This window comes from Hemitrygon akajei, chromosome 27, assembly GCF_048418815.1.
Source record: "Hemitrygon akajei chromosome 27, sHemAka1.3, whole genome shotgun sequence".
Classification (NCBI taxonomy): Eukaryota; Metazoa; Chordata; class Chondrichthyes; order Myliobatiformes; family Dasyatidae; genus Hemitrygon; species Hemitrygon akajei.
In genome coordinates, this window is record NC_133150.1 from 30,948,028 (window position 1) to 31,092,206 (window position 144,179).

The 144,179-nt window shown below is 43.5% G+C and overlaps 1 protein-coding gene and 1 pseudogene across 4 annotated transcripts; both read left to right on the forward strand.

Annotated features, from left to right (window-relative positions):
• Window positions 1-32,266: 32,266 nt before the first annotated feature.
• LOC140717227 (monocarboxylate transporter 1-like) lies at window positions 32,267-91,077 on the forward strand. 4 transcript variants are annotated; one of them, XM_073030559.1, is made up of 5 exons: window positions 32,267-32,403; window positions 47,925-48,175; window positions 79,597-79,740; window positions 84,052-84,882; window positions 86,363-91,077. In XM_073030559.1, the coding sequence occupies exons 2-5, from the start codon at window positions 47,959-47,961 to the stop codon at window positions 86,611-86,613; spliced, it is 1,443 nt and encodes a 480-aa protein (XP_072886660.1). In that variant the 5' UTR covers window positions 32,267-32,403; window positions 47,925-47,958; the 3' UTR covers window positions 86,614-91,077. The 4 variants fall into 4 exon arrangements, with proteins under 4 accessions (XP_072886660.1, XP_072886662.1, XP_072886661.1 ...); XM_073030561.1 differs by lacking the exon at window positions 32,267-32,403 and adding an exon at window positions 32,857-32,993; XM_073030560.1 differs by lacking the exon at window positions 32,267-32,403 and adding an exon at window positions 33,176-33,331.
• Window positions 72,321-73,131, forward strand: LOC140717228 (small ribosomal subunit protein eS1 pseudogene; annotated as a pseudogene).
• Window positions 91,078-144,179: the final 53,102 nt, after the last annotated feature.

A 144,179-nucleotide genomic window follows, 5' to 3' on the forward strand; every position in this document is an offset into this window, starting at 1 on the left:
CTGTCTGTCCATGTAGGCCTACTGTCTCTGCCTGCTCCCGCCCCACTGAACTCGTGTCCCCATCCCTCGACTCCATTTCATTTCTCTTGGTTCAGTCCCTTCCCACCTCCACCCGTGACACTTCCCATGCTCCCGATCTCAGTAACTTTCAAACCCCAGGCCCTGACCACCTCATTTTTACCTTGAATACGGGCCCAGAGCCATCAAAGATGCAAGTTTATTATGCTGATATGTGTATGTTTTTCATTGTGAAGCATGTGATTGCTGCAAATAAAAGTCAGGCTAGTAAGGAGAAATTTCGACATCCGATAAATGTAATTTGTAGCTCTTGAGTTAATTGTGGCTTTAAGTCGGAAAACATTACTGATGACATAAGTTAGTATAAGACTACATGTGAGGATAGCTCTTTCACGGCATACCACAGGATTATAAAATTGGCACAGATCGATCATTGTGTAACAATGGAGTACACTACTAGTTGGTTCAGGTTTGTCACCTCACAACACTGGGTTCAGTTTTGCTTCTTGCTTTTCTACTTTAAGACAAACTTCCCTTCATTTCACACGGCCTGTGAGGAACTTTAAATGATTTTATCATATTAAGATTCAAGATTGTTAATGTCAATTCCAGTACACAAGTGTAAAGGAGAACAAAATGCCCAATCCCCAATGCCATTAGGCTTTACAATTCTACCGCCAGGACTTAAGAACTTTTTAAAAGCTATTATTAATGCTTTTTGAGATAGTGATTTAGATGTATATCATATTTTTTTTACTGAGTTAAGTATTGTATGTAATTAGTTTTGCTACAACAAGTGTATGGGACATTGGAAAAAAAGTTGAATTTCCCCATGGGGATGAATAAAGTATCTATCTATCTATCTATCTAAAATAATTGTTACTCCTGATCAAATGCAGCACAGGAAAAAAACACAATAAAGTAAAGGACATGATAATTTAATAAAACAATAAACACATAGGTGGCTTATTTACATAGACTGATTGTACGTACATAACGTGATGCCAGGTTTAAGGGTGCCTGTACATAAGGTGACTGACAGGGAATGATAATGTAGTGGTGGGTGGAGATGTTGACCAGCCTTACTGCTTGGGGGAAGTAACCGTTCTTGATTCTGTGGATGCTACGTAGCCTCCTTCCTGCTGGGAGTGGGATGAACAGCCCACCAGCAGGGTGTGTGTGTGTGTGTGAGAGAGATCCTTTATGATGTTACTGGCCCTCTCTTGGCACCTTTCTTGACGGCAGATAGAGTGGTGCCAGTGATGCACTGGGAAGCTGTGACTGCCCGTTGTGGAGCCTCTCTGGTTGCCTCAGTGCAGTTTCTGTACCATGCAGTGACGCAGCATGTTGGGATGCTCTCCACTGCACATCTGATAAGGTCATGGGTATTGATGTGCACAGCTCAACTCTCCTCAGCCTCCTGAGAAAGTAGAGGTTTGGTGAGCTTTCTTGATTGTGTAGGATGTGTTCTGGATTAAATTTACAATGTAAATGTTCATGGTTGTATGATAAAAAGAGTTTGCCTTTCACAGTCTTTTTATAGCCAATAATGTAAGATCATCATTGTCATTTCAGAAATATAGCAGCTAGTTTGTGCATAAGAACTCCAAGATTCAGGTTTGTTTTATTCACCGAACAAAAGTCCCTGAACTCTGGACCCCTCAGTGATGCAACAAGGCCTCAAACTCTGGTCTCACCGGTTCACAAACCCACAGGGTTCTTGGATCTTGTTCCTCCTGCCAGCATAGAACTCCATCTCTGGAACCTGCCATCGTCTCGCTGACCTGGGGGTGGGGGGTGAACACCAGCCCTTGTTCACACTGGTCTACCAGCCTGACATCCCAGTCCGGTTCGCAAATGCCTCATGTCCACATCGCTGGCCTTTGAACATGGAGTGGAAACTTACTTTTGTCTGTCCTCTAATTCCCCTATATCAGTATTCTTAAACCCTAACCTGACCCCTAGTTTCCTTCTCTGTCCCCAAAACTTTTCCGATAAACCTAAAAAAACCACCAGAAGTCAATTTAACCTGAGTCTCAATCTCATCAGAAGTTTCAGCTTGACATCATCTTGGTACATCCCAGTAGCAATGAGACAATAATATTGGCTGGGGGGTGGGGGAGGTTAAGTATTGTTACTATTCTATTCAGGTAATGCTGGTGATATTTTATTTTATACTTCAAATAACACAGAAGGACACCATTTAGTGCAGTGGGTTCATACGAAGGAGCATTTCATTTGTTTTATTGCTCTCCACGTATTTCCCTGTAATTATTGTCTCTCTCACACATCTATCAACCCTTCTTTGATTCTTTTTTGCTGTTTATTGCCCTACCTACTGCCCGCCACACCGCTGGCGTTTAGCACAGCAATGAAGATCCTCCATCTCTGCAGTCTTCAGGGCTTCCATCATCATGTCAGCAGCTTTCTCCCACTCTTCACTACTGTCAGTCATGCAGGAGTAGACAACCGTGGCTGACAAGGAAAGTTAAGGACTGTATAAAAGCCAAGGAAAAGGCATATAATGTAGCAAAAGTGACTGGAAAGTTGGATGATTGGGAAGTTTTTTTAATCCAATAAAAGTCAACTTAAAAAGCAATAAGAAGGGAAAAGATGAAAGATGAGGGCAAATCAACCAATAACACAAAGCAGGATACTTAAAGTTTGTTTCAGTGATAGAAAGAATGAAAGGGAGGTGAGAGTTGATATTGGACCACTGGAAAATGATGCTGGTGAGGTGATAATGGGGGACAAAGAAGTGGCAGATGAACTTAGTAAGTACTTTGCATCAGTCTTCACTGAGGAAGACATTAGCAGTGTGCCAGATGTCTGTGACTGTCAGGGAGCAGGAGTGAGTGCCATTGCTATTACAAAGGAAAAAGCGCTAGGCAAACTCAAAAGTCTTAAGGTGGATAAGTCACCTGGACCAGATGGACTACATCCCAGAGTTCTGAGAGAGGTTGCTGAAGAGAGAGAAGATGCATTGGTTATGATCTTTCAAGAATCAACTAATTCTGGCATGGTTCCAGAGGGTTGGGAAGAAGCGGGATCTCCCAGTGGCCACCCATTTTAATTCCACCTCCCATTCCAATTCTGATATGTCTATCTATGGCCTCCTCCACTGTTGCAATGAGGCCAGACTCAGGTTAGAGGAACAACACCTTATATTCCATCTGGGTAGCCTCCAACCTGATGGCATGAACATCAATTTTTTGAACTTCTGATAATGACCCCCCGCCCCCCCATCCCATTTTCCCTTTCTCATTTTATCTCCTTGCCTGCACATTGCCTCCCTCTGGTGCTCCTACCCCCATTTCTTTCTTCCATGGCCTTCTGTCCTCTCATATTAGATTTCCCCATCTCCAGCCCTATATCTCTTTCACCACTCAACCTCCTAGCTCCTTACTTCATTCCTCCCCCTCCTGGTTCCACCTATCACCCTATGGTTCTCCATCCCATCCCTCCCCCCCCCCCCCCCCCACCTTTTAACTCTACTCTCATCTTTTTTTCTCCAGTCCTGCTGAAGGCTTGAAATGTCGGATGTACTCTTTTCCATAGATGCTGCCCAGCCTGCTGAGTTCCTCCAGCATTTTGTGTGTGTTACTTGGATTTCCAGCCTCTGCAGATTTGCTATTTGCAGTTAGCTGATTAACTTACCAGTACTTAACCCTAATGGTATCCGAAATGCACTCAAGGCAAACCCAGACATTCCTAGAGTAAAAGAGTACCACTTCCTCACAAACGGTACCTGAGGTCAAGATCGAACTTGGCTCTCTTGGGTCTGAGAGATGGTGGTGTTAAATGTTGCATCAGCCTTCATTCACTTGAGATGTTCGTCACTTTATCATTTTCCTCATCTGACAGATTCTGCTTCTAACAGGGCAGAAGCTCCTTTGTGCTGCTGACATCTCTCCTGTGTTGATGTTATGACGTTCCCAACAGGTTATTGTATCTATTTGTCCTTTCTATAATGGGAATTAGGAGTAACACTCATGTTCTACACTCTTGGAACAAACTGACCACATAACTTCATGAGAGTTGCTGTGTTCTCAAGCAACCGGGACCCGTGTCCAAACTTTGACAAGAATAAAACAGGTTTGCACAGGCTTAATGCATGTCTGATTTTTTATGGACTGAACTTTATGACAGTGATTGATGGGCACCTTGATAACAATTGAGCCATCCATCTCTCTCTCCTGGGTGACAATGGAGTTCTTGGAACTTGCATTAAATTTGAATTGGTGAACAGAATAAGAAATGTCTGTGCAAAATCATCTGTTGAGAAGTACTCGATGTCTCCCAGTGTGATTAATGCAGCCTGCAATGTCTTTTTTTTTGTTTGCTGAACTGAAACACATTTTAATTTTCCTTTCCATGAACAATGACCACAGCAACACTTGAGGATTGTGGCTGAGGGCAGAGGCAGATGGCGTGTATGGTCTATGAGCTGCCTGATTGGTAGAGGGTGGGTTGGCCCAACTCTTCCTTTTCTTAGGCAAACAACTGACCATTCTGTGGAAAGTTGCATCAGCCTGTGAGCAGGAGATTTTTTTTTTAACTAGTTCTTTGCCTTGTACCATGAAGGAGTCTGACTTTGCTGATCCTTGGTTCATTGAGTTATATTTCCTGCTTACATGTGCATTAAGGAAAACATGTTTGCTTGTTTGTTTGTTTGTCTATTAATTTATTGAGATACAGCATGGAATAGGTCTTTCTAACCCCTTTGAGCCACACTGCACAGCAATCCCACTGATTTAACCTTAATCTGATCATGGGGCAATTTACAACGACCAATTAATCTACCAAAGGATACATCTTTGGACTGTCGGAGGAAGCAAGAGCACCTAGAGGAAACCCACGTGGTGATGGGGAGAACGTACAGGCTCCTTACGGGCAATTGAACCCGGATAGCCTGTACTGTAAAACATTGTGCTAACCTCTATACTACCATGCTGCCTCTTTCTTAATAGAGCTGCTGCCTCGCTGTGAGAGGCATGGGATTCTTTGTACAATATCACACAGTGAAGCTAGCCTTGTCCATCCTGGTGATGATCAATGCTCATGGTGCGGTAGTAATGGACTATAGCTTGTACAGGAGCTATTGGTCTGCATTTTTGAGCTGGTTGAGTTTACTTGGAAATGATTGAAAATTGTTTATACCACTATCAGTGTCGGGGTGGAGTTTACACATTCTCCCTATAACTATGTGAGTTTCCTCTAGGTGTTCTAATTTCCTCTCCATCCCAAGGATGTATGGTTTGGTAGGTGAATTGGTCATTATAAATTACCTCTAGTGTTTACATGAGTGTTAGAATATGGGGAAAGTTCGTGACAACGAAGATGATAACAATAATGACAATGTTATGGAGTGAATGAAAATTAGGATTAAAATAGGATTAGAGTATGCGGGTAGTTAATCTTCTAAACTGACTTGATAAACTGAAGGACTTTTTATAGTGTTACTCAATGATTGAACAAAAATTTAACATGTAATTGATGTTTTTGTCTCCTGAATCCCCAAGAGCTTCATTCACCAGTTTCTGTGCAGTTTTAGGTTCTCCAGGCAAAAGTGAGTGCCAGATCACATTATTGAGGTTACATGTTGAGCTTTGCTCTTTAATATGGAGGTGGCTTTTACAGTTGTTTCATGGAGACTGGAAGGAGCTCATTTTCCGGAACCTAGAGGTTGAATCCTGACTTCCACGTCTGCATGTTGTGTAGAAGCCAAATTGTCCCATGCAGTCTCAGAGTATCTGAGAAATTGTCAATTGTCAGAATTGCGGAATCTCAATTGGACACCTTACCTTAGTGCCTGTGTGCATAATGGAGCTTCTGTTGCTCTTTTGGTCACAAAACTAATGAGAGAGTTGGGTATTGCTTTCAGATCAGAATCTTGGTGAGTTTCCGAATGGTAAAGTGTAATCTATTGGGGGTGAGGGCAGGGGAAGGTTCACAGATGTGAAGATAAACAGCAGGAATTTGCACTTACAACATTTTTTCACAGGCTCAGAACATCTCAAAATACTTTATCAGCAGTTCGTTCTTTTTGAAGCTACGTGCATCATTGTTACATTTAGGGAACGTAGAAATCAATGTGGAAAATGCAAAATAACAGAAATAACAATGATCACTTAGCGATATTGGGCTGAAGGATAAAAGTTGGGTGAGGTCATTAAGGCACATAGACAATTCCAAGACATACTTCAGGTTACCGTTTATTGAATACAGACAGACAGACAGCCATACTTTATTGATCCCGAGGGAAATTGTACTTCGTTACAGTCGCACCAACCAAGAATAGTGTAGAAATATAGCAATATAAAACCATAAATAATTAAATAATAAGTAAATTATGCCAAGTGGAAATAAGTCCAGGACCAGCCTATTGGCTCAGGGTGTCTGACACTCCGAGGGAGGAGTTGTAAAGTTTGATGGCCACAAGCAGGAATGACTTCCTATGACGCTCAGTGTTGCATCTCGGTGGAATGAGTCTCTGGCTGAATGTACTCCTGTGCCTAACCAGTACATTATGGAATGGATGGGAGACATTGTCCAAGATGGCATGCAACTTGGACAGCATCCTCTTTTCAGACACCACCATCAGAGAGTCCAGTTCCACCCCCACAACATCACTGGCCTTATGAATCAGTTTGCTGGATCTGTTGGTGTCTGCTACCCTCAGCCTGCTGCCCCAGTACACAACAACAAACATGATAGCACTGGCCACCACAGACTCGTAGAACATCCTCAGCATCATCCGGCAGATGTTAAAGGACCTCAGTCTCCTCAGGAAGTAGAGACGGCTCTGACCCTTCTTGTAGACAGCCTCAGTGTTCTTTGACCAGTCCAGTTTATTGTCAATTCGTATCCCCTGGTATTTGTAATCCTCCACCATGTCCACACTGACCCCTTGGATCAGTTGGGTCACCAGTGCCTTAGCCCTCCTCAGGTCCACCACCAGCTCCTTAGTCTTTTTCACATTAAGCTGCAGATGATTCTGCTCACACCATGTGACAAAGTTTCCCACCGTAGCCCTGTACTCAGCCTCATCTCCCTTGCTGATGCATCCAACTATGGCAGAGTCATCAGAAAACTTCTGAAGATGGCAAGACTCTGTGCAGTAGTTGAAGTCCGAGGTGTAGATGGTGAAGAGAAAGGGAGACAGGACAGTCCCCTGTGGAGCCCCAGTGCTGCTTGACGATCAACACTGTCATCCCATCAGTATTAATGACCAATCCTTAAAACCAGGGCTGCTGTACAATTTCCTTATTGGTGACCACAGTCAGCGTGGTTTGATAATAACCTTTCCTTATCGCTGATTAATCAACACAGGCATACTCAAGGATGTGTGCTCTGCCCACTGACTTACTCACTGACCTACATTCATGACTATGTGGCTAGCCTCAGCTTGTGCCATCTATACATCCACTGATTACACCACTGTTGCCAGTGAAATCTAGGGTGATGACGAGGAGGCGATAGGTCATCTGGTTGGGCAGAATTGCAACAAAACCTTTGCACTCAGCAAGACTAAGGAACTGACTGTAGGGGAAGTTGATAGAGCACAGACTAGTCCACATTTAGGGCTCAGAGGCGGAAAGGGTGAGCAGCTTCAAGTTCCGAGGCATTAACACCTCAGAAAATTTACCTTGCACCCAGCAATCACGAAGAAGGCACACTAATGCCTCTACTTCATTTGATGTTTGAGGGGACTTGGTATATCAAAGAAGACTCTGAAATTTTTTTATAGATATACGATGGGGAGCATTCCGACCAGTTACATCACATCTTGGTATGGAGGCACCAACGCACAGGATTGCAAGAGGCTGCAGAGGGTTGTAGGCTCCATCACAGACACAACCCTCCCCACCACTGAGGACATCTTCCTAAGATGGTCGTTCAGGGTGGTTGCATCCATCATCCTCACGCACTGGGGCATATCCTCTTTTCGTTCCTACCATCAGGGAGGAGGTACAAGAGCCTGAAGACCCACACTCAATGATTTAGGAACACTTTCTTTCTCACCAGCATCAGTTTTTTGAACAGTCCACAACCCTATGACAACTACCTCATTAATGGAGACACAAACCTGACTGCAGATAGTGGAACGGAGTAAGACACAAAAGGTCCTGATGAAGGGTCTCATCCCAAAATGTTGGTCTTCATTTCCCTCCATAGATGCTGCCTGAGTTGCTGAAGTCCTGCATTTCATTTGTTTTATTTCCTTATTATTCCTTTCCTTTGCACTACTTATTTATGTAATTTATAGATGTTAGTCTTTACATTGTACTGCTGCTGCAACACGTTTTGTGTCAAATGTTGGTGACTATAAACCTGATTCTGATTCTGTGAGATCTCCTCTGCTCATCTTTGGTGATGATCCGAGAGTGCAACTGGGAGCTGGGTTAAGCAACTCGTCTGCTTTCTGAAATGGCCCCTGACCGACCGTGCAGTCCTACAAGCTGAGGCTGGCACTCGGGGTGTTAAGTGCAAAGGCAGCCCTAAAAACAGCAGACAGGAAGCAATAAGCAAGCAGTCAGTAAGCACCTTGGCATCCTGGACTCTGGAGGTTGTTTTAAGCAAGCAGCTCAGAAGACCTTCGATAAAGGACGCTTTGTTTTAGCGACTTGGTCTGGATGTGATTTACATCCTTATCTGATGCGTGTCCTGTTGTTGTTTGCAGGCTCTTTACAAAGGAGCCTTCATCCAGCTGTATCCCATTACATTGCTTGCTCTCCCATCCCAAAGTGAAAACATAAGCTTGGGACAAAATGGTAAGAAAAACTCCAGTCCTTCAAGCACAATGCTGATTCACCGACCTATTTTGCTCTTGCTGACCTTCCTGTGGAAGCCATTGTCATGGACAGCCCTCAGGGGACACTGAACTCTGTCCAACAGTTTTTATATAAGAACATCAGAAATAGGAGCCAGACTTATACCATATGACCTATGGAGCTTGTTATGACCATGGGTGAACTTCTATCTCAACTCCACTCCTTCTCTACTTCATTTTCCTTGTTGAGGTTGCAGATGCGATTCAAGGTTTGTCACGTGCACATCAAAAAAGAACAGTCCATGACCAACATGGTGCTGGAGGCAGCCTACAAAAGTCGGCACGATTCGGACGCCATCACATGATGCTCACAACTTTCCGGTCCTGAACGCATGTCTTTGGAATGTGGGAAGAAACCAGAGCACTCAGAGGAAACCCATGTGGTCACGGGGAGAACGTACAGACTACAGACAGCAGCAGGAACCGAACTACTATCAGTGACCACCAGCACTGTAAAGTGATTGCACTAGCCACTATGCTAGCATGCCACCCTGTCGGTATAAAGATTCAGGATTCAAGATTGTTTCACGTCATTTCCAGTATACAAGTGCAAAAGAGAACAAAATAATTTTTACTTCAGATCTGATGCAGCTCAAGAAAAATAGAATAAGATAAGGAATTAAAAAAGTGCAATATATATAAATAAATATGTTGTGTACTTAGATTGATTGTATGTCCATAAAGTGACGTTGGGCACAGGAGTATTGGTACGTAAGTTGACTCTTCCAGGAAGTGATGAAATAGTGGTGGTTGGGGACGTGAAGGGGTGGGTTAGTTGGTTGAAGTGTTGATCAGCCTTACTTCTTGGGGAAAGTAACTGTTTATGAGTCTGGTGGTCCTGGAGTGGATGCTACCTAGCCTCTTCCCAGATAGGAGTGGGACAAACAGTCCATGTTCAGGGTGGTGGGGCCCCTTATGATATTACTGGCCTCCTTTTGTTTGCTATGTCTCCCCTCTCGCTGTGAAATGGAGTCACCTCTTTCTCCCTTATTAGGGAGAGAGAGAGCCTGTGGCCTGTCGAATGCCGGGTGAACAAGTAGTCTTTGGGGTAACTGCAAGTCTGTGTCTTTGCTGTTGCTTTGCTCACGCTTGAGTGCTCGATGGTGGGTGCCGATGCTTTTTTTTGCTGGTGGGGGGAGGAGGGATCATTGCTTTGCTACTGTTTACGCACAGGAAGGGGAGACCTGGGGGGGGGACTTTGGGGTTCTAATATTTAATTGTCATTCTTTCTTTGGGGGCACTCCTGCTTTCATGGATGGTTGCGAAGAAAAAGCATTTCAGGATGTATATTGTATATGTTTCCCTGACCTTAAATGTACCTTTGAAACCTTTGAAACTATTTCTGTACATATGCCCATGATGGTGGGTAATTTTGTTGTAGGATGTGTACAGGATGGACTTCAAGTCAGTTTCTGCCCTTTAATTAGATCACAACTGATGTGCATCTTAGCTTCATTTTGTTGCCTTAGTTTCACCACATGTACTAAATAACATTGCCTAACAAAGCCTATCCATTGCAGTCATATATCTTCATTTGACTACCTTACCCTGAATTACCCAACAGCTTTAAAAACTTTTGTGGGGAATGTAATTCTGATTTCCCTGACAGCTGTTGTAAGTTGCTTCCTGATGTCACTGCCAGCCTTAATTTGCTTTCTCCCCTTTCATTCTCCCACTGAAGGATATATTCTCTCTCTAAGCTGGGGATATTAAAGAACCTGCACTCAGTTGTTTAGGGAGTTGCAGGAAGTAGTAAGAAATTATTTTTGAGATGATTTAAAGAGACTGTCAGAACTTTTAATCACTTTAAGCAATTAAATGAATTCCTCCGGCAATTTCTATTTTTTATTTCTGTTCATAGCAGCAATTTTATTTTCAAAATGTTAACTTATTTCCCTTTAAAACAGTTTCTGTCTGTGAGACCTTCATTTTCCATAAACAATATATTGGCTCATTTGATTGAGCTTATTTTGAAAACATCTATGTTATCACCCTGTGGATGTTTACAGCATAGAGCAATGTTAGCCTGGCCCATTGAGTTCTGCAGCAAGGGGTGTTTAACAGGGACTATGTACATTCCATGGGCCTTTGTCAGCAAGACCAAGAGCCTGACTGTGGACATTAGGAAGCTGAAGTCATGAAATTATGCATTGAAGAGTCTGAGATGGAAAGGATGAGTGGCTTCAAGTTCCTGGGTGTGTCAGGATCTTGGAGGACTTATCCTGGCTGTGCCATGTAGATACAGTCATGAAAGAGGCGCAGCAGTATCTCTACTTTCTTAGAGTAATGTTATCAAAGGTTCCTAGAAACTGCCACGGCTGTACGGTGGGAAGTACAGCATTCTCATGGGTCGTATCACAGCCTAGTATGGAATCTCCAATGCACAGGAAGGCTAGAGAGAGGAGGATTTAGCCATTTCCGTCACGGATGCAACTCCCCTGCCACTGAGGACATCTACAAGAGGTGATGTCTTGGGAAGATGGTATCCATCTTCAGCGTCACCCCACCATCTGTGCTGTGTCCTCATCTCAATGCTGCCATCGGGCAGGAGCTACAGATCAAAGTTCAACAACAACTCTTGAACCCACCTGACAACCTTATACCTCAACCTCTAATATTTGTCCATCTCTCTCAAACTTGCCTTAGCGTCATTATATTTATTTCGTCATGTTAGTTATGAATAATTCACATATGTTAATATAAATTAATATTAACTTACATTTGTCATGCCTGTAATGTACAATGCTGCTTCTGCAAAAAGCTGATTTTCTTGGCATTTATACCCTGGTTATGACTGCCTATGACAACGACAGATTTGACTTGTTATTACGAAACATATTTGGATGACAGTATTGAAGTGCAAGAGTTTGGGTCTTCCTGCTTTACCAAGCTGGTCTGCATGCCTTTTGTTGTAATGTAACAGTTTGGCATAGTTGGCAAAGGACCCAGCGAGTGTGAAGGTAAACAGAAATGTTTAGAAATAAGAGTAAGAAGGAAGAATGTGTGAAGAGTAAGATAGTTAGTACCGGGGTGGACCGATAACTCTGCAGGGATTGGCAGCCTGGCCATTTTGCTGGTGGACCATGGTGTGCCAGTGGAATGGACCGCTCGAGGGGTGACATGTCATCTTGTGTGCGTACTAAAGAGGTTAGGGCTCCCCAGAAAAAATAGGGGGAGCCAGAGAGGTGCCTTTTTGCTGCCAGCGGCCATCATAAAACAACACGAGATAATCTCTCAGAAAGAGGAGGGAATTGGGAATCTTAAACATGAGGTGGAGGTACTGAATCAGTGCTGCATGATCATGGTGGAGACCACCAGGTTGGCGCAGACCTGGGCTGAGGTACTGGAGGAAAAGAGTGTCGACATCGCCTGCTTCCTGGCCAAGTTTCGGCAACGGGAAATGAGCCGAAGAGCTAATTGGCAGCGGGACCCTGCGATGGTTCGGGCTGTTATTCTATCGGGCTGTGACCCAAACACCCGAGATGGGGATATTTCCTGGGAAGGGGGTGGAAGGTGGGGTAATCTTATCTGACCAGGAAGTTCAAGTTTAATTGTCATTCCACCGTACATGAACACCCATGAATACAGCCAAACAGCGTTACTCTAGAGGCAAGGTGCAAACCACAGTACCAACAGTCATATACGACACAAGGCAGTCACACAAAAAAAACGTAGTCTAAGACCCTGAGTTCATGATGGTTGCAGCAGTCTGCGGTCAAACACTACAGAGCTTGTCTTCTGTGAGCGAACACTGGGGGGCAGCACTGACCCCGGCTTGGACATCGCCTCTGGTGGAGTGATGGGCCGTTGGGAGGATAGTTATCAAACCATGGGGTGAACAATGCCCTACGGTGAATGGTTGAGGAATATAAGTCTGTGGGGAAGAGTAAAGGTCAAGCATCCTTCCCTGTTAGATATGGATGTAAAATCTGAGAAAGAGTGCAATACAGCAGAGGAGGTGACTAACGTTCTCCATCTGTGGCCCTAAGCACCGGTATTTATGAGGGTGGGGAGCACCTACTAAAGGGTCGGACGTTCTCCTCAGCCATGGTAGGATACCTGGTTAAAACCGGCATCCGCCTACTAGAAGTAAATAATTATACCGATGAGGAGGGATCCCACCTGACCTGTAAGGAGATGTTTTTGTCCCTACCCGAGCCAGGCATCCCGAAGCAATGGGTGAATGAGACACCCACCTCTGCCTTTTATGCTTCATGGAGTGACCATTGTCAAAATAAAAAGGGGGGAGTTGTCACAGGGGGGAGGGATAAGGGAGCGTTGCTGATCCCTTACCCAGTAGAGGAAATGCATCCTCCCTGTACCTCTCCCTGCAGGCGCTGCAGAAAGCTCTCCGAGAACCCCAGTGGCGGTGGTGGCCTCCTGCTCTGCTCCCGCAGGGGTGTGGTCAGGACTCTCCGTATATATTCTCGGTGCCCCTTTTCCCAGCCGGGAGACCTGAGGCCTGGCGTACCTATTGTGGTACATCGGGAAACGGAAATGCCCGATGATGGCTGGCAATTGTTGATACCGAGGCTGAGCATACTCACATTTCCAGGGTCACCAGGTGGTGACTGAAGACTGGGAGGGTCTCTCATCCCAGCCTGGGCAGCTACAGTAAGGGTGGCTATCTGCTCGGAGCAACCAGGTCCTATGTCACTGCTGGCTGCAGCATCCCACGAGTGTGTTTTGGACATGAACATGCTGAAAGGTTCTGGGAAGGCTTGAGCGATGGTACTGGTGAGGCTGGCCAAGTGGGAGCCTCTTGTCATCCCACCCCCTGCCAAGGAGGTGAACCTCGAGCAGTACCGAATCCCGAATGGCACCAAGGAGATCGAGGAAACGGTGGAAGCATTGTTGAAGGTGTGGGTTATTGGGCTGGCAATGTCACCTTACTACAGCCCAGTGTGGCAAGAAAGGAAGGGCGGTGGAACGTGGCGAATGACAATGGACTTTAGGTAATTGAATAAGCATGTCCCATCCCTCATATCAGCTGTCCTGGATATAGTGACCATTGTAGAAGACATAGGAGGTAGGGAGAGGGAGCATTGGTTTGCTGTAGTAGATTTTGCCAACACTTTCTTTTCCATTTCCCTGACCCCTGAGTCCCAAGATGCATTGCACTTGTTGCTCGTGTGCTCAAGGACCACAGCGTGGACATTGCGGCTCTCCAGGAGTCCCAACTCACTAGATGCTCTAATGCTTGGGTTGGCAAGGAGTCCACTGTGTGGCCTGGTGTGATTGGACTCCATGGGGTTGGCAACAGTAACAGTCTACTGCTCCTCTCAATGTGCACAGAATTCGAACACACTGTTCAGATTGCCAGACAAGCTCAAATGCACACGGATGCATTCATGATCTAAGAGCTGGCATCTCATTGACTATGTCATCACCCGATAACGAGACATCTCTGACGTTCGCATCACCAGAGCTAAGCGTGGAGCTGAGTGCTCAACTGATCATCGAATGGTGTGGTCGGATCTATGTCTATTGATCAAACCTCCACGCAGACTGAATGCTGCCAAACCACCCAAAAAGCTGAACAGAACAGAGAATCCACCAGACGATATTACCGAGCACTGGAATGCCCTCAAAGAAACGGCCTACAGCACTGCCCAGGACATCTTGGGGAAAGTCAAGCGCAGGCATCAGGACTGTTTTGATGAGAGCAACCAATCTGTGCAAGACCTTCTAAGAGCTAAGGCAGCTGCACACCAGGCTCTTCTTCGACACCCAAACTCAAGTTGCAATAAACGTGCCCTTTTGAGTGCAAAATCAACTTTGCAGAGGCAGCTCAGAGCTACGAAAGACCAGTGGTGGGCGAACAAGGCCAAGGAGTTACGAGCCTTCGCTGACTGTAATGACTCAAGAAGCTTCTATGAAGCAATCAAGGTTGTGTATGATCCATCAAAACAAGGCACCTCACAACTCCTGAGCAAGGACAGTACATCCATCTTCACTGAGAAGTCAGAGCACATGGAAGGATGGCAAGAACACTTCCACGAGCTGCTGAACAGACCCGGAACCATCACCGATGAAGCACTGGGCAGAGTACACCCTCGAGCCAGATGCTTCCCCTGCTCTTCATGAGGTCATCAAAACCATCAAACAGCTAAAACCCAACAAAGCACCAGGGCCTGATGGTATCGCAGCCGAGATCTACCAGTATGGTGGTAACACACTGATATCATCTCTGCACCAGCTGTTTACAGAGCTGTGGGGAGCTGCAGAACTACCACAAGGCTTCAAAGATGCATCTATCGTGACCACCTACAAGAACAAGGGAGACAAGAGAGACTGCAACAATTACCGTGGCATCTCTCTTTTGTCAGTTGCGGGAAAATGCCTCGCGAAGATCATCCTTAGACGCTTGGTGTCCAACATCAGTGACAACATCCTTCCAGAAAGCCAGTGTGGTTTTCAAACAGGCCGTAGTACAGTGGACATGATCTTCTCACTGAGGCAGCTCCAACAGAAATGTGTTGAGCAGCAGAGAAGTCTTTATGTCACATTTGTTGATCGAACCAAAGCATTTGACGCTGTTGGTAGAGATGGCCCGTGGAAGCTCCTACCAAAATTCGGTTGCCCCCCACGCCTAACCAACATCATCCGTCAGTTCCACGTACGCATGGAAGGCTGCATCAACGTGTGTGGTGAGTTGTCAGACCCATTTCCCATCAGCAACGGCGTAAAACAGGGTTGTGTTTTGGCTCCTACTCTGTTTGGACTATTCTTCGCTGCTGTTCTTCAGGATGCCACATCAGACCTGAAGTCAGGGGTCTTCCTACAAGCAAAGGTTGATGGCGGGCTCCTCAGGCTAGGAAGACTGAGAGCAAAAGCAAAAGTCAGGGACATTGTGGTGCATGAGCTACAGTTTGCCGATGACTGTGCACTGGTTGCCCACTCTCTTGAAGACTTACAGGAGATCACCAGTCGCTTTGCCAGTGCAGCCAAAAGCTTCGGACTGACAATCAGCCTGAAACAGACGCAAGTTTTGTACTGAACGGCTCCTGGCTCAAGCTACGGAGAACCAACTGTCCTCATTGATGACACTCGTCTCAATGCTGTCTGCAAGTTTTGCTACCTGGGCAGCATAATAACATCCTCAGCTTCTCTGGATGTAGAGATTGAGTCAAGAAACAGACAAGTCTGCTTTGCCTTTGGTCAGCTGAAAGATCGAGTTCGGTCACAGAACATCAGGTTGACCATCAAGTGCAAGGTATACAGGGCCATTGTCATATCAGCCTTGCTATATGGATGTGAGACATGGTGCCCATATCAGAGTCACTTACACCAGTTTGACCAACTGCTGCAGCGTCACCTACGTTCTCTGATAAAGATCACCTGGTGAGACAAGGTCTCCAATACTGAGGTCCTCTCACGAGCCAGAATGCCAGCAGTTTCAACCTTGGTGATGTCAGCCCAACTGTGCTGGGCAGGACATGTTGTCAGAATGCCTGACGGAAGACTGTCCCAGGACATCTTGTACGGTTAATTGTCCGGTGGTACCCGAAAACGAGGAGGCCAGCAACCACGGTACAAGGATGTTCTGCACAGGAGCCTCAGGAAAGCTGACATTGCCCCATCAACATGGGAGGATCTGGCTCACGATCGCTCACAGTGGAGCGACGCCACCAGAAAAGGTGTGGACTCTGCTGAGAACAAGCTCAACGAGGCGACAGAGGAAAGGCACAGGAAGCGCCACAACAGAGCTTCTGCCCCTGCTGCCCCTCCAGGCCTCACCTGCCAAGTATGTGGCAGGCAGTGCCTGTCAAGGATCGGCCTGTACAGCCACTGCAGGACGGAGCATATCAAACCCCACTAACTGACTGAAAGGAACCATCATCATCCTATGGGATGGATAGCCAGAGAGAGAGACTACAGCCCAGTATGACAAGAAAGGAAGAGGGTGGAACGTGGCGAATGACAATGGACTTTAGGTAATTGAATAAGCATGTCCCATCCCTCATATCAGCTGTCTTGGATATAGTGACCATTGTAGAAGACATAGGAGGTAGGGAGGGGAAGCATTGGTTTGCTATAGTAGATTTTGCCAACACTTTCTTTTCCATTTTCCTGAGCCCTGAATCCCAAGACCAGTTTGCCTTTTACAAGTGAAGGCAGACAGTATACCTTTCAGTGGTCTTTCACAGGGATACGTGCACAGCCCGATCTTGTGCCATGGCTTTATAGCAAGAACCACAAGAGATCTCGCTTGACCCAAACATCCCACTACATAGATGATATCCTACTGCAAGGGCCCTCGGAGGAGCCGGTGGGGAGGCACCAGAGAAGGTAGTTACCTTCCTGAGGGAGAGGTGATGGTCTATTAACCCCGACAAGATCTGGATTCCCAGTGTGCTCCTGGGGATGAAGCCGGAGAGGTACGGGGAAAGCCAGGTTTGGAAAGTGGACTCCGTTGGGCCTTTACCTAAGCATAATCAGAAGCAATATGTGTTGACTATGGTGGATATTTACTCCAGGGTCCTGCAGCCATGCTGATCAGGAACACACAGCTAAGGGTCTACTACATTTATCCTCCGTGTATGGAACCCTCCTGAGAAATACAGGCAGGTGATGGCGGGAAACGAGGTCAAAGAGTGGGCTGCAGAGTCTGGGATACGGTGGGTATTCCACATCCCCTAGTATCTGACGGTTGCAGGATTGATCAAGCAGATGAATGGGTTGCTGAAACAGCAGATTAAATTGGTAACACCGATGCACACCCCTGCAAGGGTGGTTGGGTGTCCTACAGCAGGCAATTTGAACGCCAGACCTGCAGCTCAGGGAGGGTCCCTGATGGCCCGACATTTGGCAGTGTCTGACCCCCAAAAGTTGAGGAGGTGGGATTGGAAGAGGAGTAGGGGTAGATATGCGTACAACAATCAACCAGGATGCCTGAGGAAGGTAGATTGAGGCATTGTGGGGGGGGGGGGGGGGCAGGCTGCACGCGGAGGGTGGTGCTTCCAGGAGAACAGGGAATGATGTGTCCAAACACCCAACAATGAACTAAAAAGGAGTGATGGTGTGCTTGCCTTCATTGTAGTAGTGGCCATGATATTACAGCTGCTTCTCACCACGACAGCGATGGTAATCTTGATTAATACCTTTCTCAGAATATCATATGAAATGCTTATTGTCTAAGCATATCAAAGTGTTGGATGTGCTTCTGGATTCCAATGCTCTCAGGCAGGGAGAACTGATCCTGTCCCTCCGAATGACACTGAGTGTCAGGCATGGAATGAATCCACCATGTCAATATCTTTCTCTCATCCAACAGTGACAAAAGACTAATTGGCCAGATTTAGATCTTTATTTATGGGATTGGGTGCTGGGGTGGAGATAGGTCTCTACCAAAAGAGGTGTAAGGCGCTCCTTTCCTCCTCCAGCCTGCAGGTCACCCTTGGCCAATCAGGGTCACGACAAGCCATGGGAGCAGGTGGTGGATGGTCGTATGAACAGCCGGTGCACAGCACAAGTCCTGGTTATGCGACCACTGACGCCAAGCAGACAGTATCTGCAGAGTACTGGTAATTGGCTGGGGTCACCCATCTTGGAAAGACACTGCCCAGAAGAAGGTAATGGCAAACTAGTTCTGTAGAAAAATTTGCCAAGAACAATCATGGTCACGGATTATGATTTATGGGAACATGCTCTGATAAATTGGCTGCAACACTTCTTACTTTATGATGGAATTAACAATTCAAAAATTACTGTTGGTTGTACAGTTATTTGAGATATCCTGAGAACAAAAAGACTTATGGGAAGGTGGATAGGTTCAACTTTTATCAGTTTACCCTTTTAGGGAAAGTTGGTGTCAATTTAATGCCTCCCTAGCCTTAAAAAAAAGGTGTGACCAAGCACTGCAGTCCTTCTGATGAAAGTACTTCCACATGTTAATGGTGAGGAGGTAATTCCATACATCTTGGACACAGGATGTTGTGTGACTTCGAGGGGGATCTGCACTTGGTGGTGTTTCCATGTCCCTCTTGGCCATAGAAATGACAAGTTTGCGAGATGTTGTTGCAGTAGCCTAGGGGAGTGACCGGGGTTGTTCTCCTTGCAACAAAGGGGATTTGTTAGAACTAAGATTTGTTAGAAGGAGTTTGATAAAGTACATATGGAAAAACATATGTCCCATTCTGACGTATCGATCCTCTTCTGTGAAATGGAGCTTCCTCTTCTGCCTTGATGAGGTCATACTCAGGCTGGAGGAGCAACACATCATATTCCATTTGGATAACCTCCAACCTGATGGTAAAAATCACTGATTTCTCTGACTTCTGGTAATTTCTTTCCCCCTTCCCCTTCTCTCTTTTTCCATTCCCCACTCTAGTCCTCATCTCACCCTTTCTCTTCTCCTCATTTGCCCATCGCCTCCCGCTAGTTCCCCTCCTCCTTCCCTTTCTTTCATAGTCCACTGTCCCCTCCTATCAACTTCTTCCTTCTTTAGCCCTTTACCTCCTCCACCTATCACCTCTCAGCTTCTTACTTTGTCACCCACCTTGCCCCTCACCAGATTGTACTCCTTCCTCTCCCCGCACCATCTTATTCTGGTTTCTGCTCGCTTCCTTTCCAGTTCCAATGAAGGGTCTCAGTCCAGAACATCGACTGTTTATTCCCTTCCATAGATGCTGCCTAACTTGCTGAGTTCCTCCAGTGTTTTTGTGTCTGTTGCATAAGATTTCCAGCATCTGCAGAATCTCTTACTTGTATGGAGAAACTGTTTCCTTGGCAGAAGTGTTCATCTCTTTAGATCCATTTATGGACAGATTGGGATTTGTTTGTCTGGTGAATGGCAAGAGCAGGATCATAGACAGAAAAACCCCAAAGACTTCAAATTTAAGGACATTTGCAAATGATTCTAAAACTACATCTAGAAACATTTTTTTAACAGCCTGAGTTGGTATGGCCTTCAAAATGATGTTGTAACTTTGGAGAAAACAGAAATAATAGAATTTTCAAAAGAGTATTAACAAACTTCTGAACCAAATAAGCTTTGTTGGGGTCTAGGGAAAGAGTGTGGCTAGTGAGATTATCTAGATGAATTATCAATATAGCAGGCACAAAGGGCTCTGCGCCCACAAGGTTTAATCATCCTATGGTAAATGCAAGTCATTCTCTTCAGCAAATTCATACTTCTGGAATTTAATTAATTATCAAAAGTAGGCCAACTGTCTTTGTGAAGAAGTTCCTCTTTTTATTAGAGAGTTCCAACTGTTTGAGCCACACCTCTGGAACTATTATGCATGGCAGACAGATGACAGATTGATCAACAGTCTGTATTAATCCTAGGTCCACTCTAAAGCTACCGTGCCACTGTGCCCCCTTACTCACTCACTGTTGTTGCAGTCCTATCAGCTCTCCACGCCATGGAAATCCCCCACGGTATGTTGAACAACAGTTCACCCACAACAATTTAAAAAAAGATCCATTGGAATAATTTATGAAACTGGACTAATTGTGATGAAAACACAAAAAAATTTTGCTGTAATTATTTAGTTTATCTAATATATATATTCCCGCCGCTGTCCATAAGGAGTTTGCACGTTCTCCCGTGACCGCATGGGCTTCCTCCAGGTGTTCCGGTTTCCTCCCACAGTCAAAAGACGTACCAATCAGTAGGCTAATCGGTTATTGTAAATTGTCCCATGATCAGGCTGGGGCTAAATTGGGGGGGCTTCTGGGTAACATGGCTCGAATGTTCGGAAGGGCCTACTACATGCTGAATCTCATTAAATAAAAAGATATAATTTCTTGATTGTAATTTATAGTTTTTTATAATTATGTATTGCAATGTACTGCTGCTGTATAACAAAACATTTCATAATATCTGCCGCTGATATAAAACCTGATTCTGATGTATTTTGTGAATGATGAAACATATTTGGCTATCATGAAGTTACATAAGTTTGTTCACCTTTTTCTTTCTATTAATCTTTCTCTTCCTCTCAGTATTTTTCTCTTTCCTTTCCCTCTTGCTCTCCTCACTCTTTTTCTCTCTCTCTGTGTCTTTTCCTCCTTTCCACAGACCAAAGAAACTCTCTTTCAGGCGCAAGTATAGTGCACATTGTCACACACTATGTAAACAGAAACAAGTGGGCAGATACATACACAAACACACACACACGCGCGCACGCACGCACGCACACACACACACACACACACACAGGCAAGTTCAGACTGTGGGGGGAAACATTGGGAGGAAGAGCGTGCAAATGCATTCGCATGAACCATCAGAATGTGCTAATTCAATTTTGTTGCTGTTTAATGAATTTGTGTGAGAATGAATTGAATGGAATTTATACAAAGCTGAACCCCTGAATCTGGAGGACCAGAGGTCCACTCTTAGCCTGGCCTCTACCATTTGACCTGTTTGGCATAGGTAATCCTACCCACAGGCAAAGTATAAAGCCCTGACTTCAGCCAATGTGGCTCTCCGGGTCATTGACGTATGTAAGCCTCCAAAACAACAGAAGATTATGGTCCTCTTGGTGGTATTGACACTAATGGATGAAACAAATCCTGCGACAGAAGACAGATTGACCAACTGTCCATATTAATCCTAAATCCACTGAAAATCTGACGTACCACTGTGTCCCATTGCTTATTCCAGGCCTATCACTCTTCCACACTGTGGAATTCCCCCATAGTATGAGATGTTGAACAATAGTTCAACCCCAACAAATAAATAAGTGACCTTAGCAAGAGCCGAACACAAACCACAACTCCAGCCAACGTAGCTCTCCAGGTCATTGAGGCACCCAAGCCTCCAAACCATGACAAGCTGGAGTACTTTTGGAGGACTGCATACATACTTCGATAAGAAATGTACTTTGAATCTTTGAAACTACAAAAGAATGAACGCATAGACCAGATGACACTATGGCTGTCAAGAAAAGCCATGCACTGGTTTTGTATTTCTTGCACATATATTTGTTATGAACAGAGTTTATTCTTGAAATTAAAAAAACATGTTCCTCTGTCACTTTGCACTTTTATGTTGCACCCAATAGAATTGATCAAAAATTATACTGCTAGGTCAAAGTCTTAACAATCCTTCACGTCAGTAGTGCCAAGTATCAGTTATGAGATTCTTTTAACATAATTTCAGGTCCTTGTTAATACATTACAAAGAATGTAAGGGTTTATAAGGTGATTATATTGAGCCATTCAGGATGACTTAATGATTTAACAAGGCTGACAGACCTGCTACACAAGACTGATTGGTGTAGGAATTCAGAACAACAGAGTATAAAATTGGAGCTGGCATATTCAGTCGGGTTTCAGGGAGCATTCACATTAAAGGCAGTGGAAGTTTGAAATGCTCTTCAATGAAACCGGGGGACAATGGTAGTAAACTAAAGAAAAAGTCAAACCTGGGATCGATGCATCTTTGTTGTACAGGGATATTAGGTAGTTTGGGCTATACAAAGATGCTTGAGGGGGCAGAAGTCAGTACAGTTGCTATTACGAAGAAGAAGATGCTTAAGAAGCTGGAAGGTCTGAAGGTAGTTAAGTCACCTGGGCCAGATGGACTGCACCCTTGTGTTCTGAAAGAGGTAGCTGAAGAGACTGTGGAGGCATTAGCAGTGATCTTTCAAGAAAAGAGTTGAAAAGGAATTTCTTTAACCAGAGGGTGAAGAATCTGTGGAATTCATTGACACATATGGCTGTGGAGGTCAAGTCACCAAGTACATTTAAAGTGGAGGTTGATAAATCAATAGACAATAGGTGCAGGAGTAGGCCGTCCGGCCCTTCGAGCCAGCAAAATTTTAATTAATCACATCTCATGTTCCAGTGAATTTCTGAATTCTACCATCATTATACTTTTGATATACTCACAGGAAATAGAATTCGGAATAATTAGTATCTTAAGAAGGCTTGCCATTAAATTGGTCAGTTAGTAACTTGGTTTATTGTTGCCACAGGTATCGAGGTAGAGTGCATGTCATCAATGCAGATCATTTCATCACATCAGTACATTGAGGTAGTACAAGGGAAAAGCAATAACAGTGTAGTATAAAGTTTTACAGTTACAAAGAAAGTGCAATTTAGCCAGATATTATAATAGACGATAGACAATAGGAGCAGGAGTAGGCTATTCGGCCCTTTGAGCCAGCACTGCCATTCAATGCGATCATGGCTGATCATCCACAATCAGTACTCCGTTCCTGCCTTCTTCCCATATCCCTTGACTCCGCTATCTTTAAGAGCTCTATCTAACTCTTTCTTGAAAGCATCCAGAGAATTGGCCTCCACTGTCTTCTGAGGCAGAGCATTCCACAGATCCACAACTCTCTGGGTGAAAAAGTTTTTCCTCAACCCCGTTCTAAATGGCCTACCCCTTATTCTTAAACTGTGGCCTCTGGTTCTGGACTCCCCCAACATCGGGAACATGTTTCCTGCCTCGAGCATGTCCAATCCCTTAATAATCTTATATGTTCTTCAGTGATTAGTAAAGGTGTCCAAGGTTCCAGGGAGGAGGCAGGAGAAAGGAGCTGAAAGGGAAAATGATCAAATGGCAGGGAGAACTCAATGGGCCAAATGAATCAATTCTGCTCTTATGTTTTATGTTTTTATGGTCAAGTGATGTACCTGTGACCTGGGCAAAAGAACAAAATATCACTCCTGGTGGCAAGCCAAATAAAATTCATGTTACTTGGGGCAGAGTGACTCATTCTTCTGGTAGCAGTGGCATGGGCTGTGCTAAATTCCGAAGCAACCGGCCTGCAAAAAGCTACCGGCCACAGGATTCGGGTGCTGCTGTACCATCAAGAATTTAAAGCAAAGGTGAACATAAATCGAAAATGAATAGTCACGTAAACCATGGGTCTCAGACTCCTTTCTTTTCCCCTTTGCACATTGGGTGTTTGAAGGTCTTTTTATTGGTCACTTTGGGTTTCTTTGTTTCATGGCTGCCTGTTAGGAGACAAATCTCAAGATTGTAAAATGTACATATACTTTAAGAATAAATGTACTTTAAATTTGGGTCTTAAAAAGTCTTAAAAAAATTTTTTTTAATTGAATTTTCAAATAGGTTACAGAAAGAAAAAAAAATTTAAAAAAACTATCAACCCTTCCCCCTCCCCTTAACCTCTCCCCCCTAACATATCCAGGTCTTAAATAGTCTGATACAAAGGGAGTGGTTATTGCAAAATACAGAGACGACTCAACAGCTTCAAACTCCAAGAAGTACGATTGTGGTAATTCTAGATGCGTGGATAAGTGATGAATCAACAGAAGGATTGTGGAAAGTTAAGACAAGTAGAGCAGAAAGCTTCTGTGAGGCACAAGCCAGCTGGGTTTAGAGAGAAACTTAGTGGCTTCCTTCTGTGCTGTGTTCTATGAGTCATACTCTGATGTTATACTCGAACTTGAATGTAGGCATTTATATTCCTGAGGTGCCAGCTAGCTCCATGAACTGGCATTATTTGGACTAGTTCCTTAGTGCAAGCTAAATGCAGAACAGTCTCTTCTTTAAAAGTTAACGTTTTTATGGCAGTTACTTAAATTTTTATAAGCAATGGGTAGTTCCCATGGCAGGCGAAAATGTGGATTGGATATTACAAATGCGATCCTAATGGATTGAGGAGTCAAGTGATTCCTGGTCCTAATTTGTATTTTCAGTTTTAATGATCCCTGTGCTTGCCAATGTGAGGGAGATTGGCAGCAGAAACACTCATGTAGTCAGAGAGTTAGCTGACTGAATACAGGGCTCCTATATAATGCTGCAAGGGTGGTTTGCGCAACGCTTCACGACACCAGTGACATGGGTTCGATTCCAGCTGCTGCCTGTAAGGAGCTTGTCTGTGTGAGTTTCCTCCGGGTGTTCCTACAGTCCAAAGACGTACCGGTTAGTAGTCTAATTGGTCATTGTAAATTGTTCCATGATTAGGTGAGGGTTAAAACAGGGGTTGCTAGGTGGCACGGCTTGAAGGGCTGGGTGTGCCCACTCCACACTTTATCTCGATAAGTAAATTTTAAAAAAAATGTCTCTGCCAGTGAAAATAGGGTTAAGTTTTCCGCTCGCTCCCTCTCTCACAATAAATGACCTGCTGTTTTCACAGGGGTGGGGTAGAGCTACTCCAATCTTCAAAGCACTTTCAGCTACTTAGCAACCACTTTGTACAGATCTGCGAACAAATGATTGGTTAATTGTTGAGTAAGTTTGTGGGTGTGGGAGCATTTCTTTTCCTTCAAATAGATATATGTTAGACATAAAATTTGTTGCAAGAGAACACCATATTTACATTGCCAAGCCCATTCTCAATATGATCCATATTATTCTATTTAGATTACATTAGCGTGACACCAATTTTCCTTTTGCACACATACCCTGAGCAAACTGCCTGAGAGGATTTTACATTCAGTTATATTGTATTTATACTGAGGCCTTAAACTAGCACAGCAGGCTGAATATCTCACTCCTGCTTGTATTTCTTACGTCCTTCATCATGTATATGTGCAATATTCCACCAAAAGGCCTTCTACTAGTAAGCTGCTGTTTACCCACCTGACCTGCAGCCGCCCAGGAGGAAGGTGTCAAAATTGTTATGCTCTACTGGAGTGCTGAAGGCAATATGCTATGGTGTCAATGTTGGCATCGGTGCTGCTCCCGAGTGCTTACTCAGCAAAAGACAAGATGTATCGTGTTTGACTGCAGACTGCTGCAATATTCATGGACTCGGGAACCTGGACTATATATTTTTTTGTGTGATGGTATTTTACTGTTGTCATATACAGTATGTACTGTAGCTGGCTAGTGGTGGACTAGCCTCAGCACTGGATTTCAAGGTGAATGGTCCCAGGATTGAACCGGGCGGCTCCTTGACTCCTTGCACACTTTTCATCCATGCTGGGTTGAGCATCGAGCTAGCAACTCAGCCTCGTAAAAAAACGTCAGAAGCTAGAGAAATGGTAAGATATTCATGGGTATTCATGAATAGTTGAATGACAATTAAACTTGAACTTGAATGTAGGCAGTTATATTCCTGAGGTGCGCAAACAAGGCTGTCAGAGTTCTTCTTGCAGTGAGGAATTGATCAGAAGAAAAGACAGGACCCAGGGTTGATATGACTATGGCTACATCAGAGACTACAGATGCTGGAATATGTATGAAAGAAAAAACAATTCTCAGCAGGTCAATAAAAACACAAAATGCTGGCAGAACTCAGCAGGCCAGACAGCATCTATGGGAGGAGGTAGTGAAGAAGTTTCGGCCAGAAACGTCGTCACTACCTCCTCCCATAGATGCTGTCTGGCCTGCTGAGTTCTGCCAGCATTTTGTGTTTTTATTTATTTCCAGCATCTGCAGATTCACTCGTGTTACTCAGCAGATCAAGCAGCATTTGTGGAGGCAAAGAAATGGGTGACATTTTTGGTCTGGTCCTGATGCCATGTCTGAACCTGAAGTGTCCACCATTTCATTGCCTCCACAGATGCTGCTAAACACACTAAGCTCTTCCAGTAGTTTGTTGTTGCAGATGACATGACAAATTGGCATTGACCTTGGATGGAACCTTGTAAGCCATATTAAGACGGTGAAATAGGTCACTAATTTCTGATCGCTTCTTTCTCTTCTGGATGAGGGGTTTGACGCTTTTCCTCATGGATTCTGACAAGGCAACTGGAAGTATGTTGATCTAAACCACTCTAGTCATGAGGAGCCAACAACAGCTCAGCCAGGAAGCCATCATTTTCCAGAACTTTATCTGACACAGAGTCATGGAATGATATAGCATGGGAATATGCCATGTGACCCAACTCCTCCAAGCCCACCATGTTGCCCACCTGAGTTAGACCCATTTGCCTGTAATGAACCCACATCCTTCAAAACCTTTCCTATCCATGTACCTTTCCACATGTCCCTTAAATGTTGTAATTGTATGCACCTCTACCACCCCCTCTGACAACTCATGCCATATATCCACCACCTTTTGTGTGAAGAAGTTGCCCCTCAGATACCCTTTCTCCATCTCATCTTAAATCTGTGCCCTCTAGTCTGAAACTCCTCTGCTCTGGGAGAAAGACTCACCAATCACCTCATGATTTTATATACTTCTATTAGGACACCCCTTAGCCTCTTACACTCTAGGAAAAACACTCTGGAGAATCCAGTTTTGCCTTCTAACTCATGTCCTCCAGATTTATTAACATCCTTAAGAATCCTTTCTGCACCCTTTTCAGCTTAATGACATCCTTTCTGTGACTAGGTGGTCAGAACTGCACATAATACTCAAAGTGTATTACACGGGGGCGACAGAGGAGAACTGGCACGACACTGGCACGTCGACTCAGTTGGGGAGGTTGGCGTAGACCTGAACGAAGAGCAGGAAACCAGAGGGATCTTGACAAAGAGACGGGATTCAAAGGGACTCTAGAAACTAGAGCGGAACTTAGAACTACCGGTTCCAATCGGAACAGGGAACGAAGTATCACACGAGAATTGACCAACGAACTGGCAACCTGTGATAGAGTCACCATCGTATTTATTTCCCAGTCTCTGATGAAAGCCAGATGTACGGTAATTGGGTAACTAGCAGCAATTGACTGAAATTGGGGCATAGTCAGGGAGAAAGAAGTGTTAGAGGGGAACGGCCAACCGGAACCATGACAAAGTGTGGGTTTACCAACATCTTGTACAATTGTAACATGTATCAAAGCTGTCACTGATGAAGGCAAACGAGCCAATGCTTCTTGCACTATTCTGTTTGACTGTGTCTTCACTTTCATGAAAGCATGTATTTGAATCCTAACTCCTGTGTGCTGTCATTTATAGCTTCTGAGATCAAGACGGCAGGTTCTGGAAGACAGTGGCCTTTGTAATCTTCAAATCAGCAAGTAGAATTTACTGAGCTGAAATAGATCTGGCAGCAAGACTGTTACAGAACCATCCTCATCCTTAACGCCACTTTGCATATTGTTCATATAGATTATTTCATTATAATCTATATTGATATGATGATATGCAAGCCAAGTTTTTTTTGTTTGCATTTAAATACTTACAAAGGTGCACTGAGATACTAGAAGGTAAAGTGGTAACAGAATGCAGAATTAAGTATTGCAGTAACAGTGGAAGTGCAATGCAGGTGGGCAATAAGGTGCAAGGTGCTAACAGAGAATACCTGCAAGTTTTTATCTGCAATTTGAGAAGGATAAGGGCAGCTCGGAGGTGTCAGTGTTGCAGTTGAACAGGGGAAACCATGGAGCCAAGAGGCAGGAGCTGGCCAAAGTTGACTGGACGGATAGCCTAGCAGAAAAGACAGTGGAACAGCAATGGCAGGTATTCTTGGGAATAATGCACAAGGTGCAAAATCAGTTCATCCCCCAGAGAAGGAAGGATTCAAAGGGGGGAAAGGGGCCACAGTGGTTGACAAAGGAAGTCAGAGACTGCATAGCATTAAAAAAAAAGGAAGTATGACAGAGCTAAGGTGAGTGGGAGGACAGATGATTGGGAAGTTTTTAAGGAACAACAGAACTTAACTAAAAAGACAATACGGGGAGAAAAAAATGAGGTACGAACACAAGCTAGCCAGGAATATAAAGGAAGATAGCAAAAGCTTTTTTAGGTATGTGAAGAGAAAGAAGATAGTTAAGAACAATGTTGGGCCCTTGAAGAATGAATTGGGTGAAATTGGTATGGGAAACAGAGAAATGGCAGAAGAATTTAATGAGTACTTTAGATCTGTTTTCACTAAGGAAGACACAAGCAATCTCCCAGATGTATGGATGGGCCAAGGACATAGGGTAACAGAGGAAATGAAACAGATTGACATTAGGAAGGAAACGGTGATGAGAAGACTGATGGGACTGAAGGTTGACAAATCCCCAGGTCCAGATGGTCTGCATCCTAGGGTACTAAAGGAGGTGGCCTGGAAATTACGGATGCATTGGTAATCATTTTCCAATGTTCCTTAGATTCAGGACCAGTTCCTGAGGATTGGAGAATGGCTAATGTTATCCCACATTTTAAGAAAGGAGGGAGGGAGAAAACAGAGAACTATCGACCTGTCAGCCTGACATTGGTGGTGGGGAAGATGCTAGAGTCCATTATTAAGGATGAAATAGTGGCATATCTAGATAGCAGTGATAGGATTGGGCCGAGCCAGCATGGATTTACCAAGGGTAAATCATGCTTGACTAATCTGTTGGAGTTTTTCGAGGTTGTAACCAGGAAGTTAGACGGGGGAGATCCAGTGGATGTAGTGTACCTCGATTTTCAGAAGGCATTTGATAAGGTCCCACATAGGAGACTGGTGGGTAAAATCAAAGCTCAGGGCATCGGGGGGAAGACATTGACATGGATAGAAAACTGGTTGGCAGATAGAAAGCAAAGGGTAGCGGTGAATGGGTGTTTCTTGGAATGGCAGGTGGTAACTAGTGGGGTGCCACAGGGTTCGGTATTGGGACCACAGCTTACAATTTACGTCAACGATTTGGATGAAGGCATTGAAAATAACATCAGCAAATTTGCTGATGATACTAAGCTGGGTAGCAGTGTGAGATGTGATGAGGATGTTAGGAGAATTCAGGGTGACTTGGATAGGCTGGGTGAGTGGGCAGATACTTGGCAGATGACGTTTAATGTGAATAAGTGTGAGGTTATCCACTTTGGGAGTAAGAACAGGAAGGCATATTATTATCTGAATGGTGTAGAGTTAGGTATGGGAGAAATACAAAGAGATCTAGGAGTCCTTGTTCATCAGTCACTGAAGGTGAATGAGCAAGTGCAGCAGGCAGTGAAGAAGGCTAATGGAATGTTGGCCTTTATTACAAAGGGAATTGAGTACAAGAGCAAGGAAATCCTCTTGCATTTGTACAGAGCCCTGGTGAGACCACACCCGGAGTATTGTGTACAGTTTTGGTCTCCAGGGTTAAGGAAGGACATCCTGGCTGTAGAGGAAGTGCAGCGTAGATTCACGAGGTTAATTCCTGGGATGTCTGGACTGTCTTACGCAGAGAGGTTAGAGAGACTAGGCTTGTACACGCTGGAATTAAGGAGATTGAGAGGGGATCTGATTGAAACATATAAGATTATTAAGGGATTGGACAAGATAGAGGCAGGAAATATGTTCCAGATGCTGGGAGAGTCCAGTACCAGAGGGCATGTTTTGAGAATAAGGGGTAGGTCATTTAGGACAGAGTTAAGGAAAAACTTCTTCTCCCAGAGAGTTGTGGGGGTCTGGAATGCACTGCCTCGGAAGGTAGTGGAGGCCAATTCTCTGGATGCTTTCAAGAAGGAGCTAGATAAGTATCTTATGGATAGGGGAATCAAGGGATATGGGGACAAGGCAGGAACCGGGTATTGATAGTAGTTGATCAGCCATGATCTCAGAATGGCGGTGCAGGCTCGAGGGGCCGAATGGTCTACTTCTGCACCTATTGTCTATTATGAGGCCAGGTGCTAATTTCCTTGTACTAGGGGACTGATTGGTGTGGAGGTTAGAGAAATTGATGCTCATGCCCAGGTTGGAGGCTACCAAGATGGGATACGAGTTGCTCCTTGAACCATCTGCAGAATCTGGTGTTAATGAATTTACTTAGAAATTTAATTACATGACCCACTGAATACTTCCCTGGTATAATAAGATGGATTCTGGACCTCACAATCTACCTTGTAGTGATCTTAATGTCTACGTTTTCTCTGTACTGCACCACTAACCCTGCTTCTGGTATTGTTTTCTCTTGTACTGCCTTAACATACCATTGTAATGAATTGATCATCGTGGGAGGTAAGCAAGACATGTTTTTCACTGTACCTCGGTACATGTGACAATAGTAAATCACTTTTTCCAATTTACTATGTCCTATACAAAAGAATAAATTAAAGGATATCGGGAGAGGGCTGAGGAGGGGGAAAAAGGATCAGCCATGATTGAATCGTGGAGCAGACTCGATGGGCCAAATGGCCTATTTCTGCTCCTATGTCATGTTGAATAGTAGAAATCAAAGTAAATTCATTATGAAAGTATATAAATATGTCACCGTATACTCTGAGATACATTATCTTGCAGGCATTCACATTAGATACAAAGAAACACAATGGAATCACTGAAAAAAAATAAACACAGAGATGGACAATCAATTTGCAAAGGAAACCTGACACCTGTTTCCATAACAGGCTGTGAAAAATCCAAGCCGCGAGATCAGAGGAGATGGGGCAGAGAACAGTTGAATGAAATTGTGATACAAATCAACAAATGTGAGCTAGTGAATGGCAGACAGAGTGAAGGGCTAAATATCCGTCGGTGGCCCTGCCCTGGGGAGTTTGTAACGATTCTTGCTCTCTGCACGTGTAGCTCGATGTTTGCCGCTGAACGAGGTGGTTGTGAATCAGCAGTGAAGTGTGCTCGGGTGGAGTGGGGAGGAATGCACCACGCGGGTTTCTATCACATGAACACGAGAAAGTCTGCCCAGGCGGGAAATCGGAAGCATCACACACAAAATGCTGGAGGAACTCGGCATGCCAGGCTATGGAAATCAAAATAAACAGTCGATGTTTCGGGCCGAGACTCTCCTTCAGGACTGGGAAGGAAGTGGAGGTGGGGGGTGGGGAAGATGCCAGAATAAAAAGGTGGGCGAGGGAAAATGGCTAGCTGGAAGGTGATAGGTGAAGCCAGGAGGGTGGGAAAGGTAAAGGGATAGAGAAGAAAGAATGTGATAGGAAATGAGAGTGGATCATAGGAAAAAAATAGGCAGGTGAGAAGAGTGGGGAATCGAGGTAGGGGCGGTGATGGAGAGGATTTGATCATCAGGAGAAATCAATATTCATGCTATCAGATTGGAAGCTACGTGCCAGACCTTCTGGGGAAACCATAGTTAAACTAAAGTTCTTGAACAGCCCGGAGGCGATTTCGATTCATCCACTGAATTCGTTGTATGATGTTTTACCACCCTCCACCCCCCCCCCCCCACCCAGCTAGGCAATTCCACCCTCAGACAGGGGCCAAGGAAGTAAAAATAAAGCCAAGCTACTGGAGGGACACGGCGGGTCCAGCAGCATCAGATGAGGCAGGGTCTCCACACAAAACACTCCACTAACTCAGCCCGCAAACTAGAAAATCTGCAGGTGCTGGAAATCCAAGCAACACACACATAATGCTGAAGGAACTCAGCAGGTCAGGCAGCATCTATGGAGAAGAGAGTACAGTCTACGTTTCGGGTCGAGACTCCTCGCCAGTCTCGCAGTCTCGGCCCGAAACGAGGACTGTTTATGTTCCGCGAGGTCCTCCAGCAACTTCCCTTCTTGGGTATATACATATATGTCTTTTGCTCCAGATTCCAATATCTGTCGCTTCTCACGTCCAGCGAGGAAAGGGCTGGGCTTTGGATGGTGTGTAGAGTGTGAAAGCGGTACTCTATCAAACAGAGTACTCATGAAATCTTGGAGAAGGCGCCACTTCCTGCTTGTGCCCCGCCAGAGGCAGCAATGCTCGTTACAATGAGCCTGCTTGTGAGCAAAGGGGGGAGGAGTGAAGGGCTGTGCGATTCATACTTCGCGTCTGGAATGGAAAGCTGAGGCCGCGCTCTGTCTGACAGCAGCACAGCGAAAGGTCTGTAGTTCCAGCCTGCGCTTTGGTTTTTTTTATGTAATGGGCTTAAACTAAGTAATGTGTTTTCACCGTCTTTATGAAGGGTCTTGGCACAGAACGTTGTCTCTTTTTTTTCCTTTCGAGAGAATAGATGCTTTCTGAGCTGGTGAATTCCTTCAGCATTTTGTATGTGTTACTCTTACACTTCTTGTGGGTCCATTAATTTAAAAAAAAACCTTGGTAAATCTCAATTCTTCATCTATAGTTGAAAAAACAACTTGCTGTTTTCGCTGTGGACCATCCCGTAGAGCGGTTTCTGTCTACTTAGTGGTTGATAGTCCCGTGCGCTTTGTTTGAGAGAACGAGAGGCTCTCGGCGTCCCGTTTGCGGTTTTGCCGGGGTAGCCATCCTCCGTTGCGGGTTACCCACCTGTACGCGTTTCCTTCAGTCCCCAGTGTTACAGCAGAACGCCTCCCTTGCCATCGAGTTGTTTAGTTTTTCTGACTTCAAACTAACAGTCATATTGAAGGCTTCCTGTTTCAATGCCTCATCCGGCCACGTGTAAAATTTGGATACTTGAATTCGCAGCACATTTTCAGCTTGACACTACAGTAAGTTTCATAGGAAATAAGAGCGGAGAGTTGGCGCCACTTCGTGAGCAGAAACTGAAGCTCCTAAGGGCTGTTTGTCAGGGAAAGGGGAAGACTTGAACGGGGTTTGGGTGTTTGGTGGGTGATCTGGGGAGATTGGTGGTAGCTTGACTGTGCTGAGGAGAGGCTGTAATTGAGATCAGGGATATTGGGCAGAGTTAGGGGAGGGAGGTTCAGGATTACTGACGAGAGCAAGCGACGGTCTCAAAGCACTGGGGGAAGTTCCTGGGGAGAATTGAAGATTGGTCAGAGGCCACTGAGAGCGTCTGTGATCGTCAGGGATACTGGGGAGCGTTCACGTGAGTTGATAGCTGCTCGGAGATCGTCGCGGTGTGTATTGCTGGTTAGTCGGAGATCTGAGGGAGTGATGGTGGTTCTTCCAGGGTCTTGAGATGATTTGCTGAGCAGTCAGAACCTATGGAAAAATTCGGTGGTGGGGAGAATTGGAATTTGATCAGACGCCCTGAGAGGGGTTCTTGTTTATTACACGTACCGGCGAGCATTGGAGATCTTGAACGCTGGGTGGATGTCCTGGGGGGAAAATAAGTGATTGAAGAGAGGTGCTGGGGTGAGTTAGTGCACTGTTAGGGTAGCAGAGAGAATTGAAGTCATGGATACAGTTGAGAGTTGATCTGAACACTGGTACTGTAAAGAAATAACACTTAGGTGTACCAGGCAGAGTTCGCGTTGATTGGATGTATTATGAAAAGTTTGTTCTTGAGTGGAGAGAACTGCTGGTTGATTAGATGACTGGAGAACATTGCTGCTTGATTGGAAGATGTGGGAGCGTAGGTGGTCAGTTGGAGGATCCAGAGAGAGTTAGTTGGTGATTAGTTGAAGGACCTGAGAGAGTCGATTGAAAGACCTAGGGAGAGTTGGTGTTGTTTAGAGGTCATGTAGAGAGTTAGTTGCGTAATTAAGGGCCCTGGAGACAGTTGGAGATTGGTTGGATCCCCTGGGCAGAGTTGATGGTTGGTAGAAAGTCCAGGATAGAGTTGGTGTTGGTGACAGGTCCAGGGGAGATTTGGTGACTGACTGGGGAATGGGGATAGGCTGATGGACCATCAGAGGCCCTGGGTAGAGTTCCCGGTTGGTGAAAGGACCTGGGGAGAGTTGGGTGAGTCCAGTGAGAAGAGTTCAGTTCATGAGATGTCCTGGGCTAAATTCATGGTTAGAAAGAGACCCGGGGAGGTTGATATTTGGTAAACAGCACAAGGGGAATTATGGATATTGGAGACAGTTGGTATTGGATTAGGTTGAGGAGAATTGTTTATGAGGAGATGTGGTGGTTCATTGATGGGTAGAGTTTTTTTTTTAAATTTTTTGACCCCCCCCCCCCCCCCCCCCCGGACTCTGATGGGTAGAGTTGATGGTTATTCTGGGGAGGACATAATTAGTTGGAGGTTTTGAGGATAATTGCTGGTTGTTTAGAGGTATATTGGTTGTTGAATTTCTAAATGTCTGGTGGAGGACATTTGGAGATTGGTTATAGATGACTGGCTGAGAGCGGATGCTGATTGGCTGGTAGGCTGGCATTGGAAGAGAATAGGTGATCATTTAGGGGCATTTAGGGTAATGTTGTGTGGACAGGGAGTAGGGACAGCTGTTAACTTGGGGAGGATTTGGTACTTGGCAGTGAGTATTGGGGAAATTTTGATTATGCAAGGGAATTCAATGGAGACTTATTGATTGGTCCAAGGCTGGATATGCAAACAGTTTTAATTTATTTTGATACAACTGGGAGCTATTAATATTACTAAAATGCTCTTGTTATTCGGAAAATGAAGGATTTACTTTGGACATGGTTGGAAGTTTAGGAATGTCATTTTCAAGTGTTCTGATGCAGTGTGTGGGATTTGGGATCTACTTTGGAACTCGTGAGAGGGTGATGTGTGTCTCAGCAATTCTGTCTACTAAACAAGGGCTGAATATATATTGTGGGCTTTCCTGTCCTCTCCATACAGTGAATTGTTGACATGGAAAGTCCAGTAATGCTATTGAGGCACTTTGTTTCTCAAAATGGAGACACATGACACTGCATCTGCTAGAACCAGATGTGAAGCACACATGAATCTCTGAAGGAACTCTGCAGGTTAGGCAACTCCAAAGGATGAAATGTCAACTGTCTGTTTCCACTCACAGATGCTGTCTGACCTGCTGGATTTCTCCAGTGTTTTGTATGTTACACAATTTCTCAAGCTTGCTTATTCCCTGCTTCCCTTCGCTCACACTTGAGTCTGCTTTGGTTGACAGGGTGCTGGATTTTCATGGTCATTTGTGTGAAATCTTCCAATTCCGCCCAAGTTTACTGTACTGAGATGGGTGCTCCCAACCAAAGCACACCCAGGACAGAACAGTTAATCAGCTGCTCCTCCATCGGGATCCTTGGCATTGCCTTGGGTACTTGGTCAGCCAGCCTGCGCTGCTGATGGCCACGCTCCTTCATAAAGTGCCCTCTTTGCCGAGGGAATGAAGGGAGTACGGGAAAGGGAAAAGAAAAGGAGGCATGCCTGAGGAAATTTGCCTCCTGTGAATAATAGTGGCTGATGGACAATGAGGAGGATTGACATGTGGGGAAGGGGCAATTGGGGTCAGAATGAGGGTCATGGCGAGGAGTACGGTAGGATTTACATCGTTGGCTAGGACTGGTAGGATGGGGCAGCATGGTAGCATTAGCTGTTACTGTTATGGTGCCGGTCACCCAGATTTGATTCCCACCACGGTCTGTAAGGAAGTTAGACATTCTCCCCATGACTGTGTGAGTTTCCTCCGGGTGCCGCGCGGTTGCCTTCTCTGTTCCAAAAACGTACAGGTTTTAGCTTCATTGGGCTGGAAGGGCCCGATACCCTGCCGTATCTTTAAATAAATACAAGAGCATTGTTTCGTATTGATGAGGGATATTGGACAAGTTTAGGAAATCAACCACAATCGTGTTACGAGACTATGCCGGTGGACTGGGTTAAAGTTTTATTTCTTAAGATTATGGGTGTGAACCTCTGGCCCATTGAGGTATATTTCTAGCAAGATTCAGACTGAAGTTGGCTCACTTGGATCTCATTCGCTCCCAGTGTAGGAGTGGAGTAGGAGTGGCAGTGGTCAGCATAAGGTTTTGCAACGTATGTGGGCTCAGTTCCGTTGCTGTCTCTAAGGAGTTTATACTTTCTCCCCTGTGACTGTGTGGGTTTCCCCCAGGTGCTCTGATTTCCTTCCACATTCTAAAGGGTTAATTAGCTGTTATAAATTGTGTTGTGATTAGGCTAGGGTTAAAAAGGTGGGTTGCTGAGAGATGCAGCTCATTGGGCCAGTAGGACCTGTTCCACACTGTACCTCTAAATAAATAAATAGTATTTGCAAACCCTTCTTTAAGGCAAAAAGACCACCCAGTTATCCTGCACACGCCGTGTAATCAACTAGAACTACTTTATGTATGAGGGTTAGAAGTACTTTCTGTAGGACAGCACACACAAAATGCTGGAGGAGCTCAGCAAGTCAGGCAGCATCTACAAGACCTTTCATCAGGACTTAGCTGTTCGTGATGAAGGGTCTCGGCCCAAAAATGTTGATTGTTTATTCCTCTCCTTAGATGTTGCCTGTTTTGCTGAGTTCTTCCAGCATTTTGTATGTGTTGTTCAAGATTTCCAGCATCTGCAGAACACCTTGTTTTCTATAGTGCCGTGTTAATGAAGCCTTTCCAAAGTCAACAAAATGTCCTTCGATTTACATTTTTTCTCTCCAGGTGTGTGTTACTGATTCTTCTCACATACTTTAAATGTCACGTGTTTAAAAGGTCACATGCTTAATGGGTTAAATTCTCAATTGCAAAGAATAAAATTCTGATTTAATGAAGGGTTCTCAAGTTCAAAGTGTTCAAAGACATTTCTTGGTTTTCTTTTACAAATATGAAGTACTTTACACAGGGAATGTGATGAAACTTTCATCTTTTAAAGGAAAAATGTAAAAATATTTGTAGTAGAGGGAGGTTGTGAAAATTGGAGGCTCTGAGATTAGTATTGGCTCTCTGTTTCAAAAAGCCTATATATAGGGAGAAGTGGCGGGAAGAAGGTGAAAAGAACATAAGACTTAAGTGTGGAATCAGGCCATTCAGCCCATTGAGTTTGCTGTGGCGGATGGCTGATTCAGTACCTCTCTCAACCCCATTCTCCCTCTAACCTTTAACACCTTTGCTAATCAAGAACCTATCAACCTCTGCTTTCAACATACCCAACGACTTTGCCTCCATAGCAGTGAATTTCACCCGCTGGCTAAAGAAATTCCTCCTCATCTCTGTTCAAAGGGACGGCCTTCAATCCCGAAGCTGTGCCCTCTGGTCCTAGAAACCTCACCCCACTATACAAATAACATCTCCATGTCCACTTTATCTAGGCCTTTCACTGTTTGATAGGCTTCAGTGAGATCCCCCTCATTTTGCTAAATTCTGACAAGTACAGGCCAGAGCCATTGAACCCTCACAGAGGGAGAGGTGAAGGGAGGAGGGGGTGGGGCATTGGGAAATGCTGGTGGAGTTTTGGTGACAGAGGGGACAAGACGGAGTGGCACAGATTAAAAGACACTAAAACAGTGGGAAAATATCTAGGTCGTGAGGAACGAATAGAGAGAATCAAACCCAGCATGGGAGTGATTGACAGGAGCCAACACCTGTACAGGTGAGAATTGTCAAACAGTGTTTCTGACCTGTAGCTGATTGCTCAGGTTTCAACAATGTTCTGAATGTGCTGAGGGCGTGTTAGTGTTCAGTGCACTTTTGTGAGATTGAAACAGGGAAGGAATTTGCAAATAATCGTTGGGTTTGTGGTATGGGAGGAAATTAAGGTTGGACTGATGTTCCCAGTGGAGAGGCAGAGAGTTAATATCCAATGTCTAGGCTACTACTGGTAATTTTGGAGGTATGGCACAGATGGGTGGAGGTGGCGCAGATATAAAAGTAGTTTAAGAGAATACAAGTGGTTTCAAAAAGTGCAATTATAAAGGTAGACAACAAGTTTTTTTTCAGTTGTAGAATGGAAGATGGAAACGGTGGAAAAAATCCCTGAAGTAGGACCAAGCAAAACACATTTGGGAACTTTGGTACCAACCAAGTTGTGAAGGGTGTATTCGAGGTGCTTGGGACTGGAATTGCTGTGTCTTTGTGCTCTGTGTCTGTCTGTAACATTGAGGCAGTAAATGCCACCTTTGATCAGCTGATTCATTGAGACGGGTTCCCACAATCAGCTCAGTTACCTCTTTCATCAAACGAATAACTTTACTGCAGAATATTGACATTATTTCTTCCTCATTGCTGTGTGACAGGGTGCTATTGCAACTGTAATTAGTCCACAGTTAGTTTCTCCAAATCCCTGCTGCATCAGCACAGTTGGATCCTGCTCCCCTGGGCCAGCAACGTGTCATTATTATTTGAGATGCAGACAGTATGTTCCTGCAGGAATAACCTCTGCCTATCTCTTGTTTGGAATATTTTCCTGGAACTCATTCCTTACCCTTTGCCCTTGGACTTCAAACATCCGTTTCTACATTTCTGAAGTCTCCTCTGTATCTTGGTGTCTGCTCTTTCTCTCTCTTTCGCTCTCCCACCCTCCACCCCTGACTCACACACTCTCTCTCTCTCTCTCTCTCTCTCTCTCTCTCTCTCTCACTCTCACTCTCACTCTCTCTCTCACTCTCACTCTCACTCATTCACACGCACACACACATCAGCTCCATTCTGATTCCCTTCATAATTAACAGGATATATTAACAGGAGCTAGCTACCCTGCTAACAAGCATGTTTTGGGGAAGAAACTGGCACACCCAAAGGAAACCCATGTGGTTACAGGGATGATTGCAAACTCCACACAGACAGCACCAGAGGTCAGGATTGAACCCAGGCTCAATGGAGAGGTGAGAGAGCAGTACTCCCAGCTGCATCACCGTGCTGCCCTGACAGATCTCTAGAAATTTCTTTATTGATTTTCTTCTCTACTGCGTTGTCTCATAAAAACATAAGAAATAGGAGCAGGAGTCGGCCATCTGGTCTGTCGAGCCTGCTCCGTCATTCAGTAAGATCATGGCTGATCTGACTATGGACTCATCTCCACCTATCAGGCTTTTCAGTACAAACCTTAATTTCCCTACTATGCAAAAATCTATCCAACCTTGTCTTAAATACTGAGGTAGCCTCCACTGCTTCAATGGGCAGAGAATTCCACATCTCCATCTGCTCTTTTTTACTCTTTTCTCTCCTCTCCCCCTCCCCTTCTTTTCCTCACACTCAATCCAAATTCGCTCTAGTACAAAATTCTGCAACTCAGTGTTGAATTGTTTAGTCCTGCTTGTGCAACTGGTGGATGAGTTGAATCTGTTTGCTTTTCTAAATTATGATGTTAAAACATTTGTGTTTGTAAAAGCAGATAGATAACTGACTCACAGAGAAACAGAATGTTCTGGAACGGAGGCGAGTCTGATGGACCCGAATGATCTTGATTTCTCTGTCATCACAATGTTGGAGGCGAATTCCCAGTTGGCTGCCTATTTCCTGAATCGAAGTCTGAGCAATACTTGTTGCAATTTATCTGCAAATTTGAATTCATCCAGAATCCTGCTTTTAATATTCCATATTCTGTTAATAACTAAACATCGCTCTGAACTTTGGTTCCCAGATTGGCCTTGATTTCTATTACTCAATCTCAAGCTCTTGAAATCCTTCACGTTCAAGGTTTATTATCAAACTATATCTATGTTACAATATGCTACCTTGAGATTCATCTTGCAGATATTTATAGGAACCATAATGTAATACAACAGAATTTTGAGACAAGATACATAAAGACTGACAAACAATGCAATTGAAGACAAATTGTACAAATTTAAAAAAATAATGCTGAGAATATTTATTTAGAGATACACTGAGGAACAGGCCTTTCCTTGCTCTGCAACCCACCTGTTTAACCACTAGCCTAATCACAGAACAATTTACCATGAGCAATTAACCTACTTACTGGTACGTCTTTGGACTGTGGGAGGAAACCGAAGCGCTTGGAGGAAACCCATGCGCACACAGGAAGAATAAACAAACGTTCCTACAGACGACACTGGGATTGAACTCCGAATTCTGTAATAGCATTCTGCTAACTGGTAGGCTACGTTGAATCTTATAGTCTTTTGAAAGTGAGTCTGGAGGTGTCACAACCATGGATTCGGCTGCGCAGTGGATACAGCAATTGTGCTTGTGAATTTGCACGTGTCAGCTAATTATTATTTAATCGTGATAGTATTTAACCACATACTTGTCGTTGTAGTGCTTGTCGAGACTTGGACAGAGCACAGCAACGCTTCGCTGCTGTTTTGCTTTCGGCCTTCCCTGAGATATTGGACTTTAAAGTCAACGGACTCTGAAGTCTAGCGGTATTCGTTTAATGTAGTGATAGATGTTAGAGCGATAATTACCCCTAATATTTGAATCCAAATCTCGGGGCCGTTAACTAAAACTCTCAAAAGGAACACGATCCTACACTGCGGCTGAAAAGAACATTTAAACATTAAACGAATACCGCTAGTCTTCAGAGTCCATTAACTTGAAAGTCCAATACCTCAGGGAAGGTCGAAAGCAAAACAGCAGCGAAGCATTGCTGTGCTCTGTCCAAGTCTCGACAAGCACTACAACGACAAGTATGTGGTTAAATACTATATCGATTAAATAATAATTAGCGACATATGCAAATTCACAAGCGCAATTGCTGTATGTACTGCGCTGCCGAATCCGTGGTTGTGACAGGAGGATATGGAATCAGTTCCAAGTTGTGGGGGGTGAAGCTATCCACGCCAAACATGAGCCTGGTGGTTGCAGAGTAATAACTATTCCTGAACCTGGTGGTACGGGACCTAAGGAATCTTTACCGCTTCCTGGTGGCAGCAGTGAGAAGAGTGTGTGGGGGTCTTCGAAGGTGGATGCTGCTTTCCTGTGGCAGCACTCCGTGTAAGTGTGCTCAATGCTAGGGAAGGCTTTGCCTGCAATGGACAGGGCTGCATCCACCAATTTCTGCAAACTTTTCCATCCCTGGGCATCGGTGTTTCCGTACCAGGCTGTGTTGCAACCAGTTAGGATACTCTCCAATGTGCATCTATAGAAGCTATATAGTATGTATATTCATCAAACCTCCCTGCTTGCCTGCTTCTCTCCTTCCTTTTATGGGGTGCAAATCCTGCCTTTTTGCCCAAACTTCTGATCGTCCGACCCTAATGGTCCAAGTGTTGGTGGGCTTTGCTGGGAGTTCCGTGCGGAACTGCTTATATTTCCCGAGGTGAGTACGCCATCTCTGGGACTGCCACATAGATAAAGATGTCCTGATCTGCATTCTGACATTGGACTTCACATGGAGCCCGACATTGGAGCAGGAAGTTCTGACATTGCCCAGCCGTTACTAATCAGATCATAATCAGAATCAGTTTTATTATCACTGATATATGTGATGAAATTTGTTGCTTTATGGCAGCAGTACAGTGCGAGACTACAAGGTCAAATTACTATATGGTAGAATTGTAAAAATAGATAATCATTATGTGTCAGATGATGTGGACGATCATGCTCTATGAACATGATTGTTCTTGGCAAATTCTACAGAAGTGGTTTGCCATTGCTTTCTTCTGGGTAGTGTCTTTATAAAACGGGTGACCCCAGCCATTATTAATACTCTTCAGAGGTTGTCAGCATGGTGTCAGTGGTTGCCTAACCAGGAGATGTGATGTGCACCAGCTGCTCATGTGACCATCTACTACCCGCTTCTATGGTTTTACATGACTCTGAATGGGGTGGGGAGGGCTAAACAGGAGCTACACCTTGCCCAAGGGTGATCTGCAGGCTACAGTAGGGAAGGAGCACCTTACACCTCCTTTGGTAGAAACGCATCTCCACCCTGACACCCAGAAAAATAGATAAATAATGCAAGAGGAATACCGAGGTAGTGTTCATGGATTCGCGGATTGTTCAGAAATCTGATGGCAGAGAAGAAGCTGTTCCTAAAGAGTTGAGTGTGGGTCTTCAGGCTCCCGTACACTGCCAATCAGATCCTCTGTGGGCATTCATTTATATAGCAGGATAGAACACTGAAGCGGAAAAAATGTGGTTTGTTTACTTAACTGCTATTTCATTTTTCCTTAAGTATTTTGAAATGTTTGCTATTAAAGAGTAAACTGATCGTCATCTTGTCCTTTTGACCCTAGATTTGGATTCAAACATAAGGGGTAATGATCGCTCTAAAATCTAACTCTACAACATATTTAAAGGCCTCTGGCTTTGTCAGTTGGCAAAGCTAGTGAGTGTGTCTGCTGTGGGTCAAAGATTTTCCAGATGAGTTTTGGCAGTTATTATACTGGCTTGCCCGTGCAAGATTACATTTCAAAAGTTCGAAGTAAATTTATTATCAAAGTACATAACAGTTTGTATATCATCACATACAGCTCCGAGATTCATTTTCTTGCAGGCATACACAGAAATACAATAGAATCAATGAAAGCTGCACCCACAAGGTGGTCAAACAACCAATGTGCAAAAGGCAACAAACTGTGCAAATATAAAAATTTAAAAAAACAGTAAATGTCAAGAGCGTGAGACAAAGAGTCCTTGGAAAGGGAGTCCATAGCTTGTTGATCAGGTTAGTGATGGGACAAGTCAAGAGCCTGATGGTTGAGGGGTCATAACTGATCCTAAACTGATGGCGTTGGTTCTGAGGCTTCTCTACCACCTTCATGATGGCAGCAGTGAGAAGAGAGCATGGATTGGGTGCTGGGGGCCTCTGATAGATGCTGCTTTCCTGTGACGGCATTTCATGTAGATGTGCTCAATGGTGGGGAGGGCTTTACCAGCGATGGACAGGGCTTTAACCACTTCCTTCTGAGGGATTTTCCATTCAAGGGCACTGATGTTTCTATACCAAGCTGTGATGAAGCCAGTCAATATACTCCCCACAACGTATCCATAGAAGTTTGTCAAATTTTTAGATGTCATGCCAAATCCTTGTGAACTATGGAAGTAGAGGTTTCTTCATAATGACACTTATGTGCTGGGCCCAGGACAGGTCCTCTGAAATTATTACTCCGAGTATTCTAAAGTTGCTGACCCTCTCTACTTCTGATCACCAATGAATCTGATCACTTCTGTATCTGAATGTGAACAAAACAAAAGAGATGGTTGTTGACTTCAGGAGAGCACGGAGTGACCACTCTCCGCTGAACAACGGCTCCTCCGTTGAGATCGTTAAGAGCACCAAATTTCTTGGTGTTTGTCGTGGTTTCTCGTGCCCCACAAACGACCAGGAGACGCAGAAGATTCTTCAAGAAGGGTTAAACTTTAATTTGCAAATCAAAGCTGAGACAGTCATTGAGCTAGTCGCTGATTGCCCACCGATTCTTGTACATAGCATTTTTTATAGCAATCTCCTGGTTTAGTTGTATTAGCATATCCAATCGGTCTACAGTTGCGTATCACAAGTACATCCGCCACTATTGTTTCTACCCATTGACTTAATCATGTTCTAATCTACATCTCTTAGCTACCTCTCATTAACACACCATTATAATCTACATCTCTTAGCTACCTCTCATTAACACCCCATTATCTTCTACATTCTTAAGATTTCATTCTCCTACTAAATTGGATACATGCATAGCAAATAGCAAGCTCAAAGCTGACTACATAGTTTTGGTTACACAGCAAACAATGCAACTTTTATACTCCCAATATGTTCACCAGGCGGAGAATCTCACCTGGTCCCTCAACACCAGCTCCATAGCCAAGAAAGCCCAGCAGCATCCCTACTTTCTGTGAAGGCTGAGAAAAGTCCACCTCCTACCCCCCATCCTCACCACATTCTACAGAGTATGTATTGAGAGCATCCTGAGCAGCTGCATCACTGCCTGGTTCGGAAATTGTACCATCTCGGATCGCAAGACCCTGCAGCGGATAGTGAGGTCAGCTGAGAAGATCATTGGGGTCTCTCTTCCCGCCATTACAGACATTTACACCACGCGCTGCACCCGCAAAGCGAACCGCATTGTGAAGTACCCCACGCACCCCTCATACAAACTCTTCTCCTTCCTGCCATCTGGAAAAAGGCACCGAAGCATTCGGGCTCTCACGACCAGACGATGTAACAGTTTCTTTCTCCAAGCCATCAGACTCCTCAATACCCAGAGTCTACACTGACATGTACATAATTTACTATTAAATTGAAATTTGTCCTCTACTGTGCCTATTTATTTATTAATTATTGTACTGCCCTGCACTGTTTTGTGCACTTTATGTAGTCCTGTGTAGGTCTGTAGTTTTGTGTTGTTTCATGTAGCACCAGGGTCCTGGAGGAATGTTGTTTTGTTTTTACTGTGTACTGTACCAGCAGTTCAAGGTGGAGATGACAATAAAAAGCGACTTGACTTGTCAGCTGGCTTATGCACCTCTGGTTTCCTCCTCCTGCAGTCAATAATCAGCTCCGGTCTTGCTGACATTTGAGCGAGAGGTTGTTGTTGCACCACTCTCTCTCAGCCAGATTTACAATTTCCTTCCTGTATGCTGATTCATCACCACCTTTGATTTAGCCAGCAACAGCGATGTTGTCGGCAAACTTAAATATGCATTTACTCAAGACCCAAGTGCCAGTAGTGCTTTGATACCCAGCTGTAGAATGATGCTGGCCAAAAGGATTGGTTTTGAACGTCTAAAGCTGTTAAGTTCAGGACAGTGTAAAATAATGCATTAGGCTTTGCTCAGGAAAGTCTTGGTCAACATCTTCATTGTGACTCTGTATAAGATGCGATCGCACTCCTGTTAAGTGCCTTGAGTATTGTGTTACATAAACACAATGTGATGGTAGTGTAACAGTCGCACCGCAAAGTAGTTGAACTTAATTCTACACACCTCCAAGCCCCTCCTCTTGTCCAAAAACCTTCGTTGAGCCCTGGATTCATTGTTTGAAGCCTGCAATTGGAAGTTGTGTAGTTGACACATGCCTATGAACGCACTGCGCTTGTCTCATGTGCCAACATTTAAATGGCCGAGCCTGTTACGCTGGCTGTTATTTATCTATCAAAGTGAAGAGAATCAGCTGGAATGAGGAGTTCAGCATTCATCTTGTTCAAAATGAACTGTAAATATTTGTGAGAGTTTTGTCCTTGAGCTTTGGGAAATGATTCAATATTTGTTTTCTTGATAACTCAAATGATACAACAGACTGTTGGATCTGGGTACTGTGCAATTGGCCTCAGCCACACTAGCATCATTTTGATCAGAGCTGAGGCATGAAACTAGGTTCTGTCAGTTATGCGGTGCAGAAACTGTTCTTTTTGGTTCAAAGTAAATTTATTATCAAAGTACGTATGTCACCATACACGTTTTCTTGTGGGCATTCACAGTAGATACAAAGAAATACAATAGAATCGATGAAAAACGACACACTGGCAAGCAAACAATTTGCAAAAGATGGTAAACTGTGCAAATACAAAAATGAATAATACAGATAACATAAGCTGCAAAGACCTTGAAAGTGTATTCATTGGTTGTGGAATCAATTCACTGTTGAGGTGAGTGAAATTGTCCATGCTGGTTCAATAGCCTGATGGTTGAAAGGTAATAACTGTTCCTGAACCTGGTGATGTGGAACCTAAGGCTCCTGTACCTCCTTCTCGATGGCTGTAGTGAGAAGAGAGTATAGCCTTGGATGGGTGTGGGTCCTTATTGATGGATCCTGCTTTCTTGTGGCAGCCCTCCTTATTGTTGTGCTCAATAGTGGGGAGGGTTTACTGTCCACCTCCACCCCCTGATTCCTGATGGTGATGCATTCAGTCAAATTGGAATGGACAGGTAACGATCCCCTTATCTGAAAATCCCCGAGCATTGACATGACGTCACACGTGGAAAATTCCACAGGGTTCTTGGGAGTTGCCCTGACGATGTGTAGGCCTCTGCACACCACAGACAGTCCTGAGGATGACCTGACATATGTAATGAGGAGAAGTTAATGAAAATACGGCATAAAGTGAAATATTGGGACCCCACAGAACTGTGCTCTCTAACACACTCCCTATAAACTCATGGCTGCATAGCCAGATCCACCTATGAAATTGCGGGCGATATCACCATAGGGAGCCGTGTCTCAAATAATGACTAATCAGGGTACAGAAGAGGAAAAAAGAGCCAGGTGACATGGTGTCATGAAAACAGCCTCATCCTCAAAGTCAGCGAAACAAAACTGTTGGTGGTTGACTTCGGGATGGAAAGTAGGGATGTTTCCGTTTTCCTGTCTGCATCAACAGAGCTGAGGCTGGGAGGGTTGAGAGCTCTAGGTTACTAAGAGTGAATATCACCAACACCCTGAACCTGTCCAAACATGTTGAACCACGGCTAAGAAAGCTCACCAATGCCTCTACTCCCTCAGGTAGGTAAAGAAATTTGGCACAACCATTCGACCCTCTCCAATTTCAATCAATGGTCCGCAGAAAACATCCTATCCAGACACGTCACAGATTGTTATGGCAACCGCGCTGCCCGTGACTGCAAGGAACTGTAGAGAGTTGTGGATACAGTTCATAAAATCAGTTTCCCCTCCATGGACTTGGTCTACTCTTCTCGCTGCCCCAGTAAATCAGCCAGCACAGTCAAAGACCCCACCCATCCCGGACAGCATAAAACCGCCTAATGGGCAGAAAAGATAAAAGCCTTCTAACCCACTGTTATGACTGTTGAAAGGTCCCTAGTACAATAAAATAGACTCTTAACCTTACAATTTAATCTGTACCTTGCACTTTATTGTCTACCTGCACTTTAGACAATATTGTCTACACTTTCTCTGTAACTAACACTTGGTTCTACATTCTGTATTGTTTTATCTTGTGCTACCTCAATGCACTGCTGGAATGAATTGATCTGTATGAATGGTAGCCAAGTGATACACAAGAAATATAGCAGATACTGGAAATCCAAAGCAACACAGACTAAATGCTGGAGGAACTCAGCAGGTCAGGCCGCACCTATGGAAATGAATAAACAGCCGACGTTTAGGGCTAAGTCCCTTCTTCAGGACTGAAAAGGAAGGGGAAGATACCTGAATAAAAAGGAGGGGGGAGTGGAAGGAGGATAGTCAGAAGGTGATAGGTGAAGCTGGGTGGGTGGGAAAAGTACAGGGCTGGAGAGAAAAGAATCTGATTGGATGCAGAGTGGACCGTCGGAACAAGGAAAAGAGGAGGGAACCCAGGGGGAGGTGATAGGTGAGAAAAGGGAAGAGGTGAGAGTGGGGAACAGACCACAAGCATCCAATCCCTCCATCATAGACGGACAGTTGCAGCAGTGTGTGCTATCTACAAGGTGCACTGCAACAACACACCAAAGTTCCTAAGCCTGCACCTTCCAGACCTACGACCACCACCATCTAGAAGGACGAAAACAGCAGATACCTGGGAATACCACCAATTGGAAATCCCCTTCCAAGTCACTCACCATCCTGACTTGGAAACATATCGCCGTTCCTTCATTGTCCCTGGGTCAGAGTCACGGAATTCCCTGTCTAACAGCACTGTGGGTGTACCTACACCTCAGGGACTGCAGCAGTTCACAAGGCAAGCTCATCACCACCTTCTCAAGGGCAACTAGGAGTGGGCAATAAATGCTGGCTTAGCTGATGACACCCGCATCCTGTAAATGAATAAAATTTTAAAAATATGGCAATAGTGAACCAATTTATCTCATCTGCAATGTTCATACACTAGGTATCTGAGATGGGGCAAATGCCATTCTTTGTCATTGGTATTCTCCACCACAATGAGTAGATGATACTTCATTACTTGAGTTCTTATTTCCGTGCTGGTATTAGTTTTGTTAATGCCTGTGTGTGTGATTTTTTTTTTCCCTTTCAGTAATCTCAACTCCAGCATCAACTGAAGTCCAAGGATGCCTCCTGCAGTTGGAGGACCACAGGGATACACCCCACCAGATGGCGGTTGGGGGTGGGCCGTGGTGCTCGGATCCTTTATCTCCATTGGTTTCTCCTACGCTTTTCCCAAAGCCATAACGGTCTTCTTCAAGGAAATCAAGGAGATCTTCGATTCCACTGACAGCCAAGTTTCCTGGATCTCTTCCATAATGCTGGCAGTGATGTACGCTGGTGGTGAGTGCAAAAAGGGGAGGGTACAGAGGCTGACCTGCAAAATATACTTGCATTTAGATAATGCCTAGGATGAGATTTAGTTAACATCAGACATTATTTATGAGTGTCCTCTCATAATAAACGAATACTACAGCAGACTGGTCAGAAAAAGCTCATTTGTAGCAGTCTACCATCACTGTGGGATTTGTATGTGTCCGGGACGAAGACACGGATAGGAAATATCATTGTAGACACTCCCCACTTTTACCAAGATTTTAGAAAGCGCTATAGTGTTATTAAAACAAAAACTTCATACCATCTTCCTCCAGGCAGTTCATCTGATCAGCCATTCTAGTTAATTTCCCCCCCCCACCCCCTCTATATATTACCTCAGTCACTGCACTGTTCTACAAACACTTTAAACCACTTTTTATAACGCAGTTTACATTGTAAATACGTTTGTATAATACGCAGCATAATACGCTGGTATTATGCACATTTTTTTCCATATCTGTCCTTTAACCTCTGCATTTATTTTTATATAATTCTTTATTCTTTCTGATTGTTGACTGCTATCGTTTTTGCTGCAAGTCACGTCAACACATCACAGCAAATTCCTAGCGCATGTGAATAAACTTGATTCTTGGTCCTTGATCCATCTTGCACCATCTCAGCCCTTGGCTGCATTTAGCTAAGGATTTTTTTCCCTATATGTAAGAAGGGAAACACTGCAATCTGTTTTTGTTTTAACAACAACAAACTTCCAGGAGAAGCGTTGTGATAAATTACATTGATATAAATAGCCGTGGGGGAATGGCGGAGCAGACTCGATGGGCTGAATGGCCCAATTCTGCTCCGATGTCTTATGGACTGGATCCTTTGCGGTTTAAGTGATGCTGAATGAAGGATAAATACAGACCAGGAAACTACCCCTGGGTCTTCTGTTAAATAATCTGGGGTTGGGTTTAATATTTCATCTAAAAGGGACACCTTTGTCAGTTCTGCAGCATCTCCAAACTGCACTCAGACCATCAGTCTGGATTGCATGCAGAAATAAAGAGTCATGTCTGGCAGAGACTTTGTGCATGTGGTCCAGGTGCATCGCTGTATCAGGGGCTCCCAATCTTGTTTTATGCTGTAGACCCTGACCATTAACCAAGGGATTCGTGGATCCCAAGTTGGGTAGCCCTGCTATACCTGAACCTGCTTGATTCTGAAAATTACAGTACATTCAACTTCATCAAATTTTTGACCATTCTCAACTTTTTTCAGTGCTGTTCAATTTAGCCCACACCGCTGTTGTCTCTCCTAAACTCTGCACATTTCCCCTTTTCAGACAGACATCCCATATCCTATTGAGGAAACTATTAAATCTGCTTTCTCCGCAACAGTTCATGGTGTAATTTTAACCATTGTTCTCCCAATTAATTATCTGTGTTTTCTTTTGCCATTTGTTGTAAATCTGTGTCTTCAGCTTACTGAAACTTCTGTCATATTTACATACTTCACAAAATTCTTCACAGTTTTGAATGCTTTTGTTAACTCCTCCTTAACCTTCTCTGCTGTTACAAGAACAGGTTAGCTTTCTCTGTGCTCTAGATAATTACAATCATTCGTTCCTGGCATTTGTTTATATTACATAGAACTTGGAGTGAGTGTTGGCGGATGATTGCAATTGTTGATGAGCTACCAACCCATTGTATTTTAATAAAAGATGAACACGGAGTTGGTGGAAAAATGGATCTTGTTCTGTGGTCTATGACTCCAAGACTCCATAGTTGTATAATTGTGAGCAAATCCACTCCATTCTGTCATAAATAATACTACTGCAGTCATGCTTTGAATCGTAAATATCGATCCATTATTTTTCTTGGATTCATGGATCCTTCACTGCTCCATGAGGACATAAGAAACTGAAGGAAGGGGAGGTCTCTTACGGATTTTTGCCAATTCAGTAAGACCATGACTAAGATTTTACCTCAGTACCATTTGCTTGTCCTATTCCTAGCATCTATCAACCTCAGCAATTAAGACTCTACTTTCTTTGGGTAGAGAATGTCAAACATTCACCACCTTCTGCAAAATGAAACTTCTCATTGGAACTTGTACAGTGTTTATTGTGAGACTGACCATTGGTTCTGGACACTGCAGCCAAGGGGAAACATCGTCCCTGCTCTTCCTTGGAAAGCCCTGTAAATACTTTTTGCATTACAAATAAATACCTGGACTGGATTCAACTTGTAAACATGTGGTCAACTGTGGATTTCTGCTTTGATTGGCCAACAGCTGCTTAGAAATCCAAAGGAATATATTTGCTTGTCTAGTTGCCTGAAAAAGGGGTGGGGGGAAGGGGGTGTCCATTTTCCTATTCAGAAGCCAAGTTTGGCCTTGCACTCTGATTCTTCGTGGCTACATTTACCCTGTTTCTTGCTTTTTGTGCTATTGACTGGCTGGCCTCATTTGCACAGTCAGTGGGAAACAGAAACGTAGGACTTTGTTCCAGAACTTCTGGTTGCGAATTTCCATGAACCACTGCAGATAGGCTGCAAGCAAAGTCAGAGTAGTGATTGACTTTCACCTTTCAATTAAAAATGTGCTTTGGTGTGAATTGGTACACTTCCATTGATATCTCCATATTGTCCATTCTTCCTCAGATATAATTATCCCTCCTTCCTTCTCCCATTTTGTTTTAATGTATGAAGTCGAATGTGTTTTAAGATTTGACAACCCCTTATACATGCTTGAAATGATTCTACTACCATTATCTGAATTATATGCTTTTCTAAAGAGCTCTATCAAGCATTTATTTGCCTTGGTTCCATTTTTAAGCGTCTTATTAACATATTGTCGCATCTGTAAATACCAATAAAAATCTTGTTTTTCTAATGTGTTTCTTTTTAAGCATTTCAAAACTGAAGTGTTCCTTCTTTCATTATATTGCAAAGAACTGTTATCCTTTAGCTGTTCAGTCCTTATATCTAGCATCCAATTTATTTGGTGTAAAATCAGAGTCATATGCACACCATTTAAGAATCACAGTATCTCTCTCTAGATTATATTCTTTTATAGTAGTTTTCCATATTTTAAGAGTCAATTTCACCCATGGGTTATCAATAGTATTTATGTACCTTTGCAGGTTGTTATCAGCCAAAATTGCTTGTATGGGGATGGGAAGTACCCGCTCCTCAATGTTTTTCCATTGAGCGTCATACGATGGGTTGCACCAACATATCACAGCTCTCAACTGTGCTGCAAAATAATAATCTCTAAGAGAAGGCAAGCCCCATCCCCCCTTTTCCTTTACTAATTGCAAACTTTTGAGACGAACTCTAGGCCTTTTACCCTGCCAAATATACCTTGAGAGCATCTTGTTCCATTCATTGAATTGATTTTGATTAATCTCTGTTGGTAGGATCTGAAAGAGATAACAGTCTGGGCAGTATATTCATTTTAATAGACTCAATCCTTGAACTGAGACTGAAAAAAGGAATCAGGCTCCATCTTGCCACATCTTCCTTAATTTGTTTATATAAAGGCTGATAATTACATTCTGATAATTTTGCCAAATCTTTTGGCGTAGTGATGCCCAAATATTTGAAAGACTCTGTGTGCCATGCCCAGGGGTATTGACTTTCAATTTCTCTTGTATGACAATCCTACTGCTAGGATTAAAATCAATGGATATTTATCAAATAGTCTTACCCTAGAAAGGGGCACGAGACAGTGTTGTGCATGGTCACCACTACTCTTTGCGTTATATCTGGAACCATTAGCTCAATACATCAGACAAAATGAAGATATCGGGAATTACTATTAAAGGGATAGAGCATAAATTAGCTTGTTATGCGGATGACATTTTGATCTATCTAGGGCAACCAACATATTCTTTACCTAAATTGATGCAATCCTTTGAACAATATGGTCAATTATCAGGATACAAGATCAACATAGATAAAACCCAATTACTTTCATATTACTATAGCCCTTTCACATTCTAATGATTATCCATCGTTATTGTGGCACAGGCACTGTAGTGTAAGAAATCACTCACAGAGTGGAATATTCCTTGTGGTGTGCTGCCTGTACGGAATTTGCTTGTTATTCCTGTGATCACACACGGTTTTCCAGACATACTGGCTTTCTCCCACATTGGAATTGACTTATTACCGTCAAACGTATCAAGAAACAGTGAAAAGCTTGTCTTGCATACTGTTATACAGATCAACACAGTGCTTTGAGGTAGAGCAAAGTAGCACAACAACAATGAAGAATGAAGTATAACAGATACAGGGAAACAATAAGGCGCAAAATCATAACGAGTTAGATTGTGAGGTCGAGATCCACCATTGTACTAGGGAACTATGTAATAGACGTAACAGCCAGATAGAAGCTGTCCTTGAGCCTGGTGGCAGGCACTTTCAGGGTTTTGTATCTTCTGCGCAAAGGAAGAGCTGAGAAGGAGTGTCCAAGGTGGATGGGGTCTTTTGTTCTGCTGCTGCTTTACCGAGTCACTTCACGGAGGGGAGGCCAGTGTCTGTGGTGTGTTGAGCTGTGTCCACAACTCTCTGCAGTCACATGCAGAGCAGATCCCATACCAAGCTGTAATGCTTCCAGGCAGGATGTTTTCCATGGTGCATCGATAGAAATCGGTCAGGGTTGGCGTGGACGTGCCATACTTCTTTAGCCTCCTGGAGAAGTAGTGGTGTTGGTGATCTTTCCGGGCCGTGACGTCTATGTGGTTGGACTGGAACAGGCTGTTGGTGATGTCCACTCAAAGCACAATGTCGGGAGCACTTGCAGCACCCTGCGTCTTGAAGTCAATGCCCAGCTCTTTTGTTCTGTTAGCATTAAGAGAGAGGTCTCAACACCATGTCACTAACCTCTCTATCTCCTTCATATACTCCAACCCATTGCTGGTTGAGATTCAGCCCACTGGTGGTATCATCTACAAAATTGTCGATGGAGTTAGAGCAGAATCGGGTCATGCATGTCAAAATGTTCGGATCTGGCCCAAGTGCAGAGAGAGAGAGAGATATTGAAGCGGGTGAACAGTTCATTGACTTTAATGAGAACTCCTGCAGAGTTTAAGGGGAAAGAAAAACAATAAATGCTATGTCAACAGGGCTGTTAAACAAAACTCTCAAATTCAATGTTAATGTCAACACTGCAGCTGGAAGCAATAACTAAATGCCAAATTCCTTTAAGGCGTCAGTCGAAATGGTAGTTCCCTTTCTCATACAAGGAAGAGGGTAAGCAAGGAACATAAATGTTGCCATGCTTTTGGTTAAGTCTCGACAAGACTAGAACAAAAAGAAAGGAGTTAAGTACCACCATAATGAAACAGTATTTAGTTGGAACATGCATACGATCATTGAACCTGTTCTGTAGCCTGCCTGCATGGGCGTGTAGACTGCACAGCAGCATCTGTGGTTGCGACAATGCAGTCATGAATGCACCAGGAGTAGGGTGGGGTGACAGATCATAAAAACTCTTGGAGCACCAATGTTTAGAATAATTGTTGTGGAGGTGTTGCTGCCTATTTGTATTGATTTGTCAGGAACTGGGGCCGGATGGTCCCAAACGCAGGACGCAGACACTGAAGTACTGGGGGGGGGGGGGGGGGGAGGACAGGATGGGGATGCCATGGCATTTAAGGGTTAATGCAGGCGGGAGGATCCCAGAGTTCAGACGAGGCAGGCAGGCAGGAGGATCCCAGAGTTCAGACCAGGCAGGTTCCTCATGGCGGGCCGCAGGGATCCCGTGCAGGGCCGCCTCCCAGGCGGGAACACAGAGGCCTGGGCCAGTCGCGGACACCTGGGCAGGTGTGTGTCACAATCCTTAGGGAGTAATAGGTGGAAAAGATAGAACCCCTGCCGGGCAGCGGCAGTCCAGCCAGATCCGCCTGACGGAAGCAACGGGTAGGAGGGGGCAGAACCCCCGCTGGGCAGCGACAGTCCGGCAGGACCCGCCCAACGGAGGCAACGAGTAGGAAGCTGGGTCCAGGGTGAGCAGCAAAACTAGTGATCCACTGGGTACATTGGTGAAGGCAACCAAAAGCACAGGCAAGATGAATAAGATGGGACGGCAGGGCCAGCGCACCCGAGAGGAGCAGGAAAAGCATGACGAACCGGGTAAAACAGGTACAGAGTGGGTTGCAGAACAGGCAAAAGGCGGGATATGGAGCAGGATTCGCAGCAAATGAACCAGGTGTAGAGTAGGTTAAACTGACTTCGGAGCAGACAAGGAGTAGACGAACCAGGTATAGAGCTGGTTAAACCAGCTTCAGAGCTAACAGGATGCAAAACAACCACCCACCTGGGCTCCATCCCACGGCCCCTTATAAACACCTGCAGCCGAATTGGCCACAGGTGTGCCTCCTTGATCCAGGATGATCTTAACAGGCTCAAAGGGGCCGGGAGGGACAGCTGCAAGACCCGGAGTCCGGAGCACTCGGACCGGATCGAGGCCCGGAACGCGGATTCCGGACTAGACCGGACCCTGACAAAAAGTTAAAGATCCAGTTGTAGAGGGTTGCATTTTCTCCCAGGGTCCTCTGTTTGGTGATTACATCCCAAAAGTCTGTGGGTTGATAAAGCTGATTGCCCCCTTCTGTGCAGGGGAATGGTATAATTGTGGGGCAGCATGGTACTGTCGTGGTTAGCACACCTTACAGTACAGGCGACCTGAGTTCAATTCCCATCGCTGCCTGTAAGGAGTTTGTATGTTTTCCCTGTGACTGGATCGGTTTCCTCCCACAGTCCCAAGACATACTGGTGGGTAGGTTAATTGGTCATTGTAAATTGTCCGGTGATTAAGCTAGGATTAAATTGGATTATTGCTGGGCTGTGTGACTCAAAGGGCCAGATGGGCCTATTTCGCACTGTATCTCAAGAAATAAGTAAATAATCCAGGGAGAGTTGAGAATGTGACTAGGATTATCGTTGAATGAAAGAAAAAGGGTGGTTGATGGTTGATGGAAATGCAGTGAGCTCGAGAGTCTATTTTCCTGGTGCCTGTCCAGATGAGAAATTAGCTATTTAGTTAAAATACTTTGCGTTCTGAATAATGGTTTGCTATTTCCCACCTTACCATCTCAATCTACCTTTTAGTAGACCTGCAGGTCCTTATCAAGCTCTTGTAATTCTCCCCAAGGTGTGGAGCCTAGAATTAGATACAGTTTTTTCAGTGAATTTTTTAAATAGATTTACTGTAATCTGCTCACTTTCTTACTTTAAGGAAACTTAGTCATCTTTCAACGGAGCGATTTACGGTACCAGAATACTGGCTTTTGGCTCAGGAGAGACTTCTGATGGAGGAAATGACATGTTCTAGATTGGGCGACAGAGTAAAGGAATTACAGTTGGCCCTCCTTATCCACAGGGAATTGGTTCCGGGACCCCCCCCCCCCCCCCCCACGGATACAAAAAATGTGGGTGCGTAAATCCCTTATTTAACCTGTCTCAGTGCGGTGGACTTTAGGACCCAACGGAGCTCCAGACCTTATTTAACCTGTCTCGGTGCAGTGGACTTTAGGACCCAACTGAGTTCCAGACCTTATTTAACCTGTCTCGGTGTGGTGGACTTTAGGACCCGGCAGAGCTTGACCTGCCATCCGCAGCTGCTGCTGAATCCGCAGTATTTCTGTTTTGTTGACGGAAAACGATCACGATTGAAAATGAAGCGGAAATAATAAAGCGATCGGAAAGAAGTGAAACGCCATCAGTCATTGGAAAAGCGTTAGGCTACAGTCTGTCAACGATCGGAACAATTTTAAAGGATAAAGTGAGAATAATGGACAATGTGAAAGGCCCTGCCCCGATGAAAGCTACAATATTACTAAGCAACACAGTGGTTTAATAATTGAAATACATACATTTCTTAAGTGTTCTGTATGCACAGCAAGGTAAAATATATAATATATACTAAGACAAACGTTTAACTAACTGACGCTAAATAATACCGGATATACCTGTTCTAACTTACTTATAATACCTAATATAATGTAAATGCTATGTAAATAGTTGTTATACTGTATTGTTCAGGGAATACTGACAAGAACAAATATTCTGTACCTGCTCAAACAACGAGTGCTGGAGAGAGAACTTCCGTGTTTTCCCGATCCGCGGTTGGTTGAATCCGCACATGCGGAACCCACGGATAAGGAGGGCCAACTCTACTGTTGAGCCACAGGAAGAGATGGAGAATGAATAGTGCAGGAACGCTGTCGACAAAAGCTTCAACAAGTTCAAATTCAAGTTTATTGTCATTCAACCATCCACATGTATACAACTAAAGAAAACATAGTTCCTCTGGGACCAAAGTGCAAAACACAGTGCATACATCAGGACATAAAATAATATTAACAGATTTAAAAAAGTATTTCATAGATGTACACATTGACATAAACTGTACATACAGTATTACATATGGTAAAATATACAACAGTATGCTGTTACTGGCACTGTTCTGAATTATGTGTACTGTGTGGTAGCAGGGTATTCAGAAGTCTCACAGCCAGGGGGAAGCAGCTGTTTCCCATCCTAACAGGTCTTGTTCTTGTACTGCGGTACCTTCTGCCTGATGGCAGGTGGTCAAAGAGACAGTGGGACAGATGGGAGGGATCTTTGACAACACTGAGGGCTGTGTTTCTGGTGTGTTCCCTGGATAGGAAGGGGAGAAACCCCAATGATTCTTTCAGCAGTCCTCACAATCTATTTCAGGGTCTTTTTGGTCAGATGCCTTGTAATTCTCATAGCAGATGGTAACACAGCTGGTCAGGATACTGTCAGTGGCACTCTGCTAGAACGTGGTTAGAATGGTGGTGGACAGAGCTATTTAACAGCATTACCATGGCGACATTAACATTAATAGTTGGCACGTAAGTGGTATGCTGAAGGCCTGTTTCTGCGCTGTACAACACTTTGACTTTATAACAAGAGGCCCTAAGCTACTTAATGCACTTAAAGTTATTCTAAACAAATTCCGGATCATGCTAACCTTGGAACGAATCCAGATTCCACTTTCTGTTGGTTTAGTCAAGCTGGACAAGAAGAGGGGATTACTAATAGGTTCACGGTCACACTTTGGATCCCAGACCGCTTTGAATACATTACTGATCTAGTTTTATTTCCACCGCTAGTTTTTAATTATGTTTGACAATGTCCTTCATTTAGTTCTTCTGAAGAAATTGTGTTGATATGTGACTCATAAATTCTGATAACAGTTGTGACTGGCATGTCGCCATTTTCTTTGTAGAAATGCCACAGTCTGATTTCATTATCACAGATCTTGCTGCTACTCACTGTTCAACAGGATGTGTCAGCAGTATATGAAGCTGCCTTCATGTATTTTTCCTCTCTGTGCCCCCCCCCCCCCCCCCAATGGCTTTTGCATTCATTTTTGGTCCCCGGGTATTGCCAGCCAGGCCAGCGTTTATTGCCCATCCTAAATTGCCCTTTGGAAGGTTGTGATGAGTAACCTTTTTTAACCTCTGCAGTGCTGGTGCAGATTCTCTGCAGTGCTGTTGGAAAAGGAGACCCTAGATTGAGATGAGGGTACATTCCCAAGTCATGATCGTAGGAGGGAGCCTGCAGATGGCGGTGCTCACCTGAGCCTTCAGCCCTTCTAACGTTCTTGGTGGTTAAGGTTGTGGCTAAGTAACTGTAATGTATTTTGTAGGTGTTAGTGCAACGCAGTCATAGTGCCAGTGATCATCCATTTGGCTTCTATTCCTGCCGTTGTTTGTAAGAGTTTGTACGCTCTCCGCAAGACCAAATGAGTTTCCTCCAGGGCTGAAATGGTTGCCACAAGAGGACACAGGTTTAAGGTGCTGGGGAGTAGGTGCAGAGGAGATGTCAGGGGTAAGTTTTTTACTCAGTGGTGAGTGTGTGGAATGTGCTGCTGGCAACGGTGGTGGAGGCGGATACGATAGGGTCTTTTAAGAGATTTTTGGATAGGTACATGGAGCTTAGTAAAATAGAGGGTTATGGGTAAGCCTAGTAATTTCTAAGGTAGGGACATGTTCGGCACAACTTTTGTGGGCCGAAGGGCCTGTTTTGTGCTGTAGGTTTTCTATGTTTCTATGTGCTCTGGTTTCCTCCCACAGTCCAAAGCCATATGGGTTAAGAAGTGTTAGTAAGTTGCGGGCATGCAGTGTTGACACTGGAGGCAGTTGGAGTATTGGTTGTTGATGCAAGCCATATGCTTCCAGGTACATGTGACAAATAAAGCTGATTTTAAATCTTCAGTGTGTAGCCACTTCAAGATTCAAGATCTTTTATTGTAATTCTTCAGTAAACAAATGTAAAGGAGAACAAAATAAATTGTTACTCCAGAACTGATGCAGCATAAAGAACCTAGCAGGCACAATAAACACAATAAATCTAAATACAAAAGCAATCCTATAAAACACAACGTATATAAGTAAACACGAGGAAATCTGCAGATGCTGGAAATTCAAACAACAACACACACAAGATGCTGGTGGAACACAGCAGGCCAGGCAGCATCTATAGGGAGAAGTGCTGTCAACGTTTCGGGCTGAGACCCTTCGTCATGCTGCCTGGCCTGCTGTGTTCCACCAGCATTTTGTGTGTGTTGTATATAAGTATCTGCTATATTCATGGACTGATTTATGTACATAAAGTGATGCTAGACGATGTAGAGGTGGTGGGGTAGGTTAATGGGCGGAGGTGTTGATCAGCCTGATGGTTTGGGAGAAGTAGCTGTTTTTGAGTCTAGTGGTCCTGGTTTGGATGCTGCGTAGCTTCTTCCATGATGGGACCGATGGGATGAATGGACTGAATACTTTGGGTGATTGCTTTGAATTTCTCGTGAGTTGTTGGCTCTGCACTGATCAGGCAAGCGGAGAGTATGCCAGCAGCGGTTCAATGCTTCCATTTAATATCAGAGAATGAAAACAGTATGCAACCAGAAATTCTTACTCTTCGCAGACATCCACGGAACAGAGAGGAAAAAAGCACCCGAGAAAAATGAATGACAGAAAAATGTTGACACCCCCGAAGCTCCCTTCCCCCTTCCCACACGCAAGCAGCAGCAAAATCATCAACTCTCCCCCCCACCTCCTTCCCCCACTTGCTCCAGCAAAAGCATCCAGCCTCCCCCAGAGACCATGAGAGTCCACCAAAAACTGCGGTCCATCCCAACACTTCGACGTCTCAAGCAGGCTCTCTCTCTCATTAACTTGTGATGGAAAAATAGCATTGAGGTGTCAGTTGCTGAATCACCGATGTGTACACCCAGCCTGCTTCCTGCTTTTGTACCCACAGTAAATAGGTGGCTGATCCAGTTGAGTTTCTGGTCAACGACAGCCCCAGGATATTGTACATGATGTACTTAATGGTGGTAATATATTTAGGCATTGTGGTAGTGTAGCAGTTAGTTTAGTGACGTTACAGTGCCAGCAACCCAGGTTCAGTTCTGCGGCTGTCTGTAATGAGGTTGTACGTTCTCCCTGTGACCATGGGGGTTTTCTCTGGGTACTCCGGTTTCCTCCCGCATTCCAAAGACAAGTTTCATTAGGGCAATTGAGTGGCAAGGGCTTGTTGTGCTGGAAGGGCCCGTGCCACTCAATTGCCCTAATGACTGTGCTGTATCTCCAAAAATGAGAAGAAGTAAAGGAGGTTAAATTCTCTTATCGGAATGGTACTTTTGTAGTGTAAATATTATTTGCCACTTTTCAGCTCCTGTCTAAGTCTTGCCATGTGTAGGTGGGTCTCCTTAATTTCTTGAGAAGTCACAAATCGAATTTAATTTTGTGCATCCATTTGTGAAAATCTTCACTATGGATCTTACGATGGAAGGAAGGTTATTGGTGATGATAGTTGGGCCTATAACATTGCCCTAAGGAACCCCTGCAGTGATGCTTTGGACTGGGATGATTGACACACCACAATCATAATCATCTTACTTTGTATGAATATGACTCCACCCTTTGGAGTGTTCCTTACTTGGCACCACAAACGGTTAAATGTTGCCTTGATAACCAAGGCTGTGATGAGATCTGATGGCAAGTTGTCCTGGTAAAACTGAAGCTAGGTATTATTGAAAAGATTCAAACAGTTCAAAATAATATATTATGTAAGTATGTATACATTATACAACCTTGAGATTTGTCCCTCACTTTAGGACCTGGGCTCTGTTGCTTCGATGAGCTCTGGGTCTGTATCCGACCTTTCCAAATTGGCCCGGTGCTTAGATTGATCAAACCTTGCTCTGGATTTTGGCGGACGGGCTTCAACGCTCCTCTGCTCTGACTTCTCTCTGCTTCGCGCACCCCAAGTCTGTCTCGAACATGGCTTCGGTCTGACTACTTCTCCTTGTGCATGCCTCGACCCTCGGGTCAGCCTCGCCTTGGCTCGCCTCTTCATTGTTTGCGGTGGTAGTTGACCACAATTTTCCACAGAAAAAGTGTTATTACTAAAGTATTTCGTTTTATTTCTTGCTCTGTGAACTGCTAGTAAGCTGTCACCCATCTTCAGTAGCAGCATCTTAATTTGGATGTTTAACCAGAAATAACCGGAAGGTTATTGCTGAGTAAGTACTGATGATGGCTTCTGTTACTTTGCTGACTACTGACAGTTCATCACTGAGGTGGTAATTAGGTAGACCAGATTAGACCTCTTTATTTTGTGAATGGGTCATACTGGTACAGCGTGAATGGAAGGACAATTAGTTGTCAGTCTGGCAAACAGAAGAACTGGACATGGTTTGCCTTCTGTGTTTTCTCCACAGAGAAAGTTACGCCTCCCCTGAGGGCCCTTAATTGCAGAAGGAAAGAAATTGGTTTTTCAAACCGAACTATAGGGACATGTGTGTACTTTGATGACAAATTTACTTTTGAACTTTGGTTGTGTTTTCTTTGGTCCAGTTGCTGAATTAAAGGTACTTGTAAAACAATCTGTTTCAAAGTACTTTACGTTGATAAGAGTGTGGTGCCTTATGATAATAGATAGAAAGTTTCAACAACCTTTTGCCTCAGCCTTTTAGCAACTGAAAATATCAAGCATTTTACATCCAGTAAAGATTTTTTTTTGAAGTGTCGTCAGTGTTAATGTAGGAAGTGGAGTGGCTGTATTGTAAGCTGTTAGGTTGACAAGAAAAAGAAAAAAAAGAAAGAAAAGAGAAGAAAGATTGCCTGGATATCGGAGGATCCCCACATGTTCCATGGAGTTCAAAATAATTTTGATATTTATTTTCACTTTCCCCAATTACTATAATTTTATCTTCAAAGGACCTATGTATCTAATCCTATCTTTTGTAAGTATGGTGACCAAATTTTCAAAAATATCTCATATTCATTTCTTAAATTATACGTAATTTTTTCAAATGGAATACAACTATGTATTTTATTATTCCAACGATCCATAGTTAAATTTAAATCAGATTTCCAAGTAACTGCAATAACTTTTTTGGCTACTGCCAAAGCAATTTTTATAAATTTTTTCTGATACTTATTCAATTTAAATTTCGTTATTGTCCCTTCAATGTCTCCTAATAAAAATAGCAATGGAGTATGTGGAATTTGTACTCCAATAATTTGTTCCAATAAAAATCTTAAATTAATCCAAAATGGTTGAATTTTAGAACAAGACCAAGTAGAATGTAACAGCATGAGATATTGAGCAACTAAACTATTTCAATGATGTTGATTGAGAGAAGTATTGAACAGAATGATGGTGAGAACTTTCTGAGCCACTTAATAGATAATTCAAGGCAATAATTTGCATCAGTCTGAGCAGGTGGACCGATGTTGCACTTAATGTCTGAGGGTATTTTGTAATGTAATGTGAACTTAATTCTCTGGGGGGTGACTTGGATCCACAAAGTTCTGTCACAGTTATTTTCATTCAGCCACAGTTGACATGTGGTAACTCAGTACAGACTGCAGTGCAATAATTTCTTTCTCTCTGAGTCGCAATGCTGGAAGGATTGATTCTGCAGCTGAATGGCCCTAGTAATTGCTCTGAGTGCCACTTCTGAAATATTTTGGACAAGTTTTCTTTCCAGCTTGTGCTGATGAGAAACAGAAGGAGTTGTGAGCCATAGAAATTGTATTTTTTCTCTCTATTTACAGCTTTTACACTTCATTGGAACAGTAAATTGGAAACATTTGGCAGTTTATGACATTCTTTAACTTGGCAGTGGTTGTGTGCAGTTTCCAAGCCCTAATGCTAGAAGTGAACTATTCTGCATTTGGACTAGAAAAATATTTGATGGGACAATTCAAAGGGCCCCTTACTCTATTTTGACTTTGCTTGGGAATATTTGACGTGAGAATATAGGGGAAGTGTCCTGCTCTAAAATCTAAAACCATCTTGCTGAAGAGTTTTGGCCTGAAGCATTGACTGTACTTTTTACCATAGATGCTGCCTGGCCAGCATTTTGTGTATGTTGTTCTAAAATCTTCCTAGTTCTTACCCTGGAGTATCTAAATGAACAAGTATAATGTTACTTTGTGATACTTATTTAATTGGGTTCTCTTTATCTAGATTTAGGACGTGTGAAGATCTGATCATATTTTGGGTCATATTTATGCAGAAACTGAGAAAATTCTATAAGGTTCACAAACTTCCTAGCACCACTGTACGATTCTCTTGACCTTTCTCCTCCCTTTGTGCATTGTTGAGCCATTAATGCTGCTCTCAGTTTTGGATAAAGAGGAATTTCTTTAGCCAGAGGGTGGTAAATCTGTGGAATTCATTACTGTGGAGACCAAGTCATTGTGAATTTACTAAGGCCATCAAGTGCATTGGGAGACAGACGGAGAATGGGGTTGAGAGATAAATAAATAAGCCATGATCGAATGGCAGAGCACACTTGATGGGCTGAATGGCCTAATTCTGCAACTGGTGGTCATATGGATTTATGTGGCTAAGCTTCTCAGGGGAACACTCTTCAGTTTTCTGAATTGAATTATGCTAAGGGAGTAAAATTTCCTTGGAAATGGGTGGGAATGAGACTCCTGGAGTATATTTTATCCGTTTCTGTCAGGCAGAAATACTGTCCCATCTGCACGCCCCTGAGTATCGAGGTGACCAGCTCCTGGGCTGTGCTAACAAAACAATACTCAGCATTACGGGTAGCCACAAAGCCTCCAGTTAATGATACTTCCTGTACTTGTGTTTATCCACGGCATTAGAATTAGCTTTTCACACCTCTGACATACCCAGTCATGCTTCCTTCCTGCATTAGCTTCTCATTAATTAGAAATAAATCATTTAAGCGCTCTCTCCAATTTCCTCCTCCTGTCAATTGATTATTGATCACCAATCTTCTGCTCTTTCTAATCGCCCACAGATTCCCTGCTCTTTAAAGTATATCTGTCTTTAATTTCAGAATTATGGTTTTCTAAGTGGGGTGTGTGTAATTAGGAAGCTCTTAAAGCACCCTGGCCTTTGGTGATGGGTCGTCGGATGGACTGCATTGAAGTTAACAGCCTAAAGAAGATTCACAAAGATCTCGGAGCTTGTGGAAACGCACAAAGGGCAAAAAGCTCTTTTTTTCAGGAGGGGATGTGAAAAAGTGACCTAATGAAAAATTAAACAGGTAGACATCCATGGTGCTCTAAAACTCTGTCGTCAATATAACGATCACCAATTAATCAGATCAATCTTACACAATGGTTAGAATGAGGAGCATAGGAACATTGACCTCAAAAAGGAATGGTTCTGGCAAATAGCAGATGAATTAAAGAGAAAATAAATTAGTCCATGAGAGTGAAAGGGATACAAGTAATCTCAAGTTTCACACTACATCCTACTTTGATATTCATAATTAGATTTTTTTAAATCACGTTTATATCAGAACATGCAGTGAAAAGTGTCATTTGTGTTCACAACACACCTAAGGATGTGCTGAGAGCACCTCCAAGTGTTGCTACACATTCCAGCACCAACCTAGCATGCATCCAGTGTTCAGCAGAACAACACAATCAGCAATGAGGACACATCAGACCAGAACAAGATAACAGCAGCAAAACGAGACCCTTTCCCAACCTCACACACAGATAGGTCCCCAATCCCAGGCCAGGCTGCCTCTGGGCCTCTAGTCCTTGGCCCCGAACTCTCAGACTCACAGATATTCCTGGGCACCGATCACACATACTCATCATTCATGTGTGCAGCCAGCACAATCTAAATTGTCTCTTCATCCTGATCATACATAGAGTTTGCAATGAGAGCCCAATAACAACTTATATTTATATAGCACTTCTAACACTGTAAGACATTCCAAGGTGCTTCACATGAACAATTTATCAAATGAAATTTGACATTAAATAGGAGGAGATATGACAACTAGTGACCTGAAACTTGATTTCAAGGGCCATCTTAAAAAACGAGCAAGAGGTGGGAAGGGTTAATAAAGAAATTAGAAAACTTTGCATCAAAACAGCAACAAATGGTCCACAGATTTTGCAAAGAAAATGAGACAAATATTCTGATTTTTTTTAAGGAAACTATTAGCAGGAGATCTTGGGAGGACTCCTTTCTCTTCCCCCATAAAGTACCAGAGGCTTTTTAAGATTTTCCCCAAATCCTGTTGTAAGAGGAGAGAAGGACTCGGGGTTAAGTCACATGTGGAGCCAGGATTGGTAACATTGCAGTTGTCCACCATGACTGACCTACCCTGATAAATGGCAAGATAATTTGTGTGACCACATTAACCCTAACTGACTTCAGAAAACATGTAGGGAGGACTCTCAAGTTAATCAAAACATTCCTTTAATATGTTTATTTTAAACCTTTCTTAGGAAGAGAATCTCAGGCAATGTTACACGATAAAGGGGGAGGTAATTTTAAAACTGGGATCCAAAGGTATTTTTTCAGGGAGTCGTGAACCTGTGGAATTCTCTTGAGGTTGGATCATAGAAGCTAGTTAAGGAGGAGGTAGATGAGGTTTCGAATGATTGAGAATTCAAGGCTATGGGGAACTACAACTGAAGAGGAGATAAGGCCTGAAAAAGTGAAGGATAAGAATTAAAGATTAAAGATGAGCTTTATTTGTCATGTAAGATGAAACATACAGTGAAATGTGTTGTTTATGTCAAATAAAGTCAATGAACTTTCTTGTATTTTTTAAATGTGAGGGGTTACTGTTATGCAAAAGAGAGCATCATAATACATACAGGGACTGACTTTTTGAGGCAGTCCGGTTCTATGGGGGAAGAAACATAGAAGTCTTCCTTTGATCTCCAGCTAGTCCCATTCCAATAATTTTCCAAACTGACTATTGATCTTAGTAATGCAGCTAGAAGAGGAGCATGGTTGTCCTCAGAACAGAGTAAATCGTGAGGAGATCTGATAGAGGTTTACCATCATGAAGGATATAGGTAGATAGAGAGAAATTTTTGTTGGGTGAGGAGTTAAGAGCTGGAGGGTATTAAATAACGGAGACCAGCAAAAGAATTGAATGTAACGTGAATGGAGTTTAGTTGGGCATGATAACGGAGGCAGATTCAATCATCGTGTTCAACATAGAGCTGAGAAAAGAACAAATTAGCAAAGCCTTGGAGAGAGGGACAAGTTGTTACATAGAGGTGCCAGAGACTTAACAGGATAAATGGCCGTCTTCAGTGCTACCATCATTCTGTGAAATATACTGTAGCTTCTCTCAATAGAATCATTTTAGGAGCATCAATCTAGATTATTTGTGTTTCAAGCTCTGCATGGGGACTTGAACCCTCAACCTTCTGAGCCAAAGGGAAGTGAACTGGCTGCTGTTCCATGTCTTGTTGCCTCACGGTTTTGAATCATATTCAAATAAGATGATCTTTGACCTCATGATCGGTGCTGGAATAAATGAGGGACAAGAGCATTTGAACAAGGCAGATGCTGGCCTATGTTTTGAGAACTGCATGCTGAGTTAAGTTGTCACGGTGATGCGATGAGAGAGAGAGAGAGAGATGGTACCTGGTCACCACCATTTGATGAAGTTTTAGTCCATACAACCAAGTATGGATCTCAAAGGAGCAAACATCAATTAACAAAATGTCGTGTGTTTATTATGACATGCAGGAGGCCATTCAGTCCATTCAGTACATGCAAGTCCTAATAACATCAGTTTCTCACTTATTTCCCTGTAAATGCTCTCTCTCATAGCTCTTAGAACATAGAACAATACAGCACGGTACAGGCTCTTCGGCCCACAACATTGTACCCTTAAACTCTGCCTCCCATATAACCCTCCACCTTAAATTCCTCCATATACCTGTCTAGTAGTCTCTTAAATTTCACTAGTGTATCTGCCTCCACCACTGACTCAGGCAGTGCATTCCACACACCAACCACTCTCTGAGTAAAAAAAACTTCCTCTAATATCCCCTCTTGAACTTTCCACCCCTTACCTTAAAGCCATGTCCTCTTGTATTGAGCAGTGGTGCCCTGGGGAAGAGGCACTGGCTGTCCACTCTATCTTGATATCTTGTATACCTCTATCATGTCTCCTCTCATCCTCCTTCTCTCCAGAGAGTAAATCCCTAGCTCCCTTGATCTCTGATCATAATGCATACTTTCTAAACCAATTCTTGTGGGACAACACTAGTCACAACCCTCCAATCCGAATGTACTCCCTCCACCATGACCCTCTGCTCTCTGCAGGCAAGCCAATTCTGAATCCACCTGGCCAAACTTCCCTGGATCCCATGCCTTCTGACTTTCTGAATAAGCCTACTATGTGGTACCTTGATCCATCCTGGTTTTCTTGTCATTTTAAAAGGATATTTCATAGGAGCTAATTATCTGCTAATAAACTTGTTTTTGGGGCAGCCGAAGGAAATCCATGAGGTCATAGGGAGGATTTGCAAACTCCACGCAGGCAGCACCAGAGGTCAGAGTTGAACCAAGGCTCACTGGAGATGTGAGCCAGCAACATCATCTGCTGCATCACTGTGTCACCCTTATAAATCCCTAATAAGTGTATATATTGATTTTCCTTCTTTCCCCCTGCCGCCCCTCCTCACAGCACCAAATGACGGAAAGATCAGCGGTTAATTCCTGCTGCTGTCTGTACCTTCTCCCTGTGACCACGTGGTTTTCCTCCCACACTCCGAAGACAAGGGTTTACAGTTAGGAAGTTGTGGCCATGATACATTGGCCTGGAAGCACGGTGGCACTTGAAAGCTGCCCCCCTCCCATCATCCCGTCCTCAGATTGTGCTGTCTGTTCGCGCAAATGGTGCGTTTCACTGTATGCTTCAATGTACACGTGACAAAGCTCATCTTTAATCTTCTAATAAAGCTAATCTGCAGCATTCCCACGGACTCCTGAGGACGTCAGGCCCATGATGGCTTCAAGTAGAGAAGGAAAGAGTAGGCCGGTGTCATGGATCTGACGTAAATCCTTCGCAAGGGTGCAAGCAGCACGCCACTTCACAAGCTACCACTCGCCTGCCCTCTCCCATCTGTAGAATTAACCCTGTTAATGCATTCTGTGATGGCATCCGTTACTCTCGCGAGACCATGGACCTGCGCCTGGGAAGTCTGAGTGTCCTCTCCAGGGCTCAGGCCTGGGCAGGTTTGTATGGAAGACCGGCAGTTGCCCAAGCAGCAAGTCTCCCCTCTCCACGCCACCGATGTTATCCAAGCGAAGGGCAAGGGTCAATACAGCTTGGCATCTGTGACATCGCAGGAGTTGCCAGAGCGAGGTTGAAGGCAACGTCAGACTGCCTTAAGGACTCCAGCTCCGGATTTATCCTCAGGGTTTACTCCCGAAGCCTTTCCCATGAGTGGGTATGGCCGCAAGGCAGCGGAGGTTTGAAATCCATTTTCCCTCTCTTAGAGGGACTGCCTTCCCAGGCTGACGAGCTCCATCTACCCGAAGCACTAGTTTTAGGGTGCCAGGACCTGCCTTCTCCCCCTTCTCCTGTCAGTAGAAACAGTTCCACCAGGTTTAGAGGCTAAGCCACACGAGAAGGCCAGGAGTTGGTCTTGGTTGGCAGAGGCTATTTGAGGCGCACGCCGTGAGGAGCACTTTTAGGTAGAGGGAGCTTGTCCCCACTACCACTCAGCTTGACAGGCTTTAATCCATTATTCCCTCATTAACCACCTAGACAGCTCACAGTAGCACAATAGAAGCAAGTCTGAAGGATTGTCTAACACTCTCCTATGTTAAAGGGGCTCTGTAGATGCAGCTGAAATGTTTAGAGCACTGGCTATTGTCTGCAGACTCCTGGCGGTCTATTTTTCACACTCATGACACTAAGTGTCATGGGCTTCGATGTTTTTAGGGGATTCTCTGGCTCCAACTTCGGTGGGAGATCAAAGTATCCACACTGGGAAGTGGTGTATGTAAATCTACACTTTATTAGGTATACATTAATGCAAATATCTAATCAGCCAATCATGTTGCAACAACTCAATGCATAAAGGCATGCTGACATGGTCAATAGTTCAGACCAAACATCAGCGCGCAGAAGAAGAGCGACCATGTCTGTGGAATGATTGTTTGTGCCAGACGGGGTGATCTGAGTATCTCAGAAACTGCTGACCAGGGATTTTCACTCACGGCAATCTCCGGCATTTACAGAGAATGGTGCGAATAAGGTGGTCACTTGAGTGTCTTCTTCGCACGGTTATTTCCCACGAATGACAATGAGAGTAACAGGTTTGGAATCTTTTTAGGGGATTTGCTGGCCCCAACTGCTGTGGGAGATCAAAGGAGCCATGCTGAGATGTGGTGTAAATCTAACAGGAATGCACTTTCTTCACAGTTCAGTGAAGAAGTACTTTATTTAAAGTGCTCTAATGTGCTCTGTAGCCAAAGAGCCAGCATCTGTAATTAGGTCACGCAGTAGCAGTGAAACGTTGAGCAAACCTCCTGCAGGTTGTGATGTCATTTGAGGGGATGTGTGTGAAAACTGATTCTCCTTCAATATAATAATGTTGGACCTCTTATATACACGTTGCTTAAAACCTTACAGGTATTTCTCTGACAGTGTTACAGATCCTCAGTACTGTGCTAGAAATGACAGCCAGGCTTTGCGTTCAAATCTCCATAATGGGGCTTGAACCTACAGCACGAGAAATGAGAATACTACACCTAACCTAGGCTAATGTAGATTATCCAGTAGTTTAACATGTGATTCGTGATCATTTAATAAAATTTGAATAAAGTGATTATGAAGTTTAGAGGTCCAATGTGAGTCTAGCTCTGTGAACAAGAAACCCTTTGTGTTTTTGTTGCTTTAAGCTTTTGCGAGCTCAGAATCAGAATCAGGTTCCATATCACAGGAATATATCATGAAAATGGGTCCTGACGAAGGGTCTCGGCCCGAAACGTCGACAGTGCTTCTCCTTATAGATGCTGCCTGGCCTGCTGTGTTCCACCAGCATTTTGTGTGTGTTGTTTGAGTTTCCAGCATCTGCAGATTTCCTCGTGTTTATATCATGAAATTTGTTGTCTTTGCGGCAACAATACAATCCATACATTATAATAGAAAAAACATTAATTATAGTAAGTGTGTGTGTAGGTATGTATGTATGTGTGTGTGTGTGTGTGTGTGTGTGTGTGTGTGTGTGTATATATATATATATGTGTGTGTGTGTGTGTGTAGTAGGCGGTGCAAAAATAGAAATAAAAAAGTGAGTTCAATATCCATTCATCCATTCAGAAATTTACTTATTATTTAATTATTTATGGTATTATATTGCTATATTTCTACACTATTCTTGGTTGGTGCAACTGTAACGAAACCCAATTTCCCTCAGGATCAATAAAGTATGTCTGTCTGTTAATGGCAGAGGGGAAGAAGCTGTTCCTGAATCACTGAGTGTGTGCCTTCTGGCTTCTGTATCTCTTTCCTGATGGTAGCAATGAGGAGATGGCATGACCTGAGTGGTGAGGGTCCTTAATGAGGTACTGCCCCTTGAAGATGTCCTGGATACTATGGAGGCTAATGCCCATGATGGAGCTGACTGAGTTTACAACTCCCTGCAGCTTATCTTGATCCTGTGCAGTCCCCACCCCCCCCATACCAAACGGTGATGCAGCCAGTTAGAATGTTTTCCGCAGTACAGCTATAGAAATTTGCTCGTGTCTTTGGAGACAAACAAAATCTTTGCTAACTCCTGATAAAATATAGCCGCTGTCGTGCCTTCTTTGTAGCTGCATCGATATGTCGGGCCCAGGTTTGACCCTCAGCGATATTGACACCCAGGAACTTGAAATTGCTCACTCTTTCCACTTCTGTGAAAATCAAATAAATCTGAAATAAAAGACCTAGTAAAAGCCTGAAACACTCTGCATCTATGAAAAGACCAAGAGAATGAATGTTTCAAGTCTCAATTTCACTAAAACTGAGATAGTAGGAAAATAATTCAGAATTAAATAGTGGAGAGGGTGGTGTTGTGACTGTGATCTAAGTCACTGGAGAGATGCTTAAGCTGCCGATATAGATGTCTATTCATCACAACAACCAGGCATCGACTGCTGGCCCACACCAGGGGACTAGCTGTAAGGAGATACGGTTTGCAAAGTGAAGGGACCGTGAGACTTTCAGGACTGCATCAATCAAGTGTAACACAAAAATCATAGGTTCACTGGTCAACAGTCAGATCAAGCAACATTGGATTGCACCATTGTGAGCACTTATTTCCAGCTTCAGCTGGCACATGTGAGCAACTTAGGTGGAGCAGGGGATTCCGGCAAGTACAGAATGATATTGCTAATGGTTTAATATTGCACGCGTATCTAGAAACTGTGAAAAGGTTGCCTTGTGTACTATTCACACAGATCAAATCATTGCATGGTACAGTGAGCTAGAATAACATTAAACAATGACAATGCAGAATAAAGTGTAAAAGGCATCAGAAGAGTACGGTTTAGAGCAGGGGTGGCCAACCTTTTACATTCCATGTGTCAATTTTTTCACGCACGAGTTCAGATGCGCCATTCAACTCTTGTACCCCTATTCAATTCTTGTAAAAATATGTTAATATAGACATATTTAGCATTTTACATGATATATTGATTTAATATAAAATCAAGATAAACATTACTTACCTTAATAAGACTTTTAACAAATATATTTTGTCCTCTTTTTGTCTATAGGAGTTGGGATGTAATGTTAAAATTGTACGAGGCATTGGTGAGGCCGAATTTGGAGTATTGTGTACAGTTCTGGTCACCGAATTATAGGAAAGATGTCAACAAAATAGAGAGAGTACAGAGAAGATTTACTAGAATGTTACCTGGGTTTCAGCACCTAAGTTACAGAGAAAGGTTGAACAAGTTAGGTCTTTATTCTTTGGGGCGTAGAAGGTTGAGGGGGAACTTGATAGAGGTATTTAAACTTATGAGGGGGATAGATAGAGTTGACGTGGATAGATAGAGTTGACTTTTTCCATTGAGAGTAGGGGAGATTCAAACAAGAGGACATGAGTTGAGAGGGGACAAAAGTTTAGGGGTAACACGAGGGGGAATTTCTTTACTCAGAGAGTGGTAGCTGTGTGGAACGAGCTTCCAGTAGAAGTGGTAGAGGCAGGTTCGATATTGTCATTTAAAGTAAAATTGGATAGGTATATGGACAGGAAAGGAATGGAGGGTTATGGGCTGAGTGCAGGTCGGTGGGACTAGGTGATAGTAAGCGTTCTGCATGGACTAGAAGGGCCGAGATGGCCTGTTTCCCTGCTGTAATTGTTATATGGTTATATGGTTCTTTTGATTTCTTCCTTTTTCTTAATCACATTTTCTTTCTGTAACTCAGACCCAAGCACTAGCTTCAGTTTTCCTTCTATTTCAATCTGATGTTGTGTTTTATAGTGTCTATTAAGATCATGTCTTCTATTATGTGAGAAAGTGTTTTCACAAACAACGCACAACAGTTTTCCTGACGGACCAGCTATAAATAAGAACTCATTTTCCCACTGTTCATTGAATTCACGCTTACTATCACTTTCTGCTTTTCTTTTGCACTGTGATGGGTAACTGAATGTAAAAACAAGGCTTAGTTTTCGGAAAAGTACAAAACTGCAAATGTTCACATAGGGCGCACGAGTGTCGATTGTAAACTGACTGGCAAAAACTTCCGACACACCACTGGTGCAGACGCCTGGCGCCTCAGGATCAAACGTGTATTGAACAGTTATGGAACGACTGCAGACTCATTGAACTTTTTTTAAATTGAAAACAGATTAATGTTTTTTTTGTCGGTAAAAATGAGCGGCTGACCAAAGGAGGCAAAAAGGGAGCCAAGACGAAGATTGTGGACCCTTTCTCCAAAAAGGACTGGTATGATGTCAAGGCTCCAGCGATGTTTAACATTAGGAACCTGGGTAAAACCTTGGTTACAAGGACCCAGGGAACTAAAATTGCCTCAGAAGGCTTGAAGGGCCGAGTATTTGAGGTGAGTCTTGTCGACTTGCAGAACGATGAAGTGGCCTTCCGCAAATTTAAGCTGATCGTGGAGGATGTTCAGGGCAAAAAACTGCCTGACCAATTTTCAGGGGATGGACTTAACACGTGACAAGATGTGCTCAATGATCAAAAAATGGCAGACTATGATTGAAGCCCATATTGATGTCAAGACTACAGACGGGTACCTTCTGCGCCTTTTTTGTGTAGGCCTTATAAAGAAGCTCAACAACCAGATCTGTAAAACCTCCTATGCTCAGCACCAGCAGGTTCGTACAATCCGCAAGAAGATGGTCGAAATCATGACACGTGAAGTTCCAACCAACGATCTCAAGGAGATAGTCAACAAGTTGATACCAGACAGCATGGGAAAGGATACTGAAGAAGTTTGCCAGTCCATTTATCCGCTCCATGATGTGTTTGTCCGGAAAGTCAAGATGTTGAAAAAGCCCAAATTTGAATTGGGCAAACTGATGGTGAAGGAGGAAGTGGCGCAAACAAACCATCAGGTGAAGAGACTGGTGCTAAAGTAGATCGAGCTGATGGATATGAACCTCCTGTCCAAGAAACTCTCTAAATATGTATAATAAAACATTTCTTTAAAAAAAATTAATGTGAAAAAAGGTAACATTCGCCAAAAGATGTGCACAAAATAATTAAATCGCTAAAAATAATTGCTAAGTTTTAGATTTATTCTCAGTAAAACCTATTTCTAGCTCTAAGCTACTTGAATTCCTGTTATAGGGTTTTTTTTTCTACAAATCGGTTTTTGCACGAGTAGGCTTACTTTTTTATTATCATCACTGGGGTGCAATGCGCCACTTCCAATCATCCAATGCACCACTTCCAATCATCCAATGCGCCACTTCCAATCATCCAATGCACCACTTCCAATCATCCAATGCGCCACTTCCAATCATCCAATGCGCCACTTCCAATCATCCAATGCGCCACTTCCAATCATCCAATGCGCCACTTCCAATCATCCAATGCGCCACTTCCAATCATCCAATGCACCACTTCCAATCATCCAATGCGCCACTTCCAATCATCCAATGCACCACTTCCAATCATCCAATGCGCCACTTCCAATCATCCAATGCACCACTTCCAATCATCCAATGCACCACTTCCAATCATCCAATGCACCACTTCCAATCATCCAATGCGCCACTTCCAATCATCCAATGCACCACTTCCAATCATCCAATGCGCCACTTCCAATCATCCAATGCACCACTTCCAATCATCCAATGCGCCACTTCCAATCATCCAATGCACCACTTCCCATCATCCAATGCACCACTTTTGGCACATGTGCCACAGGTCGGCCATCCCTGGTTTAGAGAAACAATGAAGATCATAATGAGGTAGATTGATAACTTCAATTGATGAGATGGACTCTTGGTCTCACAATTTACCTCGTTATGATCTTGCACTTTATCATTTTCCTGTATTTCACTTTTACATTTTACTCTTGAGTTCTTACCGTTTCACCCTATACAATATATAATAATTTGATCTGTATAAGCTGTACATAACACGAGCTTTTCACTGTGACAATAATAAATCAATACCAATACCAGGAAAAAAGTTTGAAGGGGCAGGTTGGAGATGAGAGTATGCTGCAGTAGTACAGACTTTGCTTTGACTCTGGAAAGCTAATGTACACCTGCTTCAGAAAGACTTCTACTGTGCCAGTGTCTGAATGACTACTGCTCAGTAGCACTTCGATTAACAATAAGGGAGTGCATGAGAGGTTGGTTATGGTGCAAATCAACTCCTACCTCAGAGACGACCTGATGAACTTCAGGTTGCCTACTGCCGCAACAGGCCAGCCGCAGATATGCTCTGAGTCACCTGGACAACAGGAATTCTTCTTTCTTATTTGGTACCGATTTACTTTCTTTTTTCTCCAACATGATTTTTCTTTCTATTTTTTTTCCAATATATTTTTAATTCTTTTTTTCTACGAACAAACAACAACAAAAAAATACAGCACATCCACAAAAACCACGACCATAACAAAATCAAATTAAATATTGAGCAGCAAAAGGGAGAGTAATATAAAGGCAAAAGTAAACAAACACAGCAGCGGTGCACTGCACTGAAAAAACCTCAGTCCTCACCCCGTAAGGAAGTCCAATACAGGGCCCCATATTCTTTCAAAGATATCCCCTCTGTCCTCATTACATAATTAACAGGAATTCTTAAGTCAGCTGTTTGCTGTTCATTGACTATAGATTGCTGTTAACATAAGCAACTCATCCAAATTCAACATCGTGCTTCAAGACCCGGGCCTCAGTAACTCCCCCTGCAACTTGACCCTTGATTCATTGCCAGGCCTCATCTCATCAGTGAACGTCTCATCTTCACTGGCCATCAGCGTAGTTGCATCTCGAGGCTGCGCGCTAAGCCCCTTGCTTTACTTTCTGCGTGCATATGAATGTGGATAAGCACGGCCCCAGTGCCATATCCAAATTCACTAACAGCACCGCTTGATTTGGATGAAACACAGTCAGCGTCTCAGAGTGAAATCGGACACCCGGTTAAGTGGAACTGCAACAGCAACCTTCTTGTTTGACGCCAGTAAAATTGAAGAGCTGGTTATTGACGTGAGCAAGGGGACAGTGGGTGAACATACATCAATCTACATTAGAAATCAGCTATGGAGAGAGTCTATAAAGAGCTAGTGTCCTTACATTCTATTGAGGCTTCTTTTACATTCTAAGGAAGCTTGACTCGTCACTAAACTTGGTAACGGACATACACAGATGTACTCTTGAAAATACCCTGACTGATTGCATTATGGTCTGGACAATTTGAATGAGCATGACATTTTGATGTTTTAGAAAAGGTAGAGGGGGAAGTTGAAGAGCTGGGGGAGTTACACTACTAATCCGGGACATTATCTCAGCAGCACTCAGATAGGACATAAAGGAGAGCTCGTACACTGAGCCTATATGGGTAGAACTCAAAAATAGGAAGGGTGCAATCACTGTCAGGATTGTTCTACAGACATCAGGACATCGAGGAACAGATATGGAAGAAAATTAAGCAAGTGTGTATAAGCAGTATGGTTTGTTGCCATGGGGGACTTCAACTTCTGTAATATAAACAGGGGCTTTCTTAGTGCAAGCGGTTTAGATGGGGTACAATTTGTTAAGTGCATCCAGGAGGGTTTCTTAAATCAATATGTAGATAGTCCAACAAGAGGAGTGGCTGTACTGGACCTGGTGTCATGAGCCTGTCCAGGCCGTTAGGGAACAGTGGCCACAGCTCCTTAACTTTAAGATAGTTATGGATGAAGGTAAATATGGGCTTTGTGGGAGAATATTAAATTGGAGCAAGACAAATTACAAGGGCATTAGGTAGGAACTAGGGAGAGTTAATTGGGAACAGCCACATCTGACATTTGGAGGGTGTTTCTAGACCAGCTGCACAAAGTACTGGACAGTATGTTCCATTAAGAAGGAAGGACAAGGTCGGCAAAGTAGAAAGCCTTGGATGTCAAGGTAGGTGATGAATTTAAGAAGGAAAACGAAAAAGTATCTAATGCTTAGGAAGCTAGAATCAAACAGAGCTCTTGAGGATTATTTAAAAAAACAGAAAAGAACTGAAGAAGGAAATTAGGAAAGCCAGGAAGGGTTAATGATAATTCCTTGGCTTTTTAATCCTTGATAGGATTAAAAAGAAACCCAAGGCATTCTAGACATACATCAAGAGCTAGAAGATAACTAGGAAGAGGGTAGGACCACTCAAGGGTAAAGGAAGGACATTTTCTTGAATGTTGAGGTCTTTAATGAGCACTTTACAGAAGGACGTGGAGGAAAGGGAGATCAGTGCTGAGCATATTAATATGCTAGGGCATTTTGAGGTAAAGGAGGAGGTAGTTTTGGGTCTCTTAAAGAGCATTAAGCTAGCTAAGTCCCCAGGGCCTGATGGATTATACCGTGACGGTTATTGAGAGATGCAAGAAAAGAGATTGCTGGGGCCTTGTCCAATATCTTCCTGTCCTCTTGCCATAGGTGACGTCCCGGAGGACTGGCAAGTAGCTAACATTCTATTATTCAAGCAGTGAACCAGGGATGATCCTGGAAGTTAATTTAATCCTTGTGTGATTTATGTTTTTCTTTATGCAATACTATGTGCTTGTGATGCTGCTGCCAGTAATTTCATTGGAACTGCATGTATTTGTGCAGATGACAAACTTGACTTTGACGCAGCAACGAATGGGCTTGGGTTTAGCTAGAGTAGGAGTGGAATGCTGTGCGACTGCATAGCGTCGGGATTAGTGTTCAAGGGCTGGTTTGTTCGCAGTTGCAGAGTAACAGCACGGTAGCGTAGCGGTTAGCACAGTGCTTTACAGTACCAGCACCCTGGGTTCAGCTTCTGCCGCTGCCTGTAAGGAGTTTGTACGCCCTCCCCGTGACTGCGTGGGTTTTCTCCGGATGCTCCAGTTTCCTCCCACAGTCCAAAGGCGTACCGGTTGGTCATTGTAAAATGTCCCGTGATTAGGCTAGGGTTAAATCGGGGATTGTTGGGCGGTGCAACTTGAAGGGCCTATTCTGCTCTGTATCCCAATAAATAAATAAAGCAGCCTTTTTGGTTCACGGAGTCCACCAAGAAAGCACGTTTACACCAATACTACCCTATCCCAATTTATTCTCATATTCCCATCGTCTACCCCTGCTTCCATCCCCTGTAATGTTTTACCCTTCCTCTACACACCTTTACAGTGTGCAATTAACTTCCCCGGTGGGCACATTTTTGTGACATGGGAGGGAACAGGAGCTCTGGATGAAACCCATGGAGTCACATGAGGAGCATGCAGATTTCATACAGATGTCACCAGAGGTCAGGATTGAACCGGCTTGTCGGAGCTGTTCTACCATTTGTACCACTGCGCCCCGTAGCGTGCGGGAAAGATCCCAATGCCATTATTGTGGGGCAGTGAAAGTCTGTTATTCTTAGTTTCTCTGGTCATTATATTTTCCACCAGCATCACTAGAAGCTAAAGCAAATGATCTGGTTATTGATCCACTGCAGTTTCCTGGTTTTTTCATGCCCAAGTTGGCTGCATTTCTCCCTTTGCATTAAAATTTCAACGGCTAGTGTTTGACTTACTCGGGATGGAAGAATTTGTGCTTGGTCTAAAAGTTCCAGCATATCACCCGACTCTTTGAGTCTTGTACACCTCAGGTAGAAACAGCCAGATATGAACTAATTACCTGGATATATCCAAACTGACCTTAGATGGTCTGATTTATGATGTGATGGAGAAAAGAGCGATGTGCAGGCAGTTCTTGAAAACTGCCTGTGGGGAGATGAAAGATTTTCATCTGATCCACTCATCTGGACAAAATTCAGCTCATTTTGATGGGGTTTCTATGTCATTTTACCTTGATTCCCATAAGAAGTTGTTCTGTTGACTGGTTGAGATGTTAACTTGTCCTTCTCCGGTTTGCTTTTGTTGCTTCATTGTGATGGGAATCGTCACACCGTACGCTGGCAATATCAGAACTTAGGTGTTGGAGGAAAGACAGACTCTGATGTAGAGACGACAATGAGAGTTTATTCATCATAATTCCAAAAGAACGTCGGTAGCTTGGCAGAGTGACACGGCGGGAAGTAACATTCCCAAAACTAGGATTAGCGCTAATTGGGTGTCCGCTTAAATAATACAGTTGGCCCTCCTTATCCGCGGGTTCTGCATGCGCAGATTCAACCAACCGCGGATCGGGAAAACCGGGAAGTTCTCTCGCTAGCACTCGTTGTTTGAGCATGTACAGACTATTTTTTCTTGTCATTATTCCCAAACAATACAGTATAACAACTATTTACATTGTATTAGGTATTGTAAGTAATTTAGAGGTTATTTAAAAGTACAGGCAGTCCCCGGGTTATGAAGGAGTTCCATTCCTGAGTCTGTCTTTAAGTCGGATTTGAAGTCGGAACAAGTACATCCGGTATTATTTAGCGTCAGTCAAACATTTGTCTTAGTATATAGTATATATTTTACCTTTCTATGCATATAAAACTTAAGAAACATATGTATTTCAATAATTAAACCACTGTGTTGCTTAGTAATAATTGTAGCTTTCATCGGGGCAGGGCCTTTCACATGCTCCATTAAGATTGTTCCGATCGTTTACTGACTGTAGGCTAATGCTTTTCCAACGACCGAAGGCGTTTCACCTCTTTCTGATTGCTTTATTACTTCCACCTTATTTTCAATTGTGATCGTGATTATTTTCGTGAACAGAAACATTGCCGATTCAGAGCTGCACCAGATCCTAATGTCCACCGCACTGAGACATGTTAAATAAGGTCTGGGGTTCTGCTGGGTCCTAAAGACCACTGCATTTAGACAGGTTAAATAAGGGACTTGAGCATTCGCGATTTTTGGTATCCATGGGGGGTCCTGGAGCCAGTTCCCCGCGGATAAGGAGGGCCGACTGTACAAGTAACACAGAACCCTTGAGCCTATCAAAATAACCTTAAGCTTAAACAGAAAGCACCAGGAGCACCAGCACCATTAGTGAGTTGCTTGAGAAAAACACAAGGAACTCTAAAACAATTAATGACTCCCATTAAACACCAATTAAGTAACTTAGGTGACTTGAAAAACCTCGATCCCCAGTGCTCTCCAGCGCCCCACGCAGGCCCGAAAACCCATTACCGGAAGGGGTTGTGGAACCAAGTTGAGTAGTTGAAGTTTAACTCCAGTTCAGCCATGATCTAACCCAATGATGGTCTGACTGAATTAGAAACAAAGGGTCTCTTTCTGTCACTATATTCCTCAAATCCAAGGATGTGATCCTTTGCCGTGAGGTTTGAAAATATCTTGGTTACAAGATTATCCTCAGACCTGGAATAAGACCTGTTCCCATGTAAAGTTGACTTGTTTATTTTTAGCCCCGAGTGCCTCTGAGCAAAGCTCCCAAAAGACTGTCACTTAGGGAGACAGAAACCATCTAAGAGTCAGCTAAACTTGCTGGGTAGATTGGCACATGGGTTAGATTACTGTTTGCTCTCCGTTTTCATGCTAATCGCTGTCACACTCTCCTTCAGGCCCTATTAGCAGTATCCTGGTGAACAGGTATGGAAGTCGGCCAGTGGTGTTGCTGGGTGGACTGCTGGCGAGCTCGGGCATGGTCATCGCTTTCTTTTGCAGCAGTATTGTGGAGCTTTACTTCTGCATTGGAGTGATTGGGGGTAAGTGCCAAATAATTGTATCTTGTACCTTTTAGTCCGTGTTTGAATGTGGAAATGGTTCATGTAGAACAGCGAATACTAACAATATAATTACATTGCCTGGTTTACATTCTGTTGCTGTTTGCTGAGAGTCTAGTGTTAAATACCAGAGCAGAATTTAACCACAATAGTCCCTGCATCCATAGCATTCTGTTGTAAATCAGATTTAGCTTCCGCTCTACTTTCATTTGGTGTGAGCTTGTGGTTGGGTTGGGGGAGGATGTTAGTAATGCAGTGGAGTTGTTTTCAGTAAGAAGATCCTCCCATTCAGAGTCTGATATCGCCGGGGGCACTGCAAATTGGCAAGGCTGGTGGATAAGAGAAGGGCACAATTGTTATCCCCACAGTGACTGTCCCTCTCTTTTGCACACATTTCTTTTATTCTATATTAGCTTCACTCCCGGCCTGTGCTCTCCCATTTGGCCTTTGACCCAGCTCCCTGCCATCACCTCACACGTGCCATTTCACTTTCATTCTCCCCTATCGACTCTCAGGCGTGTAGGCACGCACTCACACCTCTCCTCTGTTTGCTTCCTGTACTGTTTCCCAAGGCTCTGTCTGGCCTTGTCCTGCTGGATTCAGTTCCCATATTTATCACATCTCAATGCATCTGAATCAGAATCAGACTTATTATCACTGATATATTTGTGGAATTTCTTGTTTTGTGGTAGCAGTACAACAAAATGCTATATCAGTGTACTTGATCAGAGTTCAATACTTGATCAGAGATTAAGGGAGCTAGGACTTTACTCTCTGGAGAGAAGGAGGATGAGAGGAGTAGATAAGGTGGGCAGACAGCGCCTCTTCCCCAGGGCACCACTGCTCAATACAAGAGGATGTGGCTTTAAGGTAAGGGGAGGAAAGTTCAAGGGGGATATTAGAGGAAGGTTTTTCACTCAGAGAGTGGCTGGTGCGTGGAATGCACTGCCTGAGTCAGTGGTGGAGGCAGATACACTAGTGAAATCTAAGAGACTACTAGACAGGTATATGGAGGAATTTAAGGTGGAGGGTTATATGGGAGGCAGGGTTTAAGTGTCGGCACAGCATTGTGGGCTGAAGGGCCTGTACTGTGCTGTATTGTTCTATGTTCTATATGTTACAATAAGAAATATAACAAAAAAAGACAAAGAAGTAGTAGATGGCAAATGGCAAAAGGTGAGGTAGTGTGCATGAACAGTTCTGAAATCCAGTGGGTAGAAGCCGTTCCTAAAACATTGAGTGTGTAGCTTCAGGCTCCTGTACCTCCTCTGTAGCGGTGGCAATGAGAAGGGGGCGTGTCCAGCATGATGGAGGTCTGTAATGATGGATGCTGCCGTCTCGCATATTGATGGTGCCCTCAGTGGTTGGATGGCTCGTGTCCCTGATGGATCTGGCCGAGTTTGCAGCTCTGCAGCTTTTCCCGATCCTGTGCATTGGCGCCGCGCCCCTCCCGCCAATACCAGATGTTGGTGCAACCACTGAGTACGCTGTCCATAGTACATCTGTACAAATTTGCTAGTGATATGCCTTTGACGCTCCGTCTTCTACCAGCCACCATTTCCACTAATGATCAAGAAATACCTTGAAATGTTGCCATCGGAGGTGACCCAATCCCACAAAAGGTAAAATCTCAGCAGTATTGTGTCTAAGATCACCAACAAGCTTTGAGCAGAATGCTAAACAATAATGTTATGTCATTCCCTTTCAGGCATGTTAGTTTTGCAATCCAGTTCCACAAGAGTCAGAATCAGCATAATTTTACCTACAGCATTGTGCAAAAATATCAAGTTTCCATAAATTACAAAATAAATGAATAGTGCAAAAAAAAAGGAATCGTAAAGTAGTGTTTATGGGTTCATGGACCATTCAGTAATCTGACGATAGAGGGAGAGAAAGCACACCTGAATCGTGGAGTGTGGTTCTTCAGATTCTTGTGAAAGTGTGGCTTTTTTTGATCAATTTTGTAGTCCTTCACATTCTGCAGTTGCAAACCCTTTGTAGAATTTATTTGGATGTTTGAGCATTGATAGCACTTTGCAAGTTCTCTATGAAAAATCTGGTTGGACTTCTATGTGTGCAGTACAGGGAGGCTCTTTCTATCATTCCAATCAAAGTGGTCTGAAGTATCTTACAATCCTTACATTCTTTTGAAGTGTAGTCATGTTTATAGTCCAGGAAACTGTTTTAAACTAAGGGTTGCCTATTTAAGGCAAAGATAAGGTCAGTTCTTTTCTCTCAGAGGGTTGTGAGTCTTTAGAACTTCCATCCTCAAAGGGCAGTGCGTGCAGAGTTAGGTAGATTCTTCATGGACAAGTTGGTGAAGGTTCTTGTGAACGGGAATATGGAACTGAGTTCCAGTTGGAATACTCCAACTGGCCAAGGACTTAATGAATGGTGGAGCAGGTTCAGCGAACCACGTGCTCTACCCCTGCGTCTAATTTAAATATACTCAATGTAGGGTGTCACAAACAGCACAATGGACCAAATCAAGTTTCTAATGGTACTAATTAATGAATCAATATAGGGCAAATAAATCTGGGAAACTCTTCTTTATGCCATTGTTTTGAAATTCAGAGTGATATAGTTATGTTTAAAACCATACCAACAAATTCTCTTTTATTGTGTTTAAACATCCCTGAGGTGCTTTAATGGAGTGAGGCAATAGAATTGGAAATAAAGAACTCCTTAAAGAAAGAGGGAGATACAAAGGAAATTCCAAAGTTCAGGACCAGGGTGGGTGAGGGAGCTGATTATCAACACATGGAAACGCAGGGGTTTATCAATCACAAGTAGTCAGCTTGGCTTTGTTGGAGGATGGGGGAAGATCATGATTATCAACAGTATCCTGGTGAACTGGTATGGAAGTTGGCCAGTGGTGCTACTGGGTGGATTGCTGGCGAGCTCAGGCATGATTAAATTTTGGAAAGAGGCAATCAAGTATATTAATGAGAGAAAAAACAAACTTCTGGAGGAACTCAGAAGGTCAATCAGCACCAGTGATAGGAAATGGACATCTGACATTTTGCATTGAGACCCATCATCCGGACTGAAAGACAGGCTGGAGATATCTAATATAAAGAGGTGATGGAAGGGCTGGATTAAGAGTGGCAAGTGATAGGTGGATTCAGGTGAGAGGGGTGATAGGCAGATGAGAGGAGGGAAGAGTGGAAATGGAGATAGAGGCTTGGAGGCCGCAGAGACTTGTAAACATAGTCAGCTCCATCATGGGGGCACTAGCCTCCGTAGTATCCAGGACATCTTCAAGGAGCGATGGCTCAAAAAGGCGCGTCCATCATACAGGACCTCCGTCACCCAAGACATGCCCTTTTCCCATTGCTATGATCAGGAAGGAAGTACAGAAGCCTGAAGGCACACACTCAGAGATTCAGACACAGCTTCTTCCCCTTCACCATCCAATTTCTGAATGGACATTGAACCCATGAACACTACCTCACTACTTCATAAAAAATTTTATTTTTGCACTAATTTAATTCACTGTTTTCTCTGTAATGATGTAGTGTATTGTACTGCTGCCATAAAGACAACACATTTCGCGACATATGCTGGTGATATTAAACTCGTTTCTGACTGTGAGGTGGTAGGTTGTGACAACAAAGGGCTACAGGGGATAGAATGTGATTGGGAAAGAATTCGGAACCTGGATCTGAAGAAGGGAGGTAGTGTAACAAACTGGAAAAGTAGGGAGAGGGATCCCAGTGGGAGGAGTTTTTTGGTGGTGGCTGATGGAGCTGATGGATGATGGCAAAGAAACAGGATGATAGGGTTCTTGGGGAAGGTTTTAGGAGGAACTGGATAGATTTGGTGAAGAGAAAAGAGGTAGAAATCTGAAATTAGAGATTTCAACATTCATCCCCTTGGGGTGTAGACCAGCTAGCCAGAGTGCGAGATACTGTTTGGCTCATTTGCCTTGTCCTTGAAGGAGGTTGAGCACAGACAGGTCGCTATGAGAATGGGGAGGCACATTAAACTGGTTCACAACTAAGAGACAGAGCCAGCCATGGTGGATAGAACGCAAGTGTTTGGCAAAGAGGCCACCTGGCTGTGAAGAGCTACAGAGATGGGGTTGGAGAAGGAGGAGAGTACCACAGGATCACAGGAGGATTTAAAAGCAATGAAGAGGGCCAGAGAAGAGCATTAGGCCACAGTGGAAACATTAATAAATAGTGCAGACAGAGAAGGTTGTCTGAAGAAGTCCTTACCCCTCACCCTGATTTTAGAAATTTTAGATAATGTATTGCTCAGCACTGCTATTTTAAAACAAATATTTTCCAGGTCTCGGACTTGCATTCAACTTGCAACCAGCACTGACCATTATTGGGAAGTACTTCTACAAGAAACGTCCTCTGGCTAATGGGCTGGCCATGGCTGGCAGCCCGGTGGTCCTCAGCACCCTGGCACCTCTCAACCAGTACCTTTATGACAAATACTCGTGGAAAGGAGGCTTCCTGATCCTGGGTGGGATCCTGCTGAACTGCTGTGTGGCCGGTTCACTCATGCGCCCCATTAACCCTCCGGCGACCAACACCCCTAAAGTATCTGGGAGCGTCAAGAAAGAAGAGGGAGTAAACTCTGACCTTCTGAAGAAAGAGCCAGAACCAAAGCTCAGTGTCTTCCAAACCATCAACAAATACCTGGACCTGTCGTTGTTCAAGCACAGAGGTTTCCTGATCTACTTGTCTGGCAATGTCATCATGTTTTTTGGTCTGTTTGCCCCTCTGGTATTCTTATCTTCCTATGCCAAAAACATGGGCATTGATGAGTATAAAGCAGCTTTCCTGCTGTCCATCCTGGCCTTTGTGGACATGTTTGCCCGGCCATCCATGGGATTTGTAGCCAACACCAAGTGGGTGAGACCAAAGATCCAGTACTTCTTCTCTTTCTCTGTGCTGTACAATGGTATCTGCCACATCATGATGCCCTTGGCGACGGACTACACCGGACTGGTCATATACACCATCTTCTTCGGCTTTGCCTTCGGCATGCTGAGCTCCGTCCTGTTTGAGACGTTGATGGACCTGGTGGGGGCTCAGAGGTTCTCCAGTGCGGTGGGGCTGGTCACCATTGTAGAGTGCTGCCCTGTGCTATTAGGACCTCCTGTTCTAGGTAAGCTGGGTTGGGAATGGGGCTAGATGCTGTGGGGGGAATTATAGGTCATGAACTTATGGAATGGTATAAAGAACGTTGCCTGTTACCTCCTTGGCAAAGCATTCTGATTACTCACACTCCTGTTTCTTTCCGATGATGCAGAAAATTTGTTCTTTAATATATATTCGATTCTTTTTGGAGAGTCACAATCGAAACTCTCCAACAGTCCCAGAACAAAACAGCTTAAAGGAATTCTCATATTGCCTCTGGATTTTGCCAATTACCTTAAATCTGCCTCCACAGATTCTTGGCCCTGATATTGTTGATCTAAATAAAATCTTCCCTATATCTGTCCTGTTCTGAGAACAATGCCATCTTCTGCAGTTCCCTCAAATAATAGAGGGAACTGTTGAAAGCTATTTTCCAGAAGCCCAGCCTGAAATGAAAAGCAGTCAATTCATATTTGGACAAGTGTCAAAGGAATGGTCATTATAATGGGGTGGTTTTGGGAGGGGGGGGGATCTGTACAGAGTCGAGTGTGGATGGGAACTGTGCAGTGGGTGGATGGAATGCAGAGCAGTTCAGCTGTAAACTTGGAGAGGGTGGACGATGAGCAGGTTGGGGGCTAGGTCATTTGGCAATGGGGAGTTTGAGGATGGAGGGAGAATGGGGAACTACACTGGGAAATAGGATGAAGTCACGATTTTGGACAGCTTTGTACAAAGGTTAAAAAAAGGTTCTGCAGATGCTGGAAATCCGGAGTAGCACAGAGAAAATGCTGGAAGAACTCAGCAGCTCAGGCAGCACGAGTTCATACGTTCTCCCTGTCACCGCCTGGGTTTCCTCCGGGTGCTCCAGTTTCCTTCCACAGTCCAAAGAAGTACCAATTGGCAGGTTAACTGATCATTGTAAATTGACCCCTGATTAGGCTAGGATTAGATCGGGATGCTGTGCAGCGTGGCTCGAAGTGGGTAAGGGCCTATTCTGCACAGTATCTCAAAAATAATGTCTGTGGATAGAAATAAAGAGTAGATGTTTTGGGCTGAGCCCCTTCATCAGGACGGGAAAGGTAGGGGGAAGAAGCCAGAATAAGAAGGTGGGGTGGGGAAGGAGTACAAACTGGAAGATGATAGGCGAAGTCAGGTGAGGGGAAGGTAGGTGCGTGGGGGAGAGAGGATGAAGTGCCAAATGCTTCTGTTGTTTGCATAATTTGTTTTTTTTTTACTCTTTTCCTGCGCACTGGGGTTGGTCGTACTTTTAAAAATCGGCTTCTTTCGGGTTCCTTGCTTTGCGTTAGGCAAACAAATCTCAAGGTTGTATAATTTATACGTTTGTTGATAATAAATGTTCTCTGGATCTTTGAGAATGTTGGGGAGGGAGATGCAATAGGGTGGGGTATTTGACTATGTTGGGATGGTACTATGGATCAGACTTGCATTGTGAGTTGACGTGGGCTACAGGTAGAATGTACAATGATAGAGCTGTCTTTGTATTGCAGGAAAGCTGAAGGACACGTACGATGCCTTTCACTACGTGTACATAGCCTGTGGAGTGGTTTTGATCGTCGCGGGCATCTACCTGTTCATTGGCAATGCACTGAATTATCGGCTGCTGGAGAAAGAGAGGCGAGAAGAAGAGCAGAAGTCAAAACATGAGGCAACAGTTGACCTGAATGAGACCAAACTGGACACTTTAAATGCAAGCCCAGCTTTACAAGATGCAGGAGGAGATTCCGACACAGTTATCTGAGGGCGGGAAGGATTCTGTTTGTTTTTTTACCGTTTGATTACCTTGGAGTCCTGCCGGTTTTCACCCCCACTCCCCACACTCTTTCACACCTGGGCTTCTGGAGTGATTGCTGGCATGTTAAAGTTAGAGAATATTTATTGTTGGGGCATAATTACCAGTAATCTCCTTCCCCACCCTTCTTCACTTCTCCCCTTTCTTGTCAACAGTTCTTCTCATTCTAGGATGCCAAGCCCCTCATACTGAAGTCTCCAGGAATGAGAGATAGATTTCCTGGACTCAATTCAGAACAATCCTGGGAGTCAAAGAGAAAAATGACTGAAGAATTAGACTAATTTTATGTTATTGTAGACATGTAAAAATGGCTGCATTGTAAAGGTAAAAGGTTAGCTTTATTTATCACATCTACATTGAAACATACAGTGAAAAGCGCCATTTGTGTCAAGAAACAATGCAGTCCAAGGATGAGCTGGGGACAGCCTACATGATGGGTGATCAAGAGGTTGTGTGTTGAAATCTGTCATATTGTATCTGGCATCCTTTTTGTATAAGGGAGAATGAAATGGAGGGAGTGTAATGATGTGACAAAGGTGCTGATCCAGCTAACTTGTCCTTCATAACTTGGGCATTACCATGTAATTGATCCCATAAGGCTTTGGGAGAGACAACAACCAGGCCAATTTGATGATGGGGTGGAGGGAGGGGGAGCATCGATATCTAGGAAGTAGCGCTCTTTTTAAATTCCTTCCACCCCAGCTCTACTTAGCATCTAGAAATTAATCTAAATACAATGCTACTATGTTGCACTCATAGTCTTTTACCATTCATCCCTTGTCTCTAGAGTTGTGGATATTTCGAAATGTGAGGCAGGTCCCACTTATTAGCTCATGTATTGTGTGAGCTGGCAGGCTTTTCCAAAAGTCCACTATTTCCCGGGAACAGAGCCACCTTCTAAATACCTATCATGGGCTCTGTGTTAAAACTTCGACCTGGCCCTCTCTGGCATTAGCAGTGCTGGGATTGTTCCCATCCTATCTCTCCCCATGTAAGGGTGGGTCAATATTAAATCAACCTTAGCACCAGGGACATTTACGTTAATAATTACTAGAATCTCAAGTCAAATGCATGGCTCCCTCTCGTCACTGGAACCTGCCTGTTCAGGCTATTGGTTGAGAATGTGGAAAAAGCTGCAGGTTGCATCTGAAAATTAGTCTTTGGACATATTTAATATTAAACTAGTGTGTCTGAAAATAAGCATTTGGACATGTTTAATATTAAACCAGCGTGTCCAGAAATTTTAACAGAGGGTTCAGCCAGACTCCAAGGCTGAAGAGAGATTTCAACCAGTCCTGGAACATGAATCTGTCAGAGTCCAAGGGCATGAATTGGAACCAGAGTTCAGGCTGGTGTGGGGAAAGATGAGGGACACCAGTGTAGGAAGCTGCTGTGAAGTCTTGGACAGCCTCCTTTTCTTGTTAAGTAATGATGCTCTTCTTTAAATGTTGCAATATTCACTTCATTGGATCATGGAATCACAAAATGATTTGAGTTTTATGAGTGTGAATGTCTTTTCCAAAGTTTGTTTGCTGATTATCTGTAGGACTTTACTCTTCGTTCTGGTTGGATATGCAGTTGAAGCCCTGGGATTTTTAGGTCACTGCCAAGAACACTTATGTTGCATGGAATTTATGAAGAACCTATGGAACAGATTTGGCTCAGCCAATCAGTATTGGTGTTTGTGCTTCCACTCCACCTAGCCCAACTTCAAACTTACCAGCATATCCTTCAATTCATTCCTCCCTTGCATGCTTAGCTGGGTTTTCCCATATATATATATATATATATATATATATATGCTTTTGTTACCATCTTCTGCCTGCATTCTGACCGTACTCTGGATAAAGAAATCTCTTCTGAGTTTGCTATTTGGTTTGATAGAATCTAGCCTTGATTTTGATGTCTCGCACAGTTAAAAAAAAGACACAGCTCCATATCTACTTTAGTATGGATTTCTTGGATTGAATGGCCTCCTGTGCCTTAATACGGTAATTACTTCATGACTGCAACCTCTTGGAATTGTGAAGACTAAGGGTTTATCAGCTCTTTTCTAAGAAAGCAGTCTTTCTTGATAGAAATAGCCATCCAATTATGTTAGTGTAATTTTTGTAAATAGTGGCACTTCTGCAATTATTGACTATCCTTTTGTGTAATATGGAGATCAAAGTACTTCCATTTGCCATCCATCCAAGCTTCCACATATTTAATTTAATAATAGTGTTATAGAGCTGTACAGAACAGAAACAGGCACCTCAGACCACCAGTCCCATGCTTTCTCTTTTATCCATTGCACTAATCCCATTTGTCCGCACTAGGACTGTGTCTTTCTATACCTTGCCTATTTTAGTGCCTGTCTAAATGTTGTTTAAATGGAGTGTTTTAATCTAATTCCACCACCTCCTGCGATAATGAATTCCAGATTTCAATCATGCTCACTTTCTCCTCAAATCCTCTTTAAAATTCCTTCCTCTCACCTTAAAGCCCTCTATGCCCTCTTGGTTTTAATAACCCTGTCTTGGGAAAATGATTCTTAATATCTGCCTCTTATAATTGTATAAACCGCTATCAAGTTATTCCTTAGCCTCCTTCCCTCCTGGGTTACCCAATCCCTCCATAAAACTAAAGTCTTCCAATTCAAGCAATGTCTTGGTGAATCTCTGTTTTTGTAATTATTTTCCTCTGGAAGTGAATTGCACCGTTGCCTATCGTCGTCATTGCTCAACCTTAACTGTGTTGTTGGTAGTGAGCTGCCTCCTAGAACTTCTGCAGTCACTCTGGCAAAGGTGCTCCACAGCAGTACTAGGCAGCAAGTTCCAGGATTTCAGCCAGTGAGGACCAGGTGCGGCTGTTCTATTTTGTCAGTGTTGTTTGTACCGGAGTGGAATTTGTACCTGTCCTTGTCTTCTTGTTACTAGAAGTTACACATTTCAGGAGTTTCTGTCACAGAAGCATTTTATGAAAGTCACAACTACTGATGCTAGAAATCCAAAATAAAAACTGAAAATGCTGGAGGAACACACGCAGAATGCTGGAGGAACTCAGCAGATCAGGCAGCATCAATGGAAAGGAATAAAGAGCTGACGTTTCGAGCCAAAGCAATCTCAGGCTGAAACATCGGCTCATTATTCTTTGCCATAGATGCTGCCTGACCTGCTGACTTCCATCAGCATTTTGTGTGTGTTATTTCTGGATTTACAAATCTCTTGTGTTTAGAAAATGGTGAAAATGTTCAGCAGGTTAGACTGCAGCTGAGGGAAAAGAAATAAATGTAATGTTTTCAGTGGAATATCCTTCATTGGAACCGAGAAGGGTAGAAAAGAAGCCCAATAAGCTGCAGAGATGGGAGGGTGGGGGTGGTCTCATAGGGTAAAGCCAGGGTGACCGGCAGAATAAGACACAAGCAAAATTGTCAGGTCAGCGAGTGGTTGGCAGCAGCTCGAGAGTGAGAATGTAGGGACAAGAATGTGCGAGCTGTTAAACTCAGAGCAGGAAGATGTTCCTGGCAGGTCAGGCTGGGCAGGTTTTCCACTCCTAAAGGGGAAGAAGGAACAGGTTGAATTGAGTATCTAACGAGTGGCTTCCTTACAGTGAAGTTGCACTTTATATTTGCTACGTGCTGTAGCTATGAATAGTTAAGATGCAGATCAAGTGAGCTGCTCTGTGCTGGATAGTTTTGAGTTCTTGGTGGTTAATGTTGCACCTTCCAGTCAAATCTATTGTCCTCTTTCCTTGTGCCTTGTAGATAATAGGAATGCTTTGTCTAAGGGCTCTCAGTCCCTCCTCTATTACCCTTTTCCTGCTAGGATTTGTGCTGTTTCAGACTTTATTATCTAAGGTTTTTTTTAACCTTGTTGCTCACTAGAGTAGTATTTGTCGTTATGCCCACTGACACCAGAAACTCAACCCTACCCACGCTCCATCCCATTATTTATGTCACATTCCATGTTTCTGTAATTTGTACCCCATATCTCCTGTTTTTAAAAATGGTCTCTGCTCTGTGGCATTTCTTTCTGTGTGCCAAAGCTTTTACAATGGTTTTCCATTTCTCTGAGCAATGTTTGGCTCCGTGTGTTGGGAGGTCAGTGTACCGGCATGTTTTGAAGCTGTGATTGGTCCAGTAACCTGGTGCTCTGAATGGTTTGACATCATAGATAGATTATTGGTTTGGCTGGTCTGATGCTTTAGTGAGGAATGTGAATTCTCTACCTCATTTTTTCAAACACAAAGCCAGAAGCCACTGCCTTGGTATTTCAGAAGCGCAGTTTCTATATTCAGTGTGAGCTATTGTTACGGGTTCATTGAACTATTTGTCCAATATTTCAATTTGTAAAAATCAAAATGAAGATTATATTTTTGTCTTCGCCTTCATGTAACACGAGTTGAATGTGAAATAAACAATGTGATGTTGAACTAGTTGGTACTCTGTGCAGATCCAGACATGCTGTTCAAAGGAAAAATATTAAGCGTGTAAGTCAGTAATGGCCTAAGAATTTTTGACAGGACTAGCAAATGTTAGTAACATTTCCTAATACCCCCTCGAGGTTAAATAGAGACATTGTTTCAACTTGTTTGTCATGAAATCGCTGATGTTGGGTTACAGATAACTCTTAAGAAGAACAAAAGAACATTTCTCTTTGCTACTAATGGCACCTCCTCGCCTTTTTTTTCCACTGCAAAGAATTCAACCACAACAACTCACCAACCCCTTCTCTTTTTTCTCTTTTTTCTTTCCACTTTTTCTCCTTCACCTTCTTATCTTCTGCCTTTCATCACCAGCACCATTCTTGGCCAGAGTTACACAGAGGCAACCCATTTTGTGCCTTACGTCCAGGGGACCATGCTGAGGGTAATTTCTGCGCAGGGCCTCTTTTCGCATACACCGGCCATTACCTTGATACTTGACCTCCAGGAGAACTGGCAATGAGGAACCAGCCACAAACAGGTAAGTGTTTGAGGATTGTAAATACTTGAAAATGGAATTATGAGTTCCAGGAGTTCCTCCCCTCCTGCCTTCCATTATCTTCAGCCTGAATTGATATCTTGTCCCATGTTTTCTGATTTCCTTCTCCCAATTCCACCCTGGCCCAACTTTGGACAGCCTAAGACTGCTGCCAGGGTCCCAAGTTTCAATTTCTTTAAAGCAGCACTGTGACTAAATTACTGCACATGTATTTAGAGAACTGACTTAAATGTATTACCCGTCATAGTGGATGGACAATCTAAATTCAGCCTGCTAAATAAATCTGTGTCTGGAATTTTAAAAAAATTCTCAGAGATGACTAGACTGTTTTTAAAAGCCTGACTAAATGGTCAGGCTTTTTAAAAGCGCTAATGTTCTTGCAAGATGGAAGTCTGCTGACCTGGCCTAGTTTGGTTAATGTCTGACATTAGAGCCAGATCTATCCTCAGCTGTTAACTGCTTCTGAAATGAATTGGTAAACCTCGTAGTTCAGAAGTCATTTAGAATGGGCAATGTTTGGGCAAGGGGAAAAAAAAACACAGCCTGATAACCAAAATTGGATGTGCCTGGGGAAACATTCCTCTTTCCTGTCCAGACTGCAGATCTTTGGTCTGATCTTAATCGGCACAAATTCAACCTGAAATATGTTACAGATATCTGCTACTATTTTAGTGTTCGCTATATTTTAGAAGAACCTCACATCCTGCTTCTGAAATCCTGACAGGCTGTGATAAACAGCTCTGTATACCAATGTTGGCAAGCAACTGGCAGTAGACTGGAGCCCTGCGTTCATACCAGCTCAGACTCTGCTCTCCCCCATTGTGAGCCTGTTGAAAGGGATTTGCCTATGGCGCAAGTTAGCTTCCCTTGAGAACATTTATTGAGTTAACCTCTTAGCTCCAACTGGTGGCAGCAGGGAGAACAAGTGTTACTGTAACGAGCTCTTTGGGCCTGTACGAGAAGCTGGAGAGGGTTGGGCACCAGGGTGTTTAGAGCACCTGAACTGAGGTCTCGTTAGGACAACGGCTGTTTACAGTTTCCCTGTGTTGCACATTACATACATTTTGAATTATATTTTATTTACTTATGATAATATTTTGGCTCATGTGAGGTATTTGACATGTTTTGTATGTGCACTGAGGTCCAGAGGAATGTTGTTTTGTTTGGTTGTATGTATGTGCACCTCCAAGGGGGCCACAACCTTGTCGTAGGGATTGGAGGCTTGTGTGTCTCAATGACCTGGAGAGCCATGTTGGCTGGAGTCAAAGCCTCGTCCTTCGGCTCTTGGGAGGGTCCCCCATGCCAAACAGGTCAAAGTGTAGAGGCCAGACTAAGAATGGTCCACGGGTCTTCCAGCTTCGGGGGTTCAGCTCTGGGCTAGCAACCCTGTCTGGTAAAAGAAAACTGTTCGGAAACAGCAATGAAGAATCCTTCAATATCTGAGTGCAGTGGTATTCTCGAGTCTCCACCTGGGACTTGCATGATTGAACTGCTGATGCAATGAACATCCCAGGAGACGGAGAATCTTCATTGCTGCCTATTGAATAAAGGAAAAGTGAAGATCAAATGTCAATTACTATCTGAAAGTCATTGGAAAAGTCTCTCCTCTCACTGAATGACACTTCTCTGCCCCCTTGTTTAGTGAGAGGCAGAGCCTGTGCTATGTCGAATTGTCAGGTGAGCGATTAGTTTTTGTGGGTGGGGGGTGCTGATGCTTTTTTGCTGAAGTAGGGAGGGAGAGGGCTTGTGTGGGAGGGGGAGGAGGGGACTTTGGGGTTCTAACGTTTTTACTGTCACTCATTCTTTACAGCACCCTCTGTTTTCGTGGATGTCAATGAAGAACAAGAATTTCAGGTTGTGTATTGCATACGTTCAATGAACTATTGAAAAGAAAAAGTTGGTAGTTATGTTTCAATAGAATAATACTCTGGTCAAACTCCAACTGCCAAACTGAATAGAAGTGGGCACTTCTGGAAGGATGTTTTGGGTTTTGACAAGTTAAATAAGAAAGACGTACACAACGCTGGAAGAACTCAGCAAGTCAGGCAGCATCCATGAGAAAAGAGTAGCCAATGTTTCGAGCCGAGACCCTTCATCAGGAATGGGGGGGGAAGAGAGGGCCGAAGCCCAGTAATAGAGATAGGGGAGGGGGTAGGGCCTAGAGGCGCCAGGTGGAAAACCAATCAGAGGAAAGATAAAGGGGGGAGGGGAGGGGATAAGCATGAAAGAACTGTAGAGATGAAGAAGCAGAAAGGTGAAAGGGGAGAGAGGCAGAGAGGGACCTGGGATAGGGGAAGGGGGAGGGGGAGGGAATTACCGGAAATTGGAGAGTTCAATGTTCATACCGCCAGGCTGGAGGCTGCCCAGACGGTAGATGAGGTGTTGCTCCTCCAACTTGAGTTTGGCCTCATCATGGCAGTAGAGGAGGCCATGTATGGACATATCTAGATGGGAATGAGAGGCAGAGTTGAAGTGGGTGGCAACCGGGAGGTCCTGTCTATTGTGACGGTCGGAGCGGAGGTGCTCGACGAAGCGGTCCCCCAATCTGCGTCAGGCCTCGCCAATGTAGAGGAGGCTGCACCGGGAGCACCGGATGCAATAGACGACTCCAGCAGACTCACTGGTGAAGTGTTGTCTCACCTGGAAGGACTGTCTGGGGCCCGGAATGGTGGTAAGGGGGGAGGTGTGGGGACAGGTGTAGAATTTGCACTTGCAGGGATAAGTGCCAGGTGGGAGTTCTGTGGGGAGGGACGTGTGGACCAGGTAGTCGCGGAGGGAACGATCCCTGCGAAAAGCTGAGAGGGGTAGGGAGGGAAAGATGTGCTTAGTGGTGGGGTCCTATTGAAGGTGGCGGAAGTTGCGGAGGATAATATGCTGGATCCAGAGGCTGGTGGGGTGGTAGGTGAGGACAAGGGGAACCCTGTCCCTGTTGTGGTGACGGGAGGATGGATTAAGGGCTGAAGTGCGGGAAGTGGAGGAGATGCGGGTGAGGGCACCTTTGATGACGCCAGAAGGGAAACCATGATCCTGAAAGAAAGAGGACATTTGAGTCCTTCCAGGTGTGGCAACACTTCACCTGCGAGTCTGCTGGAGTCGTCTATTGCATCCGGTGCTCCCGGTGCGGCCTCCTCTACATCGGCGAGACCTGACGCAGATTGGGGGACCGCTTGGTCGAGCACCTCCACTCCGTCCATCACAATAGACAGGACTTCCCGGTTGCCACCCACTTCAACTCTGCCTCTCATTCCCATCTAGATATGTCCATACATGGCTTCCTCTACTGCCATGATGAGGCCAAACTCAAGTTGGAGGAGCAACACCTCATCTACCGTCTGGGCAGCCTCCAGCCTGGCGGTATGAACATTGAATTTTCCAATTTCTGGTAATTCCCTCCCCCTCCCCCTCCTCCTTCCCCTTCCCCTATCCCAGGTCCCTCTCTGCCTCTCTCCCCTTTCACCTTTCTGCTTCTTTATCTCTACAGTTCTTTCATGCTTATCCCCTCCCCCTTTATCTTTCCTCTGATTGGTTTTCCACCTGGCGCCTCTAGGCCCTACCCCCTCCCCTATCTCTATTACTGGGCTTCGGCCCTCTCTTCCCCCCCATTCCTGATTAAGGGTCTCGGCTCGAAACGGTGGCTACTCTTTTCTCACGGATGCCGCCTGACCTGCTGAATTCTTCCAGCGTTGTGTATGTATTCTTTGATCCACAGCATCTGCAGTTGTATTTTTGTGTTTAAATAAGGAAGACAGTTGACATTAGCTGGAAATTCTTAGGTCCTGAAGATCAAATTCAAAATGGAGTTTATTAGCATATGCACAAGTGCATACAGTATGTACACAGATAGAATGAAAAGTTTACTTGTAACAGCATCACAGACACATACTTCATGTAAGCAGCATTCATGTAAGTTAAATGGAGGGATATGTGGGGGGGAGGGGGAGGTTAGACTGATTTTGGAGTAGGTTAAAAAGTCGTCACAACATTGTGGGCCAAAGGGTATTTACTGTGTTGTAGTGCTCTATGTTCTAAAGATAATTTATATGCAGCTTCTACTAGAAAGGACACAACTAGAACAAACAAAAGCACCATCCTTTGTAGTGCAGGGTGATTAAACTATTCATAGTTTTGCTGTACTGAGGCAGTGATTAAGGATGTCCCAGTTTATTCAAGAACCAAACTGCTGAAAGGAAGTAGCTGTTCTTGAACCTGGTGTTGGGAGACCTCAGGTTTCTGTACTTACTGCCTGATGGTAGCTGCGGTAAGATGACATGGTCCCCATGGTGAGGATCTTGGATGATGGATGTTGTCTTCTTGAGGCAATGCCTCCTGTGGATACCTCCAATGGTTGGGAGGAATGTATCTGCAATGTATTGGGTGGTGTTCAATACCCTGCAATTCCTGAGTCTCCAAAAAGTAGTAGATACAGCCCAGACCATCAGAGGTAAAGCTGCCTCCACCAATGAGCACATCCTCACGGACTGCTGTTGCAGGAAAATGGCATCCATCATTAGGTACCTCACCACCTCCAGGACATGCTCTCTTCTTGCTGCTGCCATCATGAAGAAGGTACAGGAGCCTCAGGACTCACACCACCAGGTTCAGGAAAGGTACCACCCCTCAACCATCAGGATCTTGAACTACAGGGGATAACTTCACTCAATTTCACTTGCCTCATCACAGAACTGTTCCCACAACTTGTGGACTCACTTTCAAGGACTCTTCATCTCATGTTCTTAATATTTATTGCTTGCTTGTTTGTTTGGTTACTTATTTATTGCTTTATTTTTGTATTTGTACAGTTTGATGTCTTTTGCCCACTGGTTGTACACCCAGTTGATGGAGCCTTTCATTGATTCTAATATGGGTTTTGATTTTGGTCATTGATTCTAATGTGGGTTTTGGATTTACTGAGAATGCCAGCAAGAAAATGAATCTCAGGGTTTTATATGGTGACATATATGTACAGTGATAATAAATTTAATTTGATCTTTAAACTTCCAATTGCTGTCCCAGACCGTAATTCTCAGAGTCGGGATACTTTCAACAATACATCAGTAGAGGTTTGCTCGTGTTTGGTGACAAGACAAATCTACTTAAACTTTCACAAAGGTAAACACACAGGTGTGTTTGAGATTTAGATAGTCTGATGGGGGTATTTAAATTTTTTGATGAGTTTCAAAGGTAGTTTGAAAGAAATTGGTGTGGTGGGACAAATGGAGAAATTATGCCTAGTTTTACTAATGGTAATTGTGAAAATGGCCAGATTGTGATAAACGCCCACTTGATTTGCTGATGTTCATTAATGAATGAAGTCTTCTCTCTATAACTGTCTGGACCACATGCAACCTCAGACACTGAAATGAGGTTGATTCTTAACAGCCTCATGGGTAATTAGGAATGTGCAATCAATGTTGACAGTACCATCCAAGTCATAGAGCCGTAGAGAGCTTCAGCACAGAAACTGGTCCATCTACAGCAATCGGTCCCAGACTGTTATTCTGTTATTCTAGTCTCATCAAACTACATCCGGAACCTAGTCCTCCATCCGTGTATGTACTTACCCAAAATCCTCTTAAATATTGCAATTGAACCAGCATCCGCCGTTCCCCCGGGCAGCTCATTCCACACTCACAACACCTTCTGAGTGAAGAAATTCCCCTTAAATATTTCACCTTTTACCCTTAACCTATGACCTCTAGTTCTAGTCTCATCCAACTAAAGTGGGGAAAGTCTATTAAAGTTTATCCCCGATACCCTTCATTATTTTATATATATATATATATATCTCATGAAAGAAAATCTAAAGTTGAGATGGTGTCAGGATGCATTTCATACACAGTATGGCGGAACCATGGAACTCATCTCTCCTCCGAAAGGCTATTGACCTTTTGGGTTCAGTGAATAATACAGAACTTGCAGAGTTTTGATTAGTAAGGGTGCCAGGGGTTGTGGAAGAAAGGTTAGTAAATATAGTTAAGAATTGGATTACTCTTGAACCAGCTAAATGGCTCTTCAGGAATTGTTCTTTGAATGGCCTCTATTATTACTGTGTTTCCAGTAACAGAGTGACATTTAAGTATCAAGTATACAGAGTTTAAAGGGGAGTATTTATTACTGGGGATCTGTTTTTGGTGACTAACGTTCTGTGTGCCAGGACATCTGAGGGGGCCTTGCGCTGCCATTTATGGATTCGCAAAATCACTTCATTGCCAGTGGTGCCAGTAGTACTGGGTGCTTTAGCTAATGTTCAGCCAAGCTGTCAAAGTTGGGTTTATTGTCATTTGCACAAGTACATGTTAGCATAGGCAGAGTGAAAAACTTGCTGCAAAATCAGAATTGACTAGAAAAACATAAACATAAATTATACACAACCTTTTACATAATCAGAGCCAAGCAAAGACCAAGTCTATTGTTAGTGCAAAGTGATCAAATCAGTCATAACGTTGCTATAGTGATTAGGCTTACGCTGGTTGGTTCAAGAAACAAATGGTTGAAGGGAAGTAGCTGTTCTTCCATTTTATGCCAGAGTACATCTAAAATGCCTGTTGATAGTAGGGCTTTGAGACTGTGAATTGACTGAGGTCAGTGTGAGAGACCCAGCACATACCATTCACATTAAAGAATTTCCCGAAACAGTTTCCAGTTACTTTGAGCAAACAATTGCCAAGGGCATAAATCTGCCGGCGTTCAGTGTGTTTCTGAGCTTCTTTCTTATTCTCTGTATTTAACATTTTTCTCTGTTTCTCTTGGAAGGCTGATGAGTTTCTGAGGGGTGAAGAGGTGTGGGAAACAGCAGGAGGGGTTGGGAGCGGGGGTAGATATGTGCTCCAGAACACTGATACATGACTGGAGGGGAGCTCTGCAGAGCCATGTTGGCACTGCTCCTGGTTTGAGTTTACATAAACACTTTCATGCATTAAGAAAAATGGCTTCAGTTTGTGTCAGCACATAATGTACTGAAATCACATGCCAAGGAATTAACAACAATCTAAATCAAAACAAATGCAGATGTTGGAAATCTGAAACAGCGTCGGGTCTTGGACTGGAAACATTACCTCTTTCCACAGATGCTGTACAACCTGGGCTTTTCCAGCATTTTCAGATTTTATGGGACGGCATGGTAGCGGAATGGTTTACATAGCACATGACCCAGGTTCAGTTCCCGCTGCTGTCTGTAAGGAGTTTGTACATTCTCCCTGTGACCTTGTGGGCTTCCTCCGAGCTCTCTGCTTTCCTCCCACAGTGATTAGGAATAAGTCGGGGGATTGCTGGGTGACGTGGCTTGAAGGACCTATCTTGTACTGTATCAGCATAAATAAATAAACACACACATAATCTATAACTGCAGAGAAGGTTTGATGATCCAAATGTCCTAAATCTGCTCCTATGTCTTATAATCTGATACAGTACTCTCGGACAGGACTGATGAAAATGGGAGATTCTGCAGATGCTGTAAATCCCGATGAAGGGGCTCAGCATGAAACATTGATTGTTTGTTCCTGTCCATAGATGCTGCCCAACCCAACTGTGTAACAGTTTTTCTCCCAAGCCATCAGACTCCTCAATACCCAGAGCCTCCTACTGCCCTCTACTGTGCCTATTGTCTTTATTGTACTGCCTGCACTGTTTTGTGCACTTTATGCAGTCCTGTGTAGGTCTGTAGTCTAGTGTAGTTTTTGTGTTGTTTTACGTAGTTTCAGTGTAGATTTTGTATTGTTTCATGTAGCACCATGCTCCTGAAAAACGTTGTCTTGTTTTTACTGTGTACTGTACCAGCAGTTATGGTCGAAATGACAATAAAAAGTGACTTGACTTGACCTGCTGAGTTCCTCCAGGTGGGGGGGGGGGGGGGAGTGTTGAACTTTCAGTTACTTCAGAATGTCCACACAGGTCCCAGCTATTTCTGAGTGTGTGTGTGTGTGTGTGTGTGTGTGTGTGTGTGTGTGTGTGTGTGTGTGTGTGTGTGTGTGTGTGTGTGTGTGTGTGTGTGTGTGTCTGTGTCTGTGTCTGTGTCTGTGTCTGTGTCTGTGTCTGTGTGTCTGTGTTGAAAATGCCCAATTGAAGCTGAGGCATATTCTCTCAGATGATTATAAAGGATGGCCTGGTTAAAAGTAAAGGAGAGGGATGTTCTCCTTGACATCCCTTGGCCTATTTATTCCCTTGAATTGACATGAGTAACCCAGTCACAATGACAGTTCATAATCGGCACCTCTATGAGCTCCAGAACCCACTTGAAGCAATTTAGGATTAAAACAGAAGATACTACAAACTGGGAACGCTGAGCAGGTCAGGCAACATCCTTGGAGAATGAAATTTATTTTGATCATTAATGCCCAGTACATCTTGGGTAAAACCCATCCAACCATTGAGCACATCTACATGAACGTTGTTGCAGGAAAGCAGTGTCCATCATCAAAGATCCTCACCACCCAGGTCATGCTCTTCTCTCGTTACTGCCATCAGGACTCACACCACCAGGTTCAAGAACAGTTACTACCCCTTAGCCATCAGGGTCCATACACATACCACCCTCTGGCTAAAGAAATTCCTCCTCTGTTCTAAAGGTATGTCCTAGTTTTCTCAATTGTCTGAGACTCTCCCACTACTGGAGACATCCTCTCCATGTCCAGTCTATCTAGGCCTTTTAGTTTGCTTGATGTGCCAAGCAAGTGAGTTGCTTTGTCCTGGACAGGGTTGAGTTTTCTGAGAGCATTGGCATCAGCAGGTGAGGCTACATTCACACTACGCCGGATAAATCCGTAACCAAACCTTTTTCTCTTCATTTTTACCCTCCGTCCACACTAAAACGGCTTTTTCGTCCCCCGAAACCGAAGCTTTTCAGAAACGCTTTCCAGGCTGGATACTTTTAAAAATGCTGTTCGGGCAGATCAGTGTGGATGGGGTAACCGGAGACTTTTGGAAATGCTATCAGACGGCAGCACGCTATTTCATTGTGAATAGTACAATTCTGTGAGGATTACTATCTCGGACTGTGGCTTGACTGGTCTCTCAGGCTAGGCATCCCCCTCAAGATGTTCAAAGGAGGACTTTACAAGTTCAACTGGTCTGGGAAAAACTTCCCATATCAGTGCACTGGTCAGTACAGGTACACCCAAAGCACATTTGGTGGAGGAGCAACACCTTATATTCCATCTGGGTACCCTCCGACTTAATAGTATGATTATTGATTAATCATTCTGGTGAACAAAATTCCCATCCCTCTATTCCCCACTCTGTCTTTTCACTTCTTCTTACCTGCCTATCATCTCCCCCTGGGTCCCCACCTCTTGCCCTTTCTCCTATAGTCCACTCTCCTCTCCTATCACATTCTTTCTTCTCCAGCCCTTTTACCTTTCTATCCACTTGGCTTCACCTATCAACCTCCAGCGAGGCTCCTTCCCCACCACTCCCCCCTCCCCTTTAATTCAGGCATCTTCTTCCTCGATCCTGAAGAAAGGTCTTGGCCGGAAATGTCGGCATTTCACTCTTCTCCATAGATGCTGCCTGACCTGCTGAGTTCCTCCAGAATTTTGTATGAGCCAACAGAGAAATTTTAAAATGCAGTTAATTTAAATATAATAGAATAAAAGATTAAATGCTACAGCACCAGACCAGAGCAGGTCCTGTGGCCCATGTTGCCTATACTGACCGAGATGCCATTCCAAACTGATCCCATCTGCTTGCACACGTTTGATATCCCTTCTGTCCACACGCCTGTGGACCGGAGGAATGTCAAAAGGATACCAGTGAACATACTCATTTTTTTTCACCAAACCATCAAATGAGTTTAAATATTTCAGCTGCCAATGGAAAAAAAAAGTTCTCCCAGGTGAAAACAACGTGGATTCGAGGCGGAGAGGTAGTACAAGCCGGAATCAAATATAATGATGCACAACGGCCTCAGCAGAAACAACTCATAGTGGGAGGGAAATAGAGAAACCTCCAGAAGGTCCATCATACAGATCTGCTGCACATTCAGTGTGAGCAAAGGATCTGATTCTTGATAGCAGTTCACAAGCAAGAGAAAATCTGCAGATGCTGGAAATCCAAGCAACATACACAAAATGCTGGAGGAACTTAGCAGGCCAGGCAGCATCTATGGAAAAAGGTTTTGGCCCAACACATCAACTGCACTTTTTTCCTTGGTTCTGTGCGTTGTCACACGTTTTCCAATTGGCCCCTATTGTTTTTTTTACTTTCATTTCTTCTTTATTTGTCCCACATCTGAAATATTGAATCATGGGCAAAGTTCTGCTGTCTACTTCCAGTGTTACACTTCCTGTTACCTGTCTACTTCCAGTGTTACACTTCCTGTTACCTGTCCACTTCCAGTGTTACACTTCCTGTTACCTGTCCACTTCCAGTGTTACACTTCCTGTTATGTCTGCTTCCAGTTTACATTACCTTTTGCTTCTCAAAGGTCTGTTCACTAACATCTCCCAGTTCATTTTTCCCTTGTTCTTCCATTTCTTTATTGTCTGGTCTCCAAATTGTTCTGATTTATTATTTATCCCTTCATCCCAAATTCCCAGTTCTCCTTTCCTTAAGTCTCTCCTGTTTCCATTGATTCTTCAGCCACTGATTCTCTTTCACTTTAATAGAACATAAAACATTAATGTTCTGTTGTTTCTTTAACAAGGACGAATTTTGTGTGGGTAAAAACACTAGAACTATTTTATAACTGTCCTGACGAAGGGACACAGCCCGAAACGTCGACAGTGCTTCTCCTTATAGATGCTGCCTGGTCTGCTGTGTTCCACCAGCATTTTGTGTGTGTTGTTAGAACTATTTTATTTACAGATTTACAGAATGGCTTCAGCTCAACTACATTTTACTCAGTCCACTGCTGTTCACTCTGCTGACCCATGGCTGTGCTGCAACACACAGCTCGAACCACATCATCAAGTTCACTGATGACACGACTGTAGTGGGTCTCATCAGTGAGAACGACGGGTCACCATACAGAGTGGAGGTGCAGCGGCTAACGGACTGGTGCAGAGCCAACAACCTGTCTCTGAATGTGAACAAAACAAAGGAGATGGTTGTTGACTTCAGGAGGGCACGGTGCGACCACTCTCTGCTGAACATCGATGGCTCCTCGGTAGAGATCGTTAACAGCATCAAATTTCTTGGTGTTCACCTAGCGGAGAGTCTCACCTGGTCCCTCAACACCAGCTCCATAGCAAAGAAAGCCCAGCAGCATCTCTACTTTCTGCGAAGGCTGAGGAAAGTCCATCTCCCACCCCCCATCCTCATCACATTCTACAGGGGTTGTATTGAGAGCATCCTGAGCAGCTGCATCACTGCCTGGTTCGGAAATTCCACCATCTTGGATTGTAAGACCCTGCAGCGGATAGTGAGGTCAGCTGAGAAGATCATCGGGGTCTCTCTTCCTGCTATCATGGACATTTACACTACACGCTGCATCTGCAAAGGAAACAGCATTATGAAGGATCCCATGCACCCCTCATACAATCTCTTCTCCCTCCTGCCATCTGGGAAAAGGCTCCGAAGCATTCGGGCTCTCAAGACCAGGCTATGTAATAGTTTCTTCCCCCAAGTCATCAGACTCCTCAATACTTAGAGTCTGGACTGACACCAACATATTGCCCTCTACTGTGCCTGTTGTCTTGTTCATTATTTATTGTAATGCCTACACTGTTTTGTGCACTTTATGCAGTCCTGTTTAGGTCTGTAGTCTAGTGTAGTTCTTGTGTTGTTTTACGTAGTTCAGTATAGTTTTTGTATTGTTTCATGGTCCTGAAAAACGTTGTCTTGTTTTTATTGTGTACTGTACCAGCAGTTATGGTCGAAGTGACAATAAAAAGTGACTTGACTTGACGACTTGGGACACAATAGCCTTCCAAGTATGAATGTGCATGTGTCCTGTTCACCAATGTCACTTCCAGTTCCAAGTGAACCACCGGCGTTGCACATTGGGAACTGAAGTTCTTTATTGCGTACACACACCTTCTCCCTTTAAAGAAAATAAACACAATTGTATGTCCTCATAATCCTGCAAGTCACAATAATGCTTTCCAACAAAGATACTTTTTGTACGTAACTTCAATTATAATCAGCAAATACAGGCTCTAATTCACTCATGCATTCTCAATCCATCTCTGTAGTGGCTCAATGATCCCTTTTGCACTGATAATTGTTTTCACAGATGACTTGCTTTCCTTTGCTTCATTAATTCCAGTGTCCTTCTGAGAACTCTGACCAACATGTTCACATCCTTCTCCCAAGATCCTATCCAATTGTCTCTGTTCTTGTTCTTATTGTGTGACCATAATGTGCTCCACATGCCTCATAACGGAGCCCTGGGCGACATCCATGTAATCAGTGGGTCATGATTTTGACACCATATTCTGTTTGCTCTTTAAGAAAGACAAAGTTTGCATGGGTAAAAACACTAGAATGATTTAATTTACAGATTTACAGAATGGCTTCACCTCAACTACATTTTACTTGGGACACCCCAGCCCGCCAAGTCCGTGTGCGTGTGCGTGTGCATGCGCGCATGTACGTGTGTCCGTGTGTGTGTGTGTGTGTGTGTGTGTGTGTACGTGTACGTGTGTCCTGTTCACTAATGTCACTTCCGGTTTCATGTGAACCACCCACAATGCACACACATAATAACACAACAGCACAGTACAGGCCCTTTGGCCTACAATGTTGTACTGACCTTTTAATGTACACTATGATAAATCCGGTTTTTTCCTCCTCTACAGCCCTCCATTTTTCTGTCACCGGTGAGCTGAATTTCCTATCAACTGCCACTTTTTCCCTTAACTGTGCTATGACTCTCCCTTTACTGCAATATTCCCTGTTATTCTTGTTGGGGAAGGCTTTTTGTACTCGCTGAAAGCATCTGCAATTTGTTTTAATTTTTAATATTGAACAACTGAGCTTTGAGAAATGACCCTTTAAATGAGTTGCTGCAAAACCAGGCAAAATATGTTCTTGAAATATTTCTGCCTGTGCTCTGGGTAGAAGATGAAATTCACAAATTATTAATAGTGAATGTCTTGTATTTAGCAGACTAGTAAAGCATAAAAGCTTTAATGGGAGTGTAGGGTAATTACCCTGTAAATAGAAAAAGAAGAACTTCGATGATCAGTGGCTTAACAACTGTGCTATTCTCAATAAAATCTTAATTATCATTGGTTTTTGATTGTGCAAACAAGAAGCAGGCATTCATCAGTGCTCCTTCAACTGCCATGTGTAACAGGAACATGGTGATTGTGCAAGTTGGTCAGAATTGGCCAGTGGCAGATTGAAAAAGAATGAGAGGCAATTATAAACTGTATAGGAGATGGTGCTGCTGGATCTAGGAGGTATATGGATGCTGGCTACCACTGTAGTGCCACTGCGTCCTAACCTCTCTTGTATATAGCGCATGAGAGGTATTCTATAGATGCTGTTTAAATGCACATGAGATATGCATGACAGAGAATGTATTGGATGCAAAAGTATGAAATTGTGCATTTCTATAAAGATTTTCTGAAATAAAGTTTTTAAGTGTTATTAAAAACTGATAGGCTTTTGCATATGTTAATTATGATTTCACATTTGTTAAAGACCATGTCTTGATGCCGTGGAGACACTGAATCAGACTGATGCAGTTACATTGTTTGTGTCTATTTCTAGTGCAGCCTGTACATTGAGCAGATAAGGTCAGCTTTTTGGGACCAGCTGTTGCTTTAGCCCCTTCTGGAAATGGAAGATTAATGTACCGGGAGATCCTCAAAAGAAATATAACAGAATAACAAAGTACCTTTAATGTGGTAAAACTACTTCAAGGCATTTATGGCAGCATTGTGATAACATGAAGAGGCATAATCAGTTATAATCAGTTATGTTGCGTAATCAGTCAAAGTATACCCTTTAAGTCCTTATCTGTGAGCCTGACAAAAGGAGAGATAACCAGGTTAATAATTGTGCTCATGTTCTCCTTTGAGCTAGCTGTTTAAACCACATTAGGTTTTAAATCAGCATGCCACAGAGGGAGGGGTAATTACTTTGTAAATGGACAAATAAATATGAGTCAGTAGTTTCACGACTCCCCTTCTCATAATGAAGCCCTTATTGTGGATGGCAAGTGTCTTTATTGATAGTACTTCGAACAAGAAAACTTGCAATCACTATTGTTTCATGAATTGCCATATATAAACCTTTGTGCTCATCCTCACAAAAAAATGTTGATTCCATGAGTGTGTCTGAATTGGCCAATTGGACACTGAAAGGAATGAGGGGAGAATGTTGGCCACTAAATAAAGGTGGTGAATGGATGAAGGTCAAGTCATTGTAAATCCAGATGACTATCAAACCAGTGGATTAAGAGATTCAGAGTCAAAATGGTTGGTTAGGTTACAAATTTGCATGCAGTATTTGAAGTGTGGAACAAACTTATTGGGCTGACTTTGTTCTTCTTATCTTGGCATGACCACTGTTGACTATGAACAGAGTTCCTGTGTGGCTGAGTCTTGTGGTTAATATACTCATTTTTGGAGCCTGTATAGAAGAGGGTGGTGCATGCAAAGCACATTTGTTCGGAGGTTATTATTTAGTGCCATCTCCTCTCGTAAAGTTTATCATTGAATGTAACATAAACAAGGGTAAGCGGATTTTGAAGAGTTTGGAATGTATTGGATGTTTGAAGTGTTTGCACAAATTGTGCATGCTTATAAATTTTCTTTGAAATAAAGTATTTAATTTTGTAATTAGAAATGGAAATTTGTCTTTGAACATGTGAATGAATGGCTTCCCTGCTGATTTACAACTATTTCCTGATAGTGGTCAGCACCAAACCTGATATACCGTATTATGTTTGCACCTATTTCTAGAGCAGATACACAGCACAGGAAGGTTTATGGTGAGTGTGTAGGGTCACTAATTTGGGACTAACTGTTGCCCTTACTCTACTCCATGTATACTCATCACTGCAGGGCCAGTTCCTTATCTAGCTCTGTCTACAACAGGGGTTCCCAACCTGGGGTCCATGCTTAGTGGTATTGTACTAGTCCATGGTTGGGAACCCTGATCTACAAGTTTGCAGGCATCTCAAATAACGATGAGTCAGAGAACAGGAAGGAGAAAGAGAGCTTAACGACAAAGGTGTCATGATAACCTTCCCCTCAATGCAATCAAAATAACCAAGTTAGTCATTGACTTCAGAAAGGGAGGTGGAGCACATGCTCCTGTCTACAACGACAATGTTGAGGTTGAGAGTGCTGAGAGCTTCAAGTGGCGAGGTGTGAATGTCACCAATGGCCTGTCCACATTGATGCCATGGCCAAGTAAGCTCACAATGCCTCCACTTCTTCAGGAGGCTAAATAATTTTGTCATATCCCCATCGAGCCTTGCCGATGTTTATCAATACTCAATAGAGAACATCATATTTGCACTGCAAGGAACTGCAGAGAGTTGTAGACGTAGTTCAGCACGCCGCAGGAAGCAGCCTGCCCTCCATGCGTTCTATCTCTACTTCCCGCAGCCTCGGTAAAGCAGCCAGCACAATCCGACGTCTCAGACATTCTCACTTCTCCCTTGTCCCATTAGACAGGAGATACAAATCCTGAATGCATGAACCACCAGGCTCAAGGACGGTTTCTATACCAATGGTATCAGTCTCTTGAATTGACCTCTTGTATGGTAAGATGGACTCTTGACCTCACAATCTACCTTATTACGATCTTGGACTTCATCATATAGCTACTGTGCTACACTTTTTTTGGTAGATTTTACACTGTATTCTACATTGTTATTGTTTTGCCTCATTGTACCTCAGTGCACTGTGCAATGATTTGATCTATATGAACAGTATGCAAGAAAAGCATACATGCATCTTGGTACGTTTGACAATTATAAACCAATACCAATAATGCCACACCTTTTTTGAAAAGAAGATATAGGGGAATTCTCAGAACAAACTTAACAGAAATAAAAGTCACTTGTATTTATCCAATGACTTTGTTGTACGAATATCCATCCAGGTGTATCTAATGATAAAATAAGGAGATATTAGGATAGTGGATTAAAATGCTTGATTCAAAAGGCAGATCTTAAGAAGTGATTGAAAGGAGAAGGGAAGAGTGGAAAAGCAGGGAGGAAGGAATTCCAGAGCTTTGTGCGAGGCAGCTAAAGGCACAGCTGTTAAACACGAACCAACAAAATCTGGTGTGTATACAAGGGACTGGAGTATTAAATGTTTAACTTATTTTTAATTTATATTTTTCTTGTGAATGCTGCTTATATGAAGCGGCATATTCGGATGCTGAAGGAACTCAGCAGGTCAGGCAGCAGCTATGGAAAAGTGTAAACAGTCGATTCTTCGGGCTGAGACTCTTCTTCAAGACTGAGAAGGAAGGGGGGGAGATGCTAGAATAAAAAGGTGGTGGGGGGGGAGTGGACGGAGGCTAGTGGGAAGGTGATAGACGAAGCCCAGCGGGTGGGGAAGGCCAATGGCTGGAGAAGAAAGAATCGGATAGGAGAGGAGTGTGGACAATAGGAGAAAGGGATGGAGGAGTGGATCCAGGAGGAAATAATAGGCAGTTGAGGAGAAGTGAAAGGTTGGAGTGGGTAACAGAGGAAGTTGGGGGGTGTGTGTGTTGGGGGTGGAATTTGTTCACAGGAAGGTGAAATCGATACTTATGCCATCAGGTTGGGGGCTACTATAAGGTGTTGCTCCTCCATCCTGAGGGTGGCTTCATTTTGGCACAAGAAGAGGCCATAGATCAGCATGTTGGAATGGGAATTAAAATGTTTGACCACTGGAAAGTCCCACTTGTGGCAGATGGCGTGGAGTTGCTCGACGAAGCGGTACCCCAATTTATAAAGGATCTCACCAATATAGAGGAGGCCGCATTGGGAGCACCCAATGTTATCAAAGTTCAAAGTTCAAAGTAAAATTTATTATCAGAGTACATAGATGTCGCCACATACTACCCTGAGATTCTTTTTCCTGTGGGCATACTCAGCAAATCTATAGAATAGTAACTTTAAACAGGATCAATGGAAGAGCAAGAACATAGAAGACAACAAACTGTGCAAATGCAAATATAAATAAATAGTAATAAATAACAAGGGCATGAAATAACAAGATAAATAGTCCTTAAAATCAAATTATTGGTTGTGGGAACATCTCAATAGATGAGTGTAGTTATTCTCTTTTGTTGAGGAGCCAGATGGTTGTGGGGTAGTAACTGTTCTTGAACCTGGTGGAGCAAGTCTTGAGATCTTGTACCTTCTACCTGCTGGCAGCAGCGAGACAAGAGCATGGCCTGGGTGGTGGGGATCTCTGATGGTGGATTCTGCCTTCCTACAGCAGTGTTTCATTTAGATGTGCTCAATGGTTAGGAGGGCTTTACCTCCCAAAGAGGCAGGCTCGGTATTGTCACTTAAAGTAAAATTGGATAGGTATATGGACAGGAAAGGAATGGAGGGTTATGGGCTGAGTGCAGGTCAGTGGGGCTAGGTGAGAGTAAGCGTTCGGCATGGACTGGAAGGGCCGAGATGGCCTGTTTCCGTGCTGTAATTGTTATATGGCTACCTGTGATGTACTGGACCAAATCCATTACCTTTTGTGGGATTTTCTGTTCAAAGGCCTCGGTGTTCCCATACTAGGCTGTGATGCCTGCGATGATGCTACAAGTCAGTTTGCCATTGCACCTGTTGCATCTGTGTATGTGTGCATAAAACAACAAGCTCAGCCTTGACTTTGGAAGGGGAAGAGTACAGAGATCTTGCAGTGTCGCGTAACTGAAGAGTGTTATATTCATTGACGTGGCTCAGGGAACGAACACACATTTTAAATTTGAGCAATGGACCACACTGATGTATATCACACAGCAATTGCCTCCACATATTTCCTATAGGTAAACATGCAAAATACCCAATAGTAAACATCACTTAAGCATTCAATTACTTTCTGGCAGTCTAAGAGGCTCCGGAACAAGATTCCAGGTTTCCATTTCTTAAAACTATTGGCATTGCTTTAAGGTGCAATGTAGAAGGTGTTGTGAACTTCTTGCCTGAAAACTTTAAGAGTAAAATCCAGAATCATAACTGGTAACCTGTACTCCGCCACGGGTAAATTAATAACTATAATAGGGGATTCATCAGAATCACTATCCATTAAGCAGAGGTTTATAAAAGCTGCTCAAAGTCATGAGCGACAAGAGGAATTATTTCCAAGGCAAGGGGATTCTGTTTTAATTGGCAACAGAACCAGAAAAACTTGACTAAAATTTGCATTGTTTTGAATCCAGACTTGGCTGAGCAATGGAGTAATGTCCAAAAGTGAATTGAGTAAACACATGAAGGAGAAAATTTTCAGAGCTCAGCGTCAGACGCAGAATCAGGTTTACTATCACTGACATATGTTGTGAAATTTGTTGTTTTATAACAGCAGTGCAGTCATAAAAGACACTATAAAGTACCATCAGAAACATGTGTTAAAAGTTATATAGGCAGTGCAAAAGAGAACACAAATAGTGAGGAAGGTTTCATGGGCCATTCATGAATCTGATGGCAAATGGGAAGAAGCTGTTCCTAATACATTGACTGTGTGCCTTCAGGCTCCTGTGCTTCCTCCCTGATAGCATTAATGAAAAGAGGGTGTGTCCTGGATTGTGGGGTCCTTTATGATGGATTCCTGAGGCACCGCCCTTTGATTTTGAAGTTGTCCTAGTGCCCATGACGGAGCTGGATAAGTTTATAACACGCTGAGGCCTTTTCCGATCCAGTGCACTGGCTCCCCCCATACCAGGCTGCGATGCAACCAGTTAGAATGTTCCCCACGGTACATCTGTAAAAATTTGCCAGAGTCTTTGGTGACATACCAAGCCCTCAAACTCCTAATGAGTGCCTTCTTTGTGATTGCACCAACGTGTTGGGACAAGGACAGATCTTCAGAGATGTTGACACCTAGGTACTGCGTGTAAGACAAAGGAGTGTGTACCTGTCAAGATATCTTTTCAAATAAGACAATAGTCTGAGTGGCATTCTGTGTTGTATGATGCTATGAGTAGCTATAAACGACATCCCTTTTCTAGGACGCTAAACCTGTCTCTGACCCATTTTCTCACCTGTCTCTGCTTCCTGCCCTGTTTAGTCTGCCAGGAAGTGGTAAATTGATGAGTTTTATCCCTAAGCAGATCAGGCCGAGTGTTTATTTCACTCAGTGCTTTGTTCATACTGAGAAACTTTGATCTTTTGCTGAATGGTTATTCAGTGATTTGTCCCGATATTGATTTCTACATATTGCGCCATCTGCCACTCACACAACTTAATGCTGTTCACACGTTAACCTGAGTCAGTACGTCATAGTTTGTGCCCCTTGACTTTACTTATGACGTAATCTAATGTAATATCATGTCAGTGTTGGTTCATGTCAAACCAATACAGTATCTGCCTTCTCGGATAGACATTAAAGATCCAGCACAGGTATCAGAGAATATCTGTTGCTTAGAAAATTGCTCTCACTGCAAACTTCATGACTTGGAGACTGGAGAAAGGGATTAGAAATGCAAATGAATCTCTATGTTCATTGGTTGGAAAGAAACCAATTTGAATTTAGCATCATGTATCACCCTCAGCAAGGCAATAGATTATTTTTTTGAGATGTTAATTACAGTATTGGTAATATGGAGATTGCAGGAACAACTTGCCTACAGCAAGTTCCCACCAATGGTTGTGAGGTCACTCCCTTGCTCTTCTGTGCCATGAGATCTTTTGCTTCCACCGAAGAGGAGAATTCTCCAATCAGTGAGTTGCTCCCTGACACTTGAACACGGACATAATTTAAATCAGAAGATAACTCCCTGAATCCTGCACTGAAACTGGTCTCGATTTTGTCCTCAAGTCTCTGGACTAGCGTGAATGTGAAATGTGATGAATATAGAGGATCAGGACTTCATTGGAGATTTTGCCCTGAGTTGGAAACTCAATCTAAAAGTTCTGACTTCTGATTGGATAGATGTTCAGTGTCATTTTTTTTAAGGATTATATTGGTCGGCACAACATGGAGGGCCGAAGGGCCTGTACTGCACTGTAGTGTTCTATGTGGGGCTGGAAGACTGAAACGGTCCTCTACTGACATCTGCTGGAGGGAAAGCTTACAGCAGGTCCTGTGGCCCAAAAAAACGGTATAGAGTGAGAAAATTATACAGATATGCATATTTTCAGGTGGTGCCTGATAAAGATTAGTTATGAGTTTAAGTGATACTTTAAGTGAATTAAAGTAATTCTTACTCTGATGCTGATTCTGATATTTTTCATTTCTACAAATTACTTTTATACTGATACAGTTAAGGTAATTATAATGTTGAAATAATGTACTATAGATTACAATAACAAAGGATTAGTATAAAATAATATTTAAAAATAGGGCATTAGGTAATTGGTATCAGAGATATTAATAGGATTAGTCTTAAAAGGTATTAATGTGTTACATTTTAAAGGTAATAGGATTTAAGGTGTTGTGCTATCCATGACAGGATTAATGCATTAGGACTTTTGTTAGAGCTTGTGGGTTATTAAACATTGATACAACACATGCAACACCTTTTTAGAACCTCAGGACATGATAAAGTTCTTAACAGCCAAAGCAATAATTTTGCATTTAAATTATTCTTGTGAGACATTTAGAGATCAATTTGCATTCAGCTAGTTCCAACAAACAGAACATGAAAATAGCCAGATTATCTGTGTTACTAATGACAATTGAACAGTAAATAATTATCCCAAGAGCCCTGCTGCTCCACTTTGAAATGGTGGCTATGGGATCTTCTGCAATCATCTACCGAGAAGGCAGGACCTCTTTTGAAGATCATCTTAATTGAAAGATCACACCTCTCATGGTGCACCGATGCTTCAGATGAGCCCTGGAAATTCAGCCTGGCTGTTGTGCTTTGGGGCACAATCTGAACCTGCAAACATTTGACCCAGGACAACAGTCGCTTCCATGGCTAACCCCATGTGCAAGAGTGTATGTAGGTATTCGAGAACGTTCACACTATTGCTATTGGTTCTAAGTTCCAGGTCTGCTGCAGTTGCTGTGATTTGTTTGACCTGCGGACTAAGAAAGTGGTCTGGAACGAACCAATCTTAGCTTTGACTTTGCCATCGATTGTTTCTGCCTCGTGGTTGTTTCTACTGGTGCAAGGGCTTTGTCATACTCGGAACCAGGGGCATCTACTTCACTCTGTTGGCTTTGTTCTACCCTTCATATCCAAACCTATGAACAAAGAGTTAAGCTGCTGTTTTTCTGAGAAAGGGAAAGAATCTAAACTTCCCCCTTTGACATCTTCCTCAGTAACTTACGAATATGATGCGTATTTATACAAGTCTTTGAATTCCAAAGAATCATCACCCCATGTAAAGTTATTTTGAAATCCTGTCCATCTTCTGCTATTCTCCCACTAGTGAAAATTTCTCAACATCTACACTCTCATGCTCTCTTAAAATCTCTAATGATTCAGTAAGCTCACCCCTCCATTTTGCTAAACTCCAAAGAAGGCTGGAGTTGAAGGGACTTTTATGATGGAGGTGTTACCTGACTGCCAGACGAGGTGGGCTGGAAAATACATTGCAGTGAAGATGAAGCTGATTCTTCTGACCATTACCAAACAGCTGGAACCCCAAGAAATGATCTTGTTCTCCCAGTGTCTAAGCTGCAGCCACACAGTGGCCTCTACCGACCACTGTGCCAGAGATGTTTCAGGGACTGAGTGCCAGCCATTAGTTTAATAAAAGTGAGCTTGTCTTTCAAACTACAGACATTGAAACCAGCAGGAATGAAGGAGTGAAGGCAATTGATTTTAATAAACAGTAGTAAATCCAAACTAATGCCTGATTTTATATCATGGCAGCAGCAAATGCTTCTCATTTAAGAGGGGAAAAACTGGAAATGAAACAATTATGGCAATCAATTCATTGTATTTACTGTACTATTAAGAGAGCTGTAGATGACTGATTGTGTTTTTATTTAAAACACACGATTAGTGTCTAAGTTATTGCAGGATAACATTCAGATCCTGTGGGACTGCAGTACTTTTAATGAAATTTGTTACTGAATAAGTGGAGAGTTTGCTTATCTATGCACAGAATTCCTGTCTGCATGATTAGATGAGTAACATCCGGCTAAATATAGCATGTAGTTTAGATTGAAACAGGTATCTATTGAAAATAAAGATTATGGTGGCTGATACAGGAGATAACTAATGAATAAACAGCTCGGTAAATTTAATTAGTCTTTAACCAATCCAAAATAATAGATATGTGATCAAGGACTGTGAAGTTGTTAAATAATCATGGGGTTAGGCTTACTTACTCCATAGGTGTTTGCATTGGTGACCATTGAAATAAAAAAGCAGCTTCACTGCTGTATACGATCTTGATTGGATTAAATCTGTCTAGAACTTTGTCAAAGAGCAGAAATCAGTACTCTAAGTGAAGCTGCAAAGTAAATGTACTGAAAGTACTTTGTAGCATAAAATCATCTCAGTAGCTGTGCTACTGATGTGCTGGCATTGGTTGTGCTGAAATTGGAGAGGAGTTTTATGAAAATCATCCCAAGAATGAAAGGGTTCACTTATGAGGAGCATTTGGTGGCTCTGGGCCTGTACTTGCTGGAGTTTAGGAGATCTCATTGAAACCTATTGAATACTGAAAGGTCTAGATAGAGTGGACATGGAGAGGATGTTTTCTATAATGGAGGAATCTAGCACTGGAGGATGCAGTATAGAAGGGAATCCCTTTAGAAAGAGAAGAGGAGGAACTTCTTTAGCTAGAGGGTAATTAATCTGTTGAATTCTTTGTAACATATGGCTGTGGAGGCCAAGTCATTGGGTATATTTAAAGTGGAGGTTGATAGGTTCTTGATTATTAAAGGTATCAAAGGATATGGGGAGAAGGCAGGACTTCTAAACTTTTCACCTTTTACTCTTAACCCATGATCTGTAGTCTCACCAACCTCAGTGAAAAGAGCCAGATTGTATATACAGTAACTACACCAGTTAATTTTATATAACTCTATCAAATCTCCACTCATTCTTCTATGCTCCAGGGAATAAAGTCCTAACCTATTCAACCTTTCCTATAACTCAGGTCCTCAAGTCCTGACAACATCCTTGTATATTTTCTCTGCACTCTTTCAATCTTATTGATATCTTTCCTGTATTTAGGTGACCAAAACAGCACATCAATACTCCAAATTAATCCTTACCTAGACAACATCAACATAATATTCCAACTCCTGTACTCAGTACTTCGATTTATGAAGTCCAAAGTACCAAAAGCTTTCTTCACGACTCCATCTACATGTGACGCCGCATTCAAGCAATTATGGATTTGCGTTCCCAGATCCCTTTGTTCTACTGCACTCTGCAGTACCCTATTGCTCACCCTGTTAAGTCCTACCCTGGTCTGCCCTCCCAAATTGCAACGCCTCACACTTGTCTGCATTAAATTCCATCTGCCATTTTTCAGCCCATTTCTCCAGTTGGTCCAGATCCCACTTCAAGCTTTGATAGTTTTCCTCACTATCCACTACGCCCCCAATCTTGGTGTCGTCTGCAGAACTGTTGACCCAGTCTACCACATTCTCATCCAGATTGTTGATATACATGACAAACTACGGACTCAGTGCTGATCCCCGTGGCACACCACTAGTCACAGGCCACCATTTGGAGAGGCAATCATCTACCACCACAAAGCCCTGGCTTCTCCCATAAAACCAATGTCCAATCCAATTCACTACTTCATCTTGAATGGTCAAGTAACTGGACCTTCTTGACCAGCCTCTCATGTGGGACCTCATCAAAGGGCCTTGCTAAAGTCCATGTGGACAACATCAACTGCCTTGCCTTCATCAACTTTCTTGGTAACTTTCTTGAAAACTCCATAAGATTGGTTTGACGTAGTTTGGTAGATCATGTGAATTGATCATGTGTATTGGTATATCATGTGTATATGTGCGTTGCCATCTGCAAGTTCTTTGTTGTTGCGAAGGTCTGTACGAGTGCAGTGTCTGTGATTGGATGAGTGTGTTATTGTGCAATCATTACTCAATGCAATGATTGTGTGAGTGTATTATTAGATACTGTAATTGGGAAAGACTGTTACCAAGAACTGAGACTACGCAAGTGTGCTACTAGTCACTGTGATTGAGTAAGCACATTACTGGATATTGTGATTGAGTAAGCATATTACTGGATACTGTGATTTGTCAAGCTTATTACTGGTCACTATGACTTGACCAGCATGTCATTGGATATTGTGTTTGAGTGGGTTTGTTTGCAAGATCCATGACTGGTTAGGTCTATGTGACAACGTTGTGATTTGATTTTTGCAAGCTATGAAAAAGTTGGTTTTGTTCTACTGAGACCAATTTAATGGTTGGTATTTTCAGAGTCGTGGATGACCCAGGTATTGTGAATAAAGAGGAACTGGTCCCATTGACAGAAGGTTAGAGACCCCGAGGCTGCAGATTTGACATAATTATGAAAGAAGATCAGAGGATAGTTTGAATGAGCAAGGGCTTTTCTCTTTGGAGCAAAGGTGGATGAGAGGTGACTTAATAGAAGAGTACAGGATGATAAGAGGCCTAGATTGAGTGGTCAGCCAGAGACATTTTCACAGGGTGGAAATGGCTAACACAAGGGGGCATAATTTTAAGGTGATTAGAAGAAAGTATGGGGGGGGGGGAACATCAGAGGTAAGTTCATTACACAGAGAGGTGGGTACATGGAATGCCCTGCTAGTGGAGGCAAATATAGAAACTCTTGGAGAGGCACATGTTTGATGTAAAAAGAACGGAGGGCCGTGTAGGAGGAAAGGGCTAGAATTGATCTTACAGTAGGTTAAAAGGTTGGCACAGGATTGTGTTCCGAAGTGTCTGTACTGTGCTGCAATGTTACGTGTTTAAATGGGGTGAAATGAGGAAGTAAACCTTCATGCCCTTCAAATGGCATGACCTTGAAGTCTTGGCTTGTCAGCTAAACAGATTCAATGTACTTTCCAGTTGCGTGAGGGGGAAACAATTGCAGCATTGTGGGGAAAGAAGTGAGGAAGGAGTCGGACTGGATTGCTTGTGCAGGGAGTAAAAGGCTATAGGCTGAAGGGCCTGAGTCCGTGATATGTTTCTACGGTTCTATCCGAGCTACCAACTTCGCATGGCAGATTATTATGAAAATATTGAGTCCGAGTTGAACAGCATGGAAACAGGTCTTTCAGTCCAACCCGTTCATGCCAACCTTTTGCCTACATTTGGCCTGTATCCTTCGGTAGTTTCTAAACCTTTCCAATCCATGTAGCTGCCCACGAGTCTTTTAAACGTTGAAATTGTACCCACCTCGACCACTTCCTCTAGCAGCTCATTCCACACACCCTTGGTGTGGAAGAAAATACCCTTCAGAACCCATTCAAATCTTTCCTCCCTGACCTTAAATTGGTGCCTTTAGTTTTAGACTTCCCTAACCTGAATGTAACAATTTATCTTATCTATGCCCCTAATGACTTTATACACCTCTATAGGGTCATTGATCAACTTCCCAAGCTCCAGGGAAAAAGACGCAATCCCATCCTACCTCTACATAAAACATCACATCCCAGTAATAGCCTTATAAATTCTACACCCTTTCCAGCTCTGTGACATCCTTCCTATAGACCATAACACACTGGGGCAGAGTTAGGCCATTTGACCCATCAAGTCTGCTCTGCCATTCAACTATGGCTGATTTATTATCCCTCTCAACCCCATTCTCCCATCTTCTTTCCATAAGGTTGAATAGGTTAGGACTTTATTCCCTATAGTGTAGAAGATTGAGAGGAGATTTGATGGAGGTATATAAAATTATAGGGTAAATGTATGTGGGCTTTTTCCATTGTGATTGGGTGAGACTAGAACTAGAGGTCATGGGTTAAAGGTGAAAGGTGAAATGTTTAAGTGGAACATGCCATTCTCCTGCCTTTTCCCCATAATCTTTGACACCTTTACTAACCAAGAACCCCTGCTTTAAGTATATCCAATGAATTTGCCTCCACAGCTGTCTGTGGCAATAAATTCCACAGATTCAGCAAGGTATGCCTAAAAAAATTCCCCCTCATCTCTCTTCTAAAGGGGTCCTTTTGTTCTGAGCTGTGCCCTCTGGTCCTAGACTCCCCCACTTCCCCCCTACTATTAGACACTTCCTCTTCATTTCCACTCTATCTAGGCCTTTCAATATTCAAGGTTTAAAGGTTCAAAGGTCGAATTTAATGTCAGACAAATGTATACAATTTACATCCTGAAATGCTTTTTCTTCACAAACATCCACGAAAACAGAGAAGTGCCCCGAAGATTGAACGATAGTTAATTGCGAGAACCCCAAATTTCCCCCGTTCCTCCCGCGTGTAAGTGGCAGCAAGCAACGATCCCCCCTCCCCCCACCAGCAAAAAAAAGTCATCAGTACCGTCACCGAGCCCAAGCGTGTGCTAAGCAACAGCAAAGACACAGATCAAAGTTACCCCAAAGGGTTCACATTTCATCTGACACTCGACAAACCACAGGTTCTCTCTCTCCCTGGCAAGGGAGAAGAAGGTGTCCTCCATTTTCACAGCGAGTGGGAGACATAACAACAGCCCACTGGTTTACAATGTTAAAAGTCCGTTTCGTCGCTTTTCTCAAGCTCTGGGTCCGAAGATCGCAAAGACCTTGGGTCTTTGGGCCCACGGCAAAAGATTTTCTGGCCTCTCTGATGACACGCGAGTCTCCTGCCGTGACACCGACCCTCAATCCGCCGGTCTCCAGAGCCCCGAGATCTTAGGCTTCCGAACACGGTCGAGACTCTCAGGCCAAACCCTTGACATGTCGAATAATGGCCAGTCGCGGAACCCCGAGAACGGGCCCCATTCCTGCAAAGAACCGAAGCCTGTGTGTAACTCCAGGTCAGGGTCTTTAAAAGGACCCTGAAAGGGAAAAATAGAGATATTAAATGTGGAAATAGAGCTGTTTCCGAAGATGCAAGCGCAGGAGTCTCTGTTAGACGCCATTATCCCTCCTAAGCTATGCCTTATTTGATAGGTTTCAATGAGAACCTCCCTCATTCTTCTACAGCTAGGTAACCCAAACTGCACTTAGCAATGCAACTGTGGTCTTTTCAAATCTGTTCACAGTTGTAATATGATATCCCAACTCTTGTACCAGTGGCCTGATAGGCCCAATGGCCAATGAGCATTTCTAGAATCAGAAACAAGAGAAAGTCTGCAGATGCTGGAAATCCAAACAACACACCCAAAACGCTGGCGTCCTGATGAAAGGTCTCGGCCTGAAACGTCGACTCTACTCTTTTCCATAGATGCTGCCTGGCCTGCCAAGTTCCTGCAGCAGTTTGCGTGTGTTCCTAGCATTTCTAGATGTATCCGTTGCGAATGATGGATGGTGTTCTGTTTTGTAACTCCAAAACATAAATCTAATTGAAATAAGAACATGGAGCCGTGAATACTGTCTTCATTTCACTTTTACTTTGAGCGAGGCAATGTATGACATCGTAGCATTATGACGTATACAAATCATGTACTATTACATAGAACCTGTAATGAATTTTTTAAACAAATAAGGAGTGCTCAAACAACATATTTACAATATTACTCTAATATTACTGAACTATTAAATACACAACACTCTATAAAGTTCAACTCAATGTAGAATACAGTTCAGCTCAATACATTGTTGTCTAGTCATCCATATGTCTATCTATATATCAATCTATCTACAAATAGTTAACTTTCTCCTTCAGGCCTGATTTCTTACCCCAGTGGGGTAACAAGTTCCTGATTTGTGAGTGTGGGAGGGCAGTCATTCTACTTGGCAGGAGAGGCCTGTGGCTGTGAAACAACCTGAGGTTCTGGGTTGTAGGAGTTGACTTTGAGACTGCAGGAAGTGGTTCTGACTGCTCCGGACACCTTTCCTTTCGACGCGTTGGCATCCTGAGCAGCGCATGGCAAGCTTCACTGGACGATGTGGTTCATGAAGTGCGAGTACGGTGTCTGACATCACCACTTCCTTTACCCTTAGGAAAGCCACCTCACACTACCTCGTCCATCGCCATTTCTTCCCGATCTGTAGTAATGATTTGAACACATTAGACAGGTTTGGCAGGAACCTGTTATAGTAATTGACAAACCCTAAAAAGGACCACATCTGTGATGCCTTGGGGCATCCACCATTGCTTGAATTTTCTCAGCACCCTTGTGTAAACCATGTGCATTAATGATGTGACCACAGTTAGTAATGCTTAGCTTGAAGAATTTACACTTGTAGCTTCTGCTCTGAGCCCATAATATTCTAATTTTTTTAGCACTCTGTCGACATTTTTGAGATGTTCCTTGACCTCCTTACCTGTAAAAATGATGTTATCCAGGTAACACTGAGTACTTAGACAGCTTTGTAACACCTGGTCCATAGCTTTGTGACGGAGTGCAGGTGTAGCTGCTACTCCAAAAATAAGCATATTATAGTGATAAATTTGTGAGTATTTATAATGAGAAACAGTTTAGACTCTTCTTCCATCTCCACCTGTAGGAAGGCCTCAGCTAAGTCCACTTTGCTGAAGTGTTTCCCTCCAGAAAGGTTTACGAAGATATCCTCTATCCTGGCAGAGGGTATTGGTCTACTTTCAGTACTGGGATGATGTTGACCTTAAGATCACCACAGATCCTGATAGACCCATTCTTCTTGGCTACTGGGATCACTAGTGTTGCCCATGGGCTCCATGGAACCTTGGAAAGGATTCCTTCAGTCTCCGTGCAAACTAGCTCACTGGCTACTTTATCACAGATGGTATAAGGAACCGGATGGGTTTTGTAAAATTTGGGTGTGTCATTTTCATTTAACACTATTTTACTTTTGATATGTTTGGGGTTTCCAATACCATCCTTGAGCACCGCTGTGGCTTCATCCAGTAACTTTCTGAATTTGTTTTCAGTTGGCACTATTGCAGGCAAGGTGGCATGCAATTGGTGGATGGATCTCCAATCAAATTGTAGTTGTCTCAGTCAATCATGACCCCAGAATGCTGGCCCTCCTATTTTTACCACACACAAGCCCAATGTGACTTGTTGGTTGTTGTATTTCACGGTTACAAATGTCATTCCCAGAGAAGTTACCTTTTCTCCAGTTTAAGTTCTTAGTTGAATATCTTATAGAGTCATATCAAAATACAGCAGAGAAAAGGTCCTTTGGCTCATCTTGTCCATGCCAAACCATTTAAGTGGCCTACTCCCACCAACCTGAACCCAGACCATTGCCCTTCATGTCCCCACCATCCATGTACCTATCCAAACATCTCTTAAACGCTGGTCGAGCTTGCATGTACTGCTTGCACAGCAGTTTGTTTCACACTCCTACAACTCTCTGAGTGAAGAAGTTTCCCCTCATGTTCCCCTTAAATTTTTCATCTTTCACCCTTAACCCATGACCTCTGGTTATCATCCCACTCAACCTCAGTAGAAAAAGCCTACTTGCATTCACCCTCTCTATATCTGTCATAATTTTGTACACCTCTCTCAAATCTTCCCTCATTCTTCCACAATCCAAGGAATAAAGTCCCAACCTATTCTACCTTTCCTTATAACTCAGAATCTCCAGGCCCAACAACATCTTTGTAAATTTTCTCTGTGCTCTTTCAATCTTATTTACACCTTTCCTGTCAGTAGGTGGCCAAAACTGCGCACAATACTCCAAATTAGGCCTCACCAATGTCTTATACAACTTCAACATAACATCCCTTCTCCTGTACTCAATACTTCGATTTATGAAGATTAATGTGCCAAAAGCTTTCTTTGTGACCCTATCTACCTGTGACACCACTTTCAATGAATTACAGACCTGTATTCCCAGATTCCTTTGTTCTTCCACATTCCTTAGTGCCCTACCATTCACTGTGTAAGACCTTCCCTATTTGCTACTAATGAAGTGCAACACTTGTCTGCACTAAGTACCATCTGCCATTTTTCAGCCCATTTTTCCAGTGGTCCAGATCGCTCTGCAAGCTCTGATGGTCTTCCTTGTTATCAACTATACCCCTAATCTTGCTGTCATCCACAAATTTGCTGATCCAGTTAACCACGTAGTCTTTACCATTATCTCTCTTCTCTGCACAGTCCATTTATTTTAGCCTGCCTGGCATGCTCTTTGTATGTGTCCTACTTTGTGGCATTTTCTGCAGGTTTTACCTTTAAATCTCCATTGGTCTGGTTCTTGTGAGCCACTGTCACAGGAGTAACACAATTTTTCTGCAAGACTGTTTTCTGTTTAAACGTTACAATTTTGCTCACGCTCACTTTCATTCCTGTCTGCAACTCAATTGCGTCTCTGTCTGTTGTTTCCATTACGAGAACTATTTCAAATGTTATTTTAAATGTAAGTGTGCTTTAATTAGGAGCCATTTTTCAATGCTTTCTTGTAAGATTCAACAAATTAAACTAATCTCTTAGTGCATCATTAAGCCCAGTACTGAACTTACAATGCTCAGACAATGTCTCAATTCAGCCACTAATGCTGAAATGGCCCCGCCTTCCTTTTGTTCCAGCATAAAGTGTTCTGCAATCAACAGTGGCTTCTGTTCTAAATGTTCCCACATTACTTGCATGATAACAGCAAAGCTCATTTTGGCTGGTTTGGTTGGAGCAGCCTGTATGCCTAAGCAACCTGCATGCCTTTAAATCCAACACATTCAGCAAAATTAGCACAAGCTTCTCATTGGCTATTTACTTCAAAATACTGCTCAATTTGTTTATTACACATGAGCCAGTTATTCATTATGCAATCAAACACATAAATCTTTCTGATGTAACCATTCTGCTCTTTATTTTTATGATTAATATTATCACCAGGCACTCACTGTTTATAAACACATGAAGTTGTCTGATTTCTGCCTTTTTTAAACTCGGCGATGTCTGTCCCTTCCAAAGAACACTGTTATTCAAAAATCGATGGTTTCTCACAGCGCTTTATAAAAATTCAAACATCTCGCTGCATTTTAACAGGTAACGGCGAGTCCTTTGCTCGAACCTTCTGAAACAGTTCTATTTCCATTTTTAATATCTCTTTTTTTCCTTTTTGGGCTTCTTTTGAAGACCCTGACCTGGAGTTACACGCTGACTACGGTTCTTTGCGGGAATGGGACCTGCTCCTGGGGTTTCACAACTGGCCGATGTTCAGCACGCTAAGGGCACAGCCTAAGAGCTTCGCTCGGCTTCAGAGGACTGAGATTTCGTGGCTCTGGAGATGGGGGGATTGGAGGTTGGTGCCTCTGCAGGAGATCGGTGTGTTGTTGGAGATGGATGATCTCTGGCTGTATGCCCAGAGACCCGAGATCTTTGGGCAAAGAGCTCAGAAAAAGCGATGCAGCAGACTTTTAACGTCATAAACCAGCGAGTTGTTTCTTATGTCTCCTCTTTTGCTGTGAAATGGAGATACCGCTTTCTTCCTTATTAAGGAGAGAGAGAGCCTGTGGTATGTCGAATACCAGGTGAATGCGTAGTCTTTGGGGTAACTGCAAGTCTGTGTCTTTGCTGTTGCTTTGCTCACGCTTGAGTGCTCGGTGGTGGGAGCCAATGCTTATTTTTGCCGGTGGGGGGAGGAGGGATTGTTGCTCGTTGCCGCTTACGCGCGGGAGGGAGGGGAGCTGGGTGGGGGATCTTTGGGGTTCTAACTTTTAACTGTCATTCATTCTTTGGGGGGACTCCTCTGTTTTCGTGGATGTTTGTGAAGAAAAAGCATTTCAGGATGTATATTGTATACATTTCTCTGACATTAAATGTACCTTTGAAATTTTGAAACCTTTGAAGTAGTCGTCTTGGGTTTGTTTTATAAATACCCTGTCGCCACTGTTAGATATTGTATCTCCAAAACATAAATCCAATCAAAATAAGAACGCAAAGATGGGAATAATATCTTAGTTTTGTTTGTATTTAAATGAGGCACACACAAATGACGTGGTAGCATCACAGCGAATGCAATTCGCATACTATTACATAATTAATTATTTAGGCAAACAAAAATTGCTTACTCAAACAATATTATTGCAATATTAAATACAGAACAGATGGAGGGGGAGATTTGCTGCAGATGGTTAATTTAGATGTTTTCTGTTTCTGGGCAGAAGTGGGCTATACCCGTGTAACACTCCATTGCCCTTTGGATAAAACCCAAAAGAGTAATTTTTTTTCTATTTAGTAAAGAAACTTACTTTACACAATGCATAAATGTTATTATGAAAAGCCAAAATTCCTTCCTATACCTCAGATCTCCATCTATTGCTTCTGTGAGTAAGTCAAAACCTATTGTGAACTATTGACTGTGTCTAAATGCTGCTCTCCTTGAGATAGATTGGTGAGCAAGCACTTGGGACTAAAGCCTCTGTGAACTGGAATTCCTATCGCAAAGACTTCAATCAGATCAGTGACAATTCATTACCTTGGCAGAGAGAGGATTAAACAGTCAGTTTTCATCAGTACAAAGACTAACCATTTAATACAGGTCTTAATTTAAGAGATTCAAAAGGCGAAGGTCACTTTTAATTCCCAGAACAAAATCAATATATTCTTGACTAAGATGAAAAGAGGAGGCCGTTGCAACGTGAGCTGGGTTCAGGGAGAGCCAGGGATGATATCTGTCCAAGGATGGAGTGTGGAGGAGAACTTGGAGATGATGATATTCCCATGACATTTCTGCCTTCTTCCTTCCAACGGCAAAAATAGATTTTTGCATTTTACCAGGATGTCTCCAGCTTTGAGGGATTTCTGCTGCGAATTTAGACCGGAGAAGCTGGATGTAAATTACATATGTTCAGTGGGTTCTTAGCCTTCAAGAGATTTAAGATGATGAACACAAGGGTCAGAAAGGCGTTGATAATTTTTATTTCACCCGGAGAGTAGTTGCAATCAACCACCTGAGAACATAATGGAGGTTCATACACTCATAACTTTTAACAAGTATAAGGATGAGCACTTGAATCACCAAGTCATTGAAGGGTTATTTATTCAAGGGTTCTATACAACCTGGACTTTTTCCAACTTACCATTAATATTTTTCTATCTGGAGAGCAAGAGGCAATCTTAACAGGAATGACAGACAGCCATAAAGCACCAACTATTACATCAGCGTCCTGCTGACTTTGAGCTTGAAATAAAAACAGAGCAAGTTAGAAATAGTTTCTCATTCTCACAAGTCTCCTTTGAACCCTCTCCAATGCCAGCATATCTTCTCTTAGACATGGGACCAAAAACTGCTCATTATATTCCAAATTTCGAGATACAGTACATTAACAGGTCCTTACAGCCCAATGAGCCCACACCACCCAATGACACCCATGTGTACATTAACCTACCAGGCTGTATATCTTTGGAATGTGGGAGGAAACCAGAGCACCTGGAGGAAACCCCTGTGGTCATGGGAAGAGTGTACAGACTGCAGTGGGAAGAGATCTGACTGCGGCGGAAATGTGATCTGACCAATAAGGAACCAGTATAGACCTGACGGCTAAATCAATTTAAATTTGAGCCCTGGAGTCATACAGTCATAGAGCAATACATGAGAACATGGATACATCCACTTTAACCCAATGAATTTATGTCCATACAGTGCCCACCCTGTTAGACCCCTTTTCCCTGTATGATTCTTCATTGATATTATTTTACCTGTCTCAACTAAACCTCACAATATCATTTAAGAAGCTGTTATATCTCTATGATTCTAGGTGCTATCCAGTAATATCAGGCAGCTGCTGCTGTCTCCTATAGATTGGGACATACAGTGCCCCTGCACCAGTACATTACTGGATAGATGTTAAGTCACACCATAGGGTTATTGCACTGTCTTGGGTGTTGTCAGTGGAAACTGTGCTCCAAACATCCCCAATCCCTTGTGAGAAGCTGCTGGTGAGGCCTTCTTGAGAGAACTTGGAGAATGAATCATCAACTTCAACTGAACAGGCTATTTGGCCCAGCCAGTCCATGCCAGCATTTAGCTCTGCTGAAACTTTCCCTTGCATTTTCTTGTAACCCTTCATTCCCTGCTCTCACAACTTCTGTCTGGGCATGACACAGCCTTCTGACTCAATAGTGAAATTTCCTACTTTGGGTATCTCGATCTTTCTTCCTGTTTGTGTCAGAACTGCTGATTTCTTTTGACTCCGTATTTCTTTTTTCATTTGTACATCTTATGTTGAAACTAAGCACTGAAGCATTAGACCGAACTGCAATGCTATCAAAGTTCAGGAGCTTTAGACAAGGCGGTCACTAGCCTTGAGAATGAAAAGATGGGCAATCTTCTGTATCTCTCCAGCAGAGCAGAGGAACGGAAAGGTCTCCTTTATCTTAAAGGAAGCTGACACTCCTGTGAAATGACCCATTTCTCCTGGACCCATCTCCCCATAGAAGGAATTCCTTTTGTCATTTTTCCAGAGATAAATGCTTGCTTCTCAACTATCCCCAAGCTACACGACAATAGTTACAAGACTTTTATTATTCACTAGTAGGGTGCATGGGGGTGTATGGGGTGTCTAGGGAGGGGTAGCACCTCTGGTTGGGGGCCTGCCATGCCCTTTTCAGGGCAGCTCATCCACCTTTGGTCCCCACCTGGTGCTCAGCTCTCACCTGTGGCTCCAAGTAGCTGTAGCACACACAGCGACCACACCCCGGTAAACCGTCTCGGCAGACGGGCCAAACCAGGTGAGGGTAGCCGATGGGTCTTCGACCCCCGGTGAGGTAGGGGATCTGTCTGTCCCAGCGTGTGAAGTCTGGCCCTGGCAGACTGAGTGGAGGAGGTCCAATGGTCAAGAAGGCAGGCCAGCAGGCATGGTGGAGCGCTAAGAGCACGCCAAGGTACTCAGACGTCCTGGTCACCCACTGCAAGAACTGGTGATCTCCTTAAACTCACCCGGCAGAAGGCAAAGGCAAACCACTGCTGTAACCTGCCAAGTACATGATTTCCCAATATGTCAGAGTGGTGTGGAGGGAAATCGTCCGCCAACTGGAATTTCCAGATGCGACCTATGACGAGGGTGCATGGGGCATCAAGGGTGGGGGTAGCAGCTCTGGAGAAGAGGCTTGTCATGTCCATTCCAGGGCAGCTCGCTCACCTTTGATCCCCACTAGCTACTCAGCCCACCTGTGACTTCGAGTAGCTGTTTGCATGCGATAGTGGCCAGACCCAGTACACACCGCTTCGACAGGCAGGCTGAACCATGGTGATGTTAGCCGGTGGGCCTGATACACCAGTGAGATAGGGACATGCCTGTCCTAACAAGTGAAGTCAGTTCTGGCAGACTGGGCGGATGAAATCAATGGCAAAAATCCAATGGCCAAGAAGGCAGTTCTACAACACTTCATGCAGAGCGAGGGACATGACAAGGCACAGAAGATGTCGTGGCCATCAGTTTATGATGACTTCTTCGTACCACTGGACCCGAACTTCTGAGGTTGAGCAAGAGGAACCGCTCCATTGCAATGGCTTTTCAACTTTAAAACCTCTCCCGCACCAACTTCTACCTCTCTGCCCCCTGGAATCTATCAACTTTGATATCACCCGTACTATGATAGGCAGCAATAACTGTTCTGTTATCTCTATCAACTTGGCCCCAAATGATCAACATCAATGGAAATTCAACTGCACGACCTTGTTACATACACCTGTTAGGGTGCATTCTCCAGATACCTTATGAGGTAACCATAGCCTTCAGCCAGGAGCAGATGTCATCAGGTGGCTCCCAACCTTCACAGAGTGCTTCGACCCTTAACCACGACACTCTCCAGTTGGTGGGCCGGCAGTGGTGGCCAAATCACCACCCATCTGCTCCTGGCTTCCAGCTTCCCTCCTCTCGCCTACTCCAAATCCAACAAGAGGCTCGTTCTGCCTCTTTCCCCATCCTACGAGCCGATTGTTTTTTGCTCCTTTCATCCAGGCCCAGAGCTGACAACAACTGCCATGATGATTTGGGGGGAAATCTCTGCAGCCGATCTCCACAGGCAACAACCATGCCTGCCATCCCTTGTCTTCGCACTCCTGAACTAAGGACTGGTATTTCAAGGCCTTTCTCTTGTGGGCCTCTTCCCATCCCTCCTCCCATGGCACCGTCAGCTCAACCAGGAGTATTTTCCGGTCTTCATTTGTCCACAATACAATGTCCGGGCGGAGGGTTGTGTGCACCACCTCCGGGAACTGCAGCCTCCTTCCCACATCGACCCTCATCTTCGAGGACCTGGCTGTTGGCAGCAGATTTGGCTTTGGTTGTTTGGTTACGAAAGGCTTAGCTCCCTCTTTGATGAAGGTGGTAGCCTTCCTCAAATCTGTGCCAGCCGTCCTCTTCTTACATCTCTCTCATGCTAGTGTGTCAGCAAGAGCCAGCAGCACCTATACCGCCCTTGAATTAGAGCTGTTTTACACTTGGACAGTATATGAGCCAGTGTCCCCTTCTGACCACAGGGCTTACAGTTCGGGACCTCTCTCATCCCCCACGTGTACAGATGTAATGGCGAAGGAAGGATGTCATACACGGATCACAAGAGGAAGGAAATACAGAAGGGCAACAGTCTCCATAACTCTGCCCATGAGATCTTGCGCTTGGGCAGATCCCATTTTGTCCAGGCACCCTGGGACACTTGTTCCACTGCCTTTGACATCTGCTTCTCTTCCTCACGGATCTGTACTTCTGCCTGTACCCTGTCTCGCCTGTTCATTATGCTTGCGTTTCCCCACAGCTGGAAGTGAACTGAGCCGAGGCCTTGCTGCCCGACACAGGGGTTGCCGATGATATCTCGTAGCTTCAGAGAACACACTACCTGCTCTACTGCTGCGTTGGCTGCCCTCTTGCGCCCAGATCTGGAAATGCCTGCTTGCTTTACCAGGTTGTCATTGGAATCTCTCAAGCTTAATAAAGCTCTGCATTTAGCCACCTTGAGTTCCTCCACAACAGACGACAGGGGAAGCTGCAGGTGCCCAGATTGAATATAGAGGCCCACTGAAGAGAAGCTTGGGGCAACTCCTAACCATCTCCGCAGGTGCTTGTTGGTTTTCCTCTCGATGCCCTCTAAGGCGGTCATGGGGAACTCATGAAGTGTGAAGAGCCAGAGAAGCCTGGGCAGAAGGTCGTATTGGTACAGCCAGGTCTTGAATTTACCGGGAAGTCCGGATTTCTCGATCTTCTTCAGCCATTTATCTGTCTGCTTCACAGTATTGGTGACATTGTCCCCATCTCTCAGTGACACATTAAACCACTTCCCCAAGCATTTTATCGGGTTATCTTCAATGGAAGGGATGACCTCATCCTGAACTTGGAGGCTAAACTTTCTAGTTATTTTGCCCTTTACCTGGACTTCTTGGCCTTGAAGGACATCCTAGCCCAAGTGGCTACATTGTCCAGGGTTTCCAATACCCATCTTGCTTGGACATGTGACACAGTTGTTATAGTGATGTCGTCCATTAACCCTCGTAGAACCTGCTGGGCAATGCCCAACTCCAGCGTCGGGCTGCGGGTTACGTCTTCTGCTGCTGATATTAGGAGGTTCACTCCCATCATAAATAGGGTGGGGGAGATGGTGCACCCTGTTGGAATCCCCTTCTGGAGGTCCTGCCAAATAGTTGTGAAATGGGCTGATGTAAATCTGAGTTTGAATCCTAGGTAGCTGGTGATCATGTCTCAAATACCCACTGGGGTGCAGTAGTGGTCAAGTCCTTCTAGGATGAGGTCATGAGGAATAGACCCGTAGGCGTTCACATGGTCTGACCAGACAACTGTTAGGTTGCCTTTTTTTCTGCTTGTCGTCACGGATCAAATGGCTAATCATTGAGGCGTGTTCCAGACACTCCAAAGAGCCTGGAATGCCGCCTTTCTGGATGGATGTGTTGATATAGCAGTTCTGCATCACGTAAGAGGTCAGCCTTCTTGCAAGCACAGAAAAGAAGATCTTACATTCCACATTTGGGAGAGCAACTGTGGAAGAATCCTCTTCCTTTGGAATAAAGCATCCCTCTACCAATTTCCAACTTGATGGAATAGTACCTTTGGCCCAGATCTTTCTCATGACCTTCCACAGCCTCCGAAGAAGTTTTGGGCATTTCTTATACACCTTATAAGGTATGTTGCTTGGGCCTGGGGCAGCTGATGCTTTAGCTTTCCAGATGATGTCCTGGATTCCCTGCCATGTAGGCTCCTTCACATTCAGCTCAATTGATGGTTTTTCCGGTCTGCATACAGCCCAATTGGTTCTTAGTTCCTGACCCCTCCGTGGGTCGCTGTGTGCCTCCCACAGGAACTCCTCTAACTCTGGCTTCGAGCTGGACAGTATACCAGATTTTTGTTGGCCGAGAAGAGCCCTGGTGAAGCTGAATGGATCTCTCACAAACTGCGCTCGCCTTTTCTCTTTCTTCCTTCTTTGCTGTTGAAGATGTTCCGCCCTCTGAAGTTTACACAGTTAAGTCCTCAATACCTTCTTTTTTGGCCGGTGAGCTGGTTTTAAACCTCTTGTTGAGCATCTTTAATTCGCCTCTCAAGCGACGAACCTCCCTTTCCCTCCTATTTGGTTGCCACGGTAACTTGGGCTGACTGCTCCACTCCATTGGGCCAAATCGTTCCTTAGCTAGATTATACGCTATGGCTGTGAGTGAGTCGATCTTCCTGTGTACTGGTAAGGTAACTTACAGGATGCCATCTAGATCACCATCGAGCTGCATCCAGGTGACGTTGTCTGACGATCTAGGCCATTTGATCCTGTCTTTTCTTGACGAATGGATTGGGGTAGCCGAGGGGGAACTCACTTGGTCTGTTGTTTGGTGCTGAGGTGACTCAAGTGTGGAGAGAGCTTCAGCTCTGTGGGGTGTTTCCTGGCTGACATTCTCCTTCGTCTCACCGGATACTAAGCCCGTGCGCTGCACTTGGGTCACCACTGATCCACATCTAGACCTGCTCTAGTGTATCTTGAGCCCTCTGCTGTTTTTGCAGACTTTACCGCAATGACACCCTACTGTGAATTCCTCTCCGGTCAGAGTTGTTAGCTTCCTCGTAGTCGTGTTTCCTGTCCTGGCCATTGCATCATCCTAATCATCAGGTCTACAACAGTGCTCAATTAAAAACACACACAAAACGCTGGAGGAACTTGATTTCCAGCATCTGCAGATTTTCTCTTGTTTGTGACAGCACTCAATTAGATCAACACTCTGTAATTTGGATTTAAAAAAAACTTGTTTTAGTAATGATTACCACAAACGCCACCAGATTGTTATAAAAAATACATCTAATTTACTAATACCCTTAACAGGAGGTGATCTGCCAATATTACCTGGTTTGGCTACACACAACTCCAGACTCGGCCCATATGGTTGACTTAAATGCCTCCTGACATGGCTGAGCAAGCGACCCAACTCAACAAGAACTGTTAAGGATGACTAATAAACACCAAATCCTGTAAAATGAATTAAAAATCCTACATGCCAACAATCTATAATCCTACACATTGTCAATTGCCTTAATTATGATGAGCCATGTTGCTGGCTCCTTTGTGGCAGCATTCTAACGTTCCAGTGTTCTGATATTCCCATATTCCCTCATCCTTTTGTTTCTCCAGTTCAACTTTTGAATTTCTTATATTTCTAATTTTCTGATCTTTGTACTTCCTAATACTACTACATTCATGTCTTTCTAACTTCCTATGTTTCATCTTTTATTCCAAAACCACTATACTCCAAAATTCCTACTTTTGTATCTTCTTACATTCCATTCCCAAATAGTCCCCATGCACTCCCATGCCCTGTGTTTCTATCTCCTCAGTTCCTAGTTTCATTTATTCTTGTTCTAATACATCTGTACTTTCTGCCCTTCTTACAACCTGCTTTCATATTTTTCTTTTTGATATTCTTATTAGATTCCATTGTTTCTGCAGTCCTACACACCAACTATTTCAATCTTAATATCCTCAGTGCATTCCCACTCTTCTGCATCACTGTCCCATGTCTGTTTCTGACTCTGAAGCTCCAGTGATACAAAATTCCAATATTTCTGCAAAATACACTGCGTCCACATATCACAATTCTAATCGGGTATCATGACTGGTTGGAATTGGGTAGAAGCGCTATGTTCTATTCTTGGTAACCTTCAAATCTTGTTCAGAGCTCACAGTGTTGTTTCTCTAACCTGTCTCTCAGCCGGTGCAGGACTAGGGCTAAAACAGGATTCATTGCCACAAAATTCATTTCCGAAAATTAAGCTTAAGCACATGAGATTCTGCAGATGCTGGAAATCTGGAGCAACACACACAAAATTGCGGAGGAGCTCAGCAGGTCAGGCAGCATCAATGGAGAGGAATAGATAAACAGTCGATGTTTCGGCCAAGACCCTTCATTGAGACTGTTTTACTTCTGTTTTACCTATTAAACAAAAGAGGTTTATTTTCATAGGTAATGTAGAATTAGAGGGTTTTATAGTACAGGAGAAGGCTTTTAGGGCCGTCATATATGTGTTGGCTGGCTCTAAAGGCTGACAATTTAGTTCTAATTTGCTGTCCTTGCCTGATCTATTAATATCAATATATTTACATATATATTATTAAATTGTTCAATACTGTCATTTTTCCATTTAGAAGTTCTTAACAACGGTGTCTGTGCCTCTTTCAAATATTAAATGAGTTCTGATCTGGTGACACTAGCCATGTCACGTTTTTAATAGGATTTTCCCTTTCATGTGACCTTGTAGTTCCACTCACTAGCCACTTGGTGTCACTGTGGAGCTTCTAGATTTGAACAGCATAAAAACCAAACACAAAAACACGTATTTCTCAACCATGTGCAGTAAAAGGCATTTCTTACAGTATGGATTTGAGTTTCTTGAGGACGTAACTACAATTTATAAGGGTAGGATATTATATATATGGTAAGTCTTTTAACAAGGCCCCTCATGATAGTCTGATCTACTTGCACTTGGGGAGGTCAAATGGATATAGCTCATGGCAGTATTGATCTGCAGTAGACATGTGAGGTCCAGGTCCATAGCTCCTAAAGGTGGTAACACAAGTACATAGGGTGACAAAGAAGGTGTATGGCATGTTTGCCTTCATCAATCGGGGCACTGAGTATAAGTGTCAGGAAGTCATATTGCACTTCTATAAAACATGGCTTTATTTGACTGTGCTTGGAATTGTGTATGCAGTGCTGGTCACCCTATTATAGGAAGGAAGTGGATGTTTTGGAGAGGGTGCAGACGAGGTTCAGCAGGATGCTGCCTGGATTAGAGAGTCTTAACTGTAAGGAGAGGTTAAACAAACTTGAACTGTTTTCTCTGGAGTATGAGAGGAATGAAAGGTGACCTAATAGAAGTTGATAAAATTATGGGAGGGATAAATAGTTAGAGTCTCTTTGCCAAAGTGAATTGTCAGATAATAGCTTTAAAGTGAGAAGGGGGAAGTTTAAAGGAAATGTGCAGGGTGGTAGCCTGGAGCATGTTGCCAGAGGCCGTGGCAGAAACATGGAGAAAAGATTGGTTGACTGGCAGAAGGCAAAGTGTGGGAATAAAAGCGACCTTTTCTGCTTGGCCGCTGGTGACAAGTGGCTTTCCATTGGGGTCGGTGTTGGGTCCGCTACTTTGCATGTTATATGTTGATGATCTGGGTGATGGAACTGATGGCTTTGTGACCAGGTTTGTGACCAGGTTTGCATGTTATATGTTGATGATCTGGGTGATGGAACTGATGACTTTGTGACCAGGTTTGTGACCAGGTTTGCATGTTATATGTTGATGATCTGGGTGATGGAACTGATGGCTTTGTGACCAGGCTTGCCGATGATACAAGGATAGGTGGAGGGTCAGGTAGTGTGGAGGAAGCAGGGAGTTTGCAGAAAGACTTAGACAGATTTGGCAAAAGGGCAAAGAAGTGGCAGATGGAATACCGTGTAGGGAAGTGTCTGGTCATGCACTTTGGCAGAAGAAATAAAGGCAAAGATTACTTTCTAAATGGGGAGCAAATTCAGAAATTGGAAGTACAAAGGTCCCAGTATGATTTCTCTAAAGGTTATCTTGCAGGCTGAGTTGGTGGTAAGGAAGGCAAATGCAATGTTAGCATTTATTTCAAGAGGACTAGAATATAAAAGCAACAAGTAATGCTGAGCCTTTATGAGTAAGTCATTGGTCTGACCACATCTGGGGTATTGTGGGCAGTTTTGGGCCCTGAGAAAGGATATGCTGGCATTGGAGAAGGTCCAGAGGAGGTTTATGAGAATGACCCCAGGAACGAAAGGGTTAATGTATGAGGAGCATTTAATGGCTCTGGGCCTGTACTCATTGCAGCTTAGAAGAATGAGGGACAAATCTCACTGAAACCTACCTAATATTGAAAGGCTTAGATAGAGTCTATCTGACGAGGATGTTTTCAATTTTGGGAGAGACTAGGACCGGTGGTACAGACTCAGAATAAGAGAATGTCCTTTTAGAACAGAGATGAGCATTGTGCATGAGTGGAATCATTCGCCACAGACTGCTGTGGAGGCCAAGTCATTGGGTATCTTTAAAGCAGGTGTTGAGAGGTTCTTCATCAGCAAGGGTATTAAAGGTTTCAGGGAGAAGGCAAGAGAATGGGGTTGAGGTGGAAAATAAATCAGTCAAGATCGAATGGCAGAGCAGGCTTGATGGGCCAAATAGCCTCATTCTGCTCCTATGTCATATGATCTTATGGATTCTAAAGCAGTAGTCAGACAAACACAATTTATGATCATTACTAAACTTTAAAAGTACTTCATCATATGCAAGCCTTTCTTGCTTTCTTGTTTAATCCACAAGACACCTTTCCCTTTAATCAGTGCAGAGTTTAAGGGGGCCGCTTGTGCTTTGTTTGGCGGACTTTCAAGTGCTGCTGCTGTTCTTGTGACCTCTGTTAATGCCTCTCTCTGTTTGATGCCTGGCAGCGTGCACGAGGCTGATGTGCAGGAGCTGCTCTCTGTTTGAACGTAGTCTGTCCCTTCGTCTCTTGAAATGGAATCAGGATCTGCTGTTTGACAGCTCAGTGATGAAAGGTCAAGGGGCACAGAAAGTTCATCAGTCAGCTGATAAATTTCCCCACTTATTCTTTGGACAACAAAGAGAATTCCTATCCAGGGACAGGGGCTGTGATTATCGTTCTCTCTATAGGCCTTTCTGCTTCGCATTTCAATTCTACTTCTATGCTCTCCCTTAACTTTGCCTTTCGCTTACTCTGGAGACTCAGGCAGAGGAGTACCTCTCTCTCCAGTACATTAGTTAGCTGAATGTGATTCAGTGGTATAGACACGAGTACAGACACTCAAACACACAAATTGACATTATTGAATATTTATTTATTATTATTAATATTTTCTTTTTGCATTTGCACAGCTTGTTGTCCTTTGCACGTTGTCATTTGTCCCTCTTATGTGCAGTTTTTCATTGATTCTAGTGTGTTTCTTTGTACAGTATTTTTTGTGTGAATGCCCACAGGAAAATGAGCCTCAAGGTGGTATATGGTGACATATATGTACTTTGATAATAAATGTACTTTGAACTTTGATAAGCGGCTGGCTGGTGGCACAATGGCATCAGCGCTGGACTCTGGAGTGAAGGGTCCCGAGTTCGAATCCAAGTCGGGACACCCGCGAGCACGCTTTCCATCCGTGCTGGGTTGAGCGTCGAGCTAGCCACTCGGCCTCATAAAAAAAACAAGGGTCGAGTCAGGAACGTTCATATTGTGACCCGGTTAATCCGAAAGGAGACCAATCCTGACACCAAGCAGCAGACAAGAATGGCTGACTGTCTGGTGCGACACGCTAAAAAAAACTTTGATAAATACACATAGTGCTCCAGGTATCCACTAGACTCAAAAAACAGTTGCTTCCCCCCAGGCCGTCAGGCTGATCAACACTTCGACCCACTAACTGTCCCCAACACCACTACATCCACATCAGACACTCCTTACAAAAGCCCCTCAGCACCCTTCACCCCTCAGGCACTGCCAGTTTGCACTTCCACTCCACCATCCAGTCCACGTCAATAAGCTAATTTTATAATGTGCATACGGCCACACACAACACTTACTAATATATTGTGTTTCATGGGATTGCTTTTATATTTACACTTAGTGGCTACTTTATTCGGCACAAATGCTCGTTAATGCAAGTGCCTAATTAGCCAATCATGTGGCAGCAACTCGATGCAAACTAGCATGCAGACATGATCAAGAGGTTCAGTTGTTGTTCAGACCAAACATCAGAACAGGGGAGGAATGTGATCTAAGTGACTTTGACCACAGAACTATCACTGGGCGTCAATCAGGGTTACTTGAATATCTCAGAAACTGCTGGTCTCCCGGGATGTTCCCGCACAACAGTCTCTAGAGTCTGCGGAGAATGGTGTGAAAAACGGAAGGAAAAAACATCCGGTGAGCAGCATTTTGGGAGTGTAAAAACACCTTGTTAATGAGAGAGGTCGGAGGAGAATGGCCAGACTGGTTAAAGCTGACAGGAAGGTGACAGTAACTCAAATAACCATGTGTTAGAACAGTGGTGTGCAGAAGAGCATCTCTGAATGCAGAGCATGTTGAACCTTGAAGTGGATGGGCTACAGCAGCAGAAGACCATGAATATACTCTCAGTAACTGTTTTATTAAGTACAGGAGGTAACTAATAAAGAGCTGACTGAGTGTGTATTTATTGTGCCATTTTTTATGCTTATTGTGTTCTTTATGCTGCATTGGATCCAGGAGTAACGATAATTTTGTTCTCCTTTGCACTACTGTATTGAAGAATGACAACAAACAATCTTGGAGCTTGGATCTTCAATATTGACTGGTATTTTTTGGCAACGTCTTGCAAGGGATTACTCATCCCAGCATTCCCTTAGTTGCATTTTGAGATATTTGGTGGTCACGAAAAGTGATGCAACATTGTAGGTCTTTCTTTTCCTTTGAAATTTGGTTAGCTTCAGATGGAGCCTTGGAAGTGAGAAGACGGTGAATTACCCAGTTTGCAGTTATGTGCTTTCAAACTGTAAGATATGTGACAAGTGCTTTAATTGCATGTGATCTAGCTCGCTACAGGGTTTGTAGCACTTCATTATTCATTAATATATTCAGCATTAGTCAGTTTTTTTTATAGAATGTTTATATTTTAATTTTCTGGTCTAGAAAATTGGAACAATTGGATGACTTTAATGTCCCTGTGGATGCAAAAGCAGTTAAGATCCTGCACTTATATAGCACCTTATAATTTCCACAGGGATTTAGAGAAAAGTGTAAACATTGCTGTGATGTAGACAGGAATCTTAAGCACTATCTTCCACAAATATCACTGATTGGAGCATCAGAGATGGAGAGGGTTAGAAACTTCAAATTCCTTGGTGTTACTATTTCAAAAGACCTTTCTGAGGCCCAGCAAGTAACTTCCTGAGAAGTTTTGGCATGATATCTAAAACTTTGACAAACTTCTGTAGATGTGTGGTGGAGAGTATATTGACAGGCTGCATCACAGCCTGGTATGGAAACACCAATGCCCTTGAATGGAAAATCCTACAAAATGTAGTGGATATGGCCCAGTCCATCATGGGTAGAGCCCTCCAACCATCGAGCACACCTACATGAAGCCTTGTCGTAGGATCCACACAACCCAGCTCATCCTCTCTACTCGCTGTTGTCATCAGGTAGCAAACACAAGTGCTTCAAGACTTGCACCACCAGGTTCAAGAACGGTTACTACCCCTCAACTTTCAGGCTCTTGAACCAAAGGGGATAACTTCACTCAACTTCACTTGCCCCATCATTGAAATGTTCCCACAACCAATGGATTCACTTCCAAGGACTCTTCATTTATGTTCTTGTTATTTACTGCTACTTATTTATATTTGCATTCGCACAGTTTGCTGCCTTCTGCACTCTGGTTGAATGCCCAAGTTGATCCTGTTACAGTTACTATTCTATAGATTGTTGAGTATGTCCACAAGAAAATGAACCTCAGTCTCGTATATGGTGACATATACGTACTTTGATAATAAAATTTACTTTGAACTTTTTGAACTTTGAGCATAAAACGGGTGGCTTTATCAGTGATGATAGATGAATGATTAATACTGGGAGGTATAAACATACATACATTCAGAGGTATAAACAAACATTTAATTAAGGTGGTCAGCCCCTCTAAGAATATCCTAGCACAATGCATTAACAAAATCTAAGACAAATCTGTAAGCAAGTATGATCTAAGATTTTCTTGAACAATTTTATTTCTTAGTTGGATTTGGGGTGGGACTACTAAATGACCAGGTGAGGTTGGTTAGATGAGTAGGAAGCACAATGCAGTCTTCTATGGAAAAAAAAAATTGTTTATAACTTGATTGTGGGAAGCTCACACCTCATATAGCTGAGAGTTGTGAGTCTCACAGATTGCATCAACTGAACAGTTTCCTGAGTCAATTCATTTAAGAGACAAGCAGAGTGGTGCTAGTCTAGAAACACAGATGACTGACAGGGCAAGAAATCTAAGTTTTCTTCTCAAAATGGACATTATTAAATCAGAGAGATTTTAAAAGTCACGATATTTGAGTCACAAGTATTAGCTTGTTAAGTTTGATGAGGATTTGGCATTTCCACCATGTATACAATATTTCCACATTTTAGCAACACACACAAAATGCTGGAGGAACTCAGCAGACGAGGCAGCATCTATGGAAAAAAGTACAGTCAACGTTTTGGGCTGAGACACCCTTCCGAAATGTCTTGGCCCGAAGCACAGACTGTACTTTTTTTCCATAGATGCTGCTTGGCCCACTGGGTTCCTCCAGCATTTTGTGTGTGTTGCTCAGATTTGCAGCATCTGTAGATTTTCTCTTGTTTGTGATTGGATTTCCACATTTTAGTGCAATTTTGTACTTAGCAGAATCCAATGTTTTCAGAAATTTTGCTCCGTCTAAATCAATTCAAAAGTACCTTTCGAAAGCTATGGTGGGATAATATATATGGAACATTGATCTATTTTCTGCCAATATTCCCCTCCTCCTCTCCCATACCCCTCCTCCTTCTCTCCCATATCCCTCCTCCCTCTCTCCCCTTCTTTTCTATTCTCCTTTCATTGTTTCTGTTACCTCTACCTTTCCCTCTCTTCAACATTCCGAATGTTAAGAAGCCCGAACAGATTAGATATGGCAATCTTATTTCCCATGGTAGGGGAGTCTAGGACAAGAGGGCACGGCTCCAGGATTGAAGGATGTCCATTTAGAACAGTGATGTGGAGAAATTACTTCAGTCAGAGGGTGGTAAATCTGTGGAATTTGTTATCACAAGCAGCTGTGGAGGCCAAGTCATTAGGTGTATTTAAGGCAGAGATAGATAAGTTCTTGATTAGCCAGGGCATCAGTTTATTGAACCTGTTGGCATCACCCATGTTGATGCCATTGCCCCAGCACACCACCACATAGAAGATTGTACTGGCAACAACAGACTGGTACAACATGTGAAGGAGATGCTTGCATACTCCAAAGGACCTCAGTCTCCTCAGGAAGTAGAGGCGACTCTGGACCTTCTTGTACAAAACCTATATGTTGGTGCTCCACTCAAGTCTGTCATCCAGGTGCATTTTCAGATACTTGTAGGTTCTCATCACATGTACATCCTCACCATCAATAGTAAGAGGGAGCAGTGCCGGCTTAGTCTTCGTAAAGTCCATCACCTTTGTCTTACCGATGTTGAGCTGCAGATGATTCAGCTTGCACCATTTGACAAAGTCCTCCACTAAGGCCCTGTATTCATCCTCCAGTCCTCCCTTTATACACTGAATTATTTCTGAGTCATCAGAGAATTTCTGTAGATGACATGACTCAGTGTTGTATCTTAAGACCGAGGTATACAGGGAAAGTAAAAGTAAAAATTCATGGTATCTCAGGCAAGATTATGTCAAAGGTCCAAGGGCAGTCGTTGGTGGAGGTTGTAGTGACCTGGAAGGTTGTTTACAGCAAGATTCCACAAGGGTCAGAGATAGATCTTTTGCTTTTTGTGGACTAGATGAACGATATGGAAGAAACTGTAAAAGCATGATTAGGAAGTTTACATATGATGCTAAAAATGACCGTGTAGCTGATAGTGAGGGAGATGGCTGTTGTCTGATAATAGGAATAATGTTTGGTGGGCAGAAAGTAGCAATTGGAATTCAGTCCAGAGAAGAATGAGGAAAGAATTTAGGAAGGATAATAAAAAAAAGGGTGGTGGGTTGGAGATACATCTCTATCAAAGGAGGTGTAAGGTTCTCCTTCCTTCTGCAAGTAAACAAGTCACCCTTGAGCAAAGTGTTGCAATTGTTTAGCCCCCCCCCCCCACACCCCAATCAGAGTCACATGAAGCCATGGGAACAGGTGGTGGATGGTTGTATGAATAGCTGATACATGTCACAAGTCCTGGTTATGTGACCACTGACACCAGGCAGCCAATCTCTGAAGAGGATTGATAATGGCTGGGATCACCTGTCTTGTAAAGACACTGCCCTGAAGAAGGCAATGGCAAACCACTTCTCTAGAAAAATTTGCCAAGGACAATCATGGTCATATGACACGGCACATAATGATGATGATGATGATGATGATGATGATGATAATGATGATGGTGAAGATGGTGCTGATGATGATGGTGATGATAATGATGATGGTGATGATGATGATAATGATGGTGATGATGAATGTAAATTGAGAAATACACAATAGCAAATTTTGAACTTTAGGGAAACATGAGAATCTTGTGGTGCATTTCTACAAATTTCTTATAACAGTAACACAGGTGGATGATTTTTTAAAGAAAGCCTGAGGGATACTTGCTATATTGGCAGAGGCATAGAATCTGAGAGTAGCAAGTCATGCTCGGGCTGCATAAGGTATTAATTAGGCCACAGCAGGAGAGCTGCATCAAGTTCTGATCACCATTCTACAGGAAGGATGCGATGGATCTATGAGGGTGCAGAGTCACAGAGTATAGAAATGGACCCTTCAGCCCAACTGGTTCCTGCCAATCATGATGTCCATCAAGCTAGTCCCATTTCCCAAAGAAGACTGGACCGGTTTATTATTATTGTCACGTAGAACGTAGAACAGCACAGAACAAGCCATTTGGCCTATGTGTTGTGTCGACCCTTTAACACCCTTTGACTGAGGAGTATAGAGTTAAGGCAATTGCTTCAAATGGTTCAATTTAATTTCAGAGAATGTATATAGTATAGAACCTGACATTCTTGCTCTTCACAGAAATCCATGAAACAGAAGAAAACCCCCAAGGAATGAATGACAAAAAAAACATTAGAACCCCAAAGCCACCCCTCCGCCTCACATGTACAAGCAGCAGGGAAGGCATCAACCCTCCCTCCTCCCTACCTGCCTCAGCAAAATCATCAAACTACCCCCCCCCCCACCCACCATGCAAGCAAATGTAAAGCCTGCAAAGACACCATGCTGTGGAGTCCATCAAATAACCACTGTCCGTCCCAACACTTCAACATATAGAGGAATTTAAGGTGGGGGGTTATATGGGAGGCAGGGTTTGAGGGTCGGCACAACATTGTGGGCCGAAGGGTCTGTAATGTGCTGTACTATTCTATGTTCTATCTCACGGGTTCTCTCTCTCACTAATGAGGGAGAGAGAGGTATCGCTCAGCCACAGTGAGAGGGGAGACCAATCTGCAGTGTCACTTACTTCAACAGCTGCTTACACCGCCGACTTAATGTTTCAATCTCCCCTGACGCTTCAGTCGGGGACACCGGCGAGGAATCAAGTCGCCCACATAGCCGCGTCCCAAAGGCACACAGCTTCCAGGCCGCTCCTGGAGATATAAAAAACGCTAGGCCGGATGGAGAGCTCCCAGAGAGGGAGCCCAAGGCTGTGAAGATGTGGAGTGCAGCTGGAGATCACAGACTCTGACAGGACCCCAACCATGTTGCAAACGAAAGAAAAGACATTAAAGAGAAGAAATTAAACTGTTTTGTGGATGAAATGGAAGAAGTCACCCTCTGGCGCCATCTTTAGCTTCTCTTCCACCTTTGATAGGACGATCAGGACAAACAATTTGAGTATAAACAAAATCACTCAAAATGTTCGGGTTTCTGGAAACTGAAAGGGTTGCAAGTGAAGAAACTCTCATGACTTTTAAAAGTAGCTGATGTGCTATACTGTATTGTGGAAGTCAGGAAAAGCAGAATGTCGGTTTGATCTATACAGCAAACCATAAACACAAGTCCTGATGAAGGATCTGAGCCCAAAATCGCTCCATAACTGAGCTGCTTGAATTCCTTCAGCATTTTGTGTGTGTTTCTTTGGTCTACTGTATATAGCTTTTCCTTTGTCTGGGATGCACAACGTGAGCTAAATGTCTTCCTTCTGTGCTGCAAATTTGCGTGAGTGTCTAATTCAATGATTCCTTCAAACTCTCTTCCTTTCTCTTTCCCCCTCCTTGTTTCTCTGACCAACCTTTTGATGTTCAAATGGACGTCGATTTTCTCTGCTTCAAGTCGGAGAGACTGTGTCAGCCTAACCCGCTGCAATTCACAATAATCTTTTGCCTAGCTGAGCTCGCTGCAGGAATCTATTGAGAGCCAATTGACATGGACGTCAAGGTTGGCTTCAGAGATTGATGAGTTATCTCAAGGCCAGCGAATCGATCCCAGCGGGTGGGTGACAGGGAGCAAATGGGGTTGTCACACTTACCGTTTCTATTAATGAATCAGTCAATGGGAGCAAGTGATTCTGAGTAGCTCTTCCACCTGGTAACTGGGACGAAAATACTTCGTTATTGTATTGCTTATTTAACGGAAATTGCACATTTGTCGCGGTTTTTAAAAAAATTAAAAGATTAGCTTTATTTGTCACATATACACCGAAACAGAAAGTGAAATCTGTTGTTTTGTGTCAAAGACCAATGCAGTCAGAAGGTTGTGGTGGGGGCAACCTGTAATTGTCTGCATAGCATGCCCAAAACTCACTAATCCTAACTTGATCTATGTTTTCGGAGCGTGGGAGGAAACCAGAGCATTTAGTGGAAACTCATGGTGGGGGGAGCAGACAGACTCCGTACAGACAGCAGTGGGAATTGAACCCCGATCGGTGATCACTGCCACTGTAAAGCAATTGCACAAACTGCTACACTGCCGTGCTGCCCTGGATCAAGTAAACACTCCAAAGGGATTTGACGTATCATCTGCTTTAACTACTAACAGGTACTTAGGGAGGTTTAGGTAGAAGAGCCCATTGGGATCATCACTGGGAAACTCATTTCCTCAGCTCAACTTCCTCATGGGCAATTGTTCCTGATTAAAACCATCCTGCGCCAGTTTACTTTATATCTTCATCACTTCCCGGCAATTACTGAACTCAGTTCCAGAAGCGAATGCATTTATTGCCAACCTAGCATTAATCTTTTTGTTGATTAAAATACAAAAAGAAAGAGTGAAATATAAAGGTAACAAGTACATTGAGGGAGGATCATAGAACTGTTGATGCTAGAAATCTGAATAAAAGATTGAAAGTGCTGAAAACACTCGGCAGGTCAAGCAGCATCTGTGGAAAGAGAAGGAGAGCGATGTTTCAGGTAGAAGGCAAAAGGTCTAAAGATGTTTTAATTTATAATAAGGACAGTGATTTATTTACTGTATTTATTAAAAGGTACATCGTACTAACAGGCTCTTCCAGCCCAATGAGCCCTTGTCTCCCAGTTATACCCATGTGACCAATGATCATATTAACATGTACGTCTTTGGACTGTGGGAGGAAACTGGAGCACCTGGAGGAAACCCATGTGGTCACGTGGAGAATGTACAAGCTCCTTACAGATAGAGGAAGGAATCAAACCTGGGTCGATGACACTGGAATAGTGTTACACTTACTGCTACACTACCATGCTGTCCCAGATGTCTCAGCTATCAGGAGTCCCACTCTCATTTCAAAGTTCAGAGTTATAAGTGCATTCATTGTCTAAGTATGTGTACTATATGCGGCCTTGAGGCTGGCCTTCTTACAGGCAGCCACAGAACAAAGAAACCCAATAGAACAAAGACCATCAACACCCAACGTGCAGAAGTAGAGAACCCAACATGCAAAGTAACTCAGTGACACTCAGAACTAAAGTTCATGAAAGTGAATCCTCAGCCACAAAGCCAGCTCACCGCCGCAGCCGGTTCAGCAGCTCGCTGGTCGCAGACAGCACAGTCAGTTCAGCGCAAAGACAAGTAAACCTCACAGAGCAGCAAGCTGGGCACTAGCTCGTCCCTCACGTCGCGATCTTTTCAATCTGGCCCAGTGCTTAAGTGGGCCAAACATTGGCACATTCCTTGTTCTCGGAATCGAGGCCCACCGCCTGGATTTGGCCCGTGGTCGACCTTTTCTGTCTGGCCCATCGCTTAAGTCGGCCAAATATCGGATCGATCCGTGCTCTCGGCCCAGGACCTGCTGCTTCAACTCGGTTCCAATTCTGCTCCAGCAGTGGCTAAACATTGGCTCATTTCTTGCTTTCTGACCCAGGCCCCGCCACCTCGATCCGGCCCATACCCACTATG

Coding starts and splice junctions, on each gene's coding strand:
- LOC140717227 (XM_073030559.1), top strand. CDS start 47,959: ATGCCTCCTGCAGTTGGAGGACCACAGGGATACACCCCACCAGATGGC. Junction 48,176..79,596: donor GGCAGTGATGTACGCTGGTG/GTGAGTGCAAAA, acceptor ACTCTCCTTCAG/GCCCTATTAGCAGTATCCTG. Junction 79,741..84,051: donor CTGCATTGGAGTGATTGGGG/GTAAGTGCCAAA, acceptor AATATTTTCCAG/GTCTCGGACTTGCATTCAAC.